Source organism: Bos indicus x Bos taurus, chromosome 7, assembly GCF_003369695.1.
Source record: "Bos indicus x Bos taurus breed Angus x Brahman F1 hybrid chromosome 7, Bos_hybrid_MaternalHap_v2.0, whole genome shotgun sequence".
NCBI lineage: Eukaryota > Metazoa > Chordata > Mammalia > Artiodactyla > Bovidae > Bos > Bos indicus x Bos taurus.
Genome location: NC_040082.1, coordinates 107,340,061 through 107,446,703, shown reverse-complemented (window position 1 = coordinate 107,446,703; position 106,643 = coordinate 107,340,061). Strand labels below are relative to the sequence as shown.

At 48.9% G+C, this 106,643-nt stretch overlaps 1 protein-coding gene across 1 annotated transcript; it reads right to left on the bottom strand.

The window, feature by feature from the left end:
• Positions 1 to 11,609: 11,609 nt before the first annotated feature.
• WNT3A (Wnt family member 3A) lies at positions 11,610 to 81,170 on the bottom strand. The gene is made up of 4 exons (XM_027548773.1): positions 81,100 to 81,170; positions 57,723 to 57,964; positions 19,005 to 19,270; positions 11,610 to 12,115 (listed from the first exon to the last, which is right to left on the bottom strand). Exons 1-4 carry the CDS (start codon positions 81,168 to 81,170, stop codon positions 11,636 to 11,638), a joined length of 1,059 nt encoding a protein of 352 aa, XP_027404574.1. The 3' UTR covers positions 11,610 to 11,635.
• Between the last annotated feature and the right edge of the window lie 25,473 nt (positions 81,171 to 106,643).

Below are 106,643 nucleotides of genomic sequence, written 5' to 3'. Positions count from 1 at the left end.
CCAAGGGCTTAGCTGCTCCGCGGCATGTGGGATCTTCCCAGACCAGGATTGAACCGGTGCTCCCGGCACTGCAGCTTGGATTCTTAACCCCTGGACCGCCAGGGAGGCCCTCCGTCTCATTTTAGTTTGCTGGTATCGGGCAGCTAAGGTGTGCCCAGGGTTCTGACCCAAGGCCTTTGCACTGACTGCCCCCTTCCAGGTGAGTTTGCTTTCTCCTTCCTTCCTCTTTCTGAGGGTCTATGCTCCTTTCAACGCCCCTCTCCATTGAAAATAGCCCTCCCTTCACTCCACTCTCCCCTATTGCACATGAACATTTTTAATACATTTATTTGTTCCATGCGGGAGACCTGGGTTCGATCCCTGGGTTGGGAAGATCCCCTGGAGAAGGGAAAGGCTATCCGCTCCAGTATTCTGGCCTGGAGAATTCCGTGGACTATATAGTCCATGGAGGGCTTCCATGGGGTCACAAAGAGTCGGACATGACTAAGCCAATTTCAGCTTCACTTTCACGTTTGTTTCATGGTTTTTTTCTCTGTGCTCTGCCGCCCAGCAGGGCCTTTACAGTGGACACACTGTAGATGCTCAGAGAGAGGGGAAGCCAGTGGGGACCGTGGCTCCGAGAGGAGCTGCCTGATCCTGGGCCATGCAGAGAGGGTGAGAGGTCACAGGCCCTTCGGGTGCCATGCCTGGCCATGGGCAAGCAGTACTTATTCTTGCCACCTGAGGTGTGGCATCCTTTGGAGCAAGACTAGGACCAAGGCGGTCAGGTGGGGGCGCTCCTGCCTAGGCCACCGCTACCCTGGCTAGGACCCTTCAGTGCTTTAATTAAAACCCATCTCTCTGCCTGACCCCGCTCTGCCATCACATTCTCCACTTAATTGGGGCCCATCAGAGTGGCCAAGGTTAATTAAAAAGCCCAGCCTGAGGCGTAGCGGTGTCCAGCGTCTGCTGCCGGGATCTGCCACGCACGCCCTGACTCACGCTCCAGAGGGCTGGCCTTCACACCTGTCACTTGGCTTGGGGTCCAGCTCCCTGCTTTCCATTCTGGTCTCTCCAACACTGTGAACATCTCGCAGGGATCCTGAGGCTCTGAAGTGGCTTTCTGTCTCCACCAAGTGAGGGCAGGCTGGCTCTGGGGACACCAGTCTGTTTCTGCTGGGTCCTGTTTCCAGCCTGGGGAGCTGAGTGCTGCTTCTGGCTCCCAGGTCAAGGTGGGCCAGCCCTGCCCTTTTCAGCACCCCACCCCTACCTGCAAGCCCAGCTGGTCACCTTCCCTGGGAAGCCCCCTTTTCAAGAGGGATCTCCAGCCTCTTCCTACACAGACTGCTACCTCCTACCACCCCCTGTTGTTGCTGCTGCTGCTGCTAAGTCACTTCAGTCGTGTCTGACTCTTTGCGACCCCATAGACAGCAGCCCACCAGGCTCCCCCGTCCCTGGGATTCTCCAGGCAACAATACTGGAGTGGGTTGCTATTTCCTTCTCCAATGCATGAAAGTGAAAAGTCAAAGTGAAGTCGCTCAGTTGTGTCCGACTCTTTACAACCTCATGGACTGCAGCCTACCAGGCTCCTCCATCCATGGGATTTTCCAGGCAAGAGTACTGGAGTGGGATGCCATTGCCTTCTCCGACCACCCCACGTTAGGGCTATCTCTAAGGGAAGAGGCTAAGGTCACCCTAAAGGGCACCTGGCTCCTCAGGTGTGTTTAAGGGGTGGGTGCCCTGTGAGAGAGGCCAGTAGGGAGGCAGAAGCCTTCCAGGTGATCAGCCAGGGACATCAGGGTCTGTGATCTGATCCTTCAAAGGTCTGGTCATAGAGAGGGAGATGGACAGGCCGAGGAAGGCAAGTCCCTGACAAAAGCAGACACTATTCTGTCATAGATGGGAAAAGAAATGGCCAGAGTGTCTTGCTGCTGCCCAAAGGGGTGGATGTCTGCCTGCTTGCCTGCCCAGAGCTGGACATCAAGGCAACAGGCAGTACAGGTCCAGAGGCCTGGCAGAGCCAGGCTGAGGGATGGGAGAACCTGAGCAGGCAGGCCAGGTAGTGTGAGGAGGCCCAGCATGATTTCTGGTTCTGGAATGAGCATTATTCCTCATTAATTGGACAAGGACACTGGACACTGAACCCAGAGCCGGAGACCGCTGGCCATGCTGGGAGCTTGTCTGGGCTGGGTGTTAGCTGCCGGGTGCTGCTACCCAGCAGCACATCCGGCCAGGCTGGGTTTGAGCTGCAGGGGGAGCCCTGGAGAGACCTCTGGTCCTCTTCCAGGGCCCGGGTATGTCCTCATACTGTCAACCCTGTGGCGTTCTCGGGGACCCCAGGCCCCACGGGAGGGGAGACAGGAAGTGGTCACACCTGCTCCTGAAGCTGCCGACTGAGGAAGCATGTCAGAGTGGATGGTGGCCTGTCCCATTGCTCACGTCAGCCTTGGGCCGGAAAGCAGGAGTGGACCCTGTGGGCCTGGGCTGGCTGAGCTGTCCCCTCTTTTTGTCCATCATAGGGCAAGCCGTGTGACAGGGAGAGGCAGAGAGTGAGTCTGAACCACCTGTGTGTGTGTCCGAGCCTGAGGCATCACACCTGCGCTGTGTGCAACTCCACCTGTAGCTCGCTGCCTTGCATTGTCCCCACCTGCGGCAGCCACAGCAGCAGGGTCCCCACTTGCATCCGCCCCACCTGTACCCCATCCTTCCCACCTGCATCACCCTCACTTACAGCATCCTTCTTACCTTCAGTGTCCTCACCTGAGTCACCACCATCCCTGTTATTCTTGGCTACTCTGGGGCAAGCTGAGCCGAGCTGTCTTCCACACTGTTCTCCTAGCCTGAGTGGGTGGGTGCTGAAACAGCCCCACTGGGTTCCTCGCATCAGCTGTGGGCTCAGTGCCCATGTCCCCCATCTGAGAGGCTAGAACTCGCCAACCTCCACATCCACTAGGAGCAGTCGTCAGACAAGCACTGACAGAGTTGTGAGCCACTGGGAAGTGCCAGAGCAGTTCCTGATGGTTCAGTGGCTGGGGGCCATGGAGCTGATGCTGCACTTGCAGATGTGCCCAGGAGCCTGGGTGAGGCCACCATCCCCCACACTGGGGGGGACATCCACGAAGACCAGCCCTCTGGACATAGGCAAGGGGCAGCCCCAGACCACTCTGACCTACCAGGCTGACTTGTGACCTCAGACTGACCCTGATCCTGTCCCAGGCAGCACCTACCCTTCCTAGACACTTGCCCAGCTGGAGCTGCCCGCACCGGATGCGGCCCCTTCCCAGTGGCCTCCCAGAGCAGGGGTGATGCAGTGTATGATTCTGTCTGTCCTCAGTGTGCTGTTGACTGAGAGGCTGGGACAAGTTCTGCCTCTTTCCCAGACTCAGTTTCCCTGTTTGCAACATGACCAGCTGCTACGCTGTCATCCTGAGGCCTGGGACACCCTTCCTCGTGGCCATCTCCTGGGGACCCTGATGTGGGAGGTGGGGAGAGGTTCCATGGAGAGGCATCCACATAGGGAGCCCCTGGCATCACTGCAGGGACAGCTGATATTGAGGCCACATGTAGGGATGGCCCGCTGCAGGTGTCCCAACCACTCCCAAATCTCCTCCCAGATAAGGGGCATTCTCCTGAGGCATTCTGATAATTTGACTTAGACTGGCCTGCCTGAGGTTGGAGCTAGGAAGGGTGGATCTGTTGGGAGCTAGGCCTAGAGCTGGGGAGATAGCTGAGCCCTTGGAACTGGTCAGGGCCCCTGCAGAGGCTTGCAGCTCTGGGGATGGATCAGCTTGGCACCAGAGATCCCTCCCCCACATGCAACATACACAGGTTCTCCTCTGCCTTGCATGGGCCCCTAAGGTGCAGCTGGGTCCCGGGGGACCGTGATATAGGAACCACAAAGATTATGACTGTGAGGTGGTGAGGAGGTCTCAGCAGAGGCCAGGAGATGCCTGAGACTGAGGGATGGAGGCAAGGGTGAAGAAGTTGAGAGTGAACTGCAGATGGGACCAGAATGTATGATGTGAGTTCTCAGCTTTCCTTAAGACTCTGCCTGACTAACACGCTGAGTGCCCTTGGGCAAGTCATGTCCTGCCCAGGTCAGTTTCTCCATCCATAGATTAGAGGTGCCCCTTTAGCTCAGAGTGGGACCAATTTGTGAGGGGTGTAGGCTGAGGCACTCCACCTCCAGCTTGGCACTGGAGAGCCACGGAAGGTTCTTGAGCAGAGGAGGGGGCTGGTTTTCTGTTCCGTAGCTCAGACCTGAAAATTCCAAGTGCGCTCAGAGAAGAAGCACATGAGATCTATGGTGCTCCTCCCCAAATCCAAACATCAAACAACTTCCCCAGGGCCCCAGGCTTTGCCTTTCTGTAGGTTGCAGGCTGACAGACTGGGTGAGCCAGGTTAGGTAGAATGAGTCCTGCAACTTGTAGGCAGCAGAGGGAGCTAAGGAGCCTGTGACAGCTATTAAGTCCAGCCGCAGGTTCTACGCTGGCCCGCCTGCTTCTCTGCAGCCCAGCTGTCAGGCAAGGGGCAGACATTGGGAAGTCTCCCTCCTCTCCCAAAACCTCCCCACTGCTGTCTGGGAATTCCACCGTTCAACCTCTTGCATTAAAGCCCGGGTCTGCCCACATTCCTGTCTTGAGTTCTGAAGATGGTTGGGAGAAGGTGTGTGTGTAGAGGGTCCTAACATCTGCCACAGGGACTTGGAGAAACTTGAAGGAAATGGAAGCCTGGGAGAAGCTTGGACACGGAGCCCCAGGGAATCTGAGGGCCCTGATGAACTTTCAGAGCCCCCTTTGGAGGGTCCTCTCTGTCACAGAGACTCACCTGCTCCAAGAAGCCCTCCTGGGTTAATGACAATGCCTCAAGTATTGACTACCTCCAAACACACAAGTGCCTGGCTAGCAGGATTCTGGCCAGTGCTGGCCCTTTGCTGGTGGGTGAACCATCTGGCTCCTTGCCTCAGGCCAGGCTGCAGGCATCAAGGTTACTGGGAGCAGGCCTGCCTTCTCCTTTAGAGTAGAGGGAAGGCTTTCCCAGAGTCGGGCCTCCATGGGCGGGAGAGCATGCCATCCCTGCCAGCCCAGTGCCTCCCTCCCTGCCTGCTGTTTGGGTGGACGAGTCCTGGTCCTTATACCATAAACACCAATTTGCAGGGCCCTGAGAGCCAAATGACTGTTTACTGTGTGCTCCAGAGACTCAAATAAAAAAGAGAGAGAGAAAGAGAGAGAGACGTGATTGAGGAGCCAGCCTGGATCTAAACATCAATTAGCACCTTCTGAGTAGCTCCTGTCCCAGCTGCCAGGCCAGGCAGTGGCGGCTCCCAGGCTGGGGCCCTTCCCAGGGCTTCCCCAGTGCCCTGGGTACCCACCTGATCCTGGCATCTGTGGGACGGACCTCTCAGAAGTACGGGATGCCTAAGGGGCGCAGATCGAGGATGTCAGAGCCACAGAAACTACACCACGTGCTCACCTCCTCTTGGGAGCCTCCCAGATGACCCGGAAGGTATGGAAGGGCCCATCACCCAGATCTCTGGGGCCAAGGTCATCTGTGGGGATGAGGAGTGTGGCAAGTGGGAGTGCCCTCTGTTAGCTGCTCCTGATACCCCCGTTTTATGGGGGGACAGGGAGGGAGAAAATGGGGTAGTTTGCCTTCATGAACTCACACTGGAGAAAGAGGCTTTATCCAGCAGGTCTCAGTTTACCTGTCAGTGCCATGAATAGAAGGACTGGAAGAACTCCCACCCAGGTGGGATGGCAGAGATGCGGTCCTGTTCCTCTAAGGCTTGGGCGTCACCCTGGGAGGTTGTCTGCTGTCCAGACTGAAGCTGGACTTGAGACTGGAGTGCAGCGCGGGCACGTGAGGTGCCCTACTCCTGCTCAGGCCAGGAGGCCAGGGGGCTACTGGAGAGGAAGCTGCTGACTGCTAGGATGCCTTGTCCTTGGGAGTCCCAACCAGAGAGTTTCATGAAGGGACACAGGGTTCCAATCGGCAGATGGGTTCCGGCAAGAGGACCAGGCAGCTTGGGGAGGGACCATGGTGTTCGGAGTGGGGCTAGGCCACTGCAGGGGAGAGCTGAGGGATCGGGGCCGCCCCAGGCCATCAGGCCGGACCCCAGGATGGGCTGTGTCATGTCCCCCAGACCAGACCCTCAGGAAAGGGGCAAAGGTATGGCAGCAGGACCTTGAGGCCCATCCGGTCCAAGCTCTGCCGTAGGGGGTGAAGGCCATCACTGTGTAGGACTAGGGAACCTGGCTGGGGGTCCTCTGTTCTCTGTAACAGGCTTGGTGACCCAGAGCCCTGCACCTGTTGCTCTGAGGGTCCCAGCCCTGGAGATTCTGGCCCAGCATGGGGGGATGGGATGGTTCAGCGCATCCTTGAAGTGTGGAAACAGGTCCTAAGGACCCAGAAAGTGGGAATATGAGGGAAGAGGGCGGAGGGGAGGGGAGGGCCTGTGGGGGTCCTAGGAGGAGGGGGCTCACCACACCCCCTCCAGAACTTCAAAGCTGAAGCACTGGGGGTGTGAGATTTGCAGGGAGCTGGGCCAAGGGGGGGCCCTGGTGGGGTGAGGCCCCCGGTACCTCCGGGCCTTTAATATGGTTATTCCTCTCCTGTCTCAACTACCTGTGAACAGGCCCACCAGGCCCATTTCCTCCTTCTTCAGGGCTGGCGGGAGGGGCTGTAAACTCCCCGGAGAGGTGGCTTCTAAGGCCCAGGCAGGCTGGCTGCCCTGTGTTCTGGCCTCCTTCTGAGCTGAGGGCAAAGGCTGGGGGTGGGGAGGCTGGCCCAGAGTTCATGGGAACATGCTGATGTTGGCAGGTGAAGGGGGCCAGTTGGGCTCCAGAGAGGGCTCCAGATGGAGCATCCCATATCAGCAAAAGGCAGGATCAGAAAGGCCCAGGGGAGCCCCATCATCCCACTTCCTCTTCCTCTGGAGGGAAACTAAGGCTCTGGGTGGGGTTTGCTCCTGGCTGGCAGAGATTTGAGGGTTTCACCTCCTCATTCACACAGGTTCTTGCTAGCTCCCCTCGACCACTTCCTCTTCTGGTGGGGTCCTGCCTCTCTCTGCCCTTGAGCCATAGAGATGGGGAGTGGGGGCCTGGTGCCTCACCTGGTGGAGAGCTGAGACCAGGTAGCCAGGACCTGCCTCTGCATTAACTCCCAGGTAGCTTCCACCTTCCTGCTGGGTGTCTGGCCTCTGCTCTCAGGAAGCCTGGCCGAGTCCTTGCTTCCTCTCTTGGCGTCTCACCCTTGTGACCTGTGGCTGTGCCTCCACTCCCTGACTAGCCCGTCTCTCCTACCCTTTCATCTGTGGAGCCCCTAGCACCTGGTTTTCAGCAGGTGCCAATTAGGGCAACTCCTGCCAGACCCTGACTAAGAGGTGCCACACCATTTGTACTGTCTGTGCACTGTGGATGCGGCCCATAGGCAGCTCCAGGGGGCCCCTGACACCCCCCACCTCCAGGACCTGACCCTCGTGTGGAGTGTCTGATCTGGCTCTATTCACTGGTGGGCTGTGTGGGCCTGGGGTCTTTCTGCTGGTGACTCACGCCTGCAGGTGAGATTGGCCACCTGTGCTCCACGCCTGGACAATGCCCTGTGAACTTCATCACTGTCTCCCTCTTTATAGTGTCTGCCTGCGGTCCATCTGACTCCAGCTGACCCCTTGAGGCCCCAGTAGGGAGTTCCTGGTGGTCAGCTACAGCTCTGGGGCAGTGGTGACCTGCCCTGAAATGGGCCTGGTGAAGGAGGCAGGGAGCCCCGAGCCAACAAGGGCGAGTGGCTTGGGTGGGACTTTGGTGTGCCAGCCTGGGAAGGTGATAATGATTTGGAGTGTGAAAGCAGAGGATTTGGGAGTTCAGAGCCCTGTGTCTCTCTGCAGTCCCTTTTAAAAATATACATTATATCTACTTATATTTATTTTTGACTGTTCTGGGTCTTTGTTGCTGCACAAGGGCTTTCTCGAGTCACAGCAAGCGGGGGCTATTCGAGTTGCAGTGCCCAGGCTTCTCACTGCAATGGCTTCCCTTGTTGCAGAGCACAGGCTCTAGGGTGCGCCGGCTGCGGTAGCTGTGGTGCCCAGGCTTAGCTGCCCTGTGGCTTGTGGACTCTTCCTGGACCGGGGATTCAACCTGCCCCTGGTATTGGGAGGCAGATTCTTAACCACGGGATGACTGTGGGGAAGTCCCTGCCTCTAGTCCTTTAGCCTCGCTGGACCTCTTCTGGCTCTGACTTTAGTGGCTTAGAGCCTGCAGCAAAGACCAGTGTGGCCATTAGCGTGATGGGGGTGGTATTCTGCAGGTCCTGTCTGGAGTGATGAGGCCATGACCTCCTGTCACCATGTTTCCTCTTTCTTCCCTTCCTCCCTTGAAAGGCTCCTACTCCCTCCACCAGGCAGCTCCCCAAACCCTCTCTCCCAGTGCAGGGCTCTGTGTGGAGTGGATACTCTTGCCCATGCTGGGTCTGCACAGCCCTGGCCAGGACCCTGGCCAGCCAGCTCTGGCTCTCTGTTGGCAGAGGGTCACCCTTCATTCCTTTGCTCTCAAGGATACCATGTGGCCCTGATGTCTAGCCATGGAGCCAGCTGAACTGGGCTTCCCTCCCTCTGCTCTCAGCAGGCACAAGCCTCCTGATTATGAGGCTCCCGTCTGCCCCCAGCCCCCTCCTTTCTAGCATATGGCTCCTGCAGGGCGGCTGTGCTGAGCCTGACCTCTGAGAGGGTGGGGACTAGGCCTCCTCCCCTCAGCTCCAGCATCAGCTCTCCCCATGTCCCACCTGTCCCAGCATGCCCCTCCACCCCTGCTTCTCCTTTCTCCCTCCTTGTGGGTCTGCTCGGATATCAGGGCAGGGCTCAGAGGCAGTGGTAGTAGTAGGGAAGAGAGCCTGGAGGGACACAGAGAGAAGCAAGGACCCTGCTCTTGGCTTGAAGAGGTGAAGGTGTGGTTTGAGAAAGCCATCCCTTCATCCCCTGGCTCCTGTAGCCTCAGTTTTCAGAAGGCTACCCAGCTCTGCATACCCTGAATACCCTGGATTGAGGGTGGATGTAGGCAATAGCCATGGAGGCACAGCGTGACACTTCTGCCAACAGTATGCTTTGCTTGTCCTCAAATCTCTCCCTGTTTGCCTTGGAAAGATCCCCATCCCAAAATTCTGAGCATGATTCCAGGATCTGGCCAACCATACATGTAGAGACTGCTGACCCCTCCCAGTTCTTGGACACCTGAGCTATGCCCTGTGGTGGAGAGGAGGCCGGGGTCCAGGGTCAGCTCAGGCCTGAGGATGAGCAGAGGCAGGAAGGAGCCCCTGAGAGTTCTTGGCTTCATACATTAGCTCTCTGCCAGCGATTGATGTCCCTCATGACCTCCCAACTGGATTCCAGCTGCAAGAGCTGTGACTTCTAATGTGGCCTTTGCAGGGGGCAGAAGGAGGTGAGGCCCAGTTAGAAGTTCCTGCCTAATTTCCAGGCTTCTGGCTGGTGAGCCTCCAATTGAGGGGACATGTCTTGCCTCCAAGTCAGACCAGGCTCCTAGAGTGCCCCATGGCAGGCTGAGAAGGGGACCCCACACAGAGTTCATGTCCCCAAGCCCAGGAAGCATGGCCACGTAGCTAGTGCTCAGATGTCAACTGAGTGAGCATGTTGTGGTTGTTTGGGGAAGTGGCTTTCAGCTGACTTGGTGGATGTCCTGCTGCACTCCTGACTTGTGTGGGGTCTGCCCACCTGGGGCTGCCATGGTGCCCTGCTTGCTGTACCACACATCCCCTGCAACAGGCAGGCCTCCTTCCCTGCACTTTTCACAGATCTGTCTCCCCCTCGACTTTGAGACCACTGGCTGTTTCCTTCCTTCTTTGGAGTGGCCATCCGTCTTCCTTCCTCTGGAATTCTGGCTCTGGAGGCCACCACAGAGCCCCCAGGAGTCTCTGAGCTAAACATGCCCACCACCACCTCCCATCGTGGCCCCTCCCAGAGGGTCATGACCAATCCAGGTCCCACGCCTTGCTGACCCACCACCAAAAATCCAGCACAATCCACAGGCTTGTTTGGTTGTTTCTTCTTCTTCTTGTTTGTTTGTTTGTTTTTACTTTCCCCATTGTTTGAAACTCACAAGCTATGACTAAAAGTTTCTTTCATAGAAAGAAAAGGAAAACCACAACAACGCATCTGTTTGTCTAGCTCCTGTGTATGGTGGATATAGCAGCATTGGAAATAAAATTAAAACCCACAAATGCAAAATTCAAGGAGAGGAAGGTCGTATTCCTAGTGGGGTGTGAAGGTCCCTCCATTGTCTTTCCCCCTGCTTGGAGAGGAGGCCCTCGTGGACAGGGGCCAGGCAACATTTCACAGTACCAGAGGCTGAGGAGGAAAAGTCTTGGCATGGCAGTACATGGTGGGCAGTTCCTATGGGCGTTAGTTGAGGGGTCCATCGGCCTTGCTCATTCCCAGACAGGATGAATGAGTCAGATGTGATGAGGGCCAAGCCAAGTAGCCCACCGGAGACTTCACAATGGCCAGTGGCAGGTAGGTCTGGTGTACCATAGACGTAGCAGCAGGACCTGGGGGTCAGTCCTGGCCATAAGGGGCTGGGGCAGAGACCACTCCTCTGGGGTCTTTGGGTCCTCTCTCTGTAGCATCAGTGTTGTAGCATCCTCCGACTCCAAATCTCCCGAACAACACCAGGTAAGCCTCCAAGGTAGGTTATAGAGCTGAGTAGGACCTGGGCAGCAGTGCAGCCCAGTGACTCTGGGCAGCCTGAGAGTCTAGGTCCCCTTCTTGCCTTTCCTTTACAGAGGACTGTGAATGAGGGTGCTGGAGAGAGGTGCTGAGGCCATGAGGGCGGCAACAGCAAGTCTGGAACAGGAGGCTTTGCTCCTCTCCTGTGGATGAGATGGGGTACGTGTGGGAACGTGAAGACAGGGAGGTGGGAGAACCAGGCTTGGACTCTGTCAGTGGCAAAGTAGAGGGCACAGCTGACCAGGCTGCATGGTGCCTTGCTGGGGCATGGGTGGCAGTAGGGCACTGGGAAGAGGGCCTAGGTGTCTGATGCCCAGCACAGAGCAGCTGGGACAGAGTTAGGCCGCACGTCCCAGGCCTTCCCTCGGCCTACTGCCACGAGGCCCTATCTCCTGGACCCAAATCCCAGCCATTCCGCAGGGCCTGGTTGAGAGCGTTGGCAGGTATCATTGAGGGAGGAATCCCTGGAGGATATACCTCGGACCTCAGTGGGAGGGGTAGGAGGACAAGATGTTCCCCACAGGCTCTCCACAGCTCATTCTGCCAGGAGATTCTCCTTTACATAGATGAAGTCCGGAGGATGGAACCACGTGGTCTTCGGGGGACAGTAATGGCAGGCTAAATCCCTGGAGCCCCAACCCCAGAGAAGACCTGGGTTTCACTCCAGGACGGGGAAGAACTTTATACCACTCAGGAACCTCAACCCTGTCCTACCATAAAGGACCCCGCCCCGCTCCAGGAGCTCTATCTCAGAGCCCACCCCCGCCCCGCCCCGCCCACGGAGGAGCTCTACCTCAGAGCCCCGCCTCCGCCCCGCCCCGCCCACGGAGGAGCTCTACCTCAGAGCCCCGCCTCCGCCCCGCCCACTGAGGGGCCCCGCCCCCGCCGGGTGGAGCTCTAACCCGCGGGCGCCGATGGCGACGCCCTCTACTTGCAGGTGTGCACGTCGTAGACGCGCGCGCACTCCTGGCAGCTCACATAGCAGCACCAGTGGAAGACGCAGTGGCACTTCTCCCTCCGCTGCTCGGTGCGCGCGTTGTGGCCGCGGCCGCAGCACAGCAGGTCGCAGCCGTCTATGCCGTGCGAGCTCACGTTGCAGGTGCGGTCTCGCGTGCCGAATGATCCTGTTTCGGGGTTGGGCTCACAGAAGTTGGGCGAGGCCTCGTAGTAGACCAGGTCGCGCTCTGTGGGCACCTTAAAGTAAGTGTAGCGTGGCCGCAGGGTCTCCACCCAGCCGCGCGACTCGCGGTGCTTCTCCACCACCATCTCTGAGGCGCTGTCATACTTATCCTTGAGGAAGTCACCAATGGCGCGGAAGTCAGGCTGCGACCACCAGCAGGTCTTCACTTCACAGCTGCCCGAGAGCCCATGGCACTTGCACTTGAGGTGCATGTGACTGGCGATGGCCTACAGAAGCAGGCAAGCGGTGGAGTCAGGGCAGGCCCTCAACCTCCCCACCTCCCCGGAGCATGATGGCTGTGCTCCTTGCCTTAGACTTCCTTCCACTCATCTGTCAAACAATCCCTCAACCTGCTCCATAAAGCTCTGGGACTCCCAGGCGGAGCACCCTCTCCCAATGCTATCCTTGATGTGGTTCCCCTGGCAGACCCAAGATCCTGGACGGAAGGGTCTGGGAAGCCCCCTCCTGGGCTGAGTCTACTTCTAGGCCATCTATGTTCAGTGAAGGGGCTGTAACGTGACATGTAAGTGCAGGGGTGGGAAAGGGAAATGGTTCCTTCTAACTGGGGAAATCCAAGACTTTGGTCTAGAGGAGATGCGCATGGGCTGGGTTGCAAGTCTGAGGGCTGGCCTGATCTGAATAATGGGAGCACAATACCTTCAGGGCCCAGGAAACTGGGTTTATTGCATCTTAGGGGAGTGCTGAGAATTACATTATGTTTCTCCTGTGGGCACCCCAGCAGGAGGTTCTCTTCCCTTCTTTCTTTGGGGGAAGGAGTGGGGCTGGGGGTGAAAGGTCCTGTGATGTAATCAGAAATAGCCACCTGTGAGGTCGTGAGATGCGGCTGGTGGCCCAGGCTGAGAAGTGCTGTTAAGGGCACACTACAGGCTGGGTCACACTAAATCCCCAGATTTCATAAGAGGATGTAAAATATCTCGTTCAAAATTTTAATATTGATTGCATTACTGTCATGGTAACATGTTGGTTATATTGGGCTCAATAAAATTTATTATTTAAAACAAATTTCACCTGTTTCCTTTTAAAATGTGGCAACTAGAAATTGATACATACCGTGTGGTTTTCATTACACTTCTATATTAAACAGTGCTGGTCTAAGACTTCAGGTGGGCTCCGTGTCCAGATGCTTCCTCCACCCTGTTCCCCTCTCCTTGCTGTTTCTTCAACCCTTCCTTCTGATCCTGGCACTTTTTTAGGGGCATCTGTAAATTACACTCCCTCACCAAAGTCCAGTTCTGTCTAATCACCATTTTCTTCTCTTTCGTGACCAAACTTTTCCAAAGAGGAGCTGCCACTTCCCATCTCTGCCTCCTAAGTCTTTTGTTTTAGTTTTACTTTTGATCAAAGTTATATATGCATATACTTTAAAGAGTCCAAGAGTTCCTAAGACCTGTTAAGAAAAACAGGAGTTCTGCTTCCACACTCTCATTAACAGAACTTTCCTGACCTGCTAGGGGCAGCACCTTGCACCTCTGCACCTGTAATAAGATGCTTGTCTTGACCCAGGTTTGATCCCTAGGTCGGGAAGATCCCCTGGAGAAGGGAATGGCTACCCACTCTGGTATCCTTGCCTGGAGAATCCCATGGACAGAGGCACCTGGTGGGCTACAGTCCATGGGATTGCAAACAGTTGGATACAACTGAGCAACTAACACTTTCACTTGTTACTTCTTGATTTTTCAGTGTTTGGCCTTGTCTTATGGACCTATGGACCTATGTATTATGGACTCACCATGGAGGTCCCATGGGGGGACCTTATACCCCAACTCTGATGCACAGTTTTTCCAAACTCCCTCCCTACTCCAAAAACTATGGCATAGTTCCAGTTAGATCAAAACTTGGTGCTGACAGTGTTGAAAATGAAAGATGCTCAGTCGTGTCTGATTCTTTGTGACCCCATGGACTATATAGTCCATGGAACTCTCCAGGCCAGAATACTGGAGTGGGTAGCCTTTCCCTTCTCTAGGGGATCTTCCCAACCCAGGGATCAAACACAGGTCTCCAGCATTGCAAGTGGATTCTTCACCAACTGGGCCACCAGGGAACCTCACGAATACTGGAGTGGGTAGCCTATCCCTTCTCCAGCGTATCTTCCCCACCCAGGAATCAAACTGGGGTTGCCTGCATTGCAGGCAGATTCTTTACCAGCTGAGCTACCAGGGAAGCTGACAGTGTTGGGGCTTTGTTAAATGTCATACTTGGTTGAGCCACATGATGTGATTGCTTTTCTTTTTCTACAAAATATTTTGTTGTTGCTGTTTTTAATGTACTTACAGATTCAGTCTCATACACACTCTGCTGCTGCTGCTAAGTCACTTCAGTCCTGTCCGACTCTGTGCGACTCCATAGACGGCAGCCCACCAGGCTCCCCCATCCCTGGGATTCTCCAAGCAAGAACACTGGAGTGGGTTGCCATTTCCTTCTCCAATGCAGGAAAGTGAAAAGTGAAAGTGAAGTCACTCAGTCGTGTCCGACTCTTAGCAACCCCGTGGACTGCAGCCTACCAGGCTTCTCCACCCATGGGATTTTCCAGGCAAGAGTATTGGAGTGGGTTGTCATTGCCTTCTCCATACACTCTCTAGTCATGTAAATATTCTCTTCAAGACTTTCAAACACACCAGATGTTCCATGGATTTCATTTTCTTGGAGACATCTTTTTCAACACCCTTCTGGTAAATTTTGTGAAATGTGCATGTCTGCAAACAAATCTTTTCTACTTGAAAAGTTGAAAAGACGATTTAGCTTGGTATAAAAGTCTTGGCTTAAAATATTTCCCCCTTTCAGGATTCTGAAAGTATTGCTCTATTTTATTCTAGCTTTCACTGTCGTTCTTAGAAACACTGATGATATTTTGATTCCTGATCCTTTGCGTGAAATCAAATCTTCTGGGAAGTTTGGAAGGCTTCTCTGTGTCATAGGCTGTGAATTTCACAATAAGTTTTCTTTTTAAATTTTTATTTTTGGCTGTGCTGGGTCTTCGTTGCTGTGAATGGGGACTACTCTTCATTGATGTGTGTGGACTTTTTCATTGTGGTGGCTTCTCTTGTTGCGGCTCAGGGGCTCTAAAGCACAGGCTCAGTAGTCGTGGCGCATGGGCCTAGTTGTGCTGCACGTGGAATCCTCCCAGACCAGGGGTTGAACCCATGTCCCTTGCACTGGCAGGCGGACTCAACCACTGCACCACCAAGAAAGCCCTCACAATGAGTTTGGACATGGGTCTTCCCCTTTCTTACGCTAATCACTTACGTGGCCTGTTTGGTCTGAACTTCTGGTCATCAGCTCTGGGAAACTTCTTGTATTAATTCTTTACCAAATTTCCTCATCTTCATGTTCATCATTGTCTTTCTTGGACAGATCTTCTATATTTTCTAGTCTTTCCTATTTTCCAGGTCTTTGTCTTTCTTCTTATTCCTCTACTTTGTGGGAAGGCTGTCTCAACTGTCTTCCAACCTTTCTGCTGAGATTTTTTGCTGTTCTATTTTAATTTCTAAGAGCCTCCTTTCCCCCCTGGATATTCTTTTAAGTTAACAGTTTATTCTAGTTTTATGGATTCAGTATATTAACTCTCAGGGGATAGTGATGGGTTTTTGAAGTTTTCATCTCTCTTTATAATGTCTCTTTCCCATAAGTTTGGTTTTTGTTTATTTATTTTGGTCTTTATCTTTGTGGTTGCAGGAAGCCATCATGTTCAGTGATCCCTAACTACCTGCTGTATTTAAAAGTGGGGCACCAAAAACTTATTGGAACCTCCTGTACACAGGAGAGATTCATGTACTCAGACCCTCACTGTAGAGTGATCTGGCCACGTTGCTTTTAGGAGAAACCCCACATCAATATCTTCAAGTCTCTCCTCTTGGATTGGTCTGATTTTCAGGGGAGAATCTTCCATTCTCTCGCCTAGAGCATACAAGATTGGCTGTGGTACTAGGAGATTAAGAAGAGAAATGTGTATATAGACAGACTCCTTTCACTTGGGCAGCCTCCCCCTCAGCAGTCCAGACATCATCTGCTTTACCCTCATTAGGGAATAAGCCTCCAGGCTTCTGCCATGATGATGGAGGGGTGTTGTCTGGATGCAAGAGGTTGGACAGAAGAGCTTGTAGGTTTAAAGTGCTTTTAAAATAGATTTCAACCAATCTTTCTGTTTCCAAGCCCTACATCTATCTCTACTTCTCAAGATATCGGATACTAGAAATTCCTGGGGTGATTGCTTTAAGATTAAAGCCAATCTAGTTTAAGAGTTTCTATTGGCTTAAGATTCAGCTTTCTTGTCTGTACTGAGAGATTGCTTTGTGCTTTCAAAGTTTTATTGCCTTTGTCCCCTTTTCTGTTTTGCATGTTCTCTATAGTTTAGTTATATATCTTAAAATTAGTTCATTGTCATTTTAGTGATGTTCTAGGAGACTGCAGACAAAAATCCTTCGTATTTAGTTTGTCATTTTTTTTAACTGGAAGCTCCCATTCAGTTTTCAGGTCTACAGTTTCTTTGTGATTCTTTCCCAAATCTATTATATTACATTTTAGCTTTGTGAACAGAAGTAAGCATATTTTTTTTCTCATAATCTGTGTCTAATAATTTCAGTATCGGACTCTTGTTTCTGTTGCTGTTGCTGTTCTCGTTCTGCTTTGTTTTGTTTGGCTGGTTATCACTCATTCTGTCGCCAGCTCGTTTAATAGGTTATATATGATCATGTGTTGAACATTGTGTTTGAAAAATTGTTTGTAGAAAAAACTATCAGCTATCATAAGGTTATCATTCTCTGGAAAAGATTTATCTTCTTTTTCCAGGTGCCTGGGGATACCAGCAATTTGGGATCACCTTAATCCAGTTTTGAGATTTTGCTAGCCTGCACATGTGCACAAGGGCTTGTCTACTTCAGGTTTTCTTTTACTCCTCAGGATCCCGCCTAAACGGAGGAATTATTTCCCAGACATAGAACCTTTGATGGTCCCTTTTAGCTCAGTGAGGCTGCTGAAAGTGCAGCTCAGCATATATACTTTTTTCTCAGACCAGCAAATGACCCCTGGATAAATGCAGCCCCAGGCACCAGGCTTGGAGGCTATAGTCACCCTCTGAACTTTGCACTGCTAATTCCTCACTATATGGTTAGCTATTTGACACTTAACAATTATTTTTTTGGAAGTGTAGTATACAGTATTCTTGCCTGGAGAATCCCAGGGATGGGAGAGCCTGGTGGGCTGCCGTCTGTGGGGTTGCATAGAGTTGAACATGACTGAAGCGACTTAGCAGCAGCAGCAGTATACATGCAAAAGTTTATATGTCATAAGCATGAAATATGACCAAATTTCACAAATTACCAGCCTCAGAACACCAGCTCCTTGGAAACTCCCATCATGCTCTCTTCCAGTTGTTATCTTTTTTCCTGCCAGGGCGTGTATTCCAACAGCATTTCCTTGATGACTAGTGATATTGATCACCTTTTCACATATTCACACATATTGATCATTTCTAGATTTTCTTTTGTGAAGTGGCTTTCCATATTTTAGCCAACTTTCTATTGAGTTATCAGTCTTTTTCTTATTACTTTGTAGAGTTCTTTTCATACTATAACTTTAATATACAGGTTGAGTATATATATTGTGAATGTCTCCTCCAGTATGGATCGCCTTTTCAGTTTCATGGTGGTGCGGTTTTATACATTTTAATACTACTCTGCATTATCACATTTTTCTTTCATTATGAGTGCTTTTTTGGCCTGTTTAGGAAATCTTTGCCTACTCCGAGGCCACAAAGATATTTCCTTCTATTTTCTTCTAAACATTCTCTGTCTACTCTTTCCTATTTGGAAATGGGAAATTGATTTTTTAAAATATGGTGTGAAGTGAAATGGCAATCCACTCCAGTGTTCTTGCCTGGAGAATCCCAGGGACAGGGGAGCCTGGTGGGCTGCCGTCTCTGGGTTTGCACAGAGATAGACACGACTGAAGCGACTTAGCAGCAGCAGGGGTCAAGATTAATTCTTTACCATATTGTTATCCAACTGACTGAGCATCCTTTATTGAAAAGACCATGTCCCCCTTTGCACTGCACTGTCTTCTTGCCTGTGATAAGTCAGGTAACTGCATCACGTGACTATTCTATACTTGTAAATGGTGCTTTTTAGTCTTATCCTACATTTGTACTCGTCTTTAGTCAGAAGATTAACATGAGTCACCAAGTTCCCTGTTGTTGGAAATTAAAATGTTCTCTCTTCAGCCCTCTGCAATGCCCCAGTTTCACTGGCCAAGGTCAGAGCCAACTCTACTGGACATTTTCCAGCCCCTCACACATCACTTCCTATCAGCAGTTCCCCCCTGACCCTCTAATCAAGTGCTTTTCAAAAAGGCTCACAAAGCCTTTTACAACTTGGTCTCTGGCAGCCTCTCCATTCCCCACATCTTTCTTTCCCTGTTCTCCATATTCCGCCTGAACTAACTCCTGTGCATTCTTTCACGATGGGTTACCCAGAGACTCTCCTGGCTTCCCCTCATCTCACTTCAGTTCAGTTCGGTCACTCAATCGCTCAATCGGGTCCGACTCTTTGCGACCCCGTGGACTGCAGCACACCAGGCTTCCCTGTCTGCCAATGATTCTGCTTGTCTCCACTCACCACCTCTGTCACTAGAAGTCTTTTTTGAGACTCCAGTCTGGGTCTGACCTCTCCACTATGCCCAGATCACCTTGCGCGCGTGTGTGTCTGTGCATTTCTTCATTGGAGAACTTACCACACTGTGGTGTAGCAGTCTGGCTGTCTCCCTTCGGGAACGTGCAGGAGCAGGACTTTCTCCCGTCCCTCCTTCCTTGTGACCCCAACATCACAGGCAGACCTGCCATCCTGTGAGAATGCCCTAGACCTCGTGGAGCAACGGGACAGCCCTGTGTTTCAGACACTCTTGGGCAGGAGGTGAGCAGAGCCCCAGCCTGGCCATCAGATACATCCCTCCCATGGCCCACCACCCTGCCTACAGCGGGCCACACCCCTCAGGGGGCCACGGCTCACATCCTACTCAGAAAGTTCTGTTTCCCAGAGCCCCGCAGGGGTGTGGTCTTAGGGATTTCTGCTTCACCCCCAGGACTGAAGGGGGCCACAAACGTACCTGGCGCCCAGCCTCATTGTTGTGGCGGTTCATCGCGGAGCGAGCGTCTGGGCGGTTCTCCCGCGCATCTGCGAACTCCCGAGACACCATCCCGCCGAACTCGATGTCCTCGCTGCAGCCGCCCCACTTCCAGCCCTCACCGGGCGAGCCCTGATGGCGGCTGCTGCAGCCGCAGATGGCAGCGGAGCCCTCGGCGCAAGAGCGCGTCACCGCGAAGGCTACGCCGGCAGAGGCGATGGCGTGCACGAAGGCGGACTCCCGAGTAGCTGCGAAAAGAGATGACTTGCTTGGCAGGACCCGGCATGGCTGGGTGGGGCTGGCCGTGGGGGGCGCGGCTGCCTCTTCCCAGGCTGGGCCCTGGGCACCCACATGGGCGTCGGGTGCTAGACTCGCAGCGCGGTACCGCGGTACAGTGAAGGGGAGGCAGGGCTGCGGTGGGACAGGAGCGCGCGTCCCTGAGTAAGGACCCAAGGAGGGGAGAGAGCTTCCCCAAAGAAAGTATACGGAGAGCTAAGGAGCCAAGGCAAGATGCTGGGCATCACTTGTCATGGAGAACCGCAGGGACGGTTGAAACCAGAAAGTCAGATCATAACCAGTGCTGCTGAGGATGTAGAGAAATTAGAACGCTGTAGACTGCTGGCTGGGAAGGAGAGTGGTGCTTCCCGCTTGGAAATCGATTTGGCCGCTTCTTGAAAACATGTACCTACCCTATGACCTGGTCATTCGCCTCTAAAGTATTAACCTTGGAGAAAACCTGTGTTCATGTAAAGACCATGAAGCAAATGTCACTGCAACTTTATTTGTAATAGTCCTAAACTGAGTTCTAAAATGTCTATCAATAGGTGAATGGATGAAAAATAGTGTCATAAGATAAATAAGTCGTGGGTTACAGATGGCAACTAGAATTTATACTGTATATTTGGAAATTGTTAAGAACATAGATCTTAAAGTTCTCATCATAAGAAAAAGTCTTGTAACTGTGTGGGGTAATGGATGTTAATTAAACTTTTTGTGGTGATCATGTCCCAGTGTGCACAAACACTGAATCATTATGTTGTAGTAGTAGGAGTGTTAGTCACTCAGTCGTGTCTGACTCTTTGCAACCCCGTGGACTGTAGCCTGCCAGGCTCCTCTGTCTATGGGATTTTCCAGACAAGAATACTGGGGTGGGTAGCCCTTCCCTTCTCCAGGGGATCTTCCCAACTCAGGGGTTGAATCAGGGTCTCCTGCATTACAGGCAGATTCTTTACCATCTGAGCCACCAGGGAAGCCCATCACTATTTTGGACACCTAAACTAATTATAATGTTATATGTCAATTCTATTTCAATTAAAACCTGTGGCATATTTATGAAGTGGAATTCTACTTAGCATACCAGGAAAGACAGAGTGGATGAATCTCAAATTATGTGGACTGATTAAAAGGGAGACAAAAGGCAGATACTCCTTCTAGTGTCCTCCTAACCCATGGTGGAGCCCTTGTGCCCAGATGTCCTTGTTGGAAGCTTCCAGCAGCCCTGCCAGGGTGCGGCTCCTGGCTCACACGCTGCCCACTTGTGCCTCTTTCACTGCCTGCACACCCTTCCCTTCTTCACTTCAGACACCAGGTACTGAGAGGCCCAGCGAAAGGGCCACCTCTTCTGGAGCTGTCTGAAGGTCAGTGCCTCCAAGTGCACTCTGCCCTATGCTGGCCCCTCGTGCTTGGGTCTGGAGCTGAATGCCCCTCAGGAACTGGCAGACTACCTCTGACCTGATATTGGAGCTCCTGGGCCCCTGAATGCTGCCTTCTCCTTCTACACATGGAGGAACTGAGTCAGGGGATGTGGCATTTGTTTTTAGAAGGCCAATGGGGGGTGGCTGAAGCTTAGGAAGAAAAAGCCAGTGGGACTGAACTGGATCAGACAGGCATGTGAGGGAGTCAGCAGAGGCCTGCCTTGGAGAGGCCAGCTGCAGGGGGTTTCTGGGTGTGGGAGGCCTCGCCTCACCCTGGCAGACAGAACCCTAGAGGAACTGGTCTCAAAGGACAGGCAGGAAGTCGGCAGAGGAAAAAAAGGAGGCAGGGGTATTTTGCATGGGGGCTCACAAAGTCAGGGCCCCAGGTGGGGAGGGGCTGGGCTGGCAGGACCAGAGGGAAATACAGGGCATGTGGGGGACAGCCTGGACTTTGCAGAGGCTGGATCCTCAGCCAGGCTTCCCCAGACAGTATGAATGAATGCATCAACGCATCATGCCTCCTGAGTGTGTGCAAACATTTCCTCAAGGCACCAAGCCATGATCTGCTCCAGGTACAGGACCAGGTCCTGCGGGTACCCTGGGTCCTGTATGAACTGATAGAACTCACTCACTCCTCAAATCACCATTCCACATGTGTGTGGAGCACCTGCTGTTTGCCAAACCCTGCTGGAGAAACATCAGGGAGCAAGATAACCTTATGGAGCTTACCTGCTGATTAGCAAGAATTTTAAAATCCCAGGTAAAAAAATTGCTATGGACTGAGGAGTGAGCTGGAGAGATGTAGGAACAGGACCAACCAGGGCCTTCTGTGTCTGGCAAGGGGTATGTGCCCCATTTTCTCCCTGAGCTCTTCCTGGGCAGAGGCCCCACCGCAGGCCTGGGCCATGCAAGGGCTCGAAATGGCTACAGGAGAGTCATCCCAGGGGGCCGCTACCTCCTCACTCCACATCAACGCTCAGGAGGCTTTTTCCCTGGGAGGGGGATGGAGAGGGAGCTCCACCCTGGGGAGCAAGCAGAGGTTTGGGGTTGCATCCCACACTTCCTCCAACTGCATGGTCTTACCTGCTCCCAGGTTTGCAGCCAAGGATATGTGTCCCAAAACTCAGGCAGCAGAGTCAGGGAAGTGGTAAGATAGGATTCTGGCCAGCAGTGTGCACACACTCAGACTCAGCCACACAGCTTTGTACACATCCACACACACCTGAGAAAAGCACGTTTACTCCTACACTAGGAACACACAGAGTGGGATGTGTCTGAGAAAGTGCCCTAGGCACCAGCCTCTTGATAGCTGCAAGGCTCCACCCTGCTTTTGGTGACTTCTTTCTATGGATTTGCCAACACTTCTGGATGGTCCTCTGCAGACCACAGCCAACCTATATACTCCCCATGTTTTCCCCAGAGCAGGCCTGGACACCTGCTTGTTTCTGGAAACTCCCAGGTGGCAAGCACCCAGTCACAAACCCAGGAAGGACTCCCCATTTCTCCCCCATCAACCTCCCACTGACAGCTTGGTTGGGATCTACCCAAGTCTGAAGGCTGCTCTGGCCTCCTGAAATGGCCGTGGCCCATCTTGCCTCTCCTTGTTCTCAACCATGAGTCCAGACCTCAGAATCTCCCACTTGCACTAGAAGAGGATCCTAGTTGGGACAGGCACCTCCAGCTTCCAGCTTCCCCCAACCCCATCCACACATACAGACACTCACCTCATACCCATATACGCATGCACACACAGACACACACATATATGCACACACTCAGCAAGTATGCACATCCCCCTATACATACTGTAGGAGGAATGCTTTGTCCAGAGCCCATCTGGCCCTGCCAAGCCCCTTCTCCAGTCCTTGCCACTGTGTCCTTGCTTGACTTACACACAGGCTGACTCTGCCCCACCTGGTACCCTCTCAGCCCTGATCACCACTCCCTGGCTTCCAGCCACACTCAGCCCTCGTCCTTCCCTTGGGTTCTTTCCAGCTGCTTCTCTGCTGCTCTGAGTCTGCTGTGTCCCCATCCCTGCTCCCTGGGGATCCAAGGATGCAGTCTGGGCTCAGTCCACGCCTGGCCCTGGAGCGCTAGGGCTCCCCAAGGGCTTCAGGAGGACCATCTCACAACTCATTCTGCCTGAAAGCTCCCTGAGGTGGGGGCTGTGTCATGTTCACTTTTTGTTTCTAATCTGTAGCCCCAGGCCCATCCCACAGATGGTTATTGGTGAGTGAGGGACTGGTCAAAAGAGAGGGCAGAGGCCCTGGGCTGGGGCAAGGAGTCCAGGAGGGTCTGAGCACACCTGGACAGGCCCACCCCAGGGGACCTGCCTCTCTGCCCTTCCCTACTCAGCTTGTCCTGGAACAAATTCAGGACAGCTTGCCTCCCTGTCCTCTTTCCCAGACATCAGCCAGACATCTGCCTCTGAAGACACGAAGCCCCTGTCCTGTTATCCTTTTATAATAAACCTGATTAGTTTCAGGGCAGCCTGGAGCCACTTCTTGCTGACTCAAGGCACACACAACATGGACACAGACCCCCTTCCTTCTTGTTCTTCCACTCAGCAGAGCCCACACCCTTATTTTGTCTTCTCAAGGACTCAGGTTGTCCCTCACCTCCAACTCTTTGGAGGCTGGGCTAACATGATTCTCACCCCTCCAGGGTCCTGGTCTGGTGTCTCCCCTCCTGCCCATGCAATGACTCTGGGTTAGGGGCTGTGAGCTGGAGGTCTGGGGGTTCCTAACCACCCTTCCCAGGGCAGGGTAGAGCCAGTATGTCCTGGGCATTCCTGGAACCCACTGCACACAGCCTGATGCCTCCTCTACCGTGTGCTCTCTGGTGGCCCTTCTCAAGGCTCAGAGTCTCTGAGTCCTAAATATGCCCCCCCAGGTCCCTCTGAGCCTGTCCCCAGAGGGCCCAGGGCGAGCCCCTGTAGGAGGATTCTGCCTCCTGTCTCTGCCTCTGCTCTGCACCCTCTACTGGCCCCTGTCACCTCCCCTCTCCAGCTACTGAGATAAGGGGAGAGAAAGCGGGCCTGGGGCTTTGCCCTGCCCTGCACAGGGCTTGGAGATCTCTGCTTAGCAAGCTCAGGCAAACAGTCCAGGGCTTCCAGACAACTTGAGGGGAAGCGTGTGCGGGGATTGGGAGGGGTGTTCCCCCTTGAACTTAGAGGGAAAAACTCATTCCTGCCCTGCTCTGTCTGTGTGAGCCTGCACACTTCTCTCTTCTCTGGGTACTTCAGTTTCCTTTTCTGTCAAACGAGGAGAGGGGCTCCTCACAAATAAAGATCTGAGGACCAAAGACACCGTGGAGCTGGCCTTCAAATTGCTCATGAGGAAAAGAAGCCTAATACAGACCATAAGCCAGAAAAAAAAAAAAAAGTAAGATGGTTCTTTCTGACCATCTTTCTGATGGTTCTTTCTGAAAATCCTTTTAAAATTGAAGACACAGGTCTTTAAGCAGTTACCAGAGAAGCTGATCAGTCACAAAGGGAAAACCTGAAACTTTGCATTGGGGAACTATGACAGGTCCCTCCTCGCCAGAGAAATCGGGGTTGCCGTCACCAGCAACGGGACAGAAAACAGATGGGTGGATGCCATGTGCCTCCTAAGACAGTGTCCCAAGGAAATTCCACCCTCTTTGAGGCATTTTAAAGATCTAATTATCAGGAAACATCAGACACCCGCAAAGGCCTAACCAAATTCCTCCTGGTTTCAAGAGCATGAAAGGCAAGGGCTGGGCTGAGGAGCCCATGGACCTGGGATGGGATCCTGGACAGATAAGGGACATTAGTGGATACATGGATGAAATCTGGGTAAAGCCTAGAGTTTAGTTAGTAGTGACGGATCTTGGTTTTGATGGATCTAGCTGGATTTGTGTCATGTCAGCAATGGGGAGGCCTGGGAGGAGATCTGGATTCCTGCAATGTTTCTGTAAGTCTACACAATTATTTCCAAAGGAAAAGTTAAAACACATTCTGATGCTGTGTATAAGACCCCCAGAATGCCCAGGTGCCATCCCACAGCTGTGGGGCTTTTAACCCAGGAAACCATAGGTAAGCTTTAGGGTGTTCATCATTTGTTGTTTTAGTCGCTCAGTCGTGTCTGACTCTTTGTGACCCCATGGACGGTAGCCCTCCAGGCTCCTCTGTCCATGGGATTCACCAAGCAAGAACACTGGAGTGGGTTGCCATTTCCTTCTTCAGGGGATCTTCCCAACCCAGGGATCAAACCTGAGTCTTCTACTTTGGTAGGCAGGTTCTTTACCACTGAGCCACCAGGGAAGCCCACGTGTTCGTTTACTCTATCCCTAAAACGAGGTTTATTGTAGACTTACAGAAGTCTTTCAACCTAAAGTTCTTGTCAATATGTAACAGTAACATACCAACAAAGTCCAGAACATAACCTTCCCCAAATCATGAGCTGAATTCCAGGGCATGTCTGAAAACTCGTGTGTCTTTCTGGATAGATTGTTTTTTTATCAAATTTCCACAAAGGTTTGAACCAAGAAACTCATGACCTTCTAGAGTAGTCTCAGCTTAGAGAGGAAGGGGCACAGGGCTCTCCTGAGGTCATGGGCTGGGAAAGCACAGCAGCAACTCCAGTTACAGCAAAATTTTAGCCACAAACAGCAGACACACACAGATAAGGAGAGAGAACCATTCTGCCTGTGGGTAGAGAAATTGGTTCTTGGAGATGAGACTGGAAATATCCCCATCACCAGCAAAATGCTTTCTTTTGAATGGGCTATGGCAGGTCAAGAGAGAAGGAAGGGACACAGCCTATAAGAGAGGGGTGCATTGCTAGAATCGTGCCTATGCGAGCTGTTAGGGCTCCTCAGGCCTGCTCTGTGCCAGCTCAGGACTCTCATTCCCACACTGCAATCTCTGATCGGGAAAAGGAAGAAGAAAGAGAATCTCCTAAAAGAGTCTTTTTGTAAGACAAGTAACTTCCATCAAGAAAACCATCTTTCCCAGAAGCTTGATATTTTTTCATTTTTGTTCAGTAGCCCAGTTGTGTCTGACTCTTTGCAACCCCATGTACTGCAGCACGTCAGGCCCCCCATCCCTCACCATCTCCTGAAGTTTGTCCAAGTTCATGGCCATTGCATCGGTGATGCCTCCAGCCATCTCATTCTCTGACACCCTCTTCTCCTTCTGCCCTCAATCTTTCCCAGCATCAGGGACTTTTCCAATGGGTCGGCTATTTGCATCAGATGACCAAAATACTGGAGCTTCAGCACCTAACGAGTATTCAGGCTTGATTTCCCTTAAGATTGACTGGTTTGGTCTCCTTGCTGTTCAAGGGACTCTCAGGAGTCTTCTCTAGCACCACAGTTTGAAGGCATCAATTCTTTGGTGCTCTGCCTTCTTTATGGTCCAGCTCTCACAACTGTATGTGACCACTGGAAAGACCATAGCCCTGACTATATGGACCTTTGTCAGCAGAGTAATGTCTCTGCTTTCCAATGCACTGTTTAGGTTTGTTACAGCTTTCCTGCCAAGAAGTGATCATCTTCTGATTTCACGGCTGCAGTCACCATCCTCAGAGATTTTAGAGCCCAAGAATAGGAAATATGTCACTACTTCCACCTTTTCCCCTTCTATTTGCTGTTAAGTAATATGGCTGGATGCCATGATCTTAGTTTTTTAATATTTAGCTTTAAGCTGGCCTTTTCTCTCTCTTACTTCACCTCATCAAGAGGCTTTTTGTTCCTAATTGCTAATAATTGTTTCATTAGCAATTATTTATTCAGTTTATTCAAAGGATCGATGAGCTACCCTTTTTTCATTTATCCACAATCCATCCATCTACAATCAACCCATCCATCCATCTATTCATCTACCATCCCTCTACCATCTATACATCCATCCATCCATCACTCATCCATTCATTCATTCACCACCCATCATCCATCTATCAAAACAGTCATCCACCCACCCAGGACCCGAGAGTCTATAATGAGCCATACGCTAGGCTCACAACTAGAAATACAAGGTAAGTAAGATGCAAGGTGCCCATTCTCAAGAACCAAAGTAAGAAATCTGTGAGAAAGTGGATTGCTGCTCTGATGAAATTTCTAACAACTTAGACTTCTGAAAGTTGAAGGAGCTACCTGTTCTGGTGGTAATTAAGCACAAACTGAATGACCTACTGTTAGGTGGAGGGAATCGTGCACTGGGGAGGAGAAGGGTGAACCAGAGGAATCTTTGCATTCCTTTAGTGGGAGGCCCTGCTATTGCAAGTCAGGTTCTTTGCTTTGGGCTGTGCTGGGTCACCTGCCTCTGGGAGATTACAGTTTATGATGAAGAGAATAGGGGGAAAGGACACACAATAAGCTTGGCAATGTAAGCTCTGGGGCAGGTTTGGGATGGAGGGGTGGCTGAATGAATGGACGGTGGATGGATGAGTGAATGGGTGGATGGTGGAGACTGGGTGGATGAATGAATGGATGAATGGATGAGTGGGTGGTGGACAGCGAGTGGATGATGCCTGAATAATGGGTTGATGGATGGATGGATGGATGGATGGATGAATGGTGGATGGATGGATGGGCGGAGGTAAAATCTGCGGCAGGTTACTATGTTGTAAGAGCTTGCAGTCCTGGCGGGGGTGATGGGGGAGGGACATGCAGCGCGAGTTGTCTGGCATGGCTGCACCATCACCGAGACCAGTGCAGCCTTGGGTACCAGGGTCGAGTGTCACGTGTGAGATGGGCTTTGGCGGTTACTTTACTTCTCTGGGTCTCAGAACTTTAAAACTCTAGTTCTAAACTCTAGAGGGATTCTAATAAATCCTATTTCCAGATTTGGATTTCATAGGCTTGGAAAGTACTAAAAATTTAGTACTAAAATTTAGTACTAAAAAGTACTAAAAATTACATAGGACTGTGAAATTTTGTCACTTTTTTGAGAGAATAAGATACATAAGAAATGACAAGCATAATTTCAGAAAAGGACCTTTTTTTTTTACATCAAAAAAGGATTTATTTCCAAAGTCCTATATGCTGAAGAAAGTTCAAAAAATATTCCAAGGTCCTTGTCTTTAACATTTCCCCAGTGGTTAGCAACTACTTATTAAGTGTTGACTGTGGTCTGAGTGGACAAGAAGACCTCTGTCCCAGAGATGATTTTCCATCTGGGAGATTACCCAGAAGGCCCTTTTATCAGGGATTGATAGGAAAGCACCACCCAGAGGCCTCCCTGCCCTAGGCCTGCACATCCTTTTATAACTGGTCCAGACCAAAGGAGGTGGCTCGTCTCTGCTGAGCCACCCTAAAGGGTCCCGCAGGCCCTCTCAGCCCGAGAGGGGTGTAGAGCCCCAGGGCAGTCAGCCCAGGTCCCAGGCTGCCCAGCCATGGGCACTGAGCCCAGCAGAGGCTCCTGCATCCCCCAGCAATGGGCTCCATGACCACCAGGCTGTCTCCATAGCTGTGGCTTTCAGGAGGTGGAGGACCCACCTGCCCTGCTAGGCTGGCCCCATACTTTGCAGCCACAGGGCATGGGGAGAGACCCACCAGTCCTCTCCTGGGAGGGGAAGGCTGTGGGAGACTGGTCCTGGATGAGAAAGAGGGGATGGCCTAGGGCTCCTGGGATGGTCCCATTGGCCTGAAGGGGCCATGGATCCCTTTTTTGAGGAATGAGTGTAACCTCTCAGGAAGGGAAGTTCCTAGAAGGGGACTGTGGTTCAAATTTGACCACTGACCAATGAAATCAAGCTCCTGGGGCATTCTGTCTGTGGGGTCCACACAATGGACCCTTTGAGAAGCTCTGAGGGTAACTAGATGCCCCAGCAGTGGTCACCGCAGACCTACCAATGGACCCAGGGCTGCAGTTCTGGGAGGGGGCATGTATATCTGCGAAGAATCCTTCGGTGATTCTGATACATTCCTGTGCTGAACTCAAGCTCCATTATGGTCTCAGATTCCTAAGCCCCTCCTCAGGAAGGTGGCCAGACCCAAGAGGCATCTGGAAAGGAGGTCCTAGGACAGGGTTCTGAAGGGAGAGGGTTTACCACGGCAAGGGTGTCCCTGACACACTCCCTGCCCTTGGAGGGACATGGAAAGGGCTAATACGGAGGGCATCACCTACTCCCCCTTACTCCAGGCTCCTGCAGTGGGCTACGCATCTCTGGCCTGGCTTCTGTGTGAAGTGAGGCCCTGGGTCCCTGGGGCTTGGCTGCTATCATCTGGTAGCTGGGTGGGGACTCAGCCTGGGGCAGGGTGGGATGTGACTCCTCGTTTAGAGCTGTAGGACCTGCCTGTCAAAGCCTCCTGGCTGAGTTCTGGCCTGAGAGACAGCCCTCTCTCACCTGGGTGTGCCTCCCCTGTGGTCCCTTGAGACCTGGGGCTCTACTTCTTCCATGGGCAATGTTGACTTCTGGGTCAGACCTCCTGTCTGATGCTGGAGTGGATCAGCAGAGGAGATGCAGGTAGGAGGCAGGCTTCCTTGCCTCCACACAGACCCCCTCCCCCTGCCAGGACCATGGCTGTAACCACAATCGCCTGCTCAGGGTGGGGAGCCCTGGACCCTCGCCCCACCACTCTCCTACGCTGCAGGGAAGCTCCTCTCTCACCAGCTCTGTGAGGCAAATTCCCCCATCCCACATGCTTGCCCTTACTCAGCTAGGGGTTCTTTGGGTCTCCCCGGGGTTGCAGGCAAGGAGTTCTTTGTGGCACGTGCTGGTGCCCACAGTTGGAGAGGCCTGCAGAGACGCCAGCTTGGGGCAAATGGCTCCTGTGGACACTGAGCCTCCACGGGAGCTTCTGTGGGAGCATTTCTCTGCTCCCACCTGCCTCCCGAGCATCCCTGGCAAGACATAGAAAGAACTCAGCGCCCTCACTCTGCCACATTCCCAGCACACACTCAGAGGCAGCGGCCATGGCTCCCTCTCGGCCTCCCTGGCCAGACTCAGGCCTCTGCGTACCTGACAGGTGAGAGGCTGTAGGAGGGGAGGGATGCAGAGGGGCAGGTCCAGGGATAACCAACCCCCCGCAAAGACAAGCAAGTCCTACAATGCCTGTGCAGGTGCAGAGAGGCCAGCAAATGCTCCGTGTCAGTCTCCCTGGCCCATCAAGGCCTCAAGAGCCTGTTCAGAGCATTCAGAGGTTGTTACCTCTTCCCCCTAGCAATGCTCCAACATGAGGAAAGGAAAGACGAAAGACTGGCAAGAGCCCCTAGCCTGCAGTCTGCCCCCTTCCCACACAGCCCACCTTCCTTGGTCTCAGAGCTGGCGGGGTGGCTAGGAGGGGGTGTCGCAATGGGCAATGGCATTTGGTAATCCTGTTGGCCCGTCCTGCACAAAGGATGGAGCCACCTGAGAGCGGAATGCGGCTTGCGCCCCACTGTAGCAGCGGCCCCTGACACTGCCCGGCCGCCAGCACGGCCGGCGTCCTGATTACCTGCTGGGGCTAATGAATCTGGCTTTGTGAGCCACTGTCACGCCGCGTTAGGCCCACAATGGCCCTCGATATTTTATATGAATTTCCCCCTCGTCGGCGATTAGGCCATAGCAAGCCAGTCATAGCAACCGGGAGGTATGCGCGGCCCAGGGGCCTGGGGCACGAGGGGAGCTCACTATTCACACGCTTTAACACAGCACTCCTGAGGGCGTGTGAATCGCCAGCAGCATTTTCACTTTTCTCTTGTGCTTAATCTTGTCGTCTTCGTGGGGATATTGTTTTCTGAGCCAGGCCCGGCAGGGTATCACCGGGGTCTCTCCTGGCCCCTTTACACACACCCCCAACTGGGGAGAGTTAATGATATACAGGGGCGGCCGCAGAGACGGTCGGAGCCCCCCAACCACCGTGAACCGAAACACTTTCCGATGGGGGTCAGGGGTTGCAACCTGGATTCAGGGATGCTGGTTCTCTGGAGGGCCCCCCTTCTCTCTGGCCCCTCCTGAGCCCCGTGGTTGGTGCCGGCCCGGCCGTCCTGCCCTGGCCCCGTGCCTGCACTCCGACCCTCCGAGGATCGGGCCAGGACACACAGGGAGGTGGACAGACCACCCCCTGGAGCCTGGCCAAGGGAAGGGGCTCTGCCTGGGAGAGGACAGGCTGTGCCATCCCCCTCCGGCTCTCTCCAGCCCGGCCCCGCAAGGAAAAGGGGGTAGAAGGGAGGCAGATGCGGCTGCCTATCCCAGGGCTGCCCAAGCGCATGGGCAGAGGGCTGTAAGGGGATAAGCAGGGCTTGGGGAGCCAGAGCAGACCTCAGGCACCCAGAACACACTTACTGAGACTTCGACTGACACCACAGACTATACCTCAAGTAACCAACCGGGATTCTGACATAATGTGCTTTGAAGGGGTCAGCCAGGGCCCCCAGCTCAGCTGTCCCGTGGGTGGGGTCCAGTGGGTGAGGACTCAGGCGAGGACTGGCCCACCTCTACCAGTAGCAAGGCCCTCTTTGCCAATGAGGATGCCCCACCAGAGTGCAGATGTTCAGGCACTGTGTCCTCCAGGTCCTGAGATCCCGAAGGGACCCTTTGAGGCACACAGTCTGGAATCAGAGGCAGGGTTGAGCGGCTCCTCCAGTCTCTGCCCTAGGGAAGCCTCGGAGGCCCTGGCTTGGGGGGGTGCCTGGGAAAGCCACTGGCAAGGACACTGTCCCAAGGTCACTAAAGTAGTGGATGGACCCAGGCTGAGGCCCAGCCTCTTAGAGGTCATTGATGATGAAACTGGGGCCCAGGCCCCACCTGTTCACGCTGCGCGCTGGGACACCAGCGGGAGATGCTTCCACCATGGATGAGTCACCTTCTTACGGCCCCCCTCCACTTCTCTAAGGTGCAAATGCCCCATCTAGCTGCGACACAGGCCCCTCAAAGTACGCGCCACCCTCAAACCCACTGGCCTGGACCTTGGACCGGCTATCCCACTTCCTGAGGGGCGTGGTCCCGGCGGGGCTTCCTCCAGAGTGTCTGACGTCTGGGACCTGCCTTCCCTGCCTTTTGGCCTCCGCTCCCTTCACCTCATTGGAGGTCAAGAGTGGGTGTCGGCCAGCTCTCAGGGAAAGCTGGTGCTCCAGGTGTCCAGGAGGGACAGATAAGCTGCATCATGTGCCAGCCTCCACGCACTCAAAATTCTTCAAATGCTTTCTGCCCAGTGCAGGTTAAATTGTCCTGCTACTGTGCAAATGAGAGAGGAGGGTACTTCTTCCAAGCCCAGGCTCGCCTCTGCCGCCCAACCTCACGCTCCTTGGTGGCAGCTTCTCAGGGGTCCACTTGACCAACCAGTCTCCAGTCCCAGGCCAGGCAGGCAGATAGTGGTGTGTGTGTGTGGGGGAGAGAGAGAGAGAGAAAGACAGAGAGAGAGAGTGAGCGCGCTGGAAGCAGGACACAGGAACACACTCTTTCCCTCTTATCCTCACCCCCACACACATGCTCACACACGCACACACTCGCACACCTCCACATGGGGCTGGGCCCCACTCCTCAGCTGGCAGTGTTAAGCTTTGTTCAACTAGGCCGCCTCAGCAGGGGTGGTCAAGCGCCCCATGGACCCTGCCACAAAGCCCGAGTGACCTCTGACACGATTAGGGTCGCCCTGACCCTAATCCAATCAGATTGATTACTGTGAGTGTGGCCGGGTGGGCAGGCGGGGGCCTCCACAATGGCCTCCCAGAGCTGGCCTCTCTCTGGGGCCCCTGGCAGGCTCCTTCCTCCTGGGCCATTCAGCTCTGCGCCACAATGCATCCGGCCATTTCTCAGCCCCGTGGCGAGCGACGGGGGGAGAGGTCTTCCCTTTCCCGTTAGACCAAGTGATGAGGGCGAACGGAGCTGAGGTGACTTTCATCCCGATGAAAATGGAGGCAGAAAGAGGGAGAGAGACTGAGGGGAGGAGGGAGAAGAGGGAAGGCAAAGGGCAAAGGGAGGAGCACAGAGACGGAGCAGTGAACGTGAAGGGGAGAACGCAGGGGAGAGTGCCCATGAGGGAGAGACAAGAGAGAGAGTGGGCTCGGGAAGGGTGGATGTGGGGGAGAAGGGGCAGGAACACCAAGGCACACGAGGGTCCTGGAGGTCTGCTGGAGACTAGACTCCCTCTGAGAGGCTTTCGAGGAAGAGAGGGAATGCAAAGGAGGGGGAGCTTCCTGGGCCTCCAGCCCTGAAGCTGGTGGCTCCCTGTTCCTTGACGAAGGCCCTGGGCACCTTCAGGGCTGCTCTCACCTGAATAGCCTCTACAGAACTCCCAACCGCCCACAGGCTGGTGCTCTCTTAGGAGTCCTGGCCCAGCCCATTCTTTGTATCACTGTTTCCTTAACTTATAACCATTGTGCTGGCTCATGAGATGGTGTTAGGATTCAATTTACTGCTGTGTGTAAAACACCCTAACACATGGCTTCAAAAGCACTGTATACACGTTTTAAATAAAAAGAAAGCTCTTTAAGATCTAGCTCAGGTTCCCGCTCCCCAGAGAAGCCTGCCTGCATGGGCACCCTCAAGCCTACGTGCTCATCCTTCAGTCATTCACTCAGCATGTCCTTATGAAGTAACCATTCTGTGCCAGAGCAAACCTTGGTACTGCCCTATGTGCCTGCCATGTGAACCTGCTGTGCATGGCAGGGGGCCCCTCGCCAGACAGGGCTCAGCTCTTGTCTCGGGAGAGTGATGCTGAGGATGGAGCCAGGAAACTAGGAGCTGCCCTGGGGGATGGGAGGGGTCCCCTAGGTGGGCCCTGTGGGCTGAGAGCTAAAGAGAAGACGGCTCTGAAGAGGATGGAGGCTGCAACAACGGGGGCCACAAAGACTGATCCCACTTTGGACTGTGGGGCCCGGGAAGCAGCAGGCGCAGGCAGCTTCTGGACTGGCAGGCTAGGTCCGTCTACAATGGAAACTTGGAAAAGTCACCAGGGAGAGGGCATGGGTGCTGTGGCACCCTGGTGTGGGTAACACAGAAGGGAGTTAGGGTCCTGCCTGTCACCACAGCTATCCTGACTAAGGTGCCTGTGTGTTTGCTCATGGCTGGGAGATTGCAGTTTGGGGTCGAGCACGACAGGATCCTTTGTCTGAAGGTGCAGAAAAGGGACAAGGCCTGTAAGCCAGTGAGGGTGATGCTGTGCCCCAAAGGTCCCCAAGGCAGGTTCACATGTCCCTAGGGGTACATAGAAACAGACCAGGGCCTATAGGACGGCACGGGTCATTCCAAGGCATCCTGACTGTCATTCTCGCCTGCATCACTGCTTCTTCTCTGGCCTTCCCTCCAGGACCACCCATCTGCCACATGACCCATGAAGACACCCCCGGTTTTCCTGGTCCATGTCCAGCCCTGGTGTCAGCTATAAAGACTGGGACACCAAGACCTGTGTAAATCAGGCCTTTCCAATTTCTTGTTTCAGAATGAAAGAGGACCCAGTAGAATGACAAGCTGACAAATTTTAAAAATGTTTTGATACATCACCGTGAGATTTTTGGCATATATAACTGAGAAAATATTCAAAGAATTGAGACATGTTCTATCAAAGCTCTCCCCCTTTTATCTATTTATTTTTGTGAAGGGTAATTCTCATGCCTAGATCTTTAAATTTTAAGAACACAATGGGCCCTGAAAGCTGTTCCTCCAAGATCAGGAGGAAATCAGGGACATCTGCTCTTCTCACTGCTTTTCAACATTGTCCTGCAGGCTCCAGCCAGGGCAAGTGACCAAGAAAAACATAAATAAATAAAAAGGGTCCAGATTGGAGGAAACTGTCTCTATTAGCAAATGACATGAAAATTCTAAGTAATGCATGAAACATCTATTAGACTTGATAAACTTTGAACATAGAGTATGAGATCTATATTTGAAAATCAACCATAGAGTTCAAGAGGTCAATATCTAAAAATCAACCATATTGCTATACACCAGCAATGAGCAATGCAAAAATGAGGTTAAGAAAACAGTTCCATTTATAATAGCATAAAAAAGAAAAAAAGAAAAATGCTTAGGAATAAATCTGACAAAAGAAATATAAGATTTGTATGCTATGAGCTGCAAAATGTCATTGAGATATTAAAGGCCTAAATAAATAAAGACATTCTATGTTCTTTGATCAGAAGACTTAAAACTGCTAAAGCTGGCAATATTCCTTTAAGTGATCTGCAGATTCAGTGCAACCTTTAAAAAAGCAAGTTTTCCCCCTCAGGAATTGACTAGCTGATCTTAAAAGCCAAATAAGGGGCCCTGAAGAGTTGAAACAAGCTTGGAAAAGCAGACAAAGTTAGACTCACACTTCTCTGTTTTCAAACTTATTGCAGGGCCGCAGATATCAAGACAATGTGACCTGGGCATAGGACAGACATATGAACCAATGGGGTAGAATAGAGCCCCAAAATGAACCCACTCTTCCTTCTCTGGCTGCCAGTAGAGCCTGACCCCACCTGGTGCAGCCTTCCTCCACCATCAGGGTGGCAGCCTTTCTTCTTTCATGGGGGAGAGGGAACCTTAGACATCCACATTAGGTTCTGGAGCCAGGAACCCATATGGCACCATGCTCCTGTCTGGACCCTCCTGGGCATGGTGAAATTGATGACCATACCTTCCTGCACCACAACATCGCTGACCATGGCACAGCATGAAAGCCTGCACCACACACACACACTACACACCGCATATCACACACACGTACATTGATGCACACGCACAGTTCAGCTCAGTCACTCAGTCGTGTCCGATTCTGCAACCTCATGGACTGCAGCACCAGGCCTCCCTGTCCATCACCGACTGCTGGAGTTCACTCAAACTCACATCCATTGAGTCCGTGATGCCATCCAACCATCTCATCCTCTGTCGTCCCCTTCTCCTCCTGCCTTCAATCTTTCCCAGCATCAGGGTCTTTTCAAATGAATCAACTCTTCACATGAGGTGGCCAAAGTATTGGAGTTTCATCTTCAGCATCAGTCCTTCCAATGAACACCCAGGACTGATTTCCTCTAGGATGGATTGGCTGGATCTCCTTGCAGTCCAAGGGACTCTCAAGAGACTTCTCCAACATCACAGTTCAAAAGCATCAATTCTTCGGTGCTCAGCTTTCTTTATAGTCCAACTCTCACATCCATATATGACTGCTGGAAAAACCATAGGTTTGACTAGATGGACCTTTACTGGCAAAGTAATGTCTCTGCTTTTTAATATGCTGTCTAGGTTGGTCATAGCTTTTCTTCCAAGGGGCAAGAATCTTTTAATTTCATGGCTGCAGTCACTGTCTGCAGTGATTTTGGAACCCAAGAAAATAAAGTCTGCCACTGTTTCCAGTGTTTCCCCACCTATTTGCCATGAAGTGATGGGACCAGATGCCATGATCTTAGTTTTCTGAATGTTGAGCTTTAAGCCAACTTTTTCACTCTCCTCTTTCACTTTCATAAAAAGGCTCTTTAGTTCTTCTTCACTTTCTGCCATAAGGGTAGTGTCATTTGCATATCTGGGGTTATTGATATTTCTCCCGGCAATCTTGATTCCAGCTTGTGCTTCATCCAGCCCAGTGTTTCTCATGATGTACTCTGCATAAAAGTTAAATAAGCAGGGTGACAATATACAGCCTTGATATACTCCTTTCTCTATTTGGAACCAGTCTGTTGTTCCATGCCCAGTTCTAACTGTTGCTTCCTGACCTGCAAACAGATTTCTTAAGAGGCAGGTCAGGTGGTCTGGTATTCCCATTTCTTTTAGAATTTTCCACAGTTTGTGGTGATCCATACAGTCAAAGGCTTTGGCATAGTCAATAAAGCAGAAATAGATGTTTTTCTGGAACTCTCTTGCTTTTTCCATGATCCAGCGGATGTTGGCAATTTGATCTCTGGTTCCGCTGCCTTTTCTAAATCCAGTTTGAACACCTGGAAGTTCACAGTTCACATGATGTTGAAGCCTGGCTTGGAGAATTTTGAGCATTACTTTTCTAGTGTGTGAGATGAGTGCAATTGTGCGGTAGTTTGAGCATTCTTTGGCATTGCCTTTCTTTGCGATTAGAATCACATGCACGCTACACACAACTTTGCACATGCACAAATGTGAACACATACACACTTATGCATATGCAGACACACGCACACATGACTCCACATGTACATGAACCACACACACAATCATACGCACTTAAATGCATGCACACACTCACGCACACATGCCCCCACACTCGATGTGTCACATCACCTAGTGGCCCTGACTTCTCCCACTCATGGCAGTGGCCATCCCCACAGGACCTGCTGTGTAATTACCCCAGCCAGTGGCTCTGTGAAGTTGGCTGAGTGGCAATTATTCTCCAACTTTATAGATGGGAATGCTAATGGTCCAGGAAGTGAGCTGACTTGCTACTCAAGGTCACACTGTGTGACTCTCCCAGGCCCCTTCCTGACTCTAGAGAACATGGGCCAAGCTGGAGGGGCGTGACCGTGACTGCCTGATGTCGAGGAGCCCTGGCCCCTTGAACAAACACCATCAAGCCCCACCTGCCATCTGTGCCATGCTCAGTTGCACTCTCAGGACCTCTGTGCACATGCGTGCCAGCAGTCTCAGGGCCTGGTACGTCTTCCGCCCAGATATCTTTTGTTCTTCCTTCCTCTGCATTCCAGTTACCAGGGCTGAGCAAGGCCATTTGTTCCTCCCAAATGTAGTGGCCATGTGCTGGCAAGACAGAGAGGGCAGCTGGGCTGGGCCTCACAGTACTCATGGGGAGGCTGATGGATGTGATGTGACTGAGGACAGTGAGAAGCAGGATGTGATGCCAGGTGATGGAGAGAGAGGCCAGCATGGGGCTCTGTGATATGGAGACAAGGTGACATTTAGAAGGAGACAGAGGGAAATGGACAGGGAAATCATACAGAAGCAGAGAAAAGAGCAACGGCAGAGGACCTGCAAGAGCAAAGGTGGAGCTAGAACTGTCCTCCGTGTTTGGGAAGCAGCCAAGAGGCCAGTGGGATGGAGAGGGGCATAGGAAAGATGAAGAGGAGGAGGGAGAGAGGCAGCAAGGCCAGAGAGTTCAAGAGAGCTGGGCACCCTGGAAGGCCCACGTGGTGAGGAGTGTGCTTGACACAGCTCTTTTGGCCTTAGGGACATTGCAAATGGCACTGAGCAGTTGTATAGGAGCCACTCGGTGTCTGGGCTTGGTGGGAGATGGCTGGATTCAGGATTGGATCTGAAGGTATTTCTGATTTTACCTGTGATGGAGAGGAATCACAAGGAAGTCAAAGTAACAGAAGGATGGGGCTGCCCTTTACAAAGATGGGAAAGCGGGTGTGTGGCAGAGGCACGTGGCCTTGGCCATCCCATCACCAGTGCCCCTTGGGACTGCAGCAGGAGCCCCCAGCAGATCTCTGCTGATGTGACCCACCTTATCTCCGTCCCAGCAGCCCTCCTTTGGCATCACTCTCTTCTTAGGTCCCCCATGGCCTAGTCTAGCTACTGACGGCATGCTCAGCTATGGCCTCTGGGGACCCATCTCAGCCATCAACTCTCTGTTGGCCCATCCTAGAGTGGATGGTATGTTCCAGAGGTGGCCACATCCGGGGATGTCCCAGTTTCTAATGTGACCTTGATGTGCCATCAAGGGTGGGATGTGTCGCTACCCTAGAATCTGGGGGTGGGGAGGTCTTTGTATCTACCTCAACCCACAGAATGTGGGACTGCACAGCCTTTGAGGCTAGGTCTCAAAAGATGATACAAAGTAGTATCAGCAAAATGGCAGAGTGGGAGGGTTTTTCTTGTTGCTATTCCAGGATATTAAGGAAATCTCTGCCAAATCATTTGCTGACTCCAAGCTAAAGAAACAGAGACTTCAGAGAACCATATATAATGTAGAATACAGTAATTAAACATAGTTTAGAAAAGTTACTGAACAAACATACAATAACAACCCATAGCAACAACAACAACTAACCCTGAAAAGGAAAAAGAATCTAATTTCCTGAGTTACCATATGATAATATTCAAAAGGTACATGTTTCCACAAAAAAATGACTATGCATGCAAAGAAACAAAGTATGGGCCATCCATAGGAAAAAGAAAACTAAATTAACAGGAACTGTCTCTGAGGAAGCACAAATATTGAACATTGTAGACAATAAAATGAATTGTCCTAAATAGTCTCAAAGAGATAGAGGAAACCAGAAGAAAAATGTCTCAAGAAAGAGAGAAAATCAATAAAGAGATAGACATTATAAATAGTATCCAAATAAAATTCGTGGAGCTGAAAAGTCCAATAACTGAAATAAAAAGTTCACGGAAGTTTTCAACAGCAGAGTTGAGCAGGCAGAAGAAAGAATCAGTGAACCTGTGGTGCTTTTCAGTTCTACTATACCCTTCTACTTTTCTGTATATTCATTCTATTAATTTTTGAGAGTTTGTTATTGAAACTCCAACCAAAAATCTTAATTTATCTACTTAAAAAATAATTGTCATGCATAGCAGAACTGTATGCAACTTTGGTCTGTATTTTCCAAGTCTCCTGTGAATGTGTCATCATACTTTCATAATTTAAAAAAAAGGGTCAGAATCACTGGACTAACAGAGACTGTTAGGCCTCAGGGACTATTAATTGGAATGAGGTCTCCTAAAGGTCCACATCTCAACACCAGGACCTGGCTCTGCTCAAAACTGCCTACAAACTCCACTGCTGGAAACCTCAGGCCAAACTACTAGTGAAACAGGAACAGTCCCACCCATCAATTAAAACAAAAATAGAGAAAACAAAAAGATATCTTACAGATGAAGGACCAGGGTACAAATCTACAGGATCAGATAAATGAAGAGGAAATAGGCACTCTCTCTGAAAAAGAATTTAGAGAAATGATAGCAAAGATATTCCAAAATCTCGAAAATAGAATGGAGAAAATGCAAGAACCATTTCATAATGACCTAGAAGAACTAAAGAATAAACAAACAGTGATGAACAACGCAACAACTGAAATTAAAAGTATTCTACAAGGAATCAACAGTTGAGTAACTGAGAGAGAACGAATAATAAGTGAGCTGGAAGAGAGAATGCCAAGGAGAAGTGAAGTCGCTCAGTCGTGTCCAACTCTTTGTGACCCCATGGACTGTAGCCTACCGGGCTTCTCTGTCCATGGGATTTTCCAGGCAAGAGTACTGGAGGGGGTTGCCATTTCCTTCTCCAGGGAATCATCCCGACCCAGGGATCGAACCCAGGTCCCCCGCATTGCAAGCAGATGCTTTACCCTCTGAGCCATCAGGGAAGCTCCAATAACTAAAGAATAACTAAAAAAGAATGAACAGAATTGAGGACAGTATCAGAGACCTCTGGAACAGCATTAAACTCACAAACATTCAAATTATAGGGAGTCCCAGAAGAAGAGAAAGAGGTCTGAGAAAATGTTTGAAGGAATTACAGTAAAAAACTTGCCTATTATGGGAAAGGAATAGCCACCCAAGTACAGGAAGTGCAGAGAATCCCACACAGTATAAACCCAGTAAGAAACATGCCAAGACACACGTTAATCAAACTAATAAAAATTAAATACAAAGAAAAAGTATTAAAAGCAAGTGAAAAGCAAAAAATAACATACAAGTGAATCCCCATAAGGCTATCAGCTGATTTTTCAGCAGAAACTCTGCAGGCCAGAAGGAAGTGGTAGCATATATTTAAAGTGATGAAAGGGAAAAATCTACAACCAAGATTACTCTACCCAGAAAGACTCTCATTTGAATTTGATGGAGAAATCAAAAGCTTTATAGACAAGCAAAGACTAACAGAATTCAGTACCATCAAACCAGCCTTGAAACAAATGCCAAGGGAATTTCTCAAGGCAGGAAACACAAGAGAAGAAAAAGACTCACAAAAACAAACCCAAATCAATTAAGAAAATGGTAATAGGAACATACATATCAATAATTACTTCAAATGTAAGTGGATTAAATGCTCCAACCAAAAGACACAGACTAGCTGAATGAATCGGAGAAGGCAATGGCACCCCACTCCACTGCTCTTGCCTGGAGAATCCCAGGGACGGGGGAGCCTGGTGGGCTGCTGTCTATGGGGTCACACAGAGTCGGACACGACTGAAGTGACTTAGCAGCAGCAGCAGCAGCTGAATGAATAAAAAAACAAGTCCCATGTATGTGCTGCCTACAAGAGACCCACTTCAGACCTAGGGACACATACAGAATGAAAGTGAAGGGTTGGAAAAAATATTCCATACAAATGGAAATCAAAAGAAAGCTGGAGTAGCAATACTCAGACAAAATAGACTTTAAACTACTAGGCTTCCTCGGTGGCTCAGTGGTAGAGTCCGGCTGTCAGTGCCAGCAATATGGGTTTAATCTCTGGTCTGGGAGTATGCCACATGCCACAGAGCGACTAAGCCCAGGCACCACAACTATTGAGCCTGTGCTCTAGAGCCCCGGAACTGCAACAACTGAGCTCACACACCGCAACTGCTGAAGCCTGCGTGCCCTAGAGCCTGAGGTCTGCAACAAGAGAAGCCACAGCAGTGAGAAGCCCACACCCTGCAATGAAGATGAGCCCTGCTCACCACAACTAGAGGAAGACCTGCATGCAACAAAAACCCAGCACAGTCAAACGGAAAGAAATAAATGAAATTATTTAAAAACCTATTGTAGGAGATAAGGAAGGACACTACATAATGATTAAGGGATCAGTACAAGAAGAAGACAAAACAATTACAAATATCTATGCACCGAACATAGGAACACCTCAATGCATAAGACAAATAAATGCTAACAGACATACAAGGGGAAATTGACGGTAACCCAATAATAGTAGGGGATTTGAACATCCCATTTACACCAAAGGACAGATCATCCAGGCAGAAAATAAATAAGGAAACACAAGCTTGCAAAACCAATACAGTATTGTAAAGTAATTAGCCTCCAATTAAAATACATAAATTTAAATTAAAAAAATAAATAAATGACACAATAGATAGATTTAATTGATATTTATAGGACATTCCACCTGAAAGCAGCAGAATACACTTTCTTCTCAAGTGCACGTGGAATATTCTCCAGGATAGACCACATCTTGAGTCACAAATCAAGCCCCAGTACATTTAAGAAAATTGAAATTGTATTAAGCATCTTTTCCGACCACAACACTGTGAGATTAGAAATCAATTACAGGGGAAAAAAACCAAAACTGTAAAAACCCACAAACACATGGAGTCTAAAGAGTGCTCTGCTAAATAACCAAGAGATCCCCGAAGAAATTAAAGAGAAAATCAGAAACGACATAGAGACAAATGACAATAAAAACGTGATGGCCCAAACCTATGGGACACAGCAAATTCTAAGAGGGAAGTTCATAGCAATTCATCCATACCTCAAGAAATAAGAAAAATCACAAACAATATAACCCTACACCAAAGCAACCAGAGGAAGAAGAACAAAGAAAATCCGAAGCCAGTAGGAGGAAAAAGAAATCATAAAGATCAGATTAGAAATAAATGAAATGGAAGTGAAGAAAACAATAGCAATGGTAAATAAAAGCAAAAATTGGTTCTTTGAGAAGATAAACAAAATCAATAAATCTTTAGCCACATTCCTCAAGAGAAAAAGGGAGAGGACACAAATCAATGAAACTAATAATGAAAAAGCAGAAATCACAACTGACATCATAGAAATACAAAGGATCATAAGAGACTACTAAAAGCAACTATACGCCAATAAATTGGACAACCTGAAAGAAACAGACAAATTCTAGAAAGGTACAACCTTCCAAGGTTGAACCAGGAAGCCTTAGAAAGTATTAGCAGACCAATCACATGTAATGAAATTGAAACCGCAATTTAAAATCTTCTAACAAATAAAAGTCCATGACCAGATGGCTTCACAGGCAGATTCTGTCAAACATTTGGAGAACAGCTAACACTGTACCTTCTCAAACTCTTTCAAAAAATTGCAGAAGGAGGAACACTCCCAAATTTGTTCTATGACGCCACCATCATCATCCGGATACCAAAATCAGACAAAGATATCTCACAAAATAAGAAAATTACAGACCAATATCACTGATGAACATAGATGCAAAAATTCCTCAACAAAATACTAGCCAACATTATGAAGGTTGGCTCAGGTCAAATTCAATTCTTTCTTACTACTGGTTAGAGAAAATACTGAGGAAAGAATGGGTGAAAGAGATCAAGAAGTACAAACTTCCAGTTGCAAAGTAAGTGGGTCACAGGTAAGAAATACACAGAGTGAGGAATATATACAGTCAAAAGATACATAATATCTTTGTATACTGACAGATGGTAACTGGACTTAGTGTAAGGATCATTTTGAAATATATAGAAATACCAAATCACTATGCCAGGTAATAGGAACTAAATTTTTAAATTGTTTTTACTTTTTTCTCCTTGAAGTATTTATAATGAAAAGGAAAATACATTTTAAAATTGGCCTTCCCTGAGAAACTATGGAAGTTAAGGGAACAGATAAACATTAACTATTTGAGTCAATTATTTTTAAATTCCAAACTGCCTGCTTTCACATCAATACTGAAAAAAGCTCATTGCTTCCTGTTTAATTATTATTAGAATCATTTTATGTAAATGTACTGAGGTTTGAAAATTCTTTGGCATTGCCCTTCTCTGGGATTGGAAGGGAAACTGATATTTTTCAGTCCTGAGGTCACTGCTGAATTTTCCAAATTTGCTGGCATATTGAGTGCAACACTTTCACAGCATCATCTTTTAGGATTGGAAATAGTTCAGCTGGAATTCCATCACCTCCACTATCTTTATTTGTAGTTATGCTTCCTAAGGCCCACTTGACTTCACACTCCAGATTGTCTGGCTCTAGGTGAATGACCACCTCATCGTGGTTATCCCAGTCAGTAAGAAAATAACTTTTTTTGTATATTTCTTCAGTGTATTCTCACCTCTTCCAACAACACAAGAGATGACTCTACACATGGAAAACACCCGATGATCAATACCAAAATCAGATTGATTATATTCTTTGCAGCTGAAGATGGAGAAGCTCTATACAGTCAGCAAAAACAAGACTGGGAGGTGAGTGTGGCTCAAATCATGAACTCCTTATTGCAAAATTCAGACTTAAATTGAAGAAAGTAGGGAAAACCACTAGGCCATTCAGGTATGACCTATAATCAAATCCCTTATGATTATACAGTAGAAGTGACAAATAGATTCAAGGGATTAGATCTGATAGACAGAACACCTGAAGAACTATGGATGGAAGTTTGTGACATTGTATAGGAGGTGGTAATCAAAACCATCCCCAAGACAAAGAAATGCAAAAAGCCAAAATGGTTGTCTGAGGAGGCCTTATGAATAGCTGAGAAAACAAGCAAAAGGCAAAGAGAAAAGGAAAGATACACTCATCTGAACACAGAGTTCCAAAGAATAGCAAGGAGAGATAAGAAAGTCTTCTAAAGTGAACAGTGCAAAGAAATAGAGGAAAACAATAGAATGGCAAAGACTAGAGATCTCTTCAAGAAAGTTAGAGATACCAAGGGAACATTTCATGCAAAGATGGGCACAATAAAGGACAGAAATGGTATGGACCTAACAGAAGCAGAAGATATTAAAAGGGATGGCAAGAATTCACAGAAGAACAAAAGAGATCTTAATGACCCAAATAACTATGATGGTGTGATCACTCACCTAGAGCCAGACATCCTGGAGTGTGAAATCAAGTGAGCCTTAGGAAGCATCACTACAAACAAAGATAGTGGAGGTGATGGAATTCCAGCTGAACTGTTTCAAATCCTAAAAGATGATGCTGTGAAAGTGCTGTACTAAATATGTCAGCAAATTTGGGAAACTCAGCAGTGGCCACAGGACTGGAAAAGATCAGTTTTCATTCCAATCCCAAAGAAAGTTCAAACTACTGCACAACTGCACCCATCTCAAATGCTAGCAAAGTAATGCTCAAAATTCTCCAAACTAGGCTTCAACAGTATGTGAACTGAGAGTTTCCAGATGTTCAAGCTAGATTTAGAAAAGGCATAGGAACCAGAAATCAAATTGCCAACATCTGCTGGATCATAAAAAAAGCAAGTGAATTCCAAAATAACATCTACTTCTGCTTCACTGACTACACTAAAGCCTTTGACTGTGTGGATCACAACAAACTGTGGAAAATTCTGAAAGAGATGGGAATACCAGACCACCTGACCTGCCCCTTGAGAAATCTATATGCAGGTCAAGAAGAAACAGTTAGACCTGGTCATGGAGCAATGGACTGGTTCCAATTGGGGAAAGAGTACATCAAGGCTGTATATTGTCACCCTGCTTATTTAACTTGTATGCAGAGTACATCACGCAAAATGCCAGGCTGGATGAACCACAAGCTGGAATCAAGATTGCCGGGAGAAATATCAACAATCTCAGATATGCAGATGACCCTTATGGCAGAAAGCAAAGAAGAACTAAAGAGCCTCTTGATAAAGGTGAAAGAGGGGAGTGAAAAAGCTGGCTTAAAATTCAACATTCAAAAAAGATCATGGCATCTGGTCCCATCACTTCATGACAAATAGATGGGGAAACAATGGAAACAGTGACAGACTTTATTTTCTTGGGCTCCAAAATCACTGCAGACAGTGACTGCAGCCATGAAATTAAAAGATTCTTGCTTCGTGGAAGAAAAGCTATGACCAAACTAGACAGCATATTAAAAAGCAGGCATCACTTTGCCAGCAAAGGTCTGTAGAGTCAAACTATGGTTTTTCCAGTAGTCATGTATGGATGTGAGGGTTGGACTATAAAGAAGGCTGAGCGCCAAAGAACTGATGCTTTTGAACTGATGCTAAAGCTGAACCTCCAATACTTTGGCCACCTGATGGGAAAAGCTGACTCATTAGAAAAGAGTCTGATGCTGGGAAAGACTGAAGGTAGGAGGAGAAGTGGACAACAGAGAATGAGATGGTTGGATGGTATCACCGACTCAATGGACATGATTTTGAGCCTACTCCAGGAGATAGCGAAGGACAGGGAAGCCTGGCGTGCTGCAGTTCAAGGGGTTGCAGAGTTGGATATGGCTGAGTGACTGAACAAAAACAACAAAACTCTTTCCACCTCTTCTTAACTTCTTCTGCTTCTATTAGGTCTTTACTGTTTCTGTCCTTTATCGTGCCCATCTTTGCATGAAATTGTACCTTGATATCTCCAATTCTCTTAAAGAGATTTCTAGTCTTTGCCATTCTATTATTTTCCTCTTTCTTTGCATTGTTCACTTAAGGAGGCCTTCTTTTCTCTCTTTGCTATTCTCTGGAACTCTGCATTCAGTTGGGTATTTTTTCCTTTCTCCCTTGACTTTGGCTTTTCTTCATTTCTCAGCTATTTGTACAGCCTCCTCAGACAACCACTTTGCCTTCTTGCATTTTTTTCTTTCAGTTGGTTTTGGTTCCTGCCTCCTGTACAATGTTATGAATCTCTGTCCATAATTCTTCAGGCACTCTATCGACCAGATCTAAGCCTTTGAATCTATTGGTCGCCTCTATGGTATGATCCTCAGTGATCAATACAAGGAAATAGAGGAAAACAACAGAATGGGGAAGACTAGGGATCTCTTCAAGAAAATTAGAGATACCAGGGGAACATTTCATGCAAAGATGGGCTCGAAAAAGGACAGAAATGGTATGGACCTAACAGAAGCAGAAGATATTAAGAAGAGGTGGCAAGAATACACAGAAGAACTGTACAAAAAAGATCTTCACGACCCAGATAATCCCAATGGTGTGATCACTGACCTAGAGCCAGACATCCTGGAATGTGAAGTCAAGTCGGCCTTAGAAAGCATCACTACGAACAAGCTAGTGGAGGTGATGGAATTCCAGTTGAGCTGTTTCAAATCCTGAAAGATGATGCCATGAAAGTGCTGCACTCAATATGCCAGAAAATTTGGAAAACTCAGTAGTGGCCACAGGACTGGAAAAGGTCAGTTTTCAATCCAATCCCAAAGAAAGGCAATGCCAAAGAATGCTCAAACTACCGCACAATTGCACTCATCTCACACGCTAGTAAAGTAATGCTCAAAATTCTCCAAGCCAGGCTTCAGCAATACATGAACCGTGAACTTCCTGATGTTGAAGCTGGTTTTAGAAAAGGCAGAGGAACCAGAGATCAAATTGCCAACATCCGCTGGATCATGGAAAAAGCAAGAGAGTTCCAGAAAAACATCTATTTCTGCTTTATTGACTATGCCAAAGCCTTTGACTGTGTGGATCACAATAAACTGTGGAAAATTCTGAAAGAGATGGGAATACCAGACCACCTGACCTGCCTCTTAAGAAATCTGTTTGCAGGTCAGGAAGCAACAGTTAGAACTGGGCATGGAACAACAGACTGGTTCCAAATAGGAAAAGGAGTACATCAAGGCTGTATATTGTCACCCTGCTTATTTAACTTATATGTAGAGTACATCATGAGAAATGCTGGGCTGGATGAAGCACAAGCTGGGATCAAGATTTCCAGGAGAAATATCAATAACCTCAGATATGCAGATGACACCAACCTTATGGCAGAAAGTGAAGAGGAACTAAAAAGCCTCTTGATGAAAGTGAAAGAGGAGAGTGAAAAGATTGGCTTAAAGCTCAACATTCAGAAAACTAAGATCATGGCACCTGGTCTCATCACTTCATGGGAAATAGATGGAGAAACAGTGGAAGCAGTGTCAGACTTTATTTTTTTGGGCTCCAAAATCACTGCAGATGGTGACTGCAGCCATGAAATTAAAAGACGCTTACTCCTTGGAAGGAAAGTATGACCTACCTAGATAGCATATTAAAAAGCAGAGATATTACTTTGCCAACAAAGGTCTGTCTAGTTAAGGCTATGGTTTTTCCAGTGGTCATGTATGGATGTGAGAGTTGGACTGTGAGGAAAGCTGAGCACCGAAGAATTGATGCTTTTGAACTGTGGTGTTGGAGAAGACTCTTGTGAGTCCCTTGGACTGCAAGGAGATCCAACCAGTCCAACCTAAAGGAGACCAGTCCTGGGTGTTCATTGGAAGGACTGATGCTGAAGCTGAAACCCCAATACTTTGGCCACCTCATGTGAAGAGTTGATTCATTAGAAAAGACCCTGATGCTGGGAGGGATTGGGGGCAGGAGGAGAAGTGGACAACAGAGGATGAGATGGCTGGATGGCATCACCAACTCGATGCACATGAGTTTGGGTGAATTCCGGGAGTTGGTGATGGACAGGGAGGCCTGGCGTGCTGCGATTCATGGGGTCACAGAGTTGGGCTTGACTGAGTGACTGAACTGATCTGAACTGATGGTATAATCATAAGGGATTTGATTTAGGTCAAACCTGAATGGTTTTTCCTATTTTCTTCAGTTCAAGCCTGCATTTGGCAATAAGGGGCTGATGATCTGAGCTGCAGTGAGCTCCAGGTCTTGTGTTTATGGACTGTATAGAGCTTCTCCATCTTCATCTGTAATGGATATAATCAATCTAATTTTGGTATTGACTATCTGGTGATGTCCATGTGTAGAGCCAAAGAATGTTCAAACTACCTTACAACTGTGCTCATATCACATGCTAGAAAGGTTATGTTCAAAATTCTTCAAGCTAGGCTTCAGCAGTATGTGAACTGAGAACTTCCAGATGTATAAGCTGGATTTAGAAAAGGCAAAGGAACCAGAGATTATATTGCCAATATTTCTTGGATCATAGAGAAAGCAAGGGAATTTCAGAAAAGCATCTACTTATGCTTTATTGAGTACATTAAAATCTTTGATTGTGTGGTTCACAATAAACTGTGGAAAATTCTTGAAGAGATGGGAATACCAGACCACCTTACTTATCTCCTAAGAAACCTGTATGCAGGTCAAGAAGCAACAGTTAGAAACAGATATAGAACAACAGACTGGTTCAAAATGATAAAGGAGTACACCAAGGCTGTATATTGTCATCTTGCTTATTTAATGTATATGTAGAGTACATCATGGGAAATGCCAGCATGGATAACTCAAGCTGGAATCAAGATTACCAGGAGAAATATCAGCAACCTCAGATATGCAGATAATACCACTGTAATGGCAGAAAGTGAAGAGGAACTAAAGGGCATCTTGATGAAGGTGAAATAGGAGAGTGAAAAGCCTAGATTACAATTCAACATTCAAAAAACTAAGATCATGGCATCCGGTCCCATCACTTCATGGCATATAGAAGAGGAAAAAGTGGAAGCAGTGACATATTATATTTTATTGGGCTCCAAAATCACTGTAGATGGTGACTGTAGCTGTGATAATAAAAGATGCTTGCTCCTGGGAGGGAAAGCTGTGACAAACCTAGACAGAGTATTAAAAAGCAGAGACATCACTTTGCCGACAAAGGTCCATATAGTAAAAGCTCTGCTTTTTCCAGTAGTCACGTATGGACGTGAGAGTTGGACCATAAAGAAGGCTGTTGTTGTTTTCTAACTGCTGAGTCATGGCTGACTCTTTGCAACCCCATAATCTGTAGCCAGCCAGGCTCTTCTTTTCATGGGATTCTCCAGATAAGAACCCTGGAGTGAGTTGCCATTTCTTTCTTCAAAAAGAAGGCTGAGCACTGAAGAATTGATGCTTTCAAATTTTGGTGCTGGAGAAGACTCTTGAGAGTCCCTTGGACTGCAAGGAGATCAAACCAGTCAATTCCACAAGAAATCAACTCTGAATAGTCATTGGAAGGACTGATGCTGAAGCTGAAGTTCCAATACTTTGGCCACCTGATGTGAAGTACTGTCCTATTGGAAAAGACCCTGATGCTGGGAAAGATTGTAGGCAAAAGGAGAAGAGGATGGAGGAGGACAAAATGGTTAGATAGCATCACTGACTCAATGAATGTGAATCTGAGTAAACTCCGGGAGATGGTGAAGGACAAGGAAGTCTGGCTGCTGTGGTCTATGTGGTTGCAGAGTTGGACATGACTTAGCAAGTGAACACACACACTTATCTAGCTGCTGCTGCTAAGTCGCTTCAGTCGTGTCTGACTCTGTGCGACCCCATAGACGGCAGCCCACCAGGCTGTGCCATCCCTGGGATTCTCCAGGCAAAAACACTGGAGTGGGTTGCCATTTCCTTTTCCACGTATCTAGCTACTATGTCTTTTATAAGTTATTAATGCCTTAGCAACTGTATCAACTGTACTACTGTTAATGGTTTTATTTCTTTCTTTCCTTTTTCTGTTTTTACAAATAAATTGATTTAAAATCATTGGGAAATGCTTAAAAACATACTAGCCAACAGAATCCAATAATACATTAAAAGGATTATACACCATGATCAAGTGGGATTTATCCCAGAAATATACACAAATCTTTCAATGTACACAAGTCAATCAGTGTGATAGTCTATGCAGTGATAGACCATATTAACAAATTAAAGAATAAAAACCATATGATCATCTCAATAGACGCAGAGAAAGCTTTTCACAAAATTCAACAACCATCTATGATACTCTCCAGGAAATGAGCACACAGGGAAACTCAACATAATAAATGCAATATATAACAAACATCATTTTCAATGGCGAAAAACTGAAAGCATTTCCCCTAATATCAGGAACAAGACAAAGAATGTCCATTCTCATCAACATTGTTTTGGAAGTCCTTGCCATGGATATTAGAGAAGAAAAAGAAATAAAAGGAATCCAAGTTGGAAAAGAAGAAGTAAAACTGTCATTATTTTCAGATGACATGATACTATATATGTAGAAAATCCTAAGATGCCACCAGAAAACTACTGGACATAGTCAGTGAATTTGGTAAAGTTGTAGGATACAAAATTAATGCATAGAAATCTGCTGCATTCCTACACACTAATAACAAAACCAACTTAATAAGGCAAAAGACCTGTATTCCAAAAACTATAAAACACTAATGAAAATCAAGGAGGACACAAACAGATGGAGAGAAATATGATGTTCTTGAATTGAAAGAATCAATATAATGAAAATGAGTATATTGCCTAAAGCAAACTACAGATTCCATGGAATTCCTATCAAATTACCAATGGCATTCTTCATAGAATTAGAAAAAAAATTTTTACAGTCTGTATGAAAACACCCCAAAGAGCCAAAGTAATCTTGAGAAAGAAAAATGGAGCTAGAGGATTCAGGCTTCCAAACTTCAAACTATACTGCAAAGCTACAGTAATCAAGACAGTATGGTACTGGTACAAAAACAGAGAAATAGATCCATGGTACAGGATAGAAAGCCCATAAGTTAACCCATGCACCTATGGTCACCTAATCTATGACAAAGGAGGCAAAAATATACAGTGGAGAAAAGATAGCCTCTTCAATAAGTGGTGCCGGGAAATCTAGACAGCCACATGTAAAATAATGAAATTAGAATACTCCCTAACATCATACTGGAGAAGGCAATGGCACCCCACTCCAGTACTCTTGCCTGGAAAATCCCATGGATGGAGGAGCGTGGTAGTCTGCAGTCCATGGGGTCGCTAAGAGTCGGACACAACTGAGCGACTTCACTTTCACTTTTCACTTTCATGCATTGGAGAAGGAAATGGCAACCCACTCCAATGTTCTTGTCTGGAGAATCCCTGGGACAGGGGAGCCTAATGGGCTGCTGTCTATGGGGTCACACGACTGAAGCAACTTAGCAGCAGCAGCAGCAGCAACATCATACACAAAAGTAAACTTAAAACGGATTAAAGACCTAAATGTAAGTCCAGACACTATAAAACTCTTAGAGGAAAACATAGAGGAAACACTCTTTGACATAAATCACAGCAAGATCTTTTTTTGCAAACAAGTTCTTGCACCTTCTAGAATAATGAAAATGTAAAAAGAAAAATAAACAAATGGGACCTAATTAAACTTAAAAGTTTTTTCACAGGAAAGGAAACCATGAACAAAATGAAAAGACAACCGTCAGAATGGGTAAAGGAAAAAAAGTGTTAGTCGCTGAGTCGCGTTCAACTCTTTGTGACCCCATGGACTGTAGCCCACCAGGCTCCTCTATCCATGGGATTTTCCAGGCAAGTATGCTGGAGTGGGTTGCCATTTTCTTCTACAGGGGACCTTCCAAACCCAGGGGTTGAACCTGACTCTTACATTGCAGTCATGTCTGACTCTTTGCAACCCCATGGACTATACAGTCGATGGAATTCTATGCCAGAATACTGGAGTGGGTAGTCTTTCCCTTCTCCAGAGGATCTTCCCAACCCAGCGATTGAACCCAGGTCTCCTGCATTGCAGGTGGATTCTTCACCGGCTGAGCTACAAGGGAAGCCCAAGAATACTGGAGTGGGTAGCCTATCCCTTCTCTAGTGGATCTTCCTGACCCAGGAATCAAACTGGGGTCTCCAGGATTGCAGGTAGATTCTTTACCAACTGAGCTATCAGGGAAACCCTCCTGCATTGCAGGCACATTCTTTATCATCTGAGCCACCAGGGAAACTCCAGTAGAATGGGTAAAAATATTTGCAAATTAAGCAACAAAGGATTAATATAGACAAATAGAGCAGAAAGGGAAATTAATATATACAAATAAATTAATACATACAAATATTAGCTATATACATAGCTAATATGTATATTAATATATACAATATATACAAAATAATATATTAATTTATATAATTAATCAATAATTTTATATACTATTAATAATAATTAACATATACAAATATACAAATTATATATATGTAATTAATATATACAAATAATATCTCCAAAATATACAAACAGCTCATGGAGCTCAACATAAAAGAAAAAAATCCGATCAAAAAATGAGTGGAAGACCTAAATAGACATCTCTCCAAAGACATATAGATGGCCAAAAGACACATGAAAAGATGCTGAATATCAGTAATTATTAGAGAAATACTAAATCAAAACTACAAAGAGGTATCAACGCACACCAGTCAGAATTGTCATCATCAAAAAGTCCATAAGTAATAAATGCTGGAGAGAGTGTGGAAAAAAAAGAATTGGTATAGCCACTACGGAGAACAGTATGGAGTTTCCTTAAAAAATTAAACATAGAACTACCATATGACCCAGCAATCCCACTACTGGTTATATACCCTGAGAAAACCATAACTGAAAAAGACACATGTACCCCAATGTTCATTGTAGCACTATTTACAATAGCCAGGTCATGGAAGCAACCTAGATGGCCATCAACAGATGAATGAATAAGAAGATGTGGTCATATTATACAATGGCCTATTACTCAGCCGTAAAAAGGAATGAATTTGAGTCAGCTGAATTGAGATGATGAACCTAGAGCCTGTTATACAGAGTGAAGTAGGTCAAAAGAGAAAAACAAATACTGTATATTAATGTATATATATATAATCTTGCATATATATATATATATGAGAAAAATTGAAGGATGTGCACTCAGTTTCCAGAGAGAACACCAAAATTGCAACTGGTTGCTGAACAACCATCAACAGGAGGATGTTGGAACCCACCAAAAAAAGATACCCCATGTCCAAGGACAAAGGAGAAGCCACAGTAAGACAGTAGAGAGGGTGCAATCATGTTTAAAATCAAACCTCATACCCGCCAAAGACTCTTGGAGGGCCCAGACAAAACCTTGTGTGCACCAGGACCCAGGGAAAGAAGCAGTGATCGCACAGGAGACTAAGCCAGACCTGCCTGTTAGTGTCTGAGGGTCCCCTGTGGAAGCACGGGTCAGCAGTGGCCAGTCTCAGGGACAGGGGCACTGGCAGCAGCAGTCCTGGGAGGCATGGCATGTGGCATAAATCCTCTTGGAGGAGGTCGCCATCAACCTTACCAAAGAGCCAATGGGTGGGCGATCTACAAACTGGAGAACAATTATACCAAAGAAGTTCTTGCACTGTTATGAAAGCTCCAGGCCCTACAACAGACTTCCCCAACCTGGGGATTCAGCAAAGAGACTGAATATTCCCAGGGAATTTGCAGGTCAATGGGATTTGATTACAGAACTTCCACAGAACAGGGAAAACAAACACTTGGAGGGCAGAGACAAAACCTTGTGTGTACCAGGACCCAAGAGAAAGGAGCAGAGACCCCCCGAGAGACTCAGCCAGACTTGCCTGTGAGAGTCTGGGAGTCTCCAGCAGAGGCGTGGGTCGACAGCGGCTGGCCTCAGGATCGGGGCATTGGCAGCAGTAGTCCTGGGAGGTGCAGCATGCTGGCATAAGTCCTCTTGGAAGAGGTCGCCATTACCCCTACCATAGAGCCTAGAGCCTACCATAGAGCCTATAGCCAACCATAGAGACTGCAGACTCTAGGACTGGGCTGTCTCAGGCCAAACCACAGAGAAGGAGCACAGCCTCAGCCATCAGCAGAAAATTGCATTGAAGATTTACTGAGCATCACCTTACCCACCAGAGCAAGACCCAGTTTTCCCCACAAGTCCCTCCCATCAGGAAGCTTGCACAAGCCTTTTGCCCTCATCAGAGGGCAGACAGAATGAAAACCACAATCACGGAAAACTAACCAAAATGATCACATGGACCACAGCCTCCTTGGGTAACTCAATGAAACAATGAATCAGGCCATGTTGGGCCACCCAAGACAGATAGGTCATGGTACAGAGATCTGATAAAATGTGGTCCACTGGAGAAGGGAATGGCAAACCACTTCAGCATTCTTGCCTTGAAAACCCCTTGGACAGTATGAAAAGGCAAAAAGATATGACACTGAAGGATGAGACCCCACCCCCCAGGTCTGTAGGAGTCCAGTGTGCTACTGGAGGAGAGTGGAGAAATATCTCCAGGAGGAATGAAGAGGCTGAGCAAAAGCAAAAATGACACCCAGGTGTGGATGTGTCCGTAAAGTCCGATGCTGTAAAGAACAATATTGCATAGGAACCTGGAATGTTAGGTCCATGAATCAAGGTAAATTGGAAGTGGTCAAACATGAGGTGGCAAGAGTGAACATCAACTTGTTAGGAATCAGTGAACTAAAATGGACAGAATGGTAGAATTTAATTCAGATGACCATTATATCTACTATCGTGGGCAAGAATTTCTTAGAAGAAATGCCATGTGAACAGAATGAAGGCAAAACCACGTGATCATCTTAATTGATTCAGAAAGAGCATTTGATGTAATCTAGTACCCTTTTTCGGAGAAGGCAATGGCACCCCACTCCAGTACTCTTGCCTGGAGAATCCCATGGGTGGAGGAGTCTGGTGGGCTGCAGTCCATGGGTCGCTAAGAGTCAGACACGATTGAGTGACTTCCCTTTCACTTTTCACTTTCCTGCATTGGAGAAGGAAATGGCAACCCACTCCAGTGTTCTTGCCTGGAGAATCCCAGGGACAGGTCGCACAGAGTCGGACACGACTGAAGTGACTTAGCAGCAGTAGCAGCAGTACCCTTTTCATGATACAAACACTCAACAGATTAGGAATAGAAGACAATCTCCTTAACCCAATAAAGGGAAGTTATGAAAAATTCACAACTAGCATCATATACTCAATGGTGAAAGACTAAAAGCTCTCCCTCTAAGATCAGGAAGAAGACAAGGGTACCCACTCTCATTGCTCATATTCAACATAGTACTGGAAGCGCTAGCCAGAGCAATTAGGCAAGAAAAAGAAAGAAAAGGCATCCAAATTGGAAAGCAAAAAGCAAAAACATTTCTATTCACAGATGACTTGATCTCATATATAGAAAATTCTAAAGAATCTACACAAATTCTCACAGCTAATGAAAAAATGAATCAAATTTGCAGGAGACAGGATCAAAACACAAAAATCAATTGTACTTCTTCATATAGTGAACAATTTGAAAAGGAAATGAATGAAACGATTTCATTTATAATAGCATCAAAAGAATAAAATACTTAGGAATGCATTAACCAAAGATGCATGAGACTCATTCATTGAAAACTATAAAACACTGCTGAAAAATTAAGGAAGACCTAAATAAATGGAAAAATCCCATGTTCATGGATTAGAAGACAATAGTGTTAAGATGGCAATACTTCTTAAACTAATATGCAGATTCAATGCAATCTCCATTAAAATTCAAAAAACCTTTTTTTGCAGAAATGAAAAAATAACCCTAAAATTCATATGGAATTGTAAGGGATTCTCCAAAAGCCAAAACAAGCAAAGCCAAAGCAATTGTAAAATAAAAATAAAGTTGGAGAACTTATACTTCCCAACTCTAAAGCATACTATAAAACTATAGAAATCAAAATAGTGTTGTATTGGAAGAATGGTAGACCAATGGAATAGAACTGAAAGTCCAGAAATAAACCCAGACATCCGTGGACAATTGATTTTTAGCCAGGGTGCCAAGACTATTCAATAGGGGAGAGACTAGTCTTTTGAACAGATGGTGCTGAAATAATTGGTTTCCCACATGCAAAAGAATTTAGCTGGCTTGACACTTAACTTCTCACTATATACAAAAATTCACTAAAAATAGATCAAAGACCTAAATGTAAGAAGTAAAACTATAAAACTCTTAGGAGAAAACATAAGTGTAAAACTTCATAACTGTAGATTAGGCAATGTTTACTTTGATGTGATATCTAAATAGGTAAATTGAATGTCATCAAAATTTAAAACTTCTGTACATCAAAGGACCCTGTCATAAAAGTGAAAAGACAATCTATAAAGGGAGAAGATATTTGAAAATTATATTTCTGATAACTGTCTAGTGTTAGATATTGCAAAACTAATACAATTATGTAAAGTTTAAAAATAAAAATAAATAAATAAATAAAGAACTCTGACAACTCAACAATAGAAACATAAACAACCCAATTAAAAACTGGGCAAAGGACTTGCATAGACATTTCTCCAAAGAAGACACTCAGATGTTCAACAATCCCATGAAAAGATGCTCAACAATCCCATGAAAAGATGCTCAACATCATTAGTCATAAGGGATGTGCAAATAAAAATTACAATGAGACATCACTTCAGATCCACTGGGAGGGCTAAAGGAGAAAAAAATAAAGAATAACAAACATTGGCAATAATGCGGAGAAACTGGAACCCTCTTGTGTTGCTGGTGGGAGAGCAAATGGTGCGGTTGCTGTGGAAAAAGAGTTTGGTAATTCCACAAAACACAGAATTACTATGCAATTCTACTTCTAGGAATATACCCAGAAGAATTGAAAAACCGGTATTCAGATACTTGAAATATCAGCATTATTCACAACAGAGAATAAAAGGCTTGAAACAACCTAATTGTCCATCAACAGATGATTGGATAAATAAAATGTGATCCATCTGTACAATGGAATATAATTCAGCCATAAAAAGGAATACAGTACCAAAACATACTACGGGTGGATGCATCTTGAAAACATTATGCTCAGTGAAAGAAGCCTCTCTCCCTCTTTCTCTTTTTCTCTCTCCCTCCCTCTTTCCTCACTTGCTGGAGGGCCCAGCCACTGCATTTAAGCGAACCCAGGTCATGTGCAGAAGCAGCAGGGGCCACCAGGCATGTAAGAGAGATGAGGATCAGCTCGTCTCTCTCTCTCTTGTTACCAGAGACCAGCCCTGCCTACTGCATCTCCCCACACTGCAGATGTTGGGACCGACAACACATGATTATTATTGTTTAAACTCCTATGTCTTGTACAAATTTGCTCTTCCCCAAGAGTTAACCAACACCCAGCCTGCCAGATCTTCCTCTTCTTCCCGGGCTCCAGGACCCTGGATAACTTCTGCTGTGTGCCTCTCTGATCCCCAACCCTCACCCTTTTTTTGTGTTTTCTGTTTGTTTTTGTATTTTCTCTCTAAGACCTGCCTGAAGTCCTGGCTTCTTCAGGAAAACTGCAGTGGTTAATCCTGTCCCCGTGAAACTGTGTAACTGTTTTTTTGGGAAAGGGGAAGCAGGAGGAATCTCTGTGTGATCCTATACCCTTCCCGAACTCCAGGAGCACCCTCCAGAGTGGGTGAGCATTGGAAAGGACCCAAACAGGCGATCCCTATAGTAACGAGCACTGCCCCCTGACTGGAAGTGCTGTTCCTATGCTTGAGCACAGGTGAGAAACAGAAGCAGAAAGGAAATGAACTGGCTTGTGCCCACTCCCACTGAGGGGGAAGCTGGTTTGAGCCCTGCTGCACCCACTTCCCTGGGCTGCCACCTCTGCCTGGCTAGCCATGATGGGTACCACCTGTACCTTTGTCCAGCACGGGGCCAAAGATGGCCAGGCTGTTGTTGATGGTGGTGCAATTCCAACGGCGGCCACGGAACTGGTGTTGGCACTCCTGGATGCTGATTTTGATGCCCTCTGCCACGCTGGGCATGATCTCCACGTAGTTCCGGCAGAAACGCAGCTGCTTGGGTACTAAGCCTGGGATGCTGGCGCAGAGGATGGGCTGTGTCCCCAGGGATGAGTACTGGGGCCCAACAGCCAGGGACCTGGGGGAGGACAAGGAGGCCTGGTTAGTAGGGGAAGTGCCCTTGTGGCCCATGAACCGGGAGCAGGAGTCAGGCCTATCCTAGGTGAACTTTCTTTGGAGGATGCACACAGGCCCTTCCTTCCCTTGGGCAAGATGTGCTTCCACCATGGAAGAAGCCTGTCCCTGTCCTGTACCTGACACTTGGCATGAAACATCGTGATGTGCACGTGGATTGACAGAAAAGAAATCAAGGAAGTGGTGGAGGCTTCCCTGCTTCTCTGCACAACTGCAGGGGTCCTGGCTCCAATGGTGTGGAGATAGCAGCACCCTGAAACAGTTCAGGAACACAGAGAACAGAACTCAAGGATACAGATGATGCTGAGTCAGTACAGGGGCTGCCCAGAGGAGGTGCTGCTGCGTCTGTGGCAGGAGGACAATCACTTTTAGAGCAGTGTGAGATAGGGCATGTTGTTGTTCAGTAGCTAAGTCACGTCCAGCTCAGGGATTGCAGCATGCCGGGCTCCCCTGTCCTTCACTATCTCCTGGAGTTGCTCAAGTCCATGTCCATTGAGTCAATGATGCTATCTAACCATCTTATCATCTGCCATCCTCTTCTACGCCTACCCTCAATTTTTCCCAGCCTCAGGGTCTTTTCCAGTGAGTCAGCTCTTCGCATCAGGTGGCCAAAGTATTGGAGCTTCAGCATCAGTCCTTCCAATGAATATTTATGGTTGATTTCCTTTAGGATTGACTGGTTTGAGCTCCTTGCGGTCCAAGGGACTCTCAAGAGTCTTCTCCAGCACCACAATTTGAAGGCATCAATTCTTCAGTGCTCAGCTTTTTTTATGGTCCAACTCTCACATCTGTACATGACTACTGGAAAAACCATAGCTTTGACTATACGGACTGTTATCAACAAGGTGACGTCTTTGTTCTTTAATATGCTGTCTAGGTGTCATAGGTTTCCTTTCAAGGAGCAAGTGTCTTTCAATTTCATGGCTGCAGTCCCTGTCTGCAGTAATATTGGAGCCCAAGAAAGGAAAATCTGTCACTGCTTCCACTTTCCCCCTTCTGTGTGCCATGAAGTGATGGAACCAGATGCCATGATCTTAGTTTTTTGAATGTTGAATTTCAAGCCAGTTTTTTCACTCTCCTCTTTCATCTTCATCAAGAGGCTCTTTAGTTCCTCTCTGCTTTCTGCCGTTAGAGTGGAGTTAGAGATGGGGCACCCTGAAGGAGGGCATGGCAACCCACTCCAGTATTCTTGCTTGGAGAATCCCATGGACAGAGCAGCCTGGTGGGCTACAGTCCATGGGGTCACCAAGAGTCAGACATGACTGAAGCGACTTAGCACACACACACACACACACACACACACACAGAGATGGGGCACAGCAGTGGGTAAATAAATCATATAGGTGAAAATCACTACTGAACTCATGCCCACCATTCCAGCAGGCTTTTGGCTATTTACTCAGCAGATATAAAAGCTTATGTACACAATAAGATGTGCTCAAGAATATTCACAGGGCTGTGATCATCAGAGAAAAACTTGGAAACCACCAAAGGAGGCATCCACAGAAGCATGGATGAACAGTGTTGACTCTTGCAGAGGAATGCTACATGGAAATAGGAGTGGTCTGCTGCTGCAAAGGTCAGGGATCTCCCTGGCAGCGAGCTTAAGAGAGACCTGATACAGTGTGGGTGACCACGAATCCTCTGATGGAGACCAAGGCCCAGCAACACCGTGGATAGATACAGAAATCAGGATAGTTTCCTCATTCTCAGGGGAGGTCTGGCCTGACCGAAAGGCGGCATGAGAAAATGTATCTCAGGCTGTGCTTTGCCAAATGGTTCCCACTCACCACATGTGCCAATTTAATTTAAGCAAAATGACAAAAAATGAGAGAAAAGTTTGGTTTCTTAGTCACACTAGCTAGACATGACCTGTGGTTACCATATTGGATGGTTAGATATAAGAACATTTTGGTCCCTGTGGAAAGTTCTACTGGACTACTAGGGTCTGGGGTGAAGGAAGTGCTCTGTGTTTGATGGGGCTGTTGGTTACACACATGTTTATGTGTCGCAACTGATTGAAATGTAGTCATGTTACTATTCGTGATTGTTGTTCAGTCACTCAGTTGTGTCAGACTCTCTGCAACCCCATGGACTGAAGCATGTCAGGCTTGCTTGTCCTTCACTATCTCCTGGAGTTTGCTCAAACTCATGTCCATTGAGTCAATGGTGCCATCCAACCATCTCATCCTCTGTCATCCCCTTCTCCTCCTGCCCTCAATCTTTCCCAGCATCAGGGTCTTTTCCAATGAGTCAGCTCTTTGCATCAGGTGGCCAAAGTATTGGAGCTTCAGCTTCAGCATCAGTCCTTCCAATGAATATTCAGGGTTGATTTCCTTTAGGGTGGACAGGTTTGATTAGCCCTTGATTTCAGAGGAAGAACCATCTGGCTCTTTCCAGGGCAGAGGGAATGAGCTTCCCCAGCCCCATGGTGACACGCTGTTGTATCTGCCCAGTTGGATGGATAACCATGATTCTGTCATCTGTGGGAGCATCTGTGTTTGTAGGGTGATGGGCTCTTGTCAGTAGAGCTCTGCTTGGCTCCTGTGTCTCAACGCTTCCTTCACCCCTGGGTGGAAGCTCCATGTGAACGACTGTGTGGCCACTGCTACTTTTTGGGGCCATCTGTTGAAGCCTGCCTCCCATCAACCACGGATATCACAAAGGCTCTTCAGGGTCTCTCAGAAAGGGCCATGAAAATGTTTAGGATGGTAGGAGAAGACCAACGCACGGGAGGCCCTGTGGACCTAGGAGGACCACGGGGTGTGGGGTGGCTCTGTGCTTTCTTCCTTGGTCCCCAGAGATCTGCTCACTCTCTGGGCAGTACAGGTGTTGCCCGTGCTCACCCGGCCTTTAGCCACAGCGCTCTCTCCTCCTCCAAGTGTCCCATCTCCTCCTCCCACTGGGGTTTCTGCTGTGGTGTGGCCCAGACCCCTCTGCCTGGCAAGATGGTCCCTGCTTATCTGGTAGGTTTCTCTGGTGGGATTCAGGTGGAAATGTCTGTTTCCCTTTCCTTTATATGGTGGCTGACTTTGTGAACATTTCAGCTGGACCCACAGAGTTTCCTCTTGTTCAGCATCTGCTCTCTCCTGGAGGGTTAGGCATGCCTAAGAACATGGGACAGAGGCTTCTGTGTTCCTCAGCAAGCCGCACACCTGTACTATGATGCTTTCAGTAAATCCCACTCTGAGTCTAACCCAGATCCATCCATCTGTGGTGAGAATGAGAGGAAACAGGAATCACTGTCTCTCAGAGAAACAAACCTACCCTCTGGAAATACAAATCAGACCCTAACATCTTTCCCTCTTTGTCTCCAAAATCTCCAGAGGCCGCCTTGCCTCAAGGCACACAACCCATGCCCTTCAGCACCCAGAGACGCCTCATTGGATGACTCGGAGAGAACACCTCCTCATTGCACAGTCCTGTGAGATCTGTCCTGTGAGATCTGTCCAGCTCCATCCTCTCACACTCGGCCAGCCCCCTGCTTCTGCCGCACCAGGCTCTGGGCACAGTTCCTGTCTCCACCCATCTCTCCGTCAATGTGGGAATTTGTCCCACGAATCTTTGTGGCCACAGTTCAGCTCAGTTCAGTCACTCAGTCGTGTCCGACTCTTTTCGACCCCATGGACTGCAGCACGCCAGGCCTCCCTGTCCATCACCAACTCCCAGAGTTTACTCAAACTCATGTCCATGGAGTCAGTGATGCCATCCAACCATCTCATCCTCTGTCGTCCCCTTCTCCTCCCGCCTTCAATCTTTCCCAGCATCAGGGTCTTTTCAAATGAGTCAGTTCTTTGCATCAGGTGGCCAAAGTATTGGAGTTTCAGCTTCAACACCAGTCCTTCCAATGAACATTCAGGGCTGATTTCCTTTAGGATGGACTGGTTGGATCTCCTTGCAGTCCAAGGGACTCTCAAGAGTCTTCTCCAACACCACAGTTCAAAGGCATCAATTCTTCGGCACTCAGCTTTCTTTATAGTCAAACTCTCACATCCATACATGACTACGGGGAAAATCATAGCCTTGACTAGACGGACCTTTGTTGGCAAAGTAATGTCTCTGCTTTTTAATATCCTGTCTAGGTTGTTCATAGCTTTTCTTCCAAGGAGTAAGCATCTTTTTATTTCGTGGCTGCAGTCACCATCTGCAGTGATTTTGGAGCCCAAAAAGATAAAGTCTGCCACTGTTTCCAGTGTTTCCCCATCTATTTGCCATGAAGTGATGGGACCAGATGCCATGATCTTAATATTTTCTGAATATTGAGCTTTAAGCCAACTTTTTCACTCTTCTCTTTCACTTTCATCAAGAGGCTCTTTAGTTCCTCTTCACTTTCTGCCATAAGGGTGGTGTCATTTGCATATCTGAGGTTATTGATATTTCTCCCGGCAATCTTGATTCCAGCTTGTGCTTCATCCAGCCCAGCGTTTCTCATGATGTACTCTGCATAGAAGTTAAATAAGCAGGGTGACAATATACAGCCTTGACGTACTCCTTTCCCTATTTGGAACCAGTCTGTTGTTCCATGTCCAGTTCTAACTGTTGCTTCCTGACCTGCATACAGATTTCTCAAGAGGCAGACAAGGTGGTCTGGTATTCCCATTTCTTTGAGAATTTTCCAGTTTGTGGTGACCCGTATAGTCAAAGGCTTTGGCATAGTCAATAAAGCAGAAATAGATGTTTTTCTGTAACTCTCTTGCTTTTTCAATAATCCAACGGGTATTGGCAATTTGATCTCTGGTTCCTCTGCCTTTTCTAAAACCAATTTGAATATTTGGAAGTTCACGGTTCACATATTGTTGAAGCCTGGCTTGAAGAATTTTGAGAATTACCTTATTAGCATGTGAATGAGTACAATTGTGTGGTAGTTTGAGTATTCTTTGGCATTGCCTTTCTTTGGGACTGGAATGAAAACTGACCTTTTCCAGTCCCGTGGCCACTGCTGATTTTTCCAAATTTGCTGGCATATTGAGTGCAGTACTTTCATAGCATCATCTTTTAGGATTTGAAATAGCTCAACTGGAATTCCATCACCTCCACTAGCTTTGTTCATAAAGCCCACTTGACTTCACATTCCAGGATGTCTGGCTCTAGGTGAGTGATCATATCATTGTGATTATCTGGGTCATGAAGATCTTTTTTGTATAGTTCCTCTGTGTATTCTTGAAGGAGAATATCCCACGTGGGGTAGGAGATACCCCATGCCCAAGGGCAAAGAAGAAGCCCCGGCAAGATGGTAGGAGGGGCGAATTCATCTTTAGAATCAAACCCCATTCCCATCAGAGACGCTCAGAGGGCTCAAACAAACCTTGTGTGCACCAGGACCCAGGGACCCCACAGAGACTGAGACAGAACTCCGTGTCCACACAGAGTCCCTTTTATCCCCCACAATGCCCCTGCCATCCTGTGTGAGCATCACCCTCTATACCTCCCCACTGCAGCACTTATGCAGTCCTATATTCAGTTAGCTGGCTGAGGAGAGGGCAACTTCTTGAAGTCCTGAACACAGGGTTTCCCAAGTTTGGTATCCTCTCATCCTGTGCCCATTCTGCCCACTGTTTCTGGGCAACCTCTATCCTGGGCAACCTCTATCCTGGGCTTGCTCTTCCTTCCTGATCAAGTGCATCTCTTACGAGTTAAAACCTATCTTTCCCTGGGGAATGTCCACGACACCATGCATCCACGGGCTCAAGTGGAGCTGAGCCTTCTTTTCATGGGTGGCCATCTCTAGTGCCCCCATTTCTAGGGAAAACCTGAAGCCTCCAAACCAGACTCCAGGTCTCCTGGGTCCCTCTCACATCTGTGCCCTAATATCTGACACCCGCCCCTGGGTGCAGTCTCCATCCTGTACATCCTCATGCCAAAACCCAGCCATGACCTCACAGCACATATCACAGACATCCCCATGGCCCTGCCTGAGTCTGTATTCCTGGAGTGGCATTCCAACTGTGGGGCTGGCTTGTTCCCTCACTTCTTCCTTCATTACCTGCAGAGCATATTGAATCCTGGGTGCCTGAGGCCTGACCCTCCCCAGCTTTCTCCCACACCCACCCCAAGGTCTGGGACCACAAGGTTTTCAGAAAGGGCAGCCCTCTTCTCTCACCCAGCTGTGAGGTCTCTCCTCTCTAGGCAGTATTCTGTGGTCTGAGCCTCGCTGTCCTGCACCCTGTCCTGCACAGACGGCTCTGAGCGGAGACTGCAGGGGCTCCGGTTTGTCTCTCTGGGACCCCTGTGCTGACCGAGGTGTTTGGCTTCCTGATGGACCAGCATGGGCCGGACGCACAGATGGGAGGATGGGGGAAGCTGGCACTTGGACTGAGAGGTGGCATGCAGGCCAGGGTCAGCAGTCTCTGCTCTCGAAGGCCCCCAGTGGGCAGGGTGAGGACTTCAGGGGGGAGAGGATGGGCTAGCTCTGCCCACTCCAGGCTGAGTTCAGATGTCCAGGATGGGTTGGTGAGGGTCAGCGGGTGAGGTAGACTGCATCTAACCTGCATGCCCTCTGCCACGCTCCGTCTGAGATTTTGCAGATAACCTCCCACTTCCCTGGTGGCTAAGGTGGTAAAGAATCCACCAGCAATGCAGGAGACCTGGGTTCAAGTCCTGGATTGGGAAGATCCCCCAGAGAAGGGAATGTCAACCCACTCCAGTGTTCTTGCCTGGAGACCCATGGACAGAGGAGCCTGGTGAGCTAGAGTCCATGGGATTGCAAAGAGTCAGACATGACTGAGCAACTAACGGTTCCCTTCACTTCCCACTTATAAATCAGAGGGCGAAACTCCTCGGACCTTGGTTCTCTTTCAGAACATTGTCACCTCCACCACCTCCCCGACTTACTTCAGCCAATATCTGTGCCTTCTCACCCACTGAGACATCCCTGTCCTGGCCCCGGTGACCACTCTGCCTATACCGGCATATGTGGCTGGCTCTGACTGCTCCTGGCTCAGGTTGACCATCCGTTTCCACCGAGTGGTACCTCTCACAGTGACCCTGGCACCCCACTCCAGTATTCTTGCCTGGAAAATCCCATGGATGGAGGAGCCTGGTAGGCTACAGTCCATGGGGTCACAAAGAGTCGGACACAGCTGAGCGACTCCACTTTCTCTTACTTTATCTTTGGTTGTGCTGAGTCTTCATTGTTCTGAGTGGGCTTTCTCTAGTTGCAGCAAGTGGGGGCTATTGTCTAGTTACAGTGCGTGGGCTTCTCACTGCAGTGGCTTCTCTTGCTGCAGAGCATGGGCTCCGGGGTGAGCAGGCTTCCTTAGCTGTGGCTCATGAGCTCTAGAGTGCTGGCTCAGGAGTTGTGGGGCAACAGTCTATCTGCCCCGCAGCACGTGGGATCCTCCCGGACCAGGGATTGAACTGGTGTCGCCTGCATTGCAAGGTGGATTTTTAACCACTGGACCATCAGGGATTTTTTAAGCAGGAACGAGCTGTCACTCCAGGCGAGGCTGCCCTGATCAGCTCTGGCTCTTCCACTCTGATTCAGGATGTTTTGCACCCATGTGTTCCACATTTTGACCCTCCACATGGGATGTGATTTGCAAACAAGTGTTGAACTCTAGTTAATGATGAGCCAAAGTCTTCCGGAGAAGGCAATGGCACCCCACTGCAGTACTCCTGCCTGGAAAATCCCATGGATGGAGGAGCCTGGTGGGCTGCAGTCCATGGGGTCACTATGGAGAAGGCAATGGCACCCCACTCCAGTACTCTTGCCTGGAAAATCCCATGGATGGAGGAGCCTGGTGGGCTGCAGTCCATGGGGTCGCTAGGAGTCGGACGCGGCTGAGCGACTTCACTTTCACTTTTCACTTTCACGCATTGGAGAAGGAAATTGCAACCCACTCCAGTGTTCTTGCCTGGAGAATCCCAGGGACGGGGGAGCCTGGTGGGCTGCCATCTATGGGGTCGCACAGAGTTGGACACGACTGAAGCGACTTAGCAGCAGCAGCAGCAGCCAAAGTCTTCAGGGAAAGAGTGGATTGAGGTCACATAAAAACACGCAGTGAATAGGTGGGTGAATAGAACGGATGGTGAGGTATGGAATACACTGGGTCAAGCGAAATGTGCTTTGTGCATACATAGACGCTCTTTATTCAAGTCCTGCATCTTTTTGGATGTTTGAATGCTTCCTGATGGAACATTAGGGTAGGGTTTGCCCTTCGTGGCTCTGGTCTTGGAGCCTTTCTGAAGGGGGCTGTCTCCTGAGGTTTGTGGGGTTCTCTCCTTCTCTTCTGTTGCTGGCAGCCAGGCTCAAACCGGAGAAGGGATGAAGAGGGTCTGTCTGAAGGAAAATCCACTCAATTGATTTCTGAGTGGATTTCTTTTTACTGGCTGAATGTACTTGGAGACTCAGAACAAGTGGAAAAACAAAGGGCCACTTAATTCAGACAGAAAAAAAAAGCAGACTCTCTCTGTCCTCACCAGTCTCAAGGTGCTTGTCCCCCTGCCAGATGCCAGATGCCGGGGCTCACTGTGGGTGGGGGCTGAGCTGCCTATCCCCAGAACCCCACAGCCTGTACCCACCTGGGCCCTCCCCACCTCTCCCCATCCTGCCAGGGGAAAGCAGAGTGGGGCTCCCGAGTTCACGGCTTCTCCCCAGGCTCGTCCCAAGGTTGCAGTGCTGGGTTAGCGCCCCTGCCCCTGCCTTCTCCGGGCCATCTTCCCATTCAGGTCCCATATTACCAGTCCCCCAGCAAGGCCAGAGTACTGGCAGCCAGCTCCCAGCCCAGAGGCCACGCCCCTGTTCTGGCCTCCACCAATCCCAGCTGGATCCCTCTTCCACCCACCCTAGATCTGACGGCCCCTTAAGTTCCGTGAATTATTTCCAGAAGGGTTCCTCTGTACCAGAGCTGGGCAACCAAGAGAATCCTGGTGATGCAGACCCTGCCCACGTAGGGCAGAAAGTTGGGGGGTCCTGTCAGACATGGGAGGAGTCTGTGTGTGGGAGAAATGGGGCAGAGAAGGGTCACAGGGGCCCAACTGATGTCACTGAATTTTGGGTGAGCCTTCAAGGATAAATTGGTTCATAAAAACTTAAATTGAATATCCAAAGTGTATTCACTAACCTTACTGTGGTAATTGTTTTGCAATATATACATCATTATTTCATGGACAGACATCAGATAATTGCATTGTACACCTTAACCTTCATTTCAGTTCCGTTCAGTGGCTCAGTCGTGTCCGACTCTTTGCGACCCCATGAATCGCAGCACGCCAGGCCTCCCTGTCCATCACCAACTCCTGGAGTTCACTCAGACTCCCGTCCAGCGAGTCAGTGATGCCATCCAGCCATCTCATCCTCTGTCGTCCCCTTCTCCTCCTGCCCCCAATCCCTCCCAGCATCAGAGTCTTTTCCAATGAGTCAACTCTTCACATGAGGTGGCCCAAGTATTGGAGTTTCAGCTTTAGCATCATTCCTTCCAAAGAAATCCCAGGGCTGATCTCCTTCAGAATGGACTGGTTGGATCTCCTTGCAGTCCAAGGGACTCTCAAGAGTCTTCTCCAATGCCACAGTTCAAAAGCATCAATTCTTCAGCGCTCAGCCTTCTTCACAGTCCAACTCTCACATCCATACATGACCACTGGAAAAACCATAGCCTTGACTAGACGAACCTTTGTTGGCAAAGTAATGTCTCTGCTTTTCAGTATGCTATCTAGGTTGGTCATAACTTTTCTTAACATAACTTTTCTTTTCATTATGTAGCCTTAACCTTACACAATGTTATATGTCAACTGTATCTCCATAAAGCTGGAAGAAAACTCCAAACTGGACATGTGCTATCCTCTCAACACTCCCAAGATTCAAATTTCTAATCTGAGGAGGAGGTAGGTACCCTCAGTCAGTTAATACTTGGAAGATGAAGATTTGTAACTCCTTCCTCCCATAATCTTCTGGGAGGAGGTGGAAGGTGCATTGACCTGGGGCTGGGGGCTGGACAGGTTGGTGGGGAGCAGCATCCACCAGGACTCTGGGCCCCAGACCCCGGAACAACCATGCGCTGTCCCGTTTAAGGGTCTCTCCAGGAACTAGAGACAGCTTAGTGGGAGAGGGGATGCTGTAAACTGCGAAGTGCTGCTACTGCAGGGTGCCACCACCTCGGTGCTCTGTGCTCCCCAAACTCTCAGAGCACACAGAATGCAATAACACCAAATGCAGCCAGGACTCCTGCGTCAGATCCTGGAGTAGAGAAGGATGTTCACGGAGAGACTGCCGAAGTCAGCCTGTGTTTGGCTGTGCACTAGCAAGGTCTCCATCCTGATAAACGGATTATGTGAGATGTGAGCACTTGGAGAAGGAGGTTTGGCCTGTAGAAACTCTCTGCTCTATAGTTAAGTCATCATCCCAGACCCGGGTGGAGAAGAAAGCAACAGTTATAAGCAAACAAGCAGACTGACATCAGGTTACAACAACAGGGAACAACTTGTGATTCAGGACCATGAGTTTCTTTACTGAGCCTACATGACGGGCTGAGGGCTCAACTTCATTTTGTAATCTCTGTGCCAACTGCCATCATCCTCTGAGACGAAAGTGCCTGATTTCCCCTGGTGATAGCATCCCAGAAAACCACAAAGGCTGTTGCAGTTGGTCATCTCCATTCATAACTGAAGGTGAGTTTGACTGCAGTTAGTGGTGGGGACAAATAAAGATATCATTTTCTTGTCCCGGGGGACTGGCACCCAGAGGGAAATGGCCCAGGAGCATTTGGGAAGGGACATGTGATTTGAGCTTCCCCGGTGGTGTTAGTGGTAAAGACCCTGTCTGCAAACACAGGAGATGTAAGAGACATGGGTTCGATCCCTGGGTCAGGAAGATCCCCTGGAGCGGGGCATGGCAACCCACTCCAGTATTCTTGCCTGAAGAGTCCCCTGGACAGAGGAGCCTGGTGGGCGATGGTCCATAGGGTCACAAAGGGTTGGACATGAATGAAGCCACTTGGCACACACACATGTGGTTTGAGGGGATGGGACAGAGAACGGCTGTGCATACCTTGAAGGAGGTGGTTGCTCTCCTGCTCTCCTACCCAGCAAGTCCAGATTCTCACAAGGCCTCAAGAGTACCCACCTTCCTGTCTGGGACTGTGAATACAGACAGAGTACACTTGCTATATCTGCCAGACATGCAGTGGAAAGCAGACACAAATCAGGGCCACCAATCTGGGTTAATCTAACCACAGTATGCTTTCAAAGCAGAGCCTTCACCTGGTAGCAGAAGTCAGAGACATCAACAGCCTCTGAAGCTGTTGCTGGCTCTGAGATGAAGGTGCTGCATTCCGAGACCATAAAGTAGCCTCGAGGAGCTGAGAACCACCCTGGCAGACAGCTGCAAGAACATGGAGACCGCAAGGACCAGAATTTGACAGCTGGGAGAAAATTTGTTGCCAGATTGGCCAACACTTTGATTTTGGCCTCTAGACACCATGAGCAGGAAACCCAGGCAAACCACCAAGATCTCTGACCTGCAGAGCTGTGAACTAACGCACAGGTGCTGTGTGAAGCCGTAACTCTGGTCATTTGTTACTCAGCAAAGACTAAATATTCCCCATCTGTCCTCTGCTCATGCTGGCTCTTTTCTCTTGCCCTCAAAGCTGCTCAGGCCAGGAGGAACAGAACCTCACAGGGAGGCGGCCCCTCCAGGTTCAAGCCACCGCCGCCTTCAAGGGCTGGTCACCACAACCTTTAGACAGCTCTTCCCTTCCTCCCCTTCCTCTGCCTCTGTCCCGAGCACCACCCCTCCTCAGGGACCCACCACCACTCTCCTGGAGGCTGGTTACTTCTTCTTTACAAGCCCCTGGAATCTTTTCTTCCTCCATAAGCCGAGCTGCTTATCTGGCCCACCTGCCCCACCAGCATCACCTGTGTGGTCCTGCGCCTGGCCCTGCGCCTGGCCCTGCCTACTATATGAGTCTCTCCAACCTATGCAACCTGGTCAGTGGAATCCCAGGGAATCTCCTGGACCAAGAAGCTGGGGGTAGAGAAAGACACCTGACCAACATCAATGAGTTGACTTAGCAGGATGGGGTTTTGGCACATTGGTTTCCCCTTTCCAGTATGCTATTATGCTCTTAAAACATATTAAATACCAGTACATACAAGATAACATTTATGAACAGTTATCTTGGTGAGCGTGGGCCACCACAACAAAAAGCATAGATTGGGGGGCTGAAACAGCGAACATTCATTTCTCACAGTCCTCAGGTGAGGGTGTGGACATGATGGGGTTCTGGTGAGGGGCTCCGGGTTCACAGCTGGCCAGCTCCTTGCTGTGCCCTCATACGGCAGAGAACTCTGATGTCTTATCTTCTTCTTTTAAGGAAACTATTCTCATCATGGGGACTCCACCTTCATGACCTTATCTAACCCCAATTACCTCCCAGAGGCCCCACCTCCTAATACCAAAACACTGAGGGGTTGGAGGATCAACGTATAAATCTGGGGGAACATGAACATGCAGTTTATGACAGAGAGTAAGGTAAATGTCATGTTTATGAACAAACCCCATACAGAAACCACTAAACCCAAAGACACAGAACACTGTAGGGCTCCTGCATTTGATATGACACTGTTTCTAGCACGAAACTGTCACTGAGGGGCAACGTGTGTGGTGGCTCCCATCTGCCCCCTGGCTGGTCCACGCTGCCTGTTGTGTGGCCTTTGCACCCTGGTTTCCCAGCCAACACACTAGGCAGCTGGAGGCAGAGCGGGGCACTCTGAGGGTGGCCCTGGGCTGGCAGCACATGTGCCAGGGAACTTGTCAGACGTGCAAGCTCCCCGGCAGCACTGCCCCAGACTTGCTGAATCAGAACCTCGGGGCCAGTGCCCTGCTTTGACAGGCCCTTCAGGGGCTTCTGTCTCTTGCTCGAATTTGAAAACCACTGATTCTGGGGTCACTGAAGGTGAGCCTGACTTTGAGTCCCGGGACTTTAAGTCCAGGGAGCCTCCTGAGGCTTCAAGTCCAAACCCTTTGGTTTGGCAGTCAAAGTTTCCTTTGATTTTTGCTTCTAAATCCCAAGGCTTCCAGCAACTTCTGGCGCTGCTCTCTGAGAACATGAGTTCCATTATAGTGGCAGGGGAAAGCACGCTCAGCCAGGCTCAGGAGTGGGGCCAGGAAGTGTGCCCCGCCCTCCAGGGCCCCATCTGTCTCCATGGGGCTGGCCACTTGCTTCTCTCCAGCCTAGTATCGCAGAGCCCGCCATAAGCGAGATCACTGGGAGCCAGACCCCAACTCTCATCCGGGGGTGGTGAGGATCCTAAAAAAGAGCCAAGTGGTGACAGAAGAAGGAAGTAACGATGGTGAACATTCCTGAAGTGCTGTGGTGGGAAGGATGATGTTGAGGCAGGGCACTGACCACCCATTTCCAAACCCAGTTCAGTCCAGTTTAGTCGCTCTGTCATGTCCGGCTCTTTGCGACCCCGTGGACTGCAGCACACAAGGCCTCCCTGTCCATCACCAACTCCCGGAGTTTACTCAAATTCATGTCCATTGAGCTGGTGATGCCATCCAACCATCTCATCCTCTGTTGTCCCCTTCTGTTCCTGCCTTCAATCTTTCCCAGTGTCGGGGTCTTTTCCAGTGAGTCAACTCTTCACATCAGGTGGCCAAAGTACTGGAGTTTCAGCTTCAGCATCAGTCCTTCCAATGAACACCCAGGACTGATTTCCTTTAGGATGGACTGGTTGGATCTCCTTGATATCCAAGGGACTCTCAAGAGTCTTCTCCAATACCACAGTTCAAAAGCATCAATTCTTCGGCGCTCAGCTTTCTTTATAGTCCAACTCTCACATCCATACATGACTACTGGAAAAACCATAGCATTGACTAGATGGACCTTTGTCGGCAAAGTAATGTCTCTGCTTTTTAATATCCTATCTAAGTTGGTCATAACTTTTCTTCCAAGTAGTGAGTGTCTTTTTATCTTATGGCTGCAGTCACCATCTGCAGTGATTTTGGAGCCCAGAAAAATAAAGTCAGCCACTGTTTCCACTGTTTCCCCATCTATTTCCCATGAAGTGATGGGACCGGATGCCATGATCTTTGTTTTCTGAATGTTGAGCTTTAAGCCAACTTTTTCACTCTCCTCTTTCACTTTCATCAAGAGGCTTTTTAGTTCCTCTTCACTTTCTGCCATAAGGGTGGTGTCATCTGCATATCTGAGGTTATTGGTATTTCTCCCGGCAATCTTGATTCCAGCTTGTGCTTCATCCAGCCCAGCATTTCTCATGATGTACTCTGCATAGAAGTTAAATAAGCAGGGTGACAATATAGAGCCTTGACGTACTCCTTTTCCTATTTGGAACCAGTCTGTTGTTCCGTGTCCAGTTCTAACTGTTGCTTCCTGACCTGCATATAGATTTCTCAAAAGGCAGGTCAGGTGGTCTGGTATTCCCATCTCTTTCAGAATTTTCCAAACCCAGAGGAGGCAAACTCAGGGTCTTGCTGAGAGGGGCTCTTTGGAGGGGTCACAAGCATGGACAAGGTCTCATTAATCTCCCAGGAACCCACTCTGAGTTCTTACCTGGGTGTCTGGGGCTTCAGGTTAATTTTTCAGTCTCCCCGTCATTTACCCTCTGGCCCATGTATCTAGGTCATTATGAGGTCCTGACCTTGTCTGGCGCGATCTCTTCCTCCTCACAGCCATTGCCGGCGCAGGATATTCTAGCCAATGATGACTTCAGGTGTCAACGGCCCTGCCCTGATGGACAAAAACTGTGTCCTGTGGCCCCAGGGGAAAGCCAAGCAGGAGTGGGTGCGCTGCCCTCCTCCTGGGAGGCAGCAGGGCACGAGGGCCCCGCTAGCCTCCCTGCGCCCATTTCCTTCACCCGGCACCTGGCCACCATGATTCACCCGTGAGGAATCTGTTCCATTCCCCTTCTTACTGCCAGCCCTGAAGTGCAGCTTGGCAACCCAGGAAGTGCCCGCATCCCCACTGTCAGCCACCCCCCGGCTGGGAGCTGGAATCTTAAATGCCCAGCTGGATGTCACATCTGCTGTCCCAAAGGCCCCTCAAAATCAGACTGTCCCAAACTGAATGCGTCCCTTCTCTGCAGATATGGGAAGGATCCCTCTCTGAGGCCTGAGCCTTTACCCTAGGTTCCAGCTCTGGAGAGATTCTCCTTGCAGGGCCATCCATACAGCAGAAAGGGGCAATGGCCAGGCAAGGAGATCACAGCGCACCCACACCACAAGCCCGAGCAGCTGCTAGCACCACCGCTGAGAAGGTCCCACAATCACAAAACGTTTAGTGGAAGATGGTAAGCCTTAAAAAACAGAACACAGTCTTCTCTGCACACTGTTATTATGACCGTGAAAAATGTGTAAGCGAAATGAGAAGAACCTAAAGTGAGGAAAAGCCTGTATTAAGTTGGTAAGATGAAGAGCTTGTTTTCCAGGGTTTTGTGAATGCTATTATTTGGTTAATTTTTAGTAATAATTTGTTTGCGGGTGAGGGCATCATTTTCAACCCAGAGCACACACTTGTGCAGTTTGCAAAGTGGCCCCTAGACTCCAGTTCCAGCCTACGGCTGGGGCCACATGAGCCACGCCTGTCGCTGAAAAGCACCAGTGGTTTTTCTCCGTCTGCCCCTGTTCGCTCCTGTTGAGGACTGCACAGTTTCACTGTTGAAAGGCCAGGCGCCTTGCCAGATGGTCTTACTCAAGACACAGGAGAGGCACTGGCTGTGGCACGTAGGGGAAGGAGGCCACTCAGGACCCCGTCTGCACCAGCTTTGCTCCTCTGGGCTGATGGCCTTCACTCAAGCAGAGTTTACTGTAAATGTGCGGTGAGACCCATGGACAGAAGCCACGTCTAATGGACAGAGGCTGAGGGCAAGGGCAGGACCTGGAGCAGAGCCCCTCTGCCCGCTGTCCCTGCCTGGGTCCTTTGGGGGTGGACCCTCAACCAGAGCACCTAAATCCTTGTGACAACTCAGAATGGAGTCACAGGCTCTCAGGTCTCTAGAGTTCTGGTTTGATTTCTTTTTGCAAGATCAGCAAACACAGGGTACCTGTGCACTGTGGGCACAGCTCTGCCCTTACCATGGCTGTGTGCTTAGAGCTGAGGCCTCACAGCAGTTCTCAAAGAGAGAAGGGCTCTGTGGGGAGGAGGGCTTGGCTGGGTTTAGGGGAAAGGATGTGATCACCACCTCTTGTTATTCACTGAATGAACTGTTCTTGCCCTTCTTTCCTGGGCCTCAGTTTCTCCATCTGTCCAAGAAGGTGGTGGGGCACATTCTATCAGAGATTCCTGGAGGGGAAGTGAGTCATAGGCTTGGCAGGTTCATCCGCCCCTTGGGGGGTGGGTGGGGCACATTCTATCCACACGTCACCCAGGGTCACCTCTCCAGGAAGTGCACTGGGCTCTCAGTGCTCCTAGCCGCCCTCTCTGTACCTGGCTGAAGCTTGCCACTCCACCTGCCCAGCCTCCCACATGTGGGCCACAAGAGGCCACCCCCAGAGAGCACGGCCACACTTTCTCTTGTCCTTCGAGGGCACAGATCTCTGCTCATTCCTCATCTGGGGGCCCCTGTTGCCCACTCTGCCTGTAGGGCCTCTGCGGAGGAGGACCGTGGTTGGTCCCATGGACCTTCCTCGTAACACATGAGGATTCCAGAGTGACTGTCCCATTTTAAACTGCTGTCTTCTAAGGTCAGGGCCTCTCCATGACTGGCCCAGGTCCCTATCCTCAGCCTGGAGGCCTTGAGTATGGGCTGGTTGCCTTGTGGGTTGATGGCTACCCAGCTTGATGGGTAGGCTCTGTCCTTTCTGGATGGAGCTGTTCAGGAGGCTCATAGGACCCAGACTCCCCCAAGGGTGCTCATTTGCCCCAAGGCGTTCCAGATTTTGCCTTCTCTCCCTACCCACTATGACATCTCCCAGAGGGACCCACATGCCTCCTTCCTCTCTCTCTCACCTGGAAGACCCCTCCCTAGCAGCTGGAGCACTTTCGGCAATGGGAGGGCCTATGAGGAGGGGCGTCCCGGGACCTGGATCCCTGGTGTCGGGGGCCACCTCTTCCCAGCTCCTGGGCTGCTGTGGCCCTGCCTGCAGCCCTCCCAGCACCCTCTCCTGCCCCACCGGGCCGAGCCGGGATTACTGACACATACTTCGCGCAAGTCCCAGCAGGCGGGCAGAGGCTCCCGTGCCCGCGGCCATGCATTTGCCCGCTTCCCTGGGCGGCAGCAGCACGTTTTGTCGGGGAAGGAATGTGGAAGCACCAAAGTGTGAGACACCTCCAGGGTGTCACCTGGAGAGACTGGGAGGAAGACCGAGGCAGAGCTGGCCTGGTACATGGCGGGGACCCAGCCCCAGAGCCAGGGGTTCAGTTGAGGGGGTTGTAAAAACAGTCAACTATGTTTTCATGTCCCCAAGCACAGACCCAATACAGTTTCTGTTTTTCATAGGAAATATTCCACCCATTTATTCCTTATTCTCCACTTCTTCATGTTACCCTACAGCATCCAGCCCAGTCTGCCGAGGAGTCATGGTCAGATCTGGGATGAGCTGAGCAAGGCTGGAGGAAGTGAGATGGGATGCAGGGCACTAGGAGGGGCGGGCACGCTGTTGGGGTGTCGGGGGCAAAGGCGTGCCAGGGTGGGCTCATTGATCACTGTGTAACTGTGTAACTATCCCAGCTGCGCCTAGCGGAGTTTAGGGAACTTACCAGGAGGACTGCAGGGCTGAGCTGGGAGGGGAGGGGGAGGAGCTGGGTCTTGTAAACCTTGGGTTCTCAGGCGCTGTAGTGTCTGTGGGAAGCCCCTGCCCCCACCCCCCAACCAAGGCAGGCTGTTCCTTCCTCAGCCTCTTCTTCTGCCCCTTCATGGATGGGCAGCTCACTACCACCACTCTCAGATCCAGGAAGCCTTTCCTATACTGAACCAAAATCTGCCTTCTGGCTACCTATAGCCTCTGCTCCCAGGGATTGCTGGAGCCACACAGAAGTCCAGTCCTCCTTGCCCAGCAGCTTCTCACACACCAAACTGCAGTGGGGTGTTCCCCCAACACTTCTCAACAACAGGAGGCTCCAGTTCTTCGATTGCACTTGAAAGGGGTAAATACAAACTCTAAAACTTGGCTCAAAAATGCAAATGACAAGTGTTAGGTGATGGGGCCTCAAGGGGAATGATCCTTGACCTGGGCATGGCAGAAGCTGCCTGTTGTGGGGGCTTCAGCTTCTCAAACTAGCTACAGAACTTGGGTTTGGGGTTTTTTAAATTCCTAATCCATTATTATAAATTACATTAAAAGTCTGCTAAAATAATACATAACACATTTTTAAAACTGCCGTAATTCTTCCTGAACACCTATTTTCAACTTCTGTTCGTATTTCTTCATGAACAACTATGCATGGATGGGCTCTGGTCTGTGGACTACAGTTTGAATATAACTGATACTTTCAGGGACAGGAGGTATACCCAAACCCTGCCTTCCCTGTCCTGGCCTGCACGATGGTGGCAGAGCCCCTCTGGAACAGGGCAACTTCCGTCCTTCCAGGCTGGAGATTTGTAAGTGAGACCCACCGTGAAAAGTGAGATTTTATAGCCTCTCCAGACTGTATTCCTCCTTGATTGTATTTACTCACCCTCTTCGCTGTCACAAAGAATTCTAGGAGATTTGTGCAAATAAAACAGAATCATTTTAAAAGATGACAAGAAGCCCAGTGAAATGCAGGGTTAGCTAGCGTGGGAGAAGCTGCCCCATCTGAGTCCCAGACAGAGTCCCGAGTGTGTAGGTGGCCAAGTCATATCAAGTTGGATGTGAGAGGTGGTTGATACTTTTGCATTCTGGAAGGAGTGAGTACCATGGTGGGCTTTCAAGGGATCAAGATGATGCATACGCAACTTGGTGATATGAAACAAGATTTCTGGTCATACATATTTTACCTATGGTCATTTCTAACATTGCTCTTCAATAAAAGGATGCCCATTGGTGGTTCTGTGGAGGAACATTGTTCCCAGTATCCTGAGATCCTACAACACCAAGGGTGTCGAACTGGCATCTGGATTTCTCTAGTTTCATAGGCTAGCTGGTACCATCACCAGTCTCAGGGCTGCAGGGAGAGAGAGAGGGACAGACACAGAGACCGGAAAAGAGAGAAACAGAGACAAACACGGAGATTCAGAGGGACAAATATAGACAGAGAGAGACGAGGACAGACAGACACACAGAGAGACAGAGAGAGACAGACAGACAGAGGTAGAGAGGGCGCGCGCACATACACGGAGAGAGGGGCAAACAAACAGGGTAAGGTGAGAAGGAAGAATCAGGAGGAGGGACAGGGCTGCCCTGGGGAGGGGCCCGCAGTGGGCGGGCTCACAGAGGACCGGCAGCTCAGGGAGTCTGGCTTGCTTGGGCCCTTCCCGGGTGAGAAGCCTCAGAGCCTCGCTCAGCCCTCCCAGGTCCCTTGTTGTCTGACACGAGCAACCTCCTCCTCTGTGTGACTGCTCATCTCTTCCTCCCACCCCCCCTCCTCACTCTCCCCCACACACCCTTTGAGTCTGCGGGTCCTACATATCGCCTTCAGAGCTCTCTTTCTTTCTCCCTGAATTCCACACGCACTTGTGCCCCACAAGCATCAGGGTCCACGGGGGGAAGCCTGTGTTCCGCCTGGGACCGAGAAGACCCCTGTGTGTGAAGAACCAGTAGAGCCAACGCCAGGGAAGGTTGTGCAGAGAGAAAGTTCTAGAGTGTGTGGAGGGGTGATGGCCAAGCTGGCATTCCTTAGGGTCTGGATACATGCTCAGAGCAGGGCGTCTGCATACAAATGAGCGTGGGGTGCGGGGGCTAGGGAGGGAGGAGAAGCAGTGAGAGTGGGGAGAAGCAAGAACACTGCATTGGGAGTCTGTCTCAGGCTGCTGAGCTGGCTCAGGGATGGGAGAAGACTGGACGCGGCCTCACGGGGAATTTCCGGGGTCAGCTGGGGTGACATCCACTCCAGGTACCACTCAGTGCTGGGGAGCTCTAGGTACAGCAGAGACTGGTGGGGTGCTGGGTGGCAGGAAAGGGGAACCGACAGGACAAGGAGGGCCAGGCTGTCTGTGCAGGTAAAGACACTGCTGCTGGAACTCCAGGAAGGTTAGAGGGGAGGGTGGAGGGGAGGTGAGAACAGAGGCAGAAGGTGGTGCGATGGGGCGTTGCAGTCTGTGCAGGAGATGAAGGGGCCTGGCTTTGCGGGAACAGGGCAGGGGAGAAAACAGGCTGACCTCCAGGGTCAGCCCCAGGGGAGGGGAGGGGATCACAAGATGCCATCAGCCCAGACATGTGAAGTGGGCGGCAGGTGCCTGTAGCACATCGTCAGCTGTGTACTGAGTATAGTTCTTCAAGGCTTCTGTGTGTTCCCCTTGACCATGATGCCTGTTCTGTATTCACATAGATCTTTCTGATCAATTCTAATTAAACAAGAATTCAGTCTGGATCAGGGGAGTGAGGGGGAGGGAGCTAGTGCCTCCTGGTAGGTCTGCAGTACATGGCCCCGTGGGATGCTGGTGGCTGGCCTCTGGGATCAGGTGCCCAGGCCTGTGTTCTGTCACCTCCCAGGTCCCTTCTCTGGACCCCTCTGTCACATGAGGAGACCAGAACACATGTTCTTGGAGGTCTCTGCAACTTTCAACATTCTGGTCTTAGGGCTGTCTCTCTGTGCCTCTGCTGGGACCTTTGGACCTTGAACATCTAGGGTGAAGGACACTTCCAAGATGGTCCTGGGGAGGCGGTTGGCTCTTTAAATCCCCACGGGATGCAGCGCCACCTCCTCCTCCCCTTCCACCCTCCCACCAAGACTACACCAACTTCAAAGCCTAATTACTCCCAATTTGGGCTGTTTCCTTGTTTCTCCAGGTGAGGAAGTCCCTGTCACTTTCACTTTCATATGCAAGGAGTTGGGGGTGGGGTGGGGAGAAGTGATGAGAGCGGTGACTTAATTTTGGGGAGGGAAGGTGAAATGGAATACCAACTAGGCAGGCTGAGTGTGAAGGTGAGAAGTTATAAAGAGAGGGTCCCCCCCAACTCCAATGCCTCACTGAGGGGTGGGGAAGCAGGAGAGGGGGTGGGCAAGAAAAAAGAAGGAGCCACCTGTGGGAAACTCCATTAGGTTGGATATGAAGATAGAGTGCCTTCCTGCTGCTGTTAAACGCCATTTCTTTCTTTGTGAGCCCTCTTTTCCATTATGCACATGTGCACCGTGGACAGACCACATCCTTGCTGTGTCCAGATGGCCTGGGGGCAGAGGGAAGGAAGAGAGAAAAGTGCTGGTCCTCAATGAGCCTTGAGGTTGTGGCCCCCGAAGATGCTTCTCAAGAAACAAGAGAACCACTGAGTGCGAGAATCCTATGGAGAGCAAAGTGGGGCGGGGGGCGGGGGGGCGGTTCCGTGGCACCCTCTTCCCTTTGGGGTTAGAGTTGCTCTAGACTCTTGATTGGGTGGGCCATTGAAAGGGAGGGGGTGGGGACAGGACGCCCCTCCCCACTCACCTGGAGAATGCCGGAAGCACCAAGCATGCCCCAGGATCTTTCAGATGGAACACATCTGGCCCAGGCGGAAGGGGTGGCATAGGTGTGTTGAGGGGAGCAAGGGCAGGGATGCCCAGGGCCGAGAGGACAAACATTCAACGGCGTTGGGTGGCCAGAGGCTGGTGACAGGGCCCTTCTTTCTGGAAGAAGCGCGGGGGCGAAGGCGCTTCCTCTAGCGCCCAGGAATGCAGCGGCGGCGGGTTCTAATTAGAGGCCCCCGCGGCAGCAGGCGGCCGAGGGCTCTCTCCGACGCGCTTCTCTGGTTCCCCGGGAGTCAGTGTCCCCGCGTTCGTAGGCACGCCCGCCGCAGCCAGGAGCTGCAGGTGCCGCGCGGGTGCGGGACGCGCCGGGGTCTCCGCAACACGTCCCCGCCGCCCTGCCATCTCTCCCAAGCCCTCGTACCCGCCGGTGCCTCCTTCTTGAGCCCCGCCCCGTCCCGCCAGGCTGCGCCTGGACCCGCGCCCCACACCTAGGGCGCCCCCGCTCCTGAACAATCTCGAAGAGAAAAATTATTATCGGATTAGATGTACTTCGGCTCACTCAGTCTCCCCCCGCCCCAACTTCCCCTCGGCATAATTATTATAATTCCAGGCAAGCCGTCGGAGAGAGTTCCTGGTGTGTGTGTGTGCGCGTGCGTGCGCGCGCATGTGTATGTGAAGGCTTGTCTCTGATCTGGGTCTCCTCCAGCGGCGCGTTCAGGCCCCTCGGCTCCCTTATTTCCCCCAGCTGTGTTCGTCAAATCTTGAGCATCTCAGAGAGCCCTTGCCCTCGCCCCTGGGGAGCTGGAGTGACCCTTGCCTGTGGGGACTCTACCGAAGTAGCTTCCCTCCTTCCCTCAGGATTTGTGCTGTAGACCCTCAGGACCTTCTCTTGGTTCATCTGCCCTTCCATCACCAGGTTTAGGAGGGTTTCACGGGAATGTGTCTTGCCTGGGGGTGGAAGACGTCTCGGATGTGGGTTTGCGGAGCCTCTCACTAAGGAGCCCTCAAACTCGATGCTTTCTCCCTCTTTACCTCTCCCGAAGCCCCTTCTTACATCTCGTTCGGGACTGCAGCAGGAAGACGCAGCAGGGCCAGGTGCTGGCCGCGGTGCGCCCGCCACTCCCGGCCGGGTCCCCGCAGTCTTTACGTAACTACGCTGCTTCGAGCTGTTCGGTCTTGTCTCACTGACTTTGCTTTAAGGTGTGTGTGCGCGTGTGTGGTGTGTAAGACATGTCCTTAAGGAAAGTCTCAGGCGGATCTCCCTCTCCCAGCTTGTACTCCTGGCTTCTCTTGACCTCGGGCTGCCCAAGCGTTCGTGCCACTCGTGCGGATCCAGTTTCTGCCTCTCGCAGCTCACTGCTCGCCCCGTCCGACGCCGGGAGCTCCTCTATGCCCGAGAGATCTATGTCCCCGGAAACTCCGCCACCCGCGTCCCAGCCCCGGCCCGAACAGGTCGAAAGTGGCCGCCAAGGAAAACAAACCACCCGCGGAACAGGAGGGCAGGGCAGAGCGCGGGCTCCGGGCCACCGCGGGGCCCTGCCCGAGGGGACGGTGACTGGGGGACGCACACAGGCCGGGGAGAACGTGAAGAAGGCTCACTCACCACCAGATCGGGTAGTTGCCCAGCGCTTGCTTCAGGCCGTAGAGGAATATGAAATATCCGAGCGGGGCCATCGCCGGGCGGGAGATCTCGGAGGGCCAGGAGTCCGCCCCGAGAGCGCGGGCGCCGGAGCGGGCCGGGCCCTGGGAGCTCGCGGGCGGCGGCGCTGGGCCCTCCTGCGGCCGCGGGGTGCGCGGGGTGCGCGGGTGAGCGCGGGTGCGCGGGCTCCGAGGGCGGCGCTGAGCCAGGTGGGCCGGCAGCCGGGCGGCGGGCCGGGGCCCGGGGCAGCGCGGGACGGCGGGGGCGGGGCAGCGCCGCGGGGGGCGCCCGCCGGGGCCGGGGCCGGGGCGGGGCAGACAGGGGGCGGGCGGGGCCCTGGGAGCTAGCTCGGAGGCGGCTGCGGCGCCCGCCCCTCCCGTGGCCGCGAGGAGCGCGGGGGTGCCAGGGGTGTGCGGGGGTGCGCGGGTGCGCCGGCTGCAAGGTTTGCGTTGTGCCGGACTGCCAGCTGGCCAGGCGGCGGCCGGACAGAGGTTACAGAGTCCGCAGGTAACCCCTCTGAGCTCCCGGGCCGCGCCCCCTCGGGGCTCATGGACGGTTCCTGAGGTTTGGAGCCCCGCGCTCCCTGCGCTCACTGTGGGACGCGCTGTCCCGCTGCCGATCCCGCTCCTGTGTCGTCGCGCGCTCTGCCCCTCGCCCTCAGGTGCTTGGGCTGCGGCTCCATTTCGTCCATCCCCTTACTGGGGGCCCGTTCGTCCGAGGCTGGGCTCCTTGAGCTGCGCCTTGCGGCTCTGCTGGGAGCTGGGCCAATGGCGAGCGGCCAGGACAAGGCGAGGCCTGCCTGGGGACAGCTGCTGGGTGGGCATCTAGGGTGCAGCCACGTTTCTGAAGGTCACTATTGGGAAACAGCCCAGCTCTGTTTCGGGTCCAGGTGTTGAGGTCTACACGTTCTCTCCACACACCGCTAGGGAAGGGAACAGCAGTCCTGGCGCTTCTGGGCCCCAGGGACAGTGTAGCCAATTGGTGCCCAGGCTCTGGGACCACAGTCTGCCCCGGGCTGCTGGCTTCTTCAGCCAGAAGTGATTTCTGACAACTCGGGTAAGCCTTATGATTTTTGCTGATGGGGAAAGGGAAGACCAGAGAGGGTAAGTGACTTATCCAAGGTCACAAAGAGTGGCTAGCCAGTTCTCGAGCTCCTAGCCCACTGAAAGGCTCTGTTTGCATATTCATCTGTAGCCCAGGGAGACAGGAGCCAGAGTTATTTGGGGATAGGAAGATCCAAGTCAAGAGGTCTTCCCAGTTTCTCTTCCCTCCCCCACTTTGTGTATTAGCAGGAGACCCAGTCAGTCTCAATGACTGTGAATAAAGGGGTGGGGGGCAGGAATCCATGCTACTGTTTTGCAACTGAGAGGAGAACTGTGAATAAAAACCCCAACTCCAGGCTCTTCTGTATTGTCTCTTCGTGTGGATCATCTGCCTCTCCAGAGCCCTGAGCCTTGCCTTACCATGTGATCTGCAGAGTGTGTGGCTCCACCGAGAGGCCTCTGGCTGGCATGTGGCTGCTTCTCAGGGCAGAGAGTGAATTAGTGACCCTACAGGTTTAGTACGGGCTGGAGAACTAGAGGCAGGCCATACCCCATGACATGCTGGCCCATCCACCTTGGTTTTCCCATCTGTAGCGGGTGCTTGTGGGGTCCTGCAGATATGGAGCAAGAGCCATTCTCTTTCAAGGCGTGTTGCCTTTTCCAGGCACTGCCAGTGGGATCCAGTTGAGTCTACGCATGCCTGGTCCTTCTACCCCTCCTCTGAGTCACCGTGCCCCCTCACCCGCAGAGGGAAGGAGGGAAGAGTTTTGGAATGAGGTAGGTTGGGGAGTTAGCTCGTCCTCTTCTGGACTTCCCCTCTCTCTCAGTGAAAATCCCACCCAATTATCGCATTACTGGGGACCTGGGCTGTGGGCGTAGGGTGGGGCCAATCCTGATGCAGCAGGCTCCCACCCCCCTCCCCAACTGTGGGGCCCTGGGATTAGAGGCTGCTGGCTCCTCACACACAAGAGGAGTGGATAGCTGTGTCCTACCCAACGGTGGACTGTCCCACTGTGACGGGCTCTCGGGAGGACGGAGCTGGTGGGTGCTGTCTCCGAAGTCCTGCCTCCTGCCTCCTCATCTGCCACGCCCCTCCAGTCTTCCTTTGCTGCTTGCTTCTCTCTCATTTGGTCCCTGCTTGCCTGTGACCCTGTGGACTGTAGCCCACCAGGCTCCTCTGTCCATGGGATTTCTCAGACAAGACAATGGAGTGAGTTGCCATTTCCTTCTCCAGGGAATCTTCCTGACCTGGGGCTGGAACCCGTGTTTCCTCCTTTGCAGGTGGATTCATTACCTCTAAGCCACTGGGAAATGAACCAGCCCATTCATTTGGTCCCTGCTCTCTGCCTAAGTTATGTGGTAGAGAGGAAGAGAGAGGCTGGGCACCCTGAGCTTGGGCAGCCTCCTATGGTGCAGGGAGAGACAGAGAGAGAGATAACTGCTCTGATTCCTCTCCCACATGAAGACTCCCAGGTCTTCAGAGTTCCCTAAAAAATGTGCATCGCAGTGCGCCTTTGGGCGAGCTGTAGCCAGGGCAAGTTGCACGGTGGCGCCACGCTGGGGGCTTCTGGAGATGGCCCTTTCCACATTCCTGATCTTGCAGGGTACTTTTCCTTTGCTGCCATTCTGTAGTTTTTTGGAGGCTTTGACCTCAAACAGCCCATGTAAGTGTAGAGAAGAGGGGGAACAGCGATCCCTAGTTGGGTAGCAGGACCTCAGAGGAAAGTCTGGAGAGCAGTGCCACCCGAGTCCAGATGGTGAGGGCTACCAGCCCTCCACAGACCCTGTGAGGCTCTCATGGGGGTTGTGGCATGAAGAAACGGGGATCCCAGTGCCTTCTCTGGGTATCATAGAAGCCCCTTGAGGAGCCCAGGATCATGGGGATAGGGGCCGTCCCCAGGTTGGGGTAGTGAAAAGTACAGGGGCAGGAGGGGGATGTTTCCATTATAGCTGAGTCGATGGGATTCTTTCCTGCCCCCTGATGTTCAGCTGGAAATTCTGCAGCCTGACTTAAGGACAGAGTCAGCCTTGTGGTGTGGCATGTCTGCTCTGTGCTGCTGCTCCCTGCTCACGCTGGCCATGGAGTCTGGGTTCCTTCCCTGAAGGTGAAGGGGAGGAGGCCTTCCTGGCAGCGCCCTCTGCTGTCACACAATGGGAGCTTCTAGGACTGGCCCATGGTCTCAGGTCTAATACAACATTCTGAAGAATTATGGATGCCCTTGGAGAAAAGTTTTTCTTTTTTTTTTTTTTTTTGCCTCACCATAGATCTTCCAGAGGCCCCTTGGGGCTGCTTCCTTCCAGAGTTGTCCCAGAGGGGAAGGAAGGTATGGTCCCAGGAGCGTTGGCGGTCCCTGCTAGGAAACGGGGAAGGGAGGGCAAGGACACAGTGTGGGGGCCGGAGCCCAGATGAGAGGGCAGTTTGCTTTCTGAGCTAGTGAACCCTGGTCCGTGGTAGCATTTGAATCCTAGTCTGGTAGGTATCAGGTAGAAATCCTTCCGGTACTGGGGAAAGGGCCACCAGGCTTTCAGACACTAAATGACTAATCAGTCTCTTTCTTCTTTTTCAAAAAGTTGAGGGATTAAAAAATAAAGTGGCAAAAAAAATTTTTTTTAAGTTGAGAGGAGACAGGAGAGGCTTTGGGTAGCTGAGAAGCCCTGCAGCTGTGACCTTGGAGGGACTACAAGAGGAAAGGGTGAAAGTCTAAAGTCAGAGGAGGGGTGCTCTTTTTACCTCCAGGCCCATTTGGTTCTAAGCTCTTTCTGGCAGCTTCCGTGACCTGCTGTGGGGCTGTCATTACTGGGACATCTGCTCTTCAGAGGGAGGTGCTTATATTCAGAGGCAGAATTTCTGTCCATTTTCTGTCTTTTTTGCCTCAGGCCAAAAAAATGCATAATAGTTTTGTTTAGCTATGTATAGTTTTATTAGGTCCAAATCGGAGAAGGAAATGGCAACCCACTCCAGTGCTCTTGCCTGGAAAATCCCATGGGCGGAGGAGCCTGATAGGCTGCAGTCCATGGGGTCGCTAAGAGTCGGACACGACTGAGCGACTTCCCTTTCACTTTTCATTTTCACGCACTGGAGAAGGAAATGGCAACCCACTCCAGTGTTCTTGCCTGGAGAATCCCAGGGACGGGGGGGCCTAGTGGGCTGCCGTCTCTGGGGTTGCACAGAGTCGGACACGACTGAAGTGACTTAGCATAGCATAGCATAGGTCCAAATAATGTACTAGTTAGTAGCTCTTGGGAAAAGAAATTTATGTAAGTTAAAAGGAAAAAAATGCTATATTTATTTCATCCTCACATAACTGCAGTCACTTACCCATGGGAAGCATGTGGCTGCAGCCTCAGGTGAGACACTTTGCTTCCTGTTCTTCATCAGTTTTCTCTTGGTACTTGCTTTCTAATCACAGCAAAAGCCAGAAACGGAGCTTCACAAAGCAAGATGCCAACATCCAAGCTGAGACAGAATTACCTGGAGCTAGTAGGTATCTGTTCTCCAGATGACCATATTGCTACCTGTTCCTTGAACATTTGCAGTATCCTGCAATGCCCTGGGAATTTGCTGTGGCACTCCACGGTGCCTCGGCACGCACTTTGGGAACTATGAATCTTAAGTGCGCCGCTCATGAGATGCATGAGTCGTCTGGCTTTTCTGCTTCCTCCATCGCTCTCCTGGCTGCAGGTACACCTCTTCATGTGTCCTGCCTTGTGTCTAATCCTGCTGTGTGTGTGTGCATTGGTCCTTACTATTGGCCCACATCTTTTCAAGTTAGTTTGTAGTTTTGTTAGTGTTCTAAGAACCTCTCCTCTACAGTTCAAATCTAGTGAATTTTTCACCTCTTCTTGTCCCTCTGGAAGATTCTCCCGGTAAAGGTAGGCAGTCGGATGAGATGGCTTCCCAAATGCTCTTTAAGACAGTGACAACACCACATGCTCTGGGTGCCCAGGCTCTGCCCAGTGCTGTGGGGCCGTGGTCTCATCCATGCCCCCTGGAAACATCCATCTCTGAAGGAGGCAAGGAGGCTCGGTGACATGCATAACATAGCCCCCCACCCCAGATCCCCAGAAGGAGTCAATGCAGGACTGGGGTCTCAGTCTCTCTGAAACTTGCATATCTGTAGACAATGTAAGTCCTTCTGAGATTCGATTCCTCGTGGAGGGACTCATAATTCTGAAGGCTGCATGGCAGAAGCCTGAAAAGTTTATGGCTGGGATGGAGAGGGGGTTCCAGGTGGTGGGTCAGCAGGTGAAGAACCTGCCTGCAATGCAGGAGACACAGGAGATGCCGATTCAATCCCAGGTTCGGGAAGATCCCCTGGAGGAGGGCATGGCAACTCACTCCAGTATTCTTGCCTGGAGAATCCCATGGACAGAAAGGCCTGGCGGGCTACGGTCCACAGGGTCACAAAGAGTCGGACACGCCTGAAGCCACTGAGCACACAGGCACGGGATGGACAGGGCTCACGTGGGGGCGTGTGTCCACAGGAGAACAAACTTGGTCTGTGCCTGTCCATCTCTCTGAGCTGATTCCTATGAATGAAAGGTGAGGTACCTGGTGGGCTTGGTTCCCTGCCTTCTGGAGTCCCTGGAAAAAGCATTTGCAGAAGTTTAAGGAAGTGCTTTGAGAACAAATGCATCTGTCTCAAGATAGCATCCCATAGCTGGCTCTCCCCTCACATGCTTACCTCTTCTAAATTCCCCTGAGAGTTCCATTCTGATTTTGATCAGAGGCTCTGATTTGTGACCAGAACCTTAGGTCAGCTCCCTCCTTGTTCAGAGAAAGTAGGCTCAGGGTGAGGGGCAGAGGCTGAGGGCAGAAGGATTCTGATTTCTAGACCTCACACCCCAGGGATTCTTCATGCCTTTCAGGACATCTGCTCCTGGATCACCAAGAGCCAAGGCTCTGGATGTTGCATGGGAAGCTATCGTCAAAGGCTGGCAAACATCCCCAGTAATGCAGACTTCTGTGTGCAGCCCTACCTCCTGTGTCTTTCTGTCGGCACCCTAACTTTCCATCCCCGCCATTTAGGACTGGGAGTGCAGGAGATATGGCTGAGCCTGCTCTGGTTGCAGGGTGTACTCTTTCTTTTTTGACCACACCATGCAGCTTGCAGAATCTTAGTTCCCCCCGCCCCCGACCCAGGGACTGAACCTGGGCCACTGCAGTGAAAGTGCTGAGTACTAACCATTGCATTTCCAGGGAATTCCCAGGCTGCATTGCCCTTCAGCTTGCCCTCCTTGGATGGCAGAGGCAGCCTGGTGATGTGGGAATTGTGGATCTCTGCAGAGGGGTGCGGGGAGGAGGAGGATGGAATCCAAGAGTCAAAAAGTAGGGCCACTGAGTTTTCTAACTCCTTAAGTAGCCACATGGTAAAGAACCTGCTTGCCAACACAGGAGACTTCAGAAACACAGGTTCGACCCCTGAGTTGGGAAGATCCCTTGGAGGAGGGTATGGCAACCCACTCCAGGATTCTTGCCTGGAGAATTAAACGGACAGAGGAGCCTGGAGGGCTCCATTGCATAGCATCGCAAAGAGCTGGACACAACTGAATCGACTTAGAATGCAGGCAAGTAGCCACATGCTGAATTCTGCTTAACAGAATGAATGAACTCTCGAAATGCTGCCATCACTCAGTCACAGAATCATGGGGCCCAGAGCTGAGCCATCGGATCTTGGCATCACTTGATTCTCAAAGCAGGGAGCCACATGTGGAGTCTTAGAACCATAAGAAAAAATAATTTTAAAATCAGCACCATGGACTCTCTGGAATCCTAGACGCTCATCGTGACCATTAGGATCTGTGCATCAATTGTCCCGGAATCTTGGCTTCCTGTGAGGCCTAGAAGCCTGACTCTGAGGCTTTGCTCACTTGTAAAGTGAAGGTGTTATGTTATCCCAGCCATTCTAACGTGCTAAGTTTTGTGTGATCGCTTCCCCGTGGTGCCGTTGGTGTTTGAGTAGCCGCCTGCCAGAAGTCCTCTTCTGGGACAGCACTGCCACCCTGTGGAGATGTCGAGTGAGGCGGCCTGGGTAGGACGCTTGGGGCCGCTTGTAGGTCTATCTCCTGTAGGCGGTGCGGCTTGGGCTCAGCTGTGGATGGAGCAAGCCTCAGCACCTGCCCAGCCTTTGGCGCCCCCAAGACTGAGTGCAGCTGACCCTCCTCCTGGGAATGGCAGTGACCTCAGTCCCGGCTGGTCTGAGTTAGGCAGGTGGTGAGAGTCACTTGATCCCAAAACCACTCGAGACACGGTGCAGCTCTCCTCAGGATGTGAGTCAGAACTGAGGCCCAGAGGAGTTGAGTGCAAGATCCATGGGGCTGGCATTCAGAGGGTCAGACTCAGGGTCTGAATGCCTCCTCTGTGGCATCCTTGCTGCCTGCCTGTCACTCAGCCTCCAACTCCTTCTGCACTCAAGATTGCCTTCTCCTTTGGTGCACTGAACCCTCCGCATCATCTCCAGCGCCTCCACCAGCGTTGGTGGGAGAAGCATGCTACCATTGGTCTCCATCTCCCTGGGTCAAGAGAGGCTGGGCTGTTGCCTGCACACACCTCCAAGTCGGGGTTCGCAGGTCAGAAACAGTGGGGCATGATCGTAGGAGCGTGTGAGTAGGGAGGGCAGAGGGGCTGAAGCTGTCCAAGGTCCTCATCAGCACTCCCTTCCCCTTTTGCTATTCTCTGGCTCCAGTGAGACTTGACAATGTATTTCCTATGAGGCCATCAGCTTCTTGGTAGGCCTTCTCCCTGTCTCCCTGCTCTGCTGAGACTCTCCACCTAGCATCCCCACCTCCCCCTACCAGCACAGCTCCTTCTTCCTGCTTTCAAAAGCCATTCCCCTTCTCGTGTTGTATAGCAGGTTTTACAAGGAAATTGATGCCATCAGCTTTCCCCTTACAACCTGCTATGGGGCCTTCATCTTCCCTGCCTTGGAGGACGAAATTTCCACCAACCTACTTCATCCAGAAGATTTAGCAAGCATTTGTTCTCGTTCTCTCCAGGCTAAGCCATCATCTCTCCTTTCTCCTAAACCTTCAACTTGCCCTCTAGACCAACTGTTTCTTTTTAGTCTACGAGATAGATGCTATTTTAAATGATATTATTTCTTTCATTTTCCATTTCCATTATCCATTACTAGTATGTAGAAATACTATTGAGTTTAGTACACTGATCTTGTATCCTTCCTAAACTCACTTGTTAGTTATAGCAGTTTTTTTCCCCCCATAGATTCTGTAGGATTTTCTCCATAGATGTTGGTGTTATCTATGAATAAAAACATTTTTGAATCTTCCTTTCAATTCCAGATATCTTTCATCTTTTTTCTTGCCTGTCACACTGGCTTAGAAACTCTAAGACAATGTTGAATAAAAGTTGTGAAGTAGATATTCTTGCTTTGTTCTTGATAAGGGGGAACAGGCACACAGCGTTGCATTCGAGTATGATGTTGGTAGATTTTTCATAGATGCCTTTGAAGGGTTGAGGAAGTTCCCTTGTGTTCCTAGTTTGCTGAAAGTTTTTATCCAAATGTCAGAATTTGTTAATTCTTTTGCATCTATTGAGACAATTATATGATTTTTATTTTTCAGTCTGTTAATATACTGAATTATATGAATTGATGTTCAAATGTGAAACCAACCTGGCATTCCAGGATAAATCCCACTTGGTCATAATGTATTGTTGTCTTTACATACTGTTGAATTGGATAGGCTAAAACTTAGTTAAGAATTTTTGCATTTATGTTCATGAGGGATATTGGCCTGGTATTTTCTCTTTTGATATCTTTGTCTGATTTTGGCATCAGGATAATGCTGACCTCATACACTACTCATGAGTGTTTCCAATTTTAATTATCTAGAAGAGTTTGTGGATTATTTTTGTCATTTTTCCTTGAATGTCTCGTAGAACTTACCAATGAAGCCATCTGGGCCTAAAGTGTTTTTAGGAAGAAAATTTTTCTCTAGGAAGATTGGTAACTATACATTTAATTTCTTTAATAAATGTAGGGCTATTTTGGTTATCTATTTCTTATTGAATAAGCTTTGCTAGTCTATGTCTTTTAAGGAATTTGTCCATTTCATAGATCTTGTAGAATTTATTGGCAATAAATGTTAAAAATATTTTTTTATTTTTGGCTGGCTATTCAACTACATATATGAACTCTGCATACATGCTCAGTAAAAATATTTTTTATTTTTAATATCTGTACTATCTGTAGAGATGTAATCTTTCTAACACTTGATGTTGTCAGTCTCTGTTTTTCCTGATTAGTCTGGCTAGAGTGATCTTTTCAAAGAGCCCATGGTTTAAACCTGCCTGTGATCTTTTCCTGAATTTCTGTGGCTTGTGGATGTGCTCAGCCTCTACAAATGTATAAGCGGTTCCTCACAATAAACCTGTGTCCTACCTTCCAGGACTCCAATTATAAAAGTATTAGTCTGCCTGAAGCTCTCCCACAGCTCACTAGTTCTCTGTTCATATTTTCAGCCTTTTCTTCTGTGTTCTGTCTTCTGGTTCACCAATATTCTTTTCTTCCGTGTCTGATCTGCACATCCAGTGTCTGTGTCATCTCAGATATCGTGGTCTTCAACTTTAGAAGTATCATCACCTTAATATACTCCTTGTCACAACACCATCTGTTTAGTTTTCCCTCTACCTTCACAAATACGTGAGATCCCTGTGGTCATTGTGCTGATGTGCTTGTCTGCTACGTTTCTCATCAGCCTCATCTGTGCTTATTTCTGTTTGCAAAGCAGAAATCTGGCTTGATTGCTTTTTCTCTTCGCTATGGGTCCTCTTTCTACTTACTTGCAGGTCTGATAATTTTCAATTGAGAGTTAGCCATTGTGAATTTTACCTTACTTTTACATTCTTTTAAAAATTCTTCAGCTTTATTCTGAATGTAACTAAATTACTTGAAAACTTCTTCTGAGGCTTTCTTTTAAACTTTGTCAGGACCTGAGCAGGATTTAGTCTAGGGCTAACTTTTCCCTGGCATCGAGGCCGTGTACTTCTGATGACGCTGTTTGATGTTCTCTGAATTATGAGGCTTTTCCAGTCTGGCTCTTGGAAATAGAAACTGTTGCTGACCTGTGTAAGCTATGGAGACTATTTCTCTAATTCTTTCAGAGGTTTCATCACACGCATGTGCTGATCAGCACTCATGGTTGGCTTGAGGGAGCACTCTGCAAGTCTTGGTACCCTCTCCATGCAGCTCTCTCCTCTCCAGTGCTCTGTTCTGTGAACTCCATCCAGTCTGGATCCTTAGACGCCTGACTTTGCATCCTCAGCTCTGGAAGACACCAGGAAGATCCTCCTCCTTGCCTCAATGTGAAATCTCCCCAGACAGCCCACTGGAGATGACCGTGCTTGCTTTCCCTTGTTTAGGAATCACTGTCCTGCACTGCATGGATGCTCACTATCTGTTGTTTTCCATATTTCACCCATTTATTCTCTTTTCCACTCTTTGATGCTGTTGTTTTAGATCGGAAGGTAAATCCATTCTCTGTTACCCCTTGGAAACAAAAATCCTGATGTTATTCACTCATCTAAATTTTTGTTCTGCTAGTGGGCGTGAAGTGATAGCTCACTGTGGTTTTAATTTGCATTTTTCTAACAACATTTGTCCATCTTTTCACTTTGACGTATCTATTGGAGTGTTTAACATGTTTTACTGAGATCATTGTCTTTTTACTTTTGATTTGTTGTTTTGTTGTTTACTTGCTCAGTCGTGGCCAGCTCTTTGCGACCCCATGGACTGCAGCACGCCAGGCTTCCCTGTCCTTCACCATCTCCTGGAGTTTGCTCAAACTCATGTCCATTGAGTCAGTGATGCCATCCAATCATCTTGTCCTCTGTCATCCCCTTCTCCTCCTGCCTTCAGTCTTTCCCAGCATCAGGGTCTTTTCTAATGAGTCAGTTCTTCCTATCAGGTGGCCAAAGTATTGGAGCTTCAGCTTCAGCATCAGTCCTTCCAATGAATATTCAGGGCTGATTTCCTTTAGGATGGACTGGTTTGATCTCCTTGCTGCCCAAGGGACTCTCAGAAGTCTTCAACACCAGAGTTCAAAAGTATCAATTCATTAGCGCCCAGCCTTTTCATTGTCCATTTCTCACATCTGTACATGACTACTGGAAAAACCATAGCTTTGCCTATGTGGACCTTTGTCAGCAAAGTGATGTCTCAGCTTTTTAACATGCTGTCTACATTTGTCATAGCTTTTCTTCCAAGGAGCAAGAATCTTTTAATTTCATGGCTGTAGTCACTGCCCACAGTGATTTTGGAGCCCAAGAAAATAAAGTCTCTCACTATTTTCATTGTTTCCCCATCTATTTGCCATGAAGTGATGGGACCAGATGCCATGATTTTAGTTTTCTGAATGTTGAGTTTTAAGCCAACTTTTTCACTCTCCTCTTTCACTTTCATCAAGAGGCTCTTTAGTTCTTCACTTTCTGCCATTAGGGTGTCATCTGCATATCTGAGTTTATTGATATTTATCCTGGCAATCTTCATTCCAGCTTGTGCTTCATCCAGCCCAGCATTTTGCATGATGTATTCTGCATGTAAGTTAAATAGATCTTTATACAGCCTGGATGTAAGACCTTTGTCACACACACACACACACACAGACACACACACACACACATATAATTGTGAACATTTTTTCTTTCAGTCTAATCCTTTGCATTTTTATTTTCTCAATACTGTCTTTAGGAAGACAGAAGTTTTTTATTTTTTTAATTAATTTTTCTTGGAGTATAGCTGCTTTACATTGCAAAGTGAACCAGTTATACATATACATATATCCACTCTTTTTAAGATTCTTTCCTCATTTAGGTCACCACAGAGCACTGAATAGCATTCTCTGTTTAGGTTCTCTCAGTAGGTTCTCATTAGTTATCTATTTTATATATAGTAGTGTATATATGTCAATCACAATCTCCAGATTAATCCTGCCTCCTTCTCCTCATGGTAACTATAAGTTTGTTTTCTACATCTGTGACTGTATTTCTGCTTTGCAAATAAATTCATCTGTACTGTTTTTCTAGTCTTCACATATAAATGATACCATAAGATATTTATCTTTTTCTGATTCATTTCACTCTGTACGACAATCTCTAGGTTCATTCATGTTGGTGCAAATGGCATTATTTCATTCCTTTTTATGGTTGAGTAATATTCCATTGTACTTGGGCAAACTCCGGGAGATGGTGAGGGACAGGGAAGCCTGGTGTGCTGCAGTCCATGGGGTCACAAAGAGTTGGACATGACTTGTTGACTAAACAACATCGACAATATTCCATTGTATATGTGTACCGCATCTTCTTTATCTATTCCTCTGTTGCGGGAATTTAGGTTTTTTCCATGTTCTGGCTACTGTAAATAGTGCTGCAATGAATGTGAGGGTGCATGCATCCTTTCAACTTAAGGTTTTCTCTGGATATATGCCCAGGAGGTGGATAGCTGGATCAGCTTGTAGCTCTGTTTTTAGTTTTTAAAGGAACCTCCATACTATTCTCCATAGTGGTTTTACCAATTTACATTCCCACCAACAGTGTAGGGGGGTTCCCGTTTCTCCACGTCCTCTCCAACAATGTTTGTAGATTTTTTTATAATGGCCATTCTAACTGGTGCGAGGTGATACCTCATTGTAGCATTGATTTGCATTTCTCTAATAACTAATGTTCAGGTGGTCTGACCTGCCTCTTGAGAAACCTGTATGCAGGTCAGGAAGCAACAGTTAGAACTGGACATAGAACAACAGACTGGTTCCAAATAGGAAAAGGAGTACGTCGAGGCTCTGTATTGTCACCCTGCTTATTTAACTTATATGCAGAGTACATCATGAGAAATGCTGGGCTGGAAGAAACACAAGCTGGAATCAAGATTGCCGGGAGAAATATCAATAACCTCAGATATGCAGATGACACCACCCTTATGGCAGAAAGTGAAGAACTAAAGAGCCTCTTGATGAAAGTGAAAGAGGAGAGTGAAAAAGTTGGCTTAAAGCTCAACATTCAGAAAACTAAGATCATGGCATCCAGTCCTATCACTTCATGGCAAATAGATGGGGAAACAGTGGAAACAGTGGCTGACTTTATCTTTTTGGGCTCCAAAATCACTGCAGATGGTGACTGCAGCCATGAAATTAAAAGATGCTTACTCCTTGGAAGAAAAGTTATGACCAACCTAGATAGCATATTGAAAAGCAGAGACATTACTTTGCCAACAAAGGTCCGTTTAGTCAAGGCTATGGTTTTTCCAGTGGTCATGTATGGATGTGAGAGTTGGACTGTGAAAAAAGCTGAGCACGGAAGAATTGATGCTTTTGAACTGTGGTGTTGGAGAAGACTCTTGAGAGTCACTTGGATGGCAAGGAAATCCAATCAGTCCATCCTAAAGGAGACAAGTCCTGGGTGTTCATTGGAAGGACTGATGCTGAGGCTGAAACTCCAATACTTTGGCCACCTCATGTGAAGAGTTGACTCATTGGAAAAAACCCTGATGCTGGGAGGGATTGGGGGCAGGAGGAGAAGGGGACGACAGAGGATGAGATGGCTGAATGGCATCACCAACTCGATGCACATGAGTTTGGGTGAACTCAGGAGTTGGTGATGGAAAGGAGGCCTGGCATGCTGTGATTCATGGGGTCGCAAAGAGTCAGACATGACTGAGCCACTGAACTGAACTGAATAACTAATGTTCAGCCTTTATCCATGTTTTTTTTGCCATCTGCATGCCTTCTTTGGAAAAATGTATGTTTAGATATTCTTTCCATTTTCTTGGATTGTATTGTAGGCGTGAGCCTGTTTCTGTATTTTAGAGATTAATCCCATATCAGTTGATTTGTTTGAAAATATTTTTTCTTATTCTGAGAGCTGTCTTTTCATTTTGTTTATTTTTCTTTTGCTGTGCAAAAGCTTTTTAAGTTTACTTAGGTCTCATTTGCTTATTTTTATTTTCATTTCTGAAAGTGGTGGATCAAAAAAGATCTTGCTGCAATTTATGTCAAAGAGTGTTCTGCTTATGTTCTGCCCCTATGTATTAGGCCATACATTTAGGTCTTTAATTCATTTTAAGTTTATTTTTGTGTATGATGTTAGGGTAAATTCTAATTTCATTCTTTTCGTATACCTGACCAGATTTCCCACACTGCTTATTGAAGAGGCTGTCTTTTCTCCATTGTGTATTCTTGTCTCCTTTGCCATGATTAGGTAGCCACAAGTGCATATGTTTATCTCTGGACTGTCTATTCTATCCCATTAAGTTATATTTCCCTTTTTGTCCCATTACCATGCTATTTTGATTGCTGTAGCTTTGCAGTATAGTCTGAAGTCAGAGAGCCTGAATCCTTGAGCTCTGTTTTTCTTTCTCAAGATTTCTTTGGCTGTTTGGGGTCTTTTGTGTTTCCATACAAGTTGTACAAATTTTTTCTAATTCTCTGAAAAACTCCATTGGTAATTTAATAGGGATTGCATTGAATCTGTAGATTTTTTTGTGTGTAGTATGGTCATTTTGACAATCCTGATTCTCCCAGTCTAAGAGCATAGTATATTTTTCCATCTGTCTGTGTAACTTTCTGTTTCTTCCATCATTTCTTATGGTTTTCTGAGTGCAGGTCTTTTGCCTCTTTAGGTAGGTTTATTCCTAGGTATTTTATTCTTTTTGATGCAATGGCAAATGACATTGTTTCCTTAATCTCTCTTTCTGATCTTTCATTGTTACTGTATAGGAATGTAAGAGATTTCTGTGTATTAATTTTTTTATCATGCAACTTTATCAAATTCATTGATGATCTCAATTAATAGGAGTTTTCTGGCGGCTTCTTTAGGATTTTCTATGTATAGTATCTGCAAACAGTGACGGTTTTACTTCCTCTTTTCCAATTTGGATTCCTTTTATTTCCTTTTCTTCTCTAATAACTGTGGCTAGGACTTAAGATGATCATATGGTTTTTATTCTATGGTTTGTTAACATGGGTGTTGTTATTTAGTCACTGACTTGTGTCCAACTCTTTGAGACCCCATGGACTGCAGCTTGCCAGGCTTCCCTGTCCTTCGCCATCTCCCAGAGTTTGCTCAAACTCATGTCCATTGAGTTAGTGATGCTATCCAACCATCTTATCCTCTGCCACCTCCTTCTTCTCCTGCCTTCAATCTTTCCCAGCATCAGAGTCTTTTCCATTAAGTAGACTCTTCTCATCAGGTGGCCAAAGTATTGGAGCTTCAGCTTTAACATAAGTCCTTCCAATAAATATTCAGAGTTGATTTACTTTAGGATTGACTAGTTTGATCTTGCAGTTCAGGGACTCTAAAGAGTCTTTTCCAACACCAGAAATTGAAGGCATCACTTCTTCAGTGCTCAGCCCAGGGACGGGAGCCTGGTGGGCTGCCGTCTATGAGGTCGCACAGAGTTGGACACGACTGACGTGACTTAGCAGCAGCAGCAGCAGCAGCAGCAGCCTTCTTCATGGTCCAACTCTTACATCCATACATGACTACTGGGAAAACCATAGCTGTGACTATATGGACTTAGGTAATAGCATCATGCTACTTCTGCTTCAGATGGTGAATGGTGTCCAGTAGCCTTTATCTCATTCCTTGGTTCTCATGTCCATAGATAAACTAATCCCAGGGAAGTGAAGGACAACAAAGGCAGTATTGTTCTGGATCAATTCATGATTTTAAGAAGATGCTTAAAGAATGCTTGCACATATGGAAGATGCTTTAAGAAGATGCTCCAGAACAAAGGGCCCAGACCCATAAAAGCTGCTGTGAGCCATTTGCACTTTCTGTCATTCTGTGCTCTGGTGGCATGGAAGGCACCTGACGCTCAAGGAGCACAGGACTGGGAGAAGTTGCCTCTACCTGCTTAGAGATGTAATCTGGGTTTAATCCTCCCCCTGCATGGCTTTTGCATGGCCCTGGGATTAGTTTATCTGTGTATATGAGAATCAAAGAAGGGATCCATCACTGATCTCTGTGTCCAAGAGGCAGATTTAGGAGGTGGGAGAAGATAAGATCAGAACATTCAAACTGCTCATTCTACCTGCTGATAAAGTCTGGTAGATGACCACCAGGGGCACCCTCATAATGGAGCCACATTGGGTGCATTGACTTGCCAGGGAGGCCTTGTGCCAAGGAAAATCTTGAAGTGTCCTAGGGAGGAGGCAGGGCCTTTTAAAGGGCTTGGTGTTGTGTTAGCAGTTCTGAGAGGGTTTGGGATATTAGAGGCAGCTCTGCGTGCTGTCAGCAATTGGGGTTCCCAACATCTTTGTGGCGTTGGGGCAAGACAGGGACTGGAGGGAAGGAATAATGGTCACTTGAGAATGGATGGCACTGTCTGGGTGTGACTTTCTTTTTCTTTTTCATATAGTTCATTCAGTTTCAGCTCAGTTCAGTCGCTCAGTCGTGTCCGACTCTTTGCGACCCCATGAATCATAGCACGCCAGGCCTCCCTGTCCGTCACCAACTTCTGGAGTTCACTCAAACTCATATCCATCGAGTTGGTGATGCCATCCAGCCATCTCATCCTCTGTCGTCCCCTTGTCCTCCTGCCCCCAATCCCTCCCAGCATCAGAGTCTTTTCCAATGAGTCAACTCTTCGCATGAGGTGGCCAAAGTACTGGAGTTTCAGCTTTAGCATCATTCCTTCCAAAGAACACCCAGGACTGATCTCCTTCAGAATGGACTGGTTGGATCTCTTTGCAGTCCAAGGGACTCTCAAGAGTTTTCTCCAACACCACAGTTCAAAAGCATCAATTCTTCGGCGCTCAGCTTTCTTCACAGTCTAACTCTCACATCCATACATGACTAGTTCATTAGTTCTTGTTAAATCAGTTTTCAACCCTGCTGGACATTTATGCTTCCTTCCCTCCTCATACTGGGCTTAGGGCTGGCCCTGGTCCTTGGGAGGGACACAGAGAGGGTGGGACCAGCTTCTGAGCCTGAGCTTGAAAGGATGACTATTGTGTCCTGGCGGCACTGCTGTGATAGGAAGAGCCCCCTTCACTGACACTAAAATAGCACCTTTACTAGCCACCACGCTGACTTGCGTGTCTCTGTGAAGCTGGTCATTTGGAAGTCCATGTAGGTAGAAAGGAATGGGAACAGATGGAGGTGTCCTAAGAAGAGGCGCTGTGGGCCTCTGTACTGTGGTAGGCACATCCCAGCCAATCCAGGAGGCCCAGCATGAGCTGGGTGGCCTCACTGACCACAGAGGGTATCGCAGGTCTGGCATCCACCTCTTGGGCACAAAAGCATATCACTCTTTCACTTACTTTTTCCAAATGTCACACAAAATGTTCCTGGCGGGGTCCAGGCTGCCCGAGTCTTCAGGAAGAAGCCACAGGAAATGCGGTTCCAACTCAGCAGCACTGAGATTTGGCACTCAGGGCTCCCAGAGAGGAAGGGCAGCTGGCAGACTCGACCCTGTTGCTAAGCCTAACAGCTGTCCCTCCTGGCTTCAAAGGAACCTGAAAATGTTGGAGTGAGTCCCTAACTCTGGGGCCAGCCACTGGGGAACGTGCTGACCACTAGGGGAGGCCAGTGAGCCCCATGGAACAGGAACACCTTTCCAGGGCCTCTTGTCTGGGTACCTGACTGAAAATGGTGGTCGTGGAGTCAGAACTCCACCCAGGCCTGGTTGGGAGAGCCAGGCTGTTCCCTGGGAGGATAGGAAGGCATGGGTTCAATGGGCCAGGAAGAGTCTGGATGCAGGATTTGTGCTCCTTAGTCCCAAAAGGGAGTCCCATCCATGAGGTTGGGACTTTGAAAATGGGATGCCAGCCTGCACCTAGCATACTCCTGCATAACCTCTAAGTGCAAACAGCACCCTTTCTACCAAGCCCCAGTCTGCGGGTCCAGGTGGAACGGTGTCTCGGTCTGAGTGTCTGCCCACTTTCTCCGCTGGCCCTACAGATGCGGGGAGTCTCTCGAGTGACATTGTCCCTGTGAGCTGTGGATAAACCAAGGGAAGAAAAGAGACCATTCAGAAAACTGCTTTGGTGTAGATTATAGAAGTGAAGTATTTTCTCCAAACAAGGGATAGATTGCTTCCACTTTAATTAAAAACTAAAAATTTGAAAAACATGTTAAAAATTTTCCCTTGAGATTCTCTGACCCATACATTATTTATAAGTGTGTGGTCTAGTTTCAGAGTGTTTAGAAGCTCTTCAGGTGTCTTCTGTGGTGCTGATTTCTAGTTTGATGCCACTGTGGTTAGAGAACACACTCTGTATGATTTCAATTCTTTTAAATTTTTTGGGGTTTATTTTGCATATGAGATATGATATCTATCTCAGCAAATGTTCCATGGGTATTTAGAAAGAATACATGTTAGGTGGTGTCAAAATTTCTCAATGGGTTGTTGAGTTCTTAAATGTCTTTGATGATTTTCTGTCTAGTAAGGGGTGTTGATGTCTCCAACTATAATTGTGAATTTATCTACATGTCCTTTCAGCTTGCTATGTTTTCAATTCATGGATTTTGAGACTCTGTTGTTTGATGCATACATATGTGGAAATTAAAATAATAAAAGTGTGACATGTCACAGTATGTGGGATCCAGCTAAAGCAGTGCAAGTAGGAAAATTTATAGCATTGAATGCTTACACTAGAAAGGAGGGCAGGACTCAAATTAATATTCTAAGTTCCTGTCTCAAGAGACTAGAAAGAGGAGAAAAATAAAACCAAAGAAGGCAGGAGAAAAATAGTAATTTAAGAACAGTCATCAATGAAATTAAACAGGAAAACAATAAGGAAATCATTTAAAAATATTTATTTATTTATCTGACTGTCTGGTCTTCGTTGTGGCACATGGGATCTCTCCTTGTGGTGCACAGACAGGATGCTCTAGTGTGGGGCATGGGCTTCAGAGTGTGCGGGCTTAGTAGTTCTGGCAGGTGGGCTCAGTTGCTTTGTGGGATATTAGTTCCCCAACCACGGATGGAAGCCGTGTCCCTTGAATTGCAAGGCAGATTCTTAACCACTAGACCACCAGGGAAGTCTCCAAGAAATCAATTTTAAAAGCTAGCCCTAAAAAACGTTTATAAACTCTGCTGCTGCTAAGTCACTTCAGTCATGTCCGACTCTGTGCAACCCCATAGACAGCAGCCTACGAGGCTCCCCCATCCCTGGGATTCTCCAGGCAAGAACACTGGAGTGGGTTGCCATTTCCTTCTCCAATACGTGAAAGTGAAAAGTGAAAGTGAAGTCACTCAATCGTGTCCGACCCTCAGCAACCCCATGGACTACAGCCTTCCAGGCTCCTCCGTCCATGGGATTTTCCAGGCAAGAGTACTGGAGTGGGGTGCCATTGCCTTCACCATTATAAACTCTAGTAAGACTGAAGAATGTAAAAAGAAAGAAGACACAAATCATCAAGATCAGGATGAAACAAGGGACATCACTACAGATCCTGGGATATCACAAAGATAATAAGGCAAGCTAGGAACAACTTTACATTCATAAATCCAACAACTTAGAAGAAATGGGTAAATTCCTCAAAAACTATAAACTACCAAAACTCAACCAAGATGAAATAAATTACCTGAATAGTCCTATAACTATTTCAAAAACTGGTGTAAATAAAAGCCCCTTTCCCCCAAAGAAATCCTCATGATCAGAAGAAGTAGCATCAATTTTATACAATTTCTTCTAGGACATAGAAGAGACAGGAATATATCCCAGCTCATGTTAGGAAGTTACTATTACCCCATGTGATACCCAAACCCAGGAAAGACGGTACCAAAGAGAAAGAGAGAGAGAACTACAGACTAATATTCCTTATGAACTCAGGGCAAAAAAATCTCAGTAAAAATATTAGAAAAATGAACTTATAAATATATAAAAAGAATTATATAATATGGCCAAGTGAGAGTCAATGGTCAATCCTTGAAAATCAATCAATGTAATCTATCACATCAACTGGCTAAAGAAGAAAAATCAAATGTTTATACTAATACAGAAAAAGCATTTGAAAAAAAAGTCCATCCATTCATGAAAAAAAGCTCGATCAAACTAGGAATTGAGGAGAATTTCCCTTCATGATAAATAACATCTGAAAAAAAAAAAAAAAAAAAACAACCTAACATCACACTTAATGGTGAAAGATGAAAGTTTTCCCTCTATTGTTCGAAAACAAGACAATGATATCTGCTCTCACCACTGTTTTTCAACATAGTATTGGAAGTTCTAATCCATGTAATAAGATAAGGAATGAAAGGTAGACAGATAGGAAAGGAAGAACTAAAACTGTTCCTATTGGCAGATGACATAGCAGGACATCCCAATGAACCTTTTATTTATTTATTTTTTTTTTTAAGAAAGTTTTTTGGTTGCTGTTCTTTTTTAAAAAAAATTCTATTTATATTTTGGCTGTGCTGGGTCTTTGTTGCTGTGCAGGCTTCTGTCTAGTTGCAGGGCATGGACTTCTCACTGTGGTGGCTTCTGTTGTTGCACAGAATGGGCTCTGGGCTCTTGGGCTTCAGTGGTCGCAGTGCATGGGCTCAGTAGTTGTGGGCTTCTGGGCTCCAGAGCAAGGGCTCAATAGTTGAGGTGATGGGCTTAGTTACTATGAGGCATGTGGGATCTTCTTGGTCCAGGGGTCGAACGCATGTCTCCTGCATTTGGGATTCGACCCCTGGATTCTTTACCACTGAGCCACCAGGGAAGTCCCCCAATGAACCTTTTAAAAGAATAAAATCCAAACCTTCCGCACTAAGTAAGCTCTGCATGATTGTGTGTAAGATCAACACACAAAAATCAATTGCATTTCCATATACTTACAATGAACACGTGGAAGTGGAAATGTAAAATACCGTACCACTTATGATCACTCTGAAGAAAATGAAATATTCAGTTATGAACTTGACAAAATGTGCAGATGTTGAAATTACAAAATGATTTTTAAAAGTCAAAGAAAACCTAAATAAATAGAGACATTTTGTGTTCATGAATTGGAAGACCCAACATAGCAAAGATGTCAGTTCTCTCCAAATTGATCTGTAAGTTTAGCATAATTCTTACCAGAATCTCAGTAAGTTGTTTTTTTTTTTTTGGTAGGCACAGACAAGCTTATTCTAAAACTATGGAAAGGTACAAGCCTTTGAATAGCTAAACAATCTTGAAAAAAGAAGACTATAGTGAAAGAATAACCCTATGCAATGTTGACTTGCTATGTTGTTCCAGAAATCAGTGTGATCCAGAAATCAGACAGAGGGATAGACACACACACGAACAGAACACCGCAGTGAATCCAGGAATAGCTCCACTCAAATATACACAACTGATTTCTAACGAATAAGGCACAAAAGCAGTTGTGTGGAGGAAAAAGCCTATATAACAAATGGTGCTAAAGCACTTGGATATCCATAGACAGAAAAATGAACCTCAACCTCAACCTTACACCTTATATAAAAATTAACTCAAAATGTATCATGGACTTAAAACTGTAAGACTATAAAACTTTTATTTTTAAAAAAATAGAAAAAATCTTCAGAATCTTGGCCTAGGAAAAGAGCTCAGGCATAACCCCCAAAGCATGAAAATAAAAGGAAATATTAAAAAGCTTTGCTTTGCAAAAGCACAAGTGAGGAAGATGAAATGACAAACTACAGTCTGGGAGAAAATATTTGCAAACTAGCATCTGACCAAAGAATCATACCTATAACATACAAAGAGCATTCAAATCTCAACACTAAAAAATTCAATTAGAACACGGGCAGAAGATGAACAGACATTTTATCAAAGAGGCAATAAAATCCATGAATGTTCAACATTATTAGCCATTAGGGAGATGCAAATTAAAGCCTCAGTGAGACACTGCATGCTTGTTAGAATGACTAAAATAAAAAAATAGTGACAACCCCCAATACTGACGGGGATGTAAAAACACTGGATTTCTTGAGCATTGCTGGTGGGAATATAGAACAGTGCAGCTACTCTGGAAAATAGTTTGTCAGTTTCTTACAAAACCAAACACGCAACTCCCATATGACGCAGCCATTGCTCTCCTAGGCATTCATCTCAGACGAATAAAACTTACGTTCACATAAAACCTGTACACAAATGTTAACAGCAGTTTTATTCACAATAACCAGAAGCTGGACACAGCCCAGATATTCTTCAATGACCGAATGGTATATCCACACAGTCGAATCTTAGGAAGCAACTCAGAGCAAGGAACTATTGATACACTTGGGTTTCCTAGGTGGTACTCGTGGTAAAGAATCTGCCTGCCAATGCAGGAGATGTGAGAGAAGCAGGTTCCATCCCTGGGTCAGAAAGATCCCCTGGAGGAGGAAATGGCACCTCACTCCAGTATCCTTGCCTGGAAAATTCCATGGGAAGAAGAGCCTGGTGGGCTATAGTCCATGGGCTGCAAAGAGTTGGACACAACTGAGAGGCTGAGCACACACACGTTGATAAACTCGACAACCTGGACAGATCTCCAGGAAATTATTCTCAGCGCAAAAGCCAATCCTTAAAGGTTACATACTGTATGATTACATGCATATAGCATTCCTGAGCGGACAAAATGATAGACGGAGAGCAGATCAGCAGATTCTAGGGGGTGTGTCGGAGAAGGCAATGGCAACCCATTCCAGTACTCTTGCCTGGAAAATCCCATGGACGGAGGTGCCTGGTGGGCTGCAGTCCATGGAGTCGCTAGGAGTCGGATGCGACTGAGCGACTTCACTTTCACTTTTCACTTTCGCGCATTGGAGAAGTAAATGGCAACCCACTCCAGTGTTCTTGCCTGGAGAATCCCAGGGACGGGGGAGCCTGGTGGGCTGCCATCTATGGGGCCACACAGAGTCGGACACGACTGAAGCGACTTAGCAGCAGCAGCAGGGGGTATGTGGCAGGAGTGATGGAGATGTTCAGTGTAACTGTGGTAGACAAGTGAACCTCCACATTTGATAAAAGTACATAGAACAAAACACACATGTAGACAGCTGAGTGCATGAAGCAAGGTCAGTGGATTTTGTCAATGCCAGTTTCCTGGATTGTCATACTGTCTATAGTTTGCAAGAAGTTATCATTGGGAGAAACCAGGTGAAGGGTGCAAGAAGTCTCTTTACTATTTTTCACAGTTGCATGTGGATCTACCATTCTTTCAAAATAAATTTTAAACATTTGAATAAACATGTTAAAAATGTTTATTATGCATCCATCTCCAACACACATCTCACAGAGGATGAAGTGGTGTGAGCAGATGGTGTCCCACTGGAGAAAACACTCCATGCCCATTTGGCATATATCCCAGAACAGGTCCTATGCTGGGAACCGCAGAGAAGGTATGTTCATGTTGGCCTGAATGCTGGCCAGGAAGCTGGCTGGGATGCTGGATGACGATGCTAGACCAGGATGCTGGCTGGATTGCTGAACCACTGAGACACTGGGCCCTTCCCTCGCCGACCTGCAGGGGGCAGTCTGCCCATGCAGTAACGCGGCCCACAGTGGCGGCTCCAAACCTGGTGGAGAGGGGAGCTTGGCTTCTGAGTCCCAGCTATGTGACTACCAGCTTTTTCTCTCTTCTCTTCCTCCCCTCCCTTCCCTCTTTCCACCTCTCTCATGCACACACACGCACGCACGCGCGCGCGCGCGCACACACACACACACACACGCATTCATGTGTGCCCCAGAGTCCATGAGCTCATTCTACCTATGGCTGGCAGACTGGGTGGGATCATTTCTCCTTAAGCTCTTTGTCCGGCTCAGTTTCAAATGACTCATGAGCGGCTTTCACCATGCCCCCCAGGGAGCCCCCCTGCCTGGCCCCATAAACCTTCACAGTTAGACCCCAATTAGGTAATGTTTTCTGATAAGCAGCTGTTCACCCACTCCTTCCAGACCACCTGAGAGAACTGTCCCTGGTTCTGGGCAGTGAAACCTCCCCAGCCTGGCCCCTCTGGATCCTCCCCAAAGCTCATTCTCATCTTGCTGTCGGCTCAGCAACTCAGGCCTGAAGAGTGGCTGAGAGTAGGTGGGCATCAGCCGGGAAGGTGGGCCTCCTCCTGTCTTCTATCCCTTCTCTCTGGCTCTGGCCCTGGGAGGAGATGACTGAGGAGGGCACTGAGTTGACAAGTGAGGCCTTGCTGCTGCAGCCAAACCTGGCCTTGAAGATGTCAGGTGGGCCTGGCCCAGGAAGGCGTGCTGCCCAGGCTGGGGTCACGGTGAGCACTCTAGCTTTGCAGGAGTTTGCTGTCGTGCTGAGACCTGGGCAGCCCCCTCTGCCAGCTGGGCATCAGTGTCCTCAGGACCTATTGCTGTGAGTGATTCTGGCAGTTCACAGGGCTAGGGTCTCCATGAAGTTGGATGTTTGCAAAAGTGTCAGTGAGCCTTCAGAGCTTGTTTTTCCCCTCCTGGGGTGGGCTTTGTTTCAGAGCACACACCCGCCCTGGTGCTGATCTGGTCCTCTTGGAGCTGTGCCCATCTGCCCCTTGGAGACCATAACTCTGGTTAGGAACATGTACAGGGCAGAGACCATGCAGGCAGCCTGGACCACTCCGTGCTCTCCCTCACGCTGCACGGGGTGACTGCAGCCCCTGAACTAGTGACAGCTTGTTCTGCCTGGTACTCTGGATGTCCTTTCCCAGACAGTGTGCCAAGCAGACCTAGGTGGCTGTGGCAGGGGAATAAGGAAGCCTCAAGCCCAGGCTTCTCCAACAGAAATATGGGATCACTTTGCCATTGGCCAGAGCACGCTATGCTGCAAGAAAAAGCTCTGACCTCCTGGGATAACACAGCCTTCTCATGCTGTGCTGAGGCCAGCAAGATTACCTGTGAGGTGGCTCAGCTGGTAAAAGCATGAGACTGGGGTCAGGTGTTCCTTCTCCCACCCCCAGGTGGCTTTGTGCCCTTTGGGTTAATTTGCTGGGTTCTCTGGGCCTCAGTTTACCATCCAGTGTCAATCAAACCATATGCGTGTCTGTTAATGACTGTTCCACATTAACTTACCTTCATTCTCCACACTGGGCACAGAGAGGCCAGGCCGATGCGGAATGGCTAGGGGAGGTGTTGCAGGTGACCAGAATCTGCAAAGGTGGGCTGGGGCTTACATGCAGGCAGGCAGGAGACGTGGACACAGAAGTGGGAAGCACCTGGCCCCCTCTGAAGAGGTCTAGACTGCACGGGTGCCTTGAGGTCCGTAAGCAGGGCCACCTCGGTTTTTGTCTGCAGTACAGGAAGGCCCAGCATGGTCCTGGCGGAGGTATGAATGCAGGCAAGGGCAGGGCAAAGAGGTCAGACCTGATGGAGAGGTCTAAGGTCTGGGAGACTCCTGGGGGGGCAGCCAGTACCCCCAGGTCCAGCTGCAGTGGTAGCTGGTGGCTCCACCTCAGTTGCTGCCATCACTCCAGGCGTGGCCCTACCTAGACCCTCAGGTGTATTCCCAGTGTTACTACGTACCAGGCACTGCTACCCACCTCACCCTTCTCCCACGTTGCACGGCCTAGCAAAGCTGGTCCT

Bases quoted from the DNA above. Each gene is read 5' to 3' on its own strand.
- WNT3A (XM_027548773.1), bottom strand. From the start codon at position 81,170: ATGGCCCCGCTCGGATATTTCATATTCCTCTACGGCCTGAAGCAAGCG. The intron at 19,271-57,722 runs GTACAGGTGGTA...CTCTTTTCGCAG, and splicing joins TGGCCCCGTGCTGGACAAAG to CTACTCGGGAGTCCGCCTTC. The intron at 12,116-19,004 runs GTACGTTTGTGG...CTGCTTCTGTAG, and splicing joins ACAATGAGGCTGGGCGCCAG to GCCATCGCCAGTCACATGCA.